The following is a 144,179-nucleotide window of genomic DNA, read 5'->3' on the forward strand; positions in this document are numbered from 1 at the left end:
TTAAGTAACTAATACATATACTGAAACATAAAAATCAACCACCACCGTGCTCAGCACAGTTAGTGTGTGCCGCCTTTCTGAGAACTTGGGTTCACTGATTCTTTTACTCTTTTCAACGAACATATGAGGCCAGCACCGCTCGTTGTGTTTGAAAACTGTATGCTCTTATTGGTATTCACTCTCCCCCATTCCCCAGGTCTCTGGTGTGTTCTGTGTTGCTGTGTGCTTCCCATTTGGGATGACTATGGCTAGAAGCATGTCATAACCTGTCTATCTTTTTGTTTCCTGCACATTCTCCTGAGCTATGTTTAGATGGTAGCTTCTATCCGCTGTGGCTTCTTGGTGTGGGCAACCAGAACAAAGACCAATTGCTCTTGTTGCCTGCATGGTATGTGTTTTTAGCTACTAGTCTTTTAAAGGTTGTTATGGTTGGAAATTACTGATGTAGGCTTATATGTTGAAGGTTTCTCTGTGAAGCTAGGGGCTTTTAGAACCTTGGACTCATCAATGGGGTTAATCTGATGAAATCATGGCTTGACCAACCAAGTGGAAGATATAGTGGGAACTTTAGGGGGTGGAGCCTGGTGGAAGCAGCTTTGCTCTACCACTGTCATGTCCTGTTTCATCCACACCCAGGGATGGAGGAGCCAAGTGACCATGGACTGAAGCTCCACAAATCAATAGAAACTCCCCCCACAAGGTGGTTTGAATAGGTATGGCCCCCAAAGACTGTGTTTGAATGCTTGGACCAATATAGGGAGTGGCACTATTAGGAGGTATGGCCTTGTTGGAGGGAGCATGTAATTGTAGGGGCAGGCTTTGAGGTCCCATATGTTCAAGCTATGCCCAGTGTGGCACACAGTCTTCTGCTGCCTGTGGATCAAGATATAGAACTTTCAGTTTCTTCTCCAGCATCATGTCAGCCTGTAAGCTGCCATGGTTCCTGTCATGATGATAATAAACTAAACTTCTGAAACTGTAAGCTAGAGCTGATTAAACATTTTCCTTTAGAAGAGTTGTTATGGTCATGGTGCCTCTTCCCAGTAGTAAACTCCAACTAAGGCATCCCCTCTATGTTGATTTTCCCCCAGGTATTTTGTTACAGTGATGGAAAGCTAGTTCAGGGGTTGTTAATTTCTGCCATATAACACATCATATAGCCTGAGCATGCCATTTTATGGGTGAAGAAACTGAGGCAGAGAGAAGTTAAGTGGACGGCTAAGTCACATTGCCTACCAGTGTTAAATGCAAGACTCAAACTAAACCTGTGAGCTTTCTAAGCTGTCACCTTTCTAAGGCTTAGTTCTTTCAATTCCCATCTTTAGACTAGTCAGTGCTGTTCAACTGGGAGTGACTTCTGCCCCCTCCCTCCAAAAGACATTTGACAATGGCTAAAAGGATTTTTGCTCGTCACAAGTTGGTAGGCAAGGAGAGAGTAGAAGCCGGTGGTGGTATATAATATCTTGCCTTGCACAGAATAGCTTCAAGAGGGTCACCCAGCCTCAAATATCAGTGGTGCTGTTTCTGGGAAGCTGGGATAGCCTACCACACTAAATTCCCTGTTTCTTGCTTCCTACTGCAGCAGCCCACTACCACCACCCTGTCTTCCTCTCTTCCCCACCTCCCTCCCTCCCTCCCTCCCTCCCTCTCTCTCTCTCTCCCTCCCTCCCTCCCTCTCTCTCTCTCTCACCCATTTTCCTCCTCCATCCTCCATCTCTCCTCCCCACAACTCTTCACTCTATCACTCCCTCTCTCTCCTCCTTTCTTCCTCCTCCTCTATTCCTCACCTCCTCTCTGCATCTCCCCCCTCCCGTCTCCTCCCCACCTCTTCCTTTTCCTCTTCAGTTTCCTTCCTTCCTCCTCCTCCTGCTCCTCGTCTTGGTGTTCTTCTTGCTGTCTTCCTTTATCTGGGATCTCAGGCCATGGCTGAGATCAGGAAAGGTGCCGTTCATCCATCTCAGTTAACCCAGTCTACAAATTGCCTCACAGATTACGAGAATGAGCTGTCACACCCGGCTCTTTGCCTGCTCACACACAGTCACGTGGTAGGGCTGTCGGAAGTTAGTTACTTAGTGATTTGACAACAGCTGGTTGTCGGTGCAGCGACTGGTCTTAGCTGACATTTGCCTAGCTGATCTGGAGGTGTGAGTGCTGATGGCTCCCCATTTGCAGATGACACTTAACTGTGCCAGGTAGTGAAATGCCAGGCTGCTGCCGCTGAGCCACAGGGAGATCTCAGCAGGCTGTGGTGTGAGTGGGCAGAGGAGTTGCCAGGGATGAGCTGCAGTGTGGGCAAGTGCTGGGTGCCGAGCTTGGGGAAAAATAATCCGATCTATACTTAGAGGTTAGACCGGGAGGGAAGTTATGAATCAACTGAACGGACTTTAGCAAGGGACTCCAAGCCTACCTGACTGTGAGACTCACCTGAGCCCTGACTAGCTCGACAGCTGTCTGGACTCCTCACTTGGAGGTAGTTTCCTGGAAGTCTGGGCTTGGCTTTCTTAGGACTCCATTTAATTCTCTGCAGGAAAACTGAGCTGGGTTTCCTAGCTTTCCAGAGTTTTCTGAGAGAAGCCAGAATATCTTGTGTTTGTTTGTTTTGTTGAGTTCCCATTCCCATTTTTTTTTTAGTAACTTTTAATTGGATATGAATTCTATCCACAGGAAATAGTTAAGAGAACAGTTAGAGCTCCTGTGTGTCCTGTGCCCGGACCCATCATCAGTTATCATTTTGCCCCCGTTGCTTTCTCCTTTCCATTTGTTCCATCTAAAAGCCAACACCGCACCCAACAGGCTCATTAAGAAGGAAGAGAATTTGGCCAGCTATCAGTTAGTGACTTCTGACATTCAGCCCCATTATGAGGCCAATTAGGAGTTGCTGGGATGTTGGGGGCTGGGGAAATAACTCAGTTGACAAAGTGTCTACTGCACAAACATAAGGATCCGCACTCAGGCTCTGGTGCTCGTATAGACAACTGGGCGCAGTGGTATGTTCGTAATCCCGGTCCTGCAAGGCAGACACAGGAAGATCCCAGGGGCTTGCCAGCCAGCCAGCCTAGCATGCTTAGTGACTTACAGACCAGGAGGAAATACTGTTTCCAAAGACAAAGTGACCAGTGCCTAAGACAAAGCACTCCAGGTTGATTTCTGGCCTCCACATGCATGTGCAGTCTTGTGTGTGCACACGTTCCCCCCTCCCCAGGCTTACCTCTCACACACAAAAGAATCACTAGGATGGAAACTAGACTTCTTTAAAAAAGGTGTATTTATCTTTACTTGGTGTATATGAGTGTTTGTCTGTATATATGCACTACTGTGTCTCTGGTACCCATGGAAGCCACGAGAAGGTGTTGGATCCCTAAGAACTGAAGTTACAGGCTGCTGTATGAGTGCTGGGAACTGAACTGGGGTCCTCATGAGCACTGAACCTCTCTCCAGCCCAGGGCCTTTGCATTTGAGCTGGGTGATGCTCCGGGTGTAGCCCGAGGTTCAGAATTACTGGTGGTGCTCCCTCGGAGTAGGTCTACTCCGCCAATTACTGGCTTACAGGTGGAGACTTGATTCGACTTTACCCAGTAAGAACAAGAAAGCGGCAGAAGGTCTTCCAGAGTGATCCTGGGCAAGCTTCCCCCATTCTTCAAGAACGGTATTCCCTGTTGGATGTTGTGTCTAAATATTATGGGATATACGTGTGATGGGACATATTATATCTGATCAATACGGGATGGAATTCTGGCCTGAGGATGTGAATTAGTTGTACTGCTGTTGCTGTGATGGAGTTCCTGACAAGACAACTTAAGGAAGAAAGGGTTTGTGTTGACTCATAGATAAACGTGTGTCGTGGTGTCTATGGTTGGGGGCAAACTCATGGCAGCAGAAGGCTGTGTCACACCACATCCAGTCAGGAAGCAAGAGAGCTGAGAGCTGTGTGGGCTGCTCATTTCTTTTCATCCAGTCCAGGCTTCCTAGCATGGTGTTACCCATGTTTAGTTGAGTCTTTCCACTCCAACTGACCCAGCCTTCTCATAGACATGCCCAGAAGTTTCCCTCCTAGATGATCCTAAGTCCTACCAAGTTGTCAATATTAAGCATCATAGAATGAAAATGGGGAAGATGGAAAGACCTTGGATTTATTGTTAAGTTGCCAAATTAATTAGCCTCGGGGCTCTTTGTTATTTTTTTTTTCCTTCAGGAAGGGTATACTTATTGAAGTTGTATGGCAGAGATGACTAGTCACCTGTCAATGATATGTGCACATTAGATAATGTGGTTATTATCGGAAGCAGCTCTCTGCCTGTGGATGCCATTTTCAGCATCCTGTCCTCTGGATTGTACACAGAAACAAATGCTGGTTCTCTCCAGTGGATGGGGCATGAAATACCCAAAGTATGTAATCTCTGGGCTAAGGTAGAGAAGTTTGAGTTCATGATTTTTTGGCTTCTTACCATCTCCTCTTCCTTTCTCTTCCCATCTTCCCAGGTGTCATTTGCCAGGATGGTTCCAGAGCTCAAGATGGCATAGCATGGATGCGGAGTCACTGCTGAGAATGGAGCCTCCCAGGGGACCACTTGACCAGAAACTTGTTTTGGTCTTTGTGGAGCCAAGGGATGACAGTCTATTGTGATTTTGGTATTGATTTGTCATGACATAATCTAAGTCTCCCTGACTAATGTAAGCTGGAAGTTAGGTGTTGGCTGCTCCCAGAAGCATTTCACCTTAAGCATCTGAAGCAGGAAGTGATCATTAGGTCCAGATCACCATCATCTTACACTTTTAATTTAACATGTTTTGGAGACTGAATCTTGGCATGTAGCCAGGTGTGGCCTTGAGCTCAGTCTCCCGAGTACCAGGATTACAGATGTGAACCACCATGCCCAGCCAGATCACTGTCTAAAGATGGATTTGAGGGATTGAGAAGAGAGCTGAGTGGTGGACTACTTGTCAAGAATATGCAATACCATGGTATAGATCTTCAGCATCACTTCCTCGAGGTCTATTCTTATTTTCAAAGAAGCAATCAATATGGCAATGGTTATGTCTCAGGAGTCACTTGCTTTAGCCTGGTGTCTTGGGCCTCTCTGCTGTCATTTCAATGACTTTGATTTCACAGTTTACCCAACCCTCAGACCCTAACACTTGAGTTCCTACATCTCTCTGTGTCTTAGCTCTTTGTGGATTGGACTGGCTTTGAGGCTGTGTTCTGCTGGCTAGATGCCACTCTGGTCAGGCTTCCCAATGTCTTTCGGAAGTACTTAGCTGCCCCACTATCACTGGGTTGTTTCTTAATTCTAGAAACTTGTAGGAATATCAGTTCTGGTCATTGCTCATTCAGTAATTAGTAACAGAGACACACTTAGGCATTCTCCTGTGAAGGAGTGCAGACAAAGTGCCCAGGGGTCTGAGAACAGGGTATAGTTGGGTCTTGAGGAATAAGGCAGCAAAGTTTTAGAAACTAAGGTTATAGCGCTGGCTCTGATTGCCTCTACAGAGCTTGCATCACACCCTCTCCCTACCTTCTTCCTTCTCGTCCTCCCTTTTCAGTGTTCGAGCCCCTTCAGGCATTAGGCATGGAGAATACAGTAGAAAATGAAATAGCCAAGAAACATGCTTGTATGGGAAACTTGTAAAGAATTAAGTAAATGAAATACACACTAAAAGATATACGAGTCATGGGCCATTAGCCTTAGAGAGCTTGTCAAGAATTTTTCTCTGAGGAAGTGACTTGTTAGCTCAGACCTGAAGGTTGACAAGGGGACAGGTATTTAGAGAGGGAAGATTTCAGGTGGAGGAAGCATCAGCTGCAAAGACAAGAAATTCGCTTAGCTTGATCAAAGAGTAGAGTAGGGAGATGGCAAGACTGGGTGCAAGTTGTAATACGCACATTGCATGGAGTGTGCGTGAGTAGGTCAGTAGCCTCATGGAGTGCACGGGAAAATGTGGGTTTATTTACCTTTGAAAATTTGTAGGTTGCCAGATGCTGTTCATATGGACCGTCCCTCACAAAGTCTAATGGGCTTAAGGTTTGTTCCCTAACTGGTGGGCTAATAGTTGAGAGGTAATTGGACCCCAAGCCTTATAATCAATCCCATGATAGAATCACAACACAGTGGTGTATTGGGAGGTGGTAGTATATAGTAAGTAGGTGAAACCTAGCTGGAGGAAGCAGATCACAGAACACTGGAGATACATACTTGGGTCTCAGCACCTTCTATGTCTCCTTGCTTCCTGTCCATGAGCTGGACAGCTCTTCTCCACTGTGCTTCGATCACTATGACATTCTGCTGTATTAATGGCTTGGGTATTTTGTCACACGAATGAGAGACTGACAATACAGTTGTTCCCTATAACATGGGGTTCTCGAGCAATCTAACTTGCCCTTGGGCCATAGTTAATGTTCTCCCTTTAGACTCTCTCAAGTCCTCTCTATTAACTATTACAATCCAGCAATTTGGTTAATATTCCCAGGAAACATCATTTGATTGGTCCAGCTTATCTTTCGTAGAGAAGTTCCAGGCCATTGGCCATCTAGTGAATGGCTTATTGGGCCATTGGTCAGCTACTGTCTTCTGATCTATCAGCTGTGGATACAAGCAGAGTCATGTTCAGAACACAGTGATATCCACTTATTATGACGATGTAGTCTATGAGCTAAGTCTGAGCGAGATGGACTCGGAGATGATGGAGTGTTTCCCTGGGAATATCTCTTACCAAACTTCTGAAAATAGAAAATGTTCTAGTTGTGTGTGGGTGTGTCCATGTGTCTGTGCACGCTCATGATGAGAGGGGAAGAAGGGTGGGGGTCTTGCATGGGTGATCAGTGCCATGATACATGTGTGAGGGTCAAAGGATAATCTGCAGGAGCTGGCTCTCTCCTTTTATCCTGTGTGTCCTGGAGAACAAACTCAGACCATCAGCTTTGGGATCAAGCACCTTTCTCCACTCAGCCAACTTGCTAGCCCTCTCTACTTGACATTTTGAGACAAAGTCTCTCAATGAACCTGGAATTTGCTGCATTGGTTAGACTGGCTGCTCAATAAACCTGAAGGATTTCCCTGCCTGCCCTCATGGAGATTCAGTCATATTTCACTATGCCTGACTTTTATGTGGATGCTGAGAATCTCAACTCAGGTCCTTATACTTATCCAGCAAGCACTTTACCGCTGTGCCTGATGAAGACTCTCAAATGACCTCAGATCACCTGAATACATTCGAGGCATAAAGCCAAATTCCTTAACATGCCTGCAAATCTGCATCCCTGGACCCAGCTTCCTGGATTTTATTTTACTTTTTATTCCCTCCAAGCTCCCTGTCTCAGACTGTGTGTTCACCATGGTTTCAGCCGCTATACTTTTCTGTTCCTCTCCCTGAGTAACTAACTAACTAACTAACTGACTGACTGACTGACTGACTGACTGAGTAACTAAATCTCACTTTATTTGGTATGTATTCGTTTAATGGAACAGGGCACCATTTTAAACAATGTAGATTTTTATGCTCCCTGGACACTGTCTCCCTCGGCAGACAGAGAGTGACGTAGGACAGAGGTCATTTCTGTTGAGATCATGGCTGCTTCTATGATCTAAGCCCTGAAGGAACTGAATCCAGAGACGATTGAAGAAAGCAGTATTTTCCTGGGAACATCTTTTACCAACTTCTGAAAATAGAACATATGCATTAGAGTTTCTGATGTATCTGGGACTAAAGTGTGTGTGTGTGGTAGGTGGGCGCTTGACAAATGCTTCTGGTAGGTGGCAAATGCTTGGTAAATGCTGGCTGGTGAAATAGCTCAGCAGGTAAAGACACTGCTGTTGAGATGACCCAGGACCTGTCCTTGGAACCCACATTGATAGAAGGAACAAACTGACTCCTGCAAGTTGTCCTCTGCTTTCCACATGCATGTCATGGCAGAGCAACACCCCCAGTAAAGTAAAATAAATACAAACAAAAACAAACCAGATAGAACATTCCAGCCACATGGAGGGACGAAGAAGTGCAGAGGATGAGGGCTACAAGACTGTGGCCAGGAGACTGACTGCAGTAAAGACTTCGCATAAGGTGTGGGGCTTGGTCTTGGCTTGGAAGGGGAGGTTTGGGGAAAGAGAAGCCAAGACATGGCAAGCAGGGATACGATGCATCAGTAAGGCAAAGAACTGGGAATCAGTGTGGTATAGCCAGGGTATCATGACTGGTAGCCTGCCTAGATCTGGGTGAATGTGGGCAATAGCTAGAGAGAAGGACTCGAGAGGAAAGACGGAAACTTGAGAACAATACGAGGTAACAATATTTGCTGTTGTTATTTTTTGAAACAGGGTCTTGTTATGTAGCCCAAGATTGTCTCATTCTCGCAATCCTCCTGCTTCCACCACCTCCATGCTGAGGGTGGAGAATGGCTCATATGGGTGGTGAGTTACTTCAATTTCTTTCCCAAGTGATTTCTGGCTATGAACCTCAATCACCCTTAAAAAAAAAAAAAAAGAAAAAAGAAAAAAAATCAAGTCCCGTTTCTTATTTTATTGTTTGGTAAGTGTGTTAACTGGTTCTGGTGACTGTGATTCAACTTAAGGACCTTGTGGGTTCAAACACGGGCAGACACAGCTGTGTAGAGTAGGACTTGAATACCGGACACAGCAGCTTTCCCCTGATGAATGCACAAAGGATCTGTTCTCAAGGAGAGGGAGAGGACTGCACACTAAAAAATGGACAAGAAGCCCAGTGGCCCTGGTCCTGAGGTTGGGAGAAGAATGCTGCTGTGAGTTGAGAGAGGAACCAGGTTTGGTAGAGGAAATGGAGTGCCACAGCCTGATGGAGCCACGGGGCAGTGTCTGCGATGGCTGTTGCTTAGGCTCTGGGGTGTGGCGGGCATGGTCACCCTTCTGTGCTACTATGCATGCTTTTAGTTCAACCCTAACCAATGGTTTAATTACTCCCTCAAAGGTTAGGTAGGACTCTATGGGACAAAGTAAGTGATGTTTCTAACACGGTGTTTGACATGGAGGATAGAGGACTGGTTCGGGAGACGGGGTGGGCATGCGTTCATGTGTGTGTGCATGTAGTATGTGTGTGTGTGTTGGAGTGTTCGTGTGCATATGTGTGCATGCATGTGGAAATCAGAGAACAACCTCTTATGTTGTTTCTCAGGAGTCATTCACCTTGTGTTTTGAGACAGTGTTTCTTGCTGGCCTGAGGCTTGCCAGTCTGACTAGGCTGGCTGGCTACTGATCTCCAGGAATCCTCTTGTCTCCTGGGTTGTTGGTGAGTGCCACTGTACCTGGAGAGTTTAGACGTCTTCTGGAGATTGAAGTCCGGGGAGCAGCAAGCACTGATTGAGCCATCTCCTCGGCCCCTCCTATAGGGATTCTGATGATGAGGATTGACCAGAATCTTGACTACAGCCGAGGGATGCTCTTAGTGTATACTTGATGCTAGGCAGTTGAGCTCCTGGTGCCAAACCTTTGCCAGGAGCAACGTGGAGATGGCACAAAGTGTCCTTTCAGGATCAAGGGGTCCATATTTCTCCTCCAGCTCTCTAGCTTTTGCACAATGGCTTTATATTGATGTTCTGGGCCAGCACCCAGCTAGTGAACCACTGACCCAGATTCCTGGTTCCCTCCTCACAGGGTACCTCCTACCTGCTCCATTCACTAGATCCTTTCCTCCCCAAGGCTGTCTGCAGCCCACATGTAGAGGGAGATGGTCCTCTGTTACAATATCTCGTCACCAAGTGAGCCTCCTTCCTCCTTCTCTTTCCTGTTCCTATTGATCAAGCCAAGGGAAGAGGCAGGTTCCCGAGCTCGATCGACTCTCCTTCCTGCTCCCCAAACTTGGCGATATTCTTTTGATAAAGGGGAGCTGCAGGGCCGGCAGCAGCTAGAAGACAGCACTACTATTTTGTTTCTATTGCACCTTTTTCCAGTTACTGTTTGTGTATTCGAATTAATTCCACTTTCTAGGAGATAAGACATATATAATTGCCTCTGAGAATCTGTTTAGGGAAAGAAAAACTGAATTTATTTAAAGGAAATATTAGGTATCTAACTGTTGTGTTATGGGGGTGGAAACCATCTCATAAAGCGGGCGCTCAGGTGGCTGAGGTTTGAAAGGCAGAGAAGGGGATCTTGCTTCATGTAGGAAGGCCTGGCTACAAATGCGACTCTGCTTATTAGAGCCCAAGGTACCTTACACAACTCAAGTCTACTTCCTCGTGTACTCAAATGGAGAAAGTGATTTCTAGAACATGAGGATATTTTGATGATTAAAAAGATAATTGGAGTTACATGTCACTTGTGGACAACAGCTGCTAAGCATCAAATAAAACTCACTGTTTCTAGTGCTCACTATTTTAAACATTCATTTACTGGGGCTGGGGGTGAGTGTGTATGGGCTTACACCAGTTGTGCTCTCCTTTTGGGTCCTGGGATCAAACTCTGGTCATCAGGCTTGGCGGCAAGCGCTTTTACCCGCTAAGCCATTTCCCCATTCCACCTACAGTCACTTTATAGTGACATTCACAGAGTAAATTCTTAAGTTTTCGGGACTTTGATCCCACCATAGGAAGTAATCTTGGCAAGTCTCTTACCCTCTCTTGTTTTACTTGCCTGGTTGGTCCATGATGATTTTAGCAATATGATCTTTATGGGGCTCCTGGGAGGATGAATCTTTGTCTTTATTATTATTTTTTAACAGGTATATGGCCCTAGGTGACTAGGCTGCCAAGTGTGAGCATTTAGGACAATGTGCCTGCTTTCCACTGGGGCTGCATCTTAGGGGAGCAAGTTCTGTGGAAGTGTGAAGGCCTGGATATGTGCCCCAAATACTCTACGATACCATTATTGGCAGAGGGGGCAGTAATCTATTCCTTCATTTAAAATTTAAGTAACCATTCAGCTGTTCTCTCACTGTCTGCTCAGAGCCTTCGTAAGAACACCCTTCCCTCCCTTCATACAGAACACCCTTCCCCCTTCCCTCCCATCATAAATAACACCCTTCCCTCCCTTCATACAGAACACCCTTCCCCCCTTCATACAGAACACCCTTCCCTCCCTTCATAAATAACACTCTTCCCTCCCTTCATATAGAACACCCTTCCCTCCCTTCATACAGAACACCCTCCCCCCCCATACAGAATCACTTCCATTGGCTTTTATGTTTCCTCCAGTGTGGTGTGCCATGGCCTCTTCAGATTTATGTGTTGAAGTCTCAAATCTCAGTGAGATGGGATACGAAAACAAAACCTTGGGATGGTCCATGGGGTTAATGAGGTTGTGAGTAGGCCTATCAATCTCACAATGACATTAATAGTTCATAAGAATAAAAGAGACGCCAACCCCAACACACCACATGAGGGCACAACAAGAAGGGAGCAATCTACAAGCCAGGATGAAGGTTCTTGCCTAGAGCCAAATATACAGATACCTTGACCTTGGATGTCTCAGACTCCAGAGTATTGGTTCTCAACCTTCCTACCACTTCGACCCTTTAATGTAGTTCCTTGTGGTGTGGTGACCCCTGACCATAAAAGTATTTTCATTGCTACCTCATAACTACAACGTTGCTTCTGTTATGGATCAGAATGTAAATATCTGACACGTAGGATGACCTCGGTGAAAGATCACATATTTTGTTTGACTTCCAAAGGAGTTGTGACCCACAGGTTGGGAAACACTGCTCTAGAGCTATGAGAAAGAAAAAGCTACTTGGTGAAAGATATGTTTGCACACTACCTAGAATCCATGTATTAAAAAATTAGATATGTATATGTATGTATATGTATATGTATATATATGTATATGTATGTATATATATATATATGTTCATCATCTGTCTACTCTCTCTGATTCCTAGACTGGAGATTTTGATAGGGTCCCTCACCCATAGAATGCCCAGTTCTTAACACCACATTCAGACTAAGTATGGTGGTGTACACCTGTGGTTCCAGAACTTAGGAGGTGGAGGCAAGAGACTTAGGAAGTTTAAAGGCACCCTTTGTTACACAGCAGGTGAAGCTAGCCTGACACCATGAGACCCTGTCTAAAAACTGTACTTAAATGCTTTTGTCATCCTTTTAAATTACTAATCATTTATGCATGCAGACTTTACATCAGCCTCATACTTCTCACATGGATGAGGAGGCTGGGGTTTGAAGGTCAAGAGCTTTGAACGTCAGAGTTAGATCTTGAATGGCCAGTACCCTCACAACCCTAGGAACTGCCAGTGGTCCAAGTGTCGGGTAAAGGCTACAGAGTATCTCAAGCAAAAGGGAAAATCATTCCTCATGGCTAGAGAAAGGAAAAGAAAAGTGAGGTTTCTTAAAGAGACTTGAGCCAGGCTGGTGGTGTAGCAAGTACCCAGAAAACAAAACCGAACACCCCCAGCTCCATTGGTTACAAGGCAAAAACCTTTAATAACACGAGTGCTTATTACATGAGCTGCTTCGGGGTACTGACATCTGATTTCTGGTCATGTTTTTCTAACACTTAAAGGTGAATGCCTCTCTCAGGGCCACCCGTGCGGTGGGTTTCACGGAGAGGGTGTGTGGGCAGACAATGGGAACGGCTATGCTTACAACCAACAGGGGATTTGGCAATCCCTCGCTGCTCTGACTGCACCTTCGACTTTAGTCAAGTCCTTTCCCAAGGAGGGAAGAATGTCGTGGTCCTTCTAGCAAAGAAGGAAGAAAAGAAAACACGTGGCACAGATACACAGAGAGGGGTAACATTAAGGGACCAGCGAGAAAAGTCAGAGGAAGTGGACGGGTTAAGGTCTGGGGGATGAGGGACCACTGTGGGAGGGGACTGAGTCCATTTGGTTTCGTTCTTTGTAAGAAGTGATACCATCACGAGGACCATGCCATGCAACCTTAGAGACATCTGTGTACACTTCCCCCAAGGCTGTGCTGGGCGACGGGGCAGAGGTCAGAGGTCAGAGGTCAGCTCAGACAGGCGTGGTGCGTCTGTTGGCCGGATTGTTATGCAGCGACTCTTTGAACTCTTTGGGTGTGGAGTTGTGGAACTGTAGAAAAGCATGGTCCCGGTCAGAGTTGAGAAGGGTCCCCATGGTAAGCTTAGAGGGGTCCCGGGACAGGGTGAACATGGAGATGTCGGTGGAAGGGATGGTATGGAAGCCTTTGCTGATGGGAGACAGGTCTCGGGATCTAGGTTCAGTGGAGCGAGAACTTGACCGTCTTCGGAATCTATACCTGTAGGGTGGTAGGCGCGCAAATGTAGACTTCTTCAGGAGCTCTGAATGGGATCTGGCACGCAACTGCTGATGCTTTTCAATATAGATGTGCACGGCGACCACGCCCACAATTTCCGCGATGATGAAAGAGAAGGCTCCAAAATAAAAGGACCAGCCGTAAGAGTAGCTCTTTTTAGAGTCCCTCTGCCCAGGGTCTCCAGCATTGGCTGAGATATAAACTATGATGCCGATGATGTTGCTTAGCCCTGCAAGAAAAGGAAAAGAAAACATACATTCCAGAAAACCTCAGAGGCAATGGCCATTTTTAGCGTTGAGATACTGATAGAACATGGGGAGGTAACAGGGAGAGGAAGGAATGGATGAGGGCCAGGAAACCAACCCCACAGCTGAGCTCTTCCTGCAAAGGTTGCCTGTTGGGAAATAAAGAATTCTGATGCTTATCTACTCATAGCAAGTACCTACCTAGAACACACTCATTTCCTCTCGAAATAACCCATTCCATCACCACTTAATGTTGACACTAACTCACAAGGATTGGCAAGGTGAGCATGGTATGGGTCCCTGACCTTGACTTTCTCACCTGCAGCTAGAGAGACGGACATGGAAATGTAGTGAGAGCATAGGGACCCCATCAGAGATGCATAAGAGATGATTCAGGAGCTGGAGCAAAGGAGAGAGAGGGGGGAGGGGGAGAGGAGGGGGAGAGGGGAGGGGGAGAGATGAGAATGGAGAGTGAAAGGACCATGAAGAGTGAAAGAAGGGGACAGAGAATGACTTGCAAGGGCATATCCTGGAGGCTGGCGAGTCTGGGGGTATCCTGGGCAGCAGGGAAGACCAGCTACGGAATAAGGCATGCTAGATATATGGAGTTAGAAATGCTGACGAGAGCCCACTGGACATAAACAGCGTAGAGCTGGTGGTGAATGAACCCCTGGAGGGAAGAAGATCACTTAAATCTTTTTTTGGGGGGGGGGGAAGGGGGCTCTGTGCTATGAGTAGAACCAGAGCCTTGTATGGACTAGGCTAATATTCTACCACTGATCTATGCTCATGACCTCCAGGTCTTTTTCTTTTCTGCACAGAATAAGTTACACTTGAGGGCAGCTGTTATTGGCACGTCAGGAATTAGAGTACACAAAGATATTAACCCTGAAGACTCATTTCTACCTCTTGATTACCAACTTAGACTACCAACCTGAATTTTAGAGACACCAACTCAAAGGCTGGGGTGGGAGGACCCAGTCAAATACATGTGCAAATTCCACCCTGCGTTACTGTGTCTGTTGCTGTTGCCATGGCCCCAGGACAGTGGGCTTCAGCTTCTTCAACCTTTCAGCAAGGACTCAACACCAGATCTTTGCCTTTAGTCCTTCAGCACAGATCAGGACTGTAGAGCTTTTCATCTCCTTGGACTGAGCAACACGGGGGTTTTCTGTTTTTCTAGCATGCTAATGTCACTGGATTACTTACTTATCTTGGGTGTAAGCTAACCCAGTGTTGCCCTAATGCCATTGTGTTTCTCTAGAGGGCTCTGGCTTATTAATACACCTACTTCCCCCGAGGGGCAACAGGCTATATTGGGAATAACCAGCTACTCATCCCTTAGAAGAGGAACTGAGTTCTCAGGCAGTGTTGAGAAGGGGCATTACTCAGTGTCCTACCTGTCAGGTGGCACTGTATGGAGTCTGTCCCTCTTTTCAGGCCCCAGTACCAGTGGATGAATAACCTTTCCTGGAGCCTCTCTGTTGGGTGCTCCATCCATTCCTGTACTTTCAAGCAATCCCCTAGGTTGTACATCTGAGGCTACAGAAGTGGCTTACTGATCTTTCAGAGGACCGGAGTTCAGTTCCTAGCACCCATGTCTGGTGGCTTAGAGTCGCCTGTAACTTCCGCTCTAGGGGATACCACATCTTCTTCTGGCCTCTGCAGGCACTCCCCCCCCCCCCAACACACATAAAATAAAATAAACCTTAAGACATAAAACAAAGCAGAGTTGCTTCAGTCCTACCATTCTGATTGGCTGGTGCCTATTGGCGCGGTCTTGCAAACATTTTGCATATGACTGGTTATAGTCAATCTAGGACTTGCCCCTGTTCTACCAACTGCCCCATGTTCTCTCCTAGCCTTTCCTGGCATGGCTTTCTCAGGTACGCAGCAGATTCTGATCAATGAGATACACCTGATGCAAGAGATGACAGATCTGATTCTGCCAGGCTGCTCCACCCCCCAGGATAAAAACCAGCTTCTTTCTCCTAAGTGTCAATTTGCCTGGATGATTAGTGGAAGGGACACTCTATTATAGTAAAAGGAACGTGGATATAATAAGGAGGAAAAAGCAGAATTCACATGAATTTTTCAGTTAAGTGGGAAACTGACTTCAAAGAGACTCTGGCTTACTAATGCTTCTGCCAATGCCCTGAGTGCTCAGGGCCATAGTCTCTCTCTCTCCCCTCTGACAGCAGGGAAATATGTGTGACAGAGTTTAAAAAGTCCCAGAAAAGAGGGCTTTGCTGGAGGGGGGGAGGGGAGGCAGGGTAGGAAAGTTCACAGAGATGCTCAAATGTGCAACTAGTTTTAAGAGGTAGGAAGCCAAGCAAGTTATCAGTCATTCATGAGCATTTATTATAAGCCAGATGCTGGGTAGTGTCATTAGTGACTTGACTTATTTATTTTATGGTACTGATGCTGGTACCCAACGCTTCAAGCATGCTAGACATGCGTAGTACTTGTCAGCTGCCCGTTCCTGGCTACGAGTCTTTCCTTCACCAGTTCAGTGAATTTTCTTCTACAGATGGGGGAATGACTTAGATTAGTAAGTTTCTATGTCAACACAAGCTAGGAAATGTTCAAAGCAGAATTTGAACCCAAGACTCCTAGCCATGGTGAATTGAGATTTCAGTAATGAGACTCTTAGGTAAAAGACACCTGCTCATTACTATTGCTCCAGCTTGTAGCCCAGAGCTTGACCCAAAGCAAGAACACAGGACGAGTGAATGAATGGATGGAGTTGATGTACGCATTAAACATACAAAGCACATAATGTTTTACGTTTATGTTGAGTCACACTGGGTACTAGCCACAGTTTTGGGCTCAGTTATGTGTACCAACTCATCTAATCCTATAAACGGCCTCTAGAGGCAGGATTGTTTTTATCTGGGCCTTTTAGGTGGACAAACTGAGGCACAGAGCAGTTTAGTGACCTGCCTGATGCTGTACAACAAGCATACAGAAGAAGGGAGGTTACCACTGTGTAGCCTGGCTTCAGACCTGGCATTTGGACCTTGTTATCTGGCCCAGGACACAGGAAATGCTCAATAACAGCCGTAAACTTTAGCACATAAAGGGTCTTGAGGAGCATGGGCTCTTCCAATACTGTCATTTTATAGGTGGAAAATTTGAGGCTCTTGGGGCTCCAGAGGGAGAGTGGGGGGTGCTCTAATCCTAGACAAGTATTCCCTCTGGGCTCTCATAGTCCGCTGCATCTAACCTACCTGTCATCTCATACAATACTCCCATGCAAAGAAAGTAGCTGATGACACTTTCCCCTAACAATCCCCTCGGGGGACAAAATAATGATCTTATCTTGCTCTTTGTAAACTGTCACATCAGCACAACACTGGTGCAGATTCATTCTCCTGGTTGGTCAGCCAGAGCAAGGAGGACAGGGCTACCAGTGGGAGGGACATTCCTCAAAAGCAGCTAAACCTCTGGGTTTCCTAGTTAACAGCCTGTCACCACAGAGCATGGTCTGAAGCCATAGCTACCTCTGGCTGACCTGTCTCTGGAATAAGGACAGGACTTTCTCCCTGGTCTGTAACTTGAATGGGTTCTCTGAGGGTGAGAATGGGATGTTGTCTCTCCTACTCTGTAGATGGGGAAGCAGTGTGGGAAAGAGCCTGTGCAAGGCCTCATGGGGGACCAGGATGCTGGGCTTCATGCTTGGCAGTGTCCTGTTGCTGCTTTTACAAAAGTAGAAAACCTCGTGGCCTGCACATCCAGTCTCCTTCCAGCAGCTCTGTGAAAGGGAAACTATTGCTCTTTGCCATGTTGGAGGTAAGGAAGCCAAAGTACCCTCAGGTTGGGGATAAGACCACACAGGTAGAATGAGAACTCAAATTTCAAAAATGCCACTTATGTACAGCCAACTATGGTCTGGAAATAATGCAAGGAAATTCCAGAAGCAATTTCTATGCTTTAAATAACCTTTTATAGTTTATTATAATTCTTCTATTTTAATATTTATTGTTTTGCCATATCTAAGGTATAGAGTATACTTTCATGTATATATTTTTAGAGACTGAATATGGTATGTATAGGATTTGGTACTACTCTTTGGCTTCGGGTGAAGAAAGTCTCTCTCTGCTTCCTGACGAGGGGCCTTATGTTCTTACTGCTTTCTTTACCATGAAGGACTGTATTCTTAAACTGAGAGCCAAAAGAACCTTTCTTCCCTAGGCAGCTTTTGTCAGATACTTTATTGCAACAATGAGAAAAGTGAGGAGTCAATTTTCCTTGTTCTCTGTTTCTCTAAAGCCTTTCATCCTGTTGGCACTGACCTGCGGAGGGTGGGGGTGGGATGGGGATGGGAAGGGATAACAAAGACATGAAAGGAAGTGTGGAAACTTAGAAGAAGGAGAGGAAGATGAGGACATTGGAAGAGGAGGAGGGGTGGGGGAGGAGAATCGGAGAAGGAGGGGAGGTGAAGGTGGTGGTAGGGGAGAGAAGATAGTGAAATAGAACACATTTCTGAAGGTAGTTGTGAAAGTTTGAAAATGCTTGGCCCATGGGAAGTAGCACTATTAGAAGATACAGCCTTCTTAGGATGGGCATGGCTTTGTTGAAAGAAGTATGCCACTGTGTAGACGGGCCACCCAGTGCAGAAGAGACTCTGCTGGCTGCCTTCAGAAGAGATCTTCCTGGCTGCCTTCGGGTCAAGATGTAGAACTCTCAACTCCTCCAGCACCAAATCTGCCTCCATGATACCATGCTTTCTGATGTGGGCCACAATGGACTGAACCATGGAAATGTAAACCAGCTCCAATTAAATGTTTGCCTTTGGAAGAGTTGCCTTGGTCATGGTATCTATTCACAGCAAAAAAACCCAAACGAAGACAGTAGTCTTTCGTCTCCTATTCACCCTGCACTTCCTCCTGCTCAGAGCTCATGTGGGTGGATGACCAAGTCTTCTCCATGGACATCTGGAGCTATTGCCTTTGCTCTTTACAGAGATGCTCACTTCTCCAGGATGAGAGGGCTTGGAAGCTTGAAGAATTGTAAACAGTAATTGACTGGCAAGCAAGCGTTGAGAAGCTCTTCTCAACCATTCTCCATCCCTGTATCTCCTCTCTCCCTCTTCCCTCCCTCTCTCGTTCTCTTGACCCCTTCCCCCCCCCCCCTTTCACTATGTAGCCCAGGGTTTCACTATGTAGCCCAGGCTGGCCTGGAATTGGTGAGTCAGCCTCCATAGTCTTGCCTGCCCTTTGGTTAATCTGTTTCCTTGTCCCTTTGTCTCATAGTCTCTGGCATCCTGTCTTCTTGTATTGCCCTTGCAGCAGCCTTGGCTAGAGTCTGGGCCTCTTATAGTCTAATGGAACCCTCAGCTGCACACAGGTTGACTGTTCACCATCGGTGTGACTCTGGCTTTGGTTTGTTGTCAGGTCATATCTTAAGGCAAGCCACTCACCTGCAGAGACGAAGAAGATGCCGGCGCTGAGGATAACACTGTGCCTGCTACGATGGAACTCGCTGGCCGCCACACAGAGTCCCCCAAAAAACAACAGAGTGACGCTGAGGATGGGGAAGACACTGGAGGCCCTCACTGCCCCTGTGGAAAGAAGGAGAGAAGTCTCTATCTATGCTCCAGCCAGCTTTGGGACTCACCTGCTGTGGTCCAAACAGGGCAGAACTGGAGAGAAGTCTACATCCCATAGAGGTGTGAGACCAGCACTGGTCTGTGATCTGGAGGCCTGGGTGCCTGACAGCTGACCTCTTTCTTGAAAGTCTAAGCAATTCTACTAGTCCTGTGCATTGTAAATTATGTCTAGGGACTTGGAGGAGCCTGGAGTCATTAGGGACCCCACTTTTGGCTAGCCAGCATCCTCTTAATTTCTCACTTCCCAGACTTCCTGGGGTAGGATGTCAGTCCTGTCCTGCCTCAGTCTACTAACCAGGTCACCTTTCATTTCTGAGGAGAGCCTGGGAGTGAACACAGTGAGAACCAGACTTAGTTGTCGGAAGCCCTAGATCCTTGCGTGATCAGTTGTTACTCCAGGGTGTCCCCGTGCACAGCAGAGGGCAATGTTAAACTATAATTAACGCCAAACAGTGACAACCCAAACCTGATCATAATAGGGGAGGGAGGGTTGATTTAAAACCTTTGGGTCTGCACTCTGAGCCTGGAACCTAGGATCTTCATTTTACATCTGGACCTGCAAATTATACAGGCAGTCTCTGAATGCAGGGATTCCTGTCAGCCTATTTGCAGCTCATCAAGCTGCAAATCTTAAATACCTGTATTTGCATAGCAAAGAGCCTGGCAATACCCATTCAAAACCCACTTAGTCACAGAATGATTGGATGAATTTATGTATTCACTCAAGAAATATTTATTAAGCGCCTACTAGATGCCAGGCACTCTGCCAGGTGCTGGGGAAGCAGCATCAAGAACATTTGAGGACCGTAAAAGTCACAGAACTGTCCTTGGGAGCAGCGTTGGTCAGGAGACCCCCGGGTGCCCTGCTGTGAATCTGGTGCCTTCTTGGATCCTGGAGAGATCTGAAGGTCCCATGGTAGAGTATGACCCTAGCCAGAATAAGGCCATACATAACCCAATCCTAAACTTCTAACCAGTTGCACCCTGATGGACCTTAGGACACCGGCAGTATATAGAGACAGCAGGCAGTAGATTCAGGAGTCATTTTCTACAGCTAGGGAGAACCTCACAATGACACAGTACACCACAGCGTGCTGGCCGTCTTCCTTCGGCTGAAAGGCTGTCTGAGAGCCTTGATGGCTACTGCTGTTGTACATCGTGAGAGAATGATTTCACATATTGCTGCCTTAGGAATAGACTCAAATTCAAAATGTTAAATGAGGCTTGGCTGAGCATGCATTGCTTTCGAAACCACCGAAGGGTTTGCAAATCCCAAGATGAAATCCCAAGATGAAAAATACAGGGACTGGCTGTGTTTTCTGGCATTGGTGGGGATGGGAGGGCACTTTGGGTGCAGCCTGTATTTCACACTACAGAAAGGAGCAAGCACCTCTGTACAGCTAATGGTTGGCTTGTTCTGAGCTAATCTGCATACATGCATTATTAATGGTTTGTTTGCTCTAACTCTTCTGCCCAGGCAGTACCTGGAGGAGTACAGAGAGAGCTGACTGGTAAGTGCCTGGGTCCAGATGTCCAGAAAGATAACTGTGGGGGGCCTCTGACCAGAGGGACAGGCTTGGATGCTGCGGACAGACTGCCTCATTCTCAGTAACAGTGCTGGCTTGAGAAGTGTGAAGGCAGGGTTAAGAGTGTTACTGCAATCTTCTCCAGTCCCTGGTCCTCCAAAGCTTAAATATTCAGTAACGGGCAGCACAAGCTTTGTTCCGGTCGCAGCATGGTCAGGCCTGGATAAAGAACCTGAACGGGATTTTGCAGGGCCTTGTGCAGAGGAAAACTCTGAGGTGTCCCACTGCAAAAATAAAATTTCAAGCGGATGACAGCCGTGCAGCGATGAGGACTTTCCCCTGGGTTGGGCCCTGAGTGATTGACAGGACTGCAGGGATCCAGGGGAGGGTGGGCGTGGCTTGGACTAGTGCAGTGGACCATGAAAGGGCTTGGATTCAGGCGATCTTTTTCTATGTGAGAGTATTGGCCGATGGCTCCACTATGAGCAATGAAGAGAAGATTCATGAACAACTCCCATGCCTACTCTCGGCATGGAGCGAATGGCCCAACAGCCAGAGGAGCAGAATCCGGCAGGACAGGCAAGGGTATAGATCATTTTGGCCACGAGAGGTTCCGAGCTCTGGTTCATGGAGCTCACAGTCACGTGACTTAGTTCCACCCACTTTCTTCGTTTAGATCTAATAGGAAAATCTCTTTCTAAGACTCTGTGGCCAGTTTGGGTTGATTGTGTGCTTGGGGATGGTAACAGACGGAAGGAGCCGGGCACCGAGGAGTGGGTTCTGCTAAGGCAGAAGACATGTGCACTTCTGTATTCGTTTCAATATGTCTCAGGCTAGAGGGCTGGGCAGTTCATGGTCCTGGATAGCTGTGTCCTTCCCATCCCTCTGCTCCTGTGGTGACATTTTAGGAGAGATTTCAAACTGCCTGAAAAACTGGTTGAGAGAAAAGAGATGTGGGGGAGGGGATCCTGGACCCTGAAGGACCAGATCAGATCACTCTGAGCTGTGGCCTGCCCTGCCTGTCTTTGGTACTGCCGTGGGTTGTGCTGGGGGCTCAGGGAATGAGAACCTGAAATTTTAGTGGGGTTTATTTTGTTTTAACATGCTGAATAAAATTGATTTAAAGTAAATAAAAATGTTCAGTGTCACGGTCCTTCTGACCTTCGTCATCCTCAGTGTCCCGGCCTCCTGTCCCGGCTTTGTGAGCAAGCAGAGCTTTTCTGTGAAATTCTCTTATCTTCCCTAAGGCTGGACCCACTGAAGAGACAACAATTACTCTAGTCCCTTCCCTGAGTCTCTATTACCTGAACTCATTTCACAGGATGAGTGAAGTGTGCTGACACACCTGGGCAGACTTCTGTTTGTCACCCATGGCTGCTTCTACTTCCATTCCAAAGAGATTCACCAGCAAGCCATGCGAGTCTCGGGCTTCAGAGTTTCTCTTGGGCCATTGCCTGTTTAACAGGTCCGTGGGGTTAGAGGAGAGCTACTTACTTTCCTCATTCTCTCCCACCCCTATGGCAGAAAGGAGTCTATAGTTCCTAAGTCATGTTAGATCCGCACTCATGCTCTGGGGAACCCCCACCCCCATTCACACATTTGTAAGCCTCTTCCTCAATCGAGTGTGCTCATTTCATTCCAGTAAAGCTTCCGAAAGTGCAGTGGGGGAGGGTTCCCTTTGCCTGGATAGTCTCAGGAAGTAGAGAGGATGCTCATGGTAATTTTTGGTCTTCAGGTAGCCTGTGATCCCAGGTAAGCTGGCGCTGGCATCCCAAGTGTGGGGGTATATCTTAGTAGGTCCAGCCTTAGGAACAATTCATGAAATAATTCCTAAAACTTTTCCATCTTTGATGTGTGGGTTTTCCAATGGACTCTTGGCCCAAACCCAACAAAGAAATTGTGTGTGTTTGGAGGTCAGAGTATAATTTGTAAAATTCAGTTCTTTCCTTCCACCATGTGGGTTCTGGGGTGGAGCTCAGGGTGTCAGCCTTGGAGGCATCTTTTATCTCTGAGGCAGAGGTTCTCAACCTGTGGGTTGAGACTCCCCCTGGGAATTGCATATCAGATATCCTGCATAACAGATATTTACATTATGATTTGTAACACTAGCAAAATTACAGTTATAAAGTAGCAACACAATAAGTTTATGGCTGGGGGCGGTCACTACAACATGAGGAACTGTATTAAAGAGGTGCAAGATTAGGAAGGGTGAAAACTCAAGAATCTGAGCCGTTTTGCCTGTCTGTGAATCAACCTTTCAAAAGACTGTTTGCATTGTGAGTTGGCATGGTTTGCTTGAGTATTCGATGTAATGAGTTTATTTGATTAAAAGAATTTTTTAATTAAAAAGATGATTAACCTTTGAAATATGCCCCAAGGACATTGGAAGGGATAAGGTTGATTATAAAAGTGTATATTTGGACTGACCTGGTAGCATAGGCTTGTTATGCATTCTTATTGCAAGGAGGCTGAAGCAGGAGGAACACAAGTTTAAATCCTGACTGAGCTACAAGGTTACTTCAAGGCCAGCCAGGATAAATTAATGAGATCTGTTTTTAAAATAAAAGAAAAAAAAGAAAAAGAAAAAGGGAGGGGTGGAGACAGCTCAGTGACAGAGAACTTGTTTGTTGCAGGTTACAAATGAGGCCCCACCACACACACACACACACACACACACACACACACACACACACACACACCCAAAGATGTCTCTGAAGCATGTGTGCTATGTGTAGAAGAAGGGTTATAACTGAGACCAGAAATGGTGCAGGTCTTCAAAGCCAGCTTGACCCAGAAAGCATCCTTAAGACAGGAAATTGTGCTTCCTTTGGCAGAATGGTGGGTAATGAACTGTAAACAGCAATGCCTCCTGTAAGCCATCTCAGTCTAGGATTGTGCATTGGCCAATCAGATTTGCCCTCATTTGCATGGTGGAGAATGCAGGACAGGATTGGGTGATAGTGTTTTGTTACTCTGTTCCTATCCAAGTGAATGAGGAATAAAGAAGACCCTCATCCCCATCTCAAGCAGCCCAGCATCTTACGCAGGCATTGCTCTTACTGTCATACCTTCAGCATAGTGAAACATTTGTCATTTTTCTGCTCTTGTCTGAAGGGTGGTGAAGCTATTTCCACCATGGCACAGTCACAGCTTGGCAACCCTGTTGGTGATCACCTCTCTCTGCCCACAAGCAAGATTTAAGTAGCTTCTAAAAACCCTGGCCACCTGAGCTCTCGGGGGCCGAGAGGCAGCAGTAAGCCGATTTGAATGTAGTTTCACCACAGGCAAAAGAGTTAGACTTGGCTGCCCTTCATATCATGTTATGGGATGTCTTTAGTTGATATGACTTAGGCCATATTAATTTGTCTTCTATGATGCCATGGGTTAACTATGACCCTCAACATCTTTGTACTGGAGACTTAGTCTAAAAGTCTGCACGTGGCATTTGTAGGTGGAGTCTTTGGGAGGTAAGTAGGACTAGATGACTTCAGAGGATGTGGCTTTGATTTAACCATTGGTGGTTTTAAGGAGAGGGAGAGAAACTGGAGATGACATACTTGCTTCATCTTTCTGTGTGATGTCCTCTGCTATTTTATTATGCAGGAAGAGAGCCCATGCCATTGGCTGAGCACCGTGCTCATGGGCTTCCCAGCTTCCCAAACTGCCAACCAAAGAAGCTCCTCTTCTATATGAATTCACAGGCAGTAGGCCATTGTAGCAGCAGATGGGTGTGGGGCTAAAACAGCAGCCTGCACTCAACGTCTAAGAGCATAAATGGAGAAGGGGGCTGGGCAACAGCATCGGTTCATCTCCCTCTTATTCCTGGTTATGGATGTCATGTGACCAATTGCCTCCACCTCCCTGTGATGGTGGACTGTCAGTTGAACTGTGAGCTAAAATAAACCCTTCTTGCCTAAATTGCTTTTGAGTCAGAATATTTCATCACAGCCCCGAACAGAAGAGACGAAGAACGAGATTTTAAAATTTCTGGCAGGAAACCCATGCAAAGGCTTAAGCTTAAATTCCAGATTCTGTGGTTGTGGGTGAAGCTGCTGTTGGGTGGTGAGGGGACAATGAAGGAACAGAGGACTCTCCCTGATCAGAAGGAGGGAGGAAAATGGTCAGGAAAACAATCAAGCTCTCCAAAGAATTTAAAATTGGTTTTGTGGGTTGTGGTTTGAAAGTCATGGCTTTGCTTAGTCTCCAGTAGGGCAGGTATAAAACCATTTCTTCCGAGCAGGCAAGAAAAACAAAGAAAAACAATAAGGAGTCTGGGAAAATCCCTTTGGTATTGACTTTAAAACTTTTTTTTTTTTTTTGAGAGGGTTCTGTTCACATGGCATCCCCTACAAAACCTCCCTCCCTCTGTCCCCCCTTCCTTCCCTCCCCGTCTTCCACTTCCCCCTCCACCACTGGATTAACCCAATGCCTATATTCTACACACTTTGGCTCCAAGATACTGGATCTCTGAGTCCCAAAACCAGAGTGAGACAATTTCTTGGAAGTTTAATTCATAAGCTCAGTATTTAAAAAAATTTCTTCTTAATCATAACATTGCTAAATAGCAAATTAGGTAATTCATTGGGATTTTCCTACTTCTTGAACTGACACTTGTTCTTAATGGTCGTGACACTGGCATCCCAAGCTAAGCTTCTTGTGCCTGAACCAGTGTGAGGCCCATCAGTATCTGACTCTGCTTCTGTAATCCTGTGTGACAGGCCACAGCTGACGTATACACCACCTTGTGATTACCTGTTTGGGCCATGGCTGACTGTACTACACATTCTCATATGCATTTTTGTGACCTTGCCAGATTGATGACATTATAATTTCCATTTCAAAACAGACGAAGAAAGTTAAGATAGTGAACTATCTTGCCCCAGGACCAACCTCACAAGGAGGAGAAAGTCCAACAGGGTTTCCAGCTCCAAAATGCACTGGTTCTAGTGGAAAGTTTCTACAGAGACACTGTCCTTGTCCCAATAGGATTGGAACTGCAGAGATGTCAAAGGAGAGGTGAACTTCGGTTTGTACTTATCTTGCCAGGTCTTGCCCTTGGGGACCCCACCCATTAGCACATCACCCATTAGCACCTCACCCATTAGCACCTCACATCACCCACCCGTAAAGGTGAAAACTGCACTGAGTTGAAGAAAATTCCTTAGATTTTCTTCTAAGGAGACTAAAAAGAACGTTTCAAATCGTTTTTTTTTTTTTTTCCTTTTCTATTTCTAGCTCATCGAAATGAAAAAAACTTCAACATCAGAGCCTTGGGAATGCATGTCTATACTTTGAGGTGGATAATGAGGGGCCTCACACTCATAGGTAAGTGGGCGATGGCAGCGGACCCTCTCTCCTCCACGGGGACTGGAGAGGTAGGGGAACTTACGGAGAAGATATTCTGCTGTATCCTGTTCATAGTCTGCATCTTCCGGGAAGTGATCGATTTTCTTGCACACGCCTCGGAAAGCTCCTGTGAAAACAGACACGGCCCTGAGCCACAGGGAGAGTGTTACTGGGGCCCAGGCTGGGTCTGCAACACCATCTTGTATAGAAGAGACTAGTTGCTGTAGTTTGGATCTTGAGTGTCCTTGGGAGACCCATGCATTAAAAGTTAGATCTGGGGCTGGGACTAGAGTTCAGTGGTAGTGCGATTTCCTCGAATGTCTAATTTCCAGCACATATGTAGTCACACACAGACACAGACAGAAAGACAGACAGACAGACAGACAGACAGACACACACACACACACACACACACACACACACACACATATATATATATATATATATAGACAGACAGGCCCAGACAGACAGACACATGCACAGACAGACAGACACACACAGACACACACAGACAGATATACATACACATACCTCTGCCATTGTTAGGAGGGGTTAGAACTTTTGAGCCCAGGGGAGGAAGTTAGGTCATCTGGTGTGTGTACCTTAGAAGGGGATTTTAAGAGCTGGGCCTTTTCTCTCTGTTTCCTAGTCACCATGAAGAAAGCAGCATTGTTCTCCCATGTCCTACCTGACAAGAACCGCTCGTGTTCCGTATCATCCAAATCACTAAACACCCGAGCCGACTAACCATGCCATGAGACCTCAGAATCAGTACAGTTCTTTTTCTTGAGAGTTAATTTATGCCAGGCATTGAGGTAAACACCTGTGGTTTCAACTACATGGGGTGCGGGAGGGTGGAAACATCAGGGATAGAGTTCAAGACCTGTCTGGGATACATGGCAAGTTCAGAGCCAACATGGAAAACTCAGTAAGACCTCCTCTCAAAAGTAAGGTGAGGGAGGCAGCTCAGTGGTAGAGAATTTACTTAGTATGGTCAAGGTATACACACACACACACACACACACACACACACACACACACACATTTGTCTCGAGTATTTGTTGGAGTGACACACAGCTAACATGTCAGCAGAGATGACAGCTAACATAGATATGATAAAAACCAATCTCTTTTCAGATATCTCATGCTGTTGCCATTGTAGAACTAGGAAACATGGGGGCTTGGTGTGAAGGTCTCTGCCCAGCCTGCCCTCAGTGAGGGAAAGGGGAAACAGAACCGAAGCATTTGATTTATCTTTTCACTTGACAGGTGAATAAAGGAGTTTCACTTGCAGTCACTCAGATGAACAACAAACCAACATTGCACTCTGGGTATGGGGTGGGGGCATTCTCTTGTCTCCAGCCTGCCAATCCTGACCCTCCAGTCCTCTCTCACAACCCTCCCCATGCCCCACCAGTGTGGGTCGCTCAGATCCACAGAGAAGCTGTCATCATTTTTGCTTTCTTTCTTTCTCCAGCATAAACTTGACTCAACTCATTGTGTGTGTTTGTTAGTCATTGTGGGTGTTTATTAACTAGCCAATTAGCCAATCTCTGGGGCAGCTAATGACTCTGTCAGTTCTTATAAATGACAAACAGCATTCAGAATGTCTCACAGCACAGCAAGGAATTGTGCCTGTTTCCTCTTCTCTGTCTGCAAAGACAGAGGCAGAGAGGTGAGGTGCAGTGCTGTGCAGAGCAAAGCAAGAAGGGGGAGAATCAGGCAGAGCCAGGCTTGCTTCCCAGAGAGGTCACTGTAAGATGAGAGAAGGGCATCTATGAAATATATATGCATTTATACTTCTTGTGAAGCTTGGGTGCGTAACCATAATAGCTGCCGCTTATTAAGTTTCTCTGGGGTGGAAAGATGGCTTCCTGGGTAAAGCACTTGCTGCTAAGCATGAGGATTTGAGCTTAGACGCCTATGGTCCACAAAGGAAGCAGAGTATGGTGATGCTAATGGCTGCCTGTAATGAGAGGTCTTGGAGATAGAGACAGGAGGATCCGTGAGACTGGCTGACCAGACCAGCTGAATTAGTGAACAACTCTTCGTTAGTGAGAGACCTTGTCTCAAAACCTAAGGTGACGGGCTGACAGATAGACCTGGTGGTCAAATGTCTTAGCCACACGATTTTGATGATCTGCTTTTCATTTCTAGAACCCACAACAAAGTGGAAGAGAGAATAGACTCCACATCATTGTCCTCTGACCTCCACGCACGCTCTGTGGTATGTGAGTGACAGAAACACACACTAATTAAAAAACAAAGGTGGGCTGGGTATGATGTTCCATGCCTTTCATTTCAGCACTCCAAAACTGAAGACAGGAAGATCTCTGTGAATTTGAGGCCATCTTGGGCTATGATGTAGGTTTCAGGCCAGGACAGCTAAAGCTACAGAGAAATACCATGTCTTTTAAAAAGAAATAAAAGAAGAGAAGAAGCAATTGAAGAAGAGACAGGGCTCTACACACATGTGCACACATATATACATACGCACCAACGTATACCCCTGTATGCACACACTAAAATAAGTGTTTCCAATGGGCCAGGCACACAAATGGAGCCCACCACTCAGGAGGCAAGGCTGTAAATATTGACATTTCTGATGAGGCACTAAGGATCACAGAGGCATCTCAGCATGTGAGGCTTCAAAGCCTAAGCCTACACCATTAGACTGAAATCCCTCTCGTTGTTGTGCCTAATATTCTTGTTCTTATGATTATCTCACAATGCCAAGAGCGCTGTCTACTTAACTCCTGAGTGCTCACTACCACAAGTAGGCTCCAAGTCACAGTAACTGTGATGAGATATGTAGACTGCCTCTTCGGTTCTGATTCTTCGTTCATCAGGTAAAGCATAGACTCTGAACCCAGAAAGGGATCCAGGGAGAGGATGCAAGGACATTTCTTGGAAGAAGGAAAACCACATCTTCTCTCCCAATCTTGAAAAAAGATACTGCTTTTCCCCAATTGTTTCTGTTTGTCGAGGGTGTTATATCTTAATGAAAGCCCCATGCAGTAGTCTTAAGGGTTATGGAAGCTCTGTGTTTATTAGAGGATCAACCCTCTGATGGATTGTAGCTGTGATGGTTTGCATATGTTTGACCCAGGGAGTGGCACTAGTAGAAGGTGTGGCCTTGTTGGAGGAAGTGTGTCACTCTGGGGATGGGCTTGGAGACACTCCTCCTAGCAACCTGAGGATTCTCAATCTGTTCCTGGCTTCCTTTGGATAAAGATGTATAACCCTCCGCTCCTCCTACACCATGCCTGCCTGGATGCTGCCATGCTTCTGCCTTTGATACTGGACTGAACCTCTGAACCTGTAAGCAAGCCTCAATTAAATGTTTTTATTTATAAGACTTGCCTTGGTCATGGTGTCTGTTCACAGCAATAAAACCCTAACTAAGACAGAAGTTGGTACCAAGAGTGGGGTTTTCCTGTGACAACCTGACCATGTTTTGGGGAGGACTGTGGAAGGACTTTGGAACTTTGAGCTAGAAGAGCCATTGGCATGTTAAGAGCTCTGTGGGATGTTCTGTAGGAGCTTGGAAGATAATACTAAGAACAATGCAGAAGATGGAGGCCTGGCAGAGGGAAGATTAAAGACTCTTTAATGAGGGCTGTTGCGGTTTTGGTTGTGAAGATTCTGTGGTTTTGGTTAATCGGGGCTGAAGAATCAGCAGTGATTAACAAGATACCAGAACTACTAAAACAAGGCCTTTGCAATCCTGGGACTATTGGTGCTGGTCGGCTGGATCTGGGAGATTGGTGGTGTGATTAAGACGAGACCAGCATCATTGAGGTGAAGCCTTCTGGGAACTGTTTTCTGAGAGCACAAAGAGGATGTGTTCCAGAGATAACCAAGGTTGTACCTCATGCTGTGACTGGACTTGGTAATGTGTAAGAGTCACCCAGGTGGTACTGGTTTTGAAGGAATGAAGGGTCATGGAGAGCAGCTGAGGCTCGGCACTGTGAGAGGCCATGGAAGGCCATTGGTGAAGGAGCAGCCTCAGTGGCAATTAGTGCCCCAGGACTGACAGTAGTGTTTTGGAGATGCCAGAACCATGAGATGACCACCAAGAACAGCAGCAGCAGTGGAGAACAGACAGCTGGAGCCTAGAAGAAATGCCAGTACCATACATGAGATGACTACCAAGAACAGCAGGGGCAGTGGAGAACCAGCAGCTGGAGCCTAGAAGAGAAGGTATGTGCTACAAAGGGCAGAGCTGGAGAAGTGACCCAAGCCCTTGGAGGAGCCCAGATACTGGATGGCTAGAGATTGATTTTGCTTTGACTGTGACTGTGTCCTGATATCTTTCCCTCTTGAAGGAAGAAGTGGGGTCCACAGTTTAGAGATTTTAAATTGTAAAAAGACTTTGATTTTTTAAGAGACTGAACATTTTAAAGGTATTGCAATTTTAAAATATAATAATTGGTAAAGACTGTGGGACTCTTAAGGTTATTTAGATCTTGGGGATGAACAAGAAAGTAAGGGTTGAAGCTTAATATTGATTTGTTTGTGTGTCAAGGTGACAAGGGGTCAATTGTGCTGGATGGTTTTGTGTCAACTTGAAACAAGCTGGAGTTATCACAGAGAAAGGATCCTCAGTTGAGGAAATGCCTCCATGAGATCCAGCTGTAAGGCATTTTCTCAACTAGTGATCAAGGGGGGAGGGCCCAGCCCATTGTGGGTGGTGCCATCCCTGGGCTGGTAGACCTGGGTTCTATGAGAAAGCAGGCTGAGCAAGCCAGGGGAAGCAAGCCAGTAAGCAGCATCCCTCCATAGCCTCTGCATCAGCTCCTGCTTCCTGGCCAGCTTGAGATCCAGTCCTGACTTCCTCTGGTGATGAACAGCAATGTGGAAGTGTAAGCTGAATAAACCCTTTCCTCCCCAACTTTCTTCTTGGTCATGATGTTTGTGTGGGAATAGAAACCCTGACTAAGACGGTAGCTAAACAGACTGCACAGCAGCTCTGGGCACCATAAGAGACAGAGGACAGTTGGAGGAAGTGGGTTTTGGAGAGTTGCATGGCCAAAGGCTGTATCTTGCCCTCTGCCCCATCCTTCTCTTTCTCCTTCTTGTTTGTAAAAGGAGTAGCCTTCTCTGCCATTGCCATGTCTCGCTGCACCCTTACTAGAAGTAGTGGGTCCAGCTGACAGCAACCTGCGACCTTTGAAACTGAGCTCAAAGGAACATGTCCCAAGCATTTTATCCCAATGGATAGTGGACTGATACTGGAGCTGGGGAAACGGCTCAGCAGGGAAAATGCTTGCTGCACAAGTGCAGAGACCTAGCACCTACAGAAAAATTAGGTATGGCACCATGTATGTGTCACCTCAGTGCTAGGGTGACGAGAGATCCTGGGGCCTTGAAATACCTAAAATTGACCACTGGCCTCTGCACATGCATGCCAGTGCAAGTGAACACACACACACACACACACACACAGACAGAGAGAGAGAGAGAGAGAGAGAGAGAGAGAGAGAGAGAGAGAGAGAGAGAGGTCAACACAAATTGATTGAATAATGTCATCGTATGAATATAGGACATTTACTATATCCCATGGACCACTTTAAGCATCTCACATGCTTTATACTCTATAGCACATCATTTCTGTGATCTGTTTTACAGACAAAAAAACTGAAGATCAAAGCACTTTACCCATCTACGGGGCAAGTACACTGTTACTCTGGTGTACTGTCTTATGGATTCCGAAGTTGAAAGTCATGAGTCTTGCTTGATTTCTTCAGTGGTTTTTGAGGTGGGAACCCAGTGCTTTTCCTGGTGGCTTGGTGACAGTTGTGGTCATCCTTGCTCTCAACAATCCAGTGGTGCTTACTCTGGTTTTCCAACCTCTCCTATGCTTCTATATGAAACAGGCCAAGTTCCACTGGGCGGGGGCGAGGGGCTTTGAGGAGAGTGGCCTCACCTCACTGTGAACTGCTTTATATATTCTACAGAAGATTTCGCAGGAAGAAAAAATTCAGGATTGAGACTGAATGTATACTCTCCTGGAACAGACCACTGGGGATCACTGGGGGTGGGGTGCAGGGGGCAGGTTAGGAGGTATAGGGATACCTTCATTTACTTATGAAACAGGTTACTCCAAGTGATTAAGGCAGCCTGACCCTAAGAGTTAGGATTAGTGAGCATCTGTGGTTCTTGAAAGCACACCAGCCAGATTGTGTGTGTGTGTGTGTGTGTGTGTGTGTGTGTCCGCCCACAGGTGAGAACAAGTGAGCTGATTGCTGTCCATTTGAAAAATTTTTATTTTATTTGAAAAATCACGTGTCTGAATGTAGGTACATGCACATGAGGGCAGGTCTTGAATCCAGCAGGAGCTGGAGTCACAGGTAGCTGTGACCTGCCTGAAGTAGGAAACCAAACTCCAAAAGCAGTTTGTGCTCTCAACTCCTGAGTCATCTGCCCTGCCCCCGCTTTTGCTGGTGTTGTGTTGCTGTTTTGTTCGAGACAGGATTTCTCATTGGCTGGGGGTTCAGGATTAGGGTAGACTGACAGGCGAGCAAACACCCAGGACCTCCTGTCTCTACTTCCCAGGGCCTATGTTACAAGGATGTGACATCACTGCTCCTGTTTTCCATGTGCTTGGTGATCCACCAGGTACTCTATCAACTAAGCCATCTTTCCGGTCCTGGCAGCCTGGCATTGTTGTAGTTTTAACATATACATATGGTGTTTTTGCCTGGTGACTGAGAGGATAGAATAGGGCGTGGCATCCCCTGGAACAGGAGTTACTGGTGGTTGTGAGCTGCCTCGTGGATCCTGGGAATTGAATCTTGGTCCTCTGGAAAAGCAGCCCATTCTTGGAACTGCTGAACCATGTCTCCAGCCCTGGCAGCCAGTTCCTAACTTCCCAAAGTGGTCCAGGCCCTGATTTCCTGTTGTACCAGTGGGAACAGTGTTTGCATAGTTAGAGATTGAGGAAATAAAAAGAAGAATATTATTTTATGACATGCAGTGAATACAGTTTTACTGAGAAACAGCCATGCCTGTTTGTCTACTCTGTCTCCACGCTGGCTCTCGTGCGATGGCAGACATGAGTGTTTGCGACACACAGTGCAGCGGAAATATTTGCTTTCTGTCTCTCTGAGAGTCTGCTGAGCTCTCCATAGTGCAGTAAGTTCTGCTCTCTAATGGAAAAAGTTGAAATTAAAAAGGAATTTGGGCTTTTACAGGCTATGGTGTGTGTGTGTGTGTGTGTGTGTGTGTGTGTGTGTGTGTGTATCTGCCTGTCTGTGTGTTTCTGTGTGTGTCTGTCTGTGTGTCTCTATGTGTGTGTGTGTGTGTGTGTATGTATCTGTCTGTCTGCCTGTCTGTGTGTCTCTCTCTCTCTCTGTGTATGTGTATGTGTGTATCTGTCTGCCTGTCTGTGTGTCTCTCTGAGTGTCTCTCTCTCTCTCTCTCTCTCTCTGCGTGTGTGTGTGTGTGTGTGTGTGTGTGTGTGTGTGTGTGTCTCTGTCTGTGTGTCTGTGTGTGTGTGAGTCGAAGCCAGAGGAGGACATTGGGTGTCTTGGTCTCTATCTTATTCCCTTGAGACAGGATCTGTCTCTCCCTGAACCTGGAGCCAGGTTGAAAGCCAGCCCCAGTGAGGCCCCCTCCCTGAATCTGCTTTCCCCTCAGCACTGATAACAGGGGGCTGTGGTCACATTGCCCTTTGTGTGTGCCAGAGATTCAAATGGGGGTCTTCAGGCTAGTGCAGAGGCACTCTTACCTGCTGGCCCATCTCCCTGGCCCAGCAGGCCTTCCAGAAATTTGAGTCAAAAACTTTTGCTTTGTGATTTCTGTTCACTTGTTTAACCTGCATCTTTAATTGCATACTGTGCTTTATTAAAAGGTTAAATGTTTACCTCAACTTAAAACTCAGCGTATTTACCATGAAAGTCAGATTTTCAGGGTTTCTTTATTAAAAAATTAAGGAGTTCATTGTCACTTCTGTGTGACAACCAGTCCATGTAGCCAGACATTAGCACTGTTCTTTAGTCTGGGAATGAGTTGACAAGTTGGTCAGACTCCCCAGTTGGCCTGGTGGTACCCCTATGTTCCTGCAGACGGATAATCCTGCTATCTCTGCATGAAGCATAGTGAGCAGGCAGCCTCTCTTTGGAGTCACATCTCCATTTCAACCTCAAACCAATCATCACTAGTGTAGTACGCAGTGTACTCCCTCTTAGCCCTGGGGAGTAATAATGGTGACGTCACGGAGTTGTCCTGAGGTTGAACTGGTACAGCCGCAGTCGCTTCGGCACCCGTGCGGCTCTCAGCAGCCTCCTCACACAGCTTTCAACCAGGTAGATGCATAAAGCGTTTAGTACAGTTCCCGCCCCCCAGTAAGATCCCAACCAATCGGACCAATGACCATCACTGGTTTTGGTAAATATTTTAGGATGAGAAGAGACAGAGTGGTGACACTGTGGTGTGAGTTTTAAAAGCAAAGCATCCGGAAAGGGAAAGATGTCAAGGGTTCCCCCTCCCCCGCCCCCGAAAAAGACTCCACACTGATCATGAAGCTGTTGGCACCCCAAGTCAAATGCTTGTCGACATTCATATAGGTGGTGTAGTGCTAGCTCCCAGAAATAACTACCAGTTAACGTTTTATATCTTTTCTGTTTTTCCTCCCTCCTGGGCCTTCACAGAGGATGATTTAATAGGGCTGGGATCATATATTCTTTCTTACATTTACTTATAAATAGTTCCCCATATCACTACAGTTATTTGAGACTCTGCTTTGCGATCAGGGTAACTTTGAACTTTTGATCCCCCTGCCTCAGACTTCTGAATGCTAGAATTAAAGATATGTGCTTTCAAAACCATTCTTGTCAAGAATAAAAGCCGTTCCAAGGTGAGGTGTTTGTCCCCCTCCCTTTAGTTGTGAGACTATTGAAACAATGAACCCCAAGGAAATGGAATTTCCCCAGGAGTCTCCTGCAGGGAGAAGGCAAGGCTTGGCTTTGGAGCCAACCAGAGGAGGAGCTTGTCTCCTTAAAGAGACTTTATCCAGTTCTGGCAACTTGTCAGAATACCTGTCAGGGGAACCTGGAGGCACAAGTATAGGTCAGTGGTGGTGGGAACATGTGTTGACCAGGACTTAGATATGCAGATCTCTGACCCTCCATTTAAGCCTTGTTCGGACCCCAGAGACAGACTAGGAATGGCCAGTGGACCCCTTCCTTTGTTTCTCTTCCCAGTATACACACCGAATAGATCTTTATCTGCTTTATCCTACTATTTGTCTCTCCAGGACAGCTGGCTGAGCCTTGCTTGGTATAACTGCTTGTGCCCAGGCTCTGAGGCTTAGCAACTCTGGCATTATCACCATGCACAGATTTATTAATACATCTTTTAAAAAGGAAGGAAAAGGGTAAGTGTGATTTATCTACACGCTGCAAACAAATGGAACCTAGAGAGCTATTGGAAACATTCAGATCGTAAGGATCAGGTCAGGATACAAACTTGGACACCATCGTAGCTCAGCTTCAAGCTGAAGCTCCAAGCAGTGGTGCTGCAAAGAGGGTGACGAAAACCAGGAAGAGGAGCTGGGTGTTGGTCTAGGGATCAGGTGGCTAAGGGTGAGAGGTAAGGGGACTCCAGTACCAAGACAGCTGGGAAGCCTGGGCTCTGAGAGTCAGTGGATCATAGGCTCCTGGGGAGAACTTTGGAATGAAAGGGAGCGATTTCTTGAGCTATCGAGATCTCGTTGCAGAGGCTGATTTTTTTTTTTTTTAATGGAGGTTAAAGTTTCATTCTGGGGAGATATGGTTTTAGTAGCTTGCCTTTGACTGAGACACTGGACTCTTTCCTTCCTAGAAGATAGAGTGTGTTCTCAGATCACCATGCCTCTTAAAGGGCTGATCCCCGAAGCTGTCCCACTAAAATCAAACCTAGGAGAAGAATGCTTGTCATCATCTCTGTTAGTTTCCATGACTCCATGGGCTCTACTCAGCACAAGGACTGAACTGTGAGCAACGTGGGGAGCTAGAATAAAGGCAGTGTTTTCTCAGGTGACAGAATTAGTCTATCTGGGAGGCTGAAAGCAATTTTCTCAGAAAAAAAAAAAAGTTAAAATAAAGGGCTCCAAAAGGTAGTTTTTTAAAACAAAATATTAAGCTATAAACAAAGCTATAATAATTAAGTCCTTGTGATACTCACATTAAGAATTTATTAGAATAATTCTTAAATGCATTAAACATCCTAAAGATAAGCAAACTATTACCTCATATTTAGATAATCTTGGTTAAAAGAACATAGGAGACATATGGTTCACATAGTATAGAAAGGATTCAGAAGGAGCAACCTCACACACACCAAACATTATCTCCCTGGCAACTCAGGAAGAGGATTTCTGTTAAAGGAATGCTGAGTGAAATCATGTCTAAGTTGAGATTTGAAGGTTAATTAGAAGCTAATCAGAGGAGGTGGTTTCTTTAAGCAGAGGGGGATCTGGTGTTATGACGACAGAATCCAGAGGGAAACCTTGTTTGGGAGTTTAGAGTCTCTGCAGGTGTTACAGGGTCAGTGGAGGTTACTCTGCAGAATAAAGCCAGAGTGTAGGGATAAGGAGGGATCTGGGGAGGGGCTGTATGGGAGGACTGGGTAACCAAGATTGGTTTTAGGTTCTGGGGATTCCTGGGTGTTCAAGGCAAAGAGGATGCTTATTCTCAAACCTGAGATCCTCACTGAGAATCTAGACCAGTTACTTAGTGAATATGATGACTATATTTTGACATATGAGCATTTACCCTTCTACATGTAGATTTGTGCAGAGTTCAACCCTCATCAGAAAAGCTTTTCATTGCAGTGGATGGTGGTTAATGCTGAGACACACAACTAGTCAAAGAACATTACCCTTCCTCATTTCTCCTCTTTTTTTTCTCGTGGTCTGTCTTAGTCAGAGTTTCTATTCCTGCACAAAACACCAAGAAATAAGTTGGGAAGGAAAAGGTTTATTCAGCTTACACTTCCACATTGCTGTTTATCACCAGAGGAAGTCAGGACTGGAACTCAAGCAGGTCAGGAAGCAGGAGCTGATGCAGAAGCCATGGAGGGATGCTGCTTACTGGCTTGCTCCCCCTGGCTTGCTCAGCCTGCTTTCTCATAGAACACAGGCCTACCAGCCCAGGGATGGCCCCACCCACAAATGAGCTGAGCTCTCTCCCCCTTAGTCACTAGTTGAGAAAATGCCTTACAGCTGGATCTCATGGAGGCATTTCTTCAACTGAGGCTCCTTTCTCTGTGATCACTCCAGCTTGTGTCAAGTTGACACAAAGCCAGCCCCTTTCCTTCTCCCAGATAAGTAGTAGTTTTCAGTTCCATACATGTTAGAGTTACTATTGCTATGATGGAACACCATAACCAAAGCAACCTGGGGAGGAAAGGATTTATTTGGCTCACACTTCCACATCACTATTCATCACTGAAAGAGGTCATGGCAGGAACCTGGAAGCAGAGGCTATGGAGGAGTGCTCCCTACTGGCTTGCTCAGCCTGCTTTCTTATAGAATCCAAGGCCACCATCCCAATGATGACATCACCAATCATGGGCTAGGCCCTCCTCCATCAAGAAAATATACTACAGCCAGATCTTATAGAGGCATTTTCTCAATTAGAGGTGTGTGTGTGTGTGTGTGTGTGTGTGTGTGTGTGTGTGTGTGTGTATGTGTGTGTGTGTGTTTGCTGGGAATCAAACCAAGTCTTGTGCATACAAGGCAAGTGTTTTACCACTATACACATCCTTGATATGATAGTAGTTTTGTATTTAGTGGGGGCAGTTAGTGGCAGCTTTAGGTAGGGAGAGCTTTGATCTAATGGAGAAGATGCCAGCTATCTGAAGATTCACCATCTTTTAGCTAAGAAACTGCAAAGGCAGAGGCTGAGAGGTACACTGAACTTTGTAGTTTGAGAAGAGAACAGTGTGGACAGAGAACTATTGTCAGCTTCACTGGGCTCATCAGTTGCCCTTCCAGCTGTTTTTCTATTACTGATCTCTGAAATACCTGGAAGACTAGGTTACGCGTCAGCTATAGTTAACTCTAGCTTTTCCTTAGGGTTAGGAGCACCCAGTGGAAGTGTCCTAAGAGATGTGCATGAACCTGGGTAGCTTCCAAACATTCCAGTATGGGAAGTAGCCAGGCACTTGTGTTTTTATGTCCTAAAGATTGTGTTGGTGATCTACAAAGAAAGTATTGGTTCAAATCACTTGGGTTCAACTTGAGAATCACAGTCCCCACATTGAGAGTTTCCTTTCACATTCCAGAAAGGTGGGCCCAGCCTGAAGTTAGGAAATGGCCACCAATAGTCATAAAGAGGTCATAAGATACTCATCTGGAATTTGTGGAAACAAGTCAGGTCCTTGCAGGCTGTGGGAAAGAATGGCTCCTGCAATCTCAGATGCTGTCGCTTACAAACTCACTAGTTACACACTCTTACTCAGATGACTGAATATATGTGTTTCCTCCAAACGCCTATGTCAAAATCTTCATCTCCAGAATGATGTTATGAAGAGTCAAGAGTTAGGAGATTGATGGCAGCAGGAGGAGGGAGTCTTCACAAATGGGATTAGTGCCCATATAGGGGCCCCATGCAAAGAACAATGAGAAAGCAGTCCTGGGCAGCCTGAAACCATCCAGAACTTTGAGAAATTTCTATTATAAAAGCCACTTGGTATATCAGCAGTTCTCAACCTCTGAGTCACAACCCCTTTGGAGGTTGAATGACCCTTTCACAGGGGTCACCTACGACCATAAAACATAGATATTTATATTATGATTCAGAACAGGAGCAAAATTAAAGTTATGAGTTAGCATTGAAAACTTTTATGGTTGGGGCCACCACAGTGTGAAAGGGTCACGGCATTAGGAAGGGTGAGAACCACTGTGGTATATGGTATTTTGTTATAGCAACACAGGCTGACTAAGGATATTATAATGGTTCATATTGTTTGTCTACTTGACAAAAATCACTTAGGAGACAAGCCTGTGGGCGTGTCTTGTAAGGAATTTTCTAGATTAGATTAATTGAGGTGGGAAGATCAACCCTAAACTTGGGCAGCACCATTTCTGAGCTGAGGTCACAGACAGAGAAGTGTTCTTGCTTGTGGGTGCAATGTGGATACCTGCCTTACATTTCTGTTGCCATGCCTTCCCTATGGTAAGGGATCAAATCCTCAAAACAGCAGGCAAATGTTAATCTGTCCTAACTTGCTTTTTATCAGGTAGTTTGTCATAGTTCTAAGCAACAGGTACCAACACCTTAGACGATCTATCCCCTGAGGCTTGACCTCATCATTTGAAGTCTTGATAGTCTCCTGACTAGTGAATATTTCAAAAAAAAAAAAAGGAAGTTGGAGCTGGACAGTTCAGCACAGTGCTTTCAGTGCAAGCTCGAGGGACTGGGTTTGACCACCAGAGTCCTCACAAAAAGATTGGAATCCCAGCACCAAGGAGACAGAGTCAGGAAGATCCTTAGGCTTATGGCCAACCAGCTTAGCAGACTTAGTCAGTTAAAGTAGTAGATCCTATTTCAAAGAATAAGGTGAAAGGTGACTGAAGAAGACCCCCCCCCCAAGGTTGACCTCCATTTTCCACATGCATATGTACCCTCCTCTCCCCTCCCTGTGCCTCAGAGAACTCACCGTAGCCTCCACTCTTATGGAGACATAATCTGAGGTACCTGACAAATGCTCTCTGGGTCTCTCTCACGGCCTTGCTCAGTAAGCATTTCCTCTAGATGACATGAGAAAGCAAGAAGTGTGGCTGCTGCAGCCAGGGTGAGAGGATTTGGATCTTGCCTCTACTACACACCAGATGTAGGTTAAATATAATCCTGTCTTAGTTTCTCCCTACATGAGCTGAGACCATTAGTATCAGTTATTGAAAACTTTAATACGAAGGCAATATTTGCCAAATACTTCATTTATCCATTTATTGTTGAGACTGGTCTCATGTATTCCAGGCTGGCTTCAAATATTCTCAAGCCTTACTAGTGAATTGTATCAGGGGTAGGGCTAGGGGAGGAGCTAAGATTACAGGTATGTACCACCACATCTAGTTTATGTCAAACCTCAGGCCTTGTGCATACTTTCTGAGCTGCATCTGCAGTCCTTGTTAAACGCTTTACAACAGGCCTTAGTATATGGAATCATGCAAGTTTGTGTTAATGCAACAAATGCATTTCAAGACAAAGAAAAAGACATACAATTAAGATCTGATTAATCCCGATAACATTTTCTTAATCCACAGCACCGGGCACTGAGTATAGGTTAGAGGGGATAGCTGCTAATACTGTTATCTTTATTTTGGGCCTAGAAAGGAAATCAGGATTTTCTTCCATCCTCATAGAGATGCATGGATATTTATGCAGATCTGTGTGTGTGGGTGCATGCATGCATATGCATGTACTGTGTGGAGTTAACTTAGGCAGGGAGCCCAAGGAGCTTGTCACCCTCCAGAGAGATTGGCCTGAACCATCTGCTCTGTCAAGTTTGGCTAAGGGATAGAGTTTTGTTTTTCTGTTTTTGTTTTTGTTGTTTAGAAGGGGGAGAAGTCTTGAATGTGTGTGTGTTGTGTGTGTGTGTGTGTGTGTGCGCGAGCGCGCATGCGAGCATGTATGAATGTACATGCACATAGCTGGCTAATCAGCCCCACGGGGCCTCATGTCTTTGGCCTCCTCTTCTTCTGCCAGTACTGGTATTACAGGCATGTACTTCCTTGACTGACTTTTCATGTGGGTGCTGGGTGGGTATCTGAACTCAGGTTCTTGCTCTTGCACAGCTAACATGGGTTTGGGGTTTCAAGTCAAGAAATTATTTGATCTAGAACAGATAGGACTGGGGAAGCAAGACTGTCTTAACTTTCCAGGCTTGCGGTCCTGAAGGAGTCAGGGTAAACTGCAGCTATGACAAATAACCGGAGACAACATTATAGAAAGAAAGGTTTATTTGGCTCAAGATTTCAGAGGTGATGGTCTGTGGTCAGATTGCTCTGTTGTCTGGGTTGTGATGAGGAGACAAGGAACGTGTGGCACTGTAAAGATGGCCAGGAAGCAGATGAGAGAGAAGAAAGATGAGATGCACAAAGACCATTTCCTCAACTGGGCTCCACCTCCCATAGTTTCCACCTACCCAAGTCCATTCAAGTATGAATCCATCAGTTGGTTAATTCCTAGTAATATCAGCACTCTCATGATGACACTGGACCTCTGAACACAGCTACATGGGGGACAATGCCCTTCAGTGCCGGTGTCTTTGGGCAACACTTCCTAACCAATCCATGGTACAAGGGCAGATTCCCCTCCAGCAGAAGTAGAGGACACCATAATGGCCTCTGATTCCTCTGTAGACGGGATCATTCACATCTATCTCCACTGTCAGCACCTACACTGATGGTCCACAGGCAGGCTTTACACGGTTGTGGTTTCATACAACTTAATAAACAGTCATGGTGGCAAGCAAGCTCAGGGTAGGGCCTCATGTTCAGAACGAAGATAGGTGCTCTCACCAGCCTACATAGCCAAGCTCCATGCCCAGAACCTGGCCCAGTCCACAAACAGGACCAACTCAGTAATGGAAGCTTGATTAGTACCCCAGCCACAAACCCAGCTGGTGTGCTCAAATTCCAGAACGCAAGGCTAAGGCTCTGGAGAAACGAGAGTTCTAGGTCCAGCAAAGTAAGTCTTCAGTTATATCCCCATTGGTCTTGAGAGATGAGGAAGAGCAAAGGCCAGGTTCTTTGATGCTTCAGGAGCCCTTGGGCTCAGAGGGAAAAAGTAAACCCTTGCCCATAGGAATGCTTGTGTTAGAACACATCTGTATTGTCTAAAGAGTAGGGGATGAAATCTACCTGAAGAGGCTCTTACCTAATGATGCTAGGACACACAGAGTTTCTGAGCATCCCTGGTGGCTCTAACTGTATCCAGGTCCAGAGGCACGGTCCTCAAGGGTAGCTTATGGAAAGACACTCCCTTCACAGGAAGCAATGAAGGGAAAGGGGAATGGTGTCCTTGCTGCCAGTACCATCTTAAACTTGAAATGACTTATGAAAAGGGTTGTTTCATCTGATCTTTTAGAAGTATGGACTGGGATGAACAAAAAACAAAACAAAAAAAAAAAAAAACAGGTTGATTTTGAGGGGTGGGTAGAGAGACCTCATTTTACTGATGAAGCTGCAACAATGGTCCGAGATGAAATCCCTTAAGACAGGATTGTAAAGTTTGATTTTCACAGCAGAATCACAAAGTGGGTCAATTTGGTGAAAAAGTATGTTAGCTCGTCATCAGTTTTCCCAAGGGCCTCTGTTAATCTTTTGATATTCAAATCGTGGGATGCCTATTGCAGAATCACCCTCATCTGTGTCTGTCCCCCACCTGGCTTGGTTGTATCCCAAGGCAGGCTCTCCTTCCCCTCAGCTGGCACATTACATCTCAACCTCCTATTTGCTTTGTGCTGTCACATGTTGGCAGAGCTGGCAATCAGAGAGAAAGCTGCCAGACAGAGACTGAGCATCACACAGAGTGTTAACAGGGTGGGGAGTAGCCGTGGGATGAGGGAGAGCCTGTGAGTAGAGGCTGCTTTTGTAAATGGTTGGGTCATTAATGCACATATTCACATGAAGGCAGAGTTCACTTGCCTGTCCACATGCATGGATTTAGATAATGAATTCCTGGATAATGAGGACCCTGAACTAAACTTGGTCTCTCTGAGCAAGACGAAGCACTTGGGGTATGACAATTATGAATTACTGCCTCTGATAAGAGAAATCAGAAGGCTGAGGAAGTTAATGAGAAGTAAATATTAACAGAGATGTTTATTGCCTCTGGTGCACACCCTGAGCCATTTTTCTTCTGTTTCACAGATGTCCTTGGAGGCACCCATATTCCATGAGGAATGGTCCTGACTCTTGGAGTTTGTCGGTGACTGAAAGTAACTGTTTGCTCTGTAATAAATGCTGTAGAAGGAGTGCTGGGGTGGGTTGAGAAGGATGCAAATGAGGTTGAGTAGACAAGGGAGGATTCTATGGAAAGGTAACTTGTAATGACAAAAGGAAGCCATGCCTAGGAAAATATGAGGAAAGCATCTTCTATGCAGAAGAGAGGAGGCTCCACAGAATATCCCATCTTTGACCTTACATGAGGAATTTGGTGAGAAAGGATGGACTATCTCTGCCAACTGTCCTCTGCGTTCAAAGAAGCGTCTTGATTTATTTTTAAATAAGCTGGTATTAAGTTTTTGGCTTAATCAGCCAATGGGTTGGGTTTAGAAGTAAACAGTTTTTCTTTGCCCTTAATTAGGTGAATAACTGAAGGGACAACTAAGTATCTAGCTTATCTCAGAGGACAGGATGCAAAGATTCCCAGGCACAAAGACAAGAGGCCAGCCCTCCTGCAGTCTAGGGTCCAGGTTCAGTTTACCTGGGCATCCTGCCTCCCGACACAGTACCAATGCTTCCATGGGTTCTGATGCTTGGCTAACCAATGAGGGAGCAGAATCATTTGTCTGGGGATCTAGAGAAGTAGGTGTATGGAGAAAGAATGAAGATTGGAAGTTATTTGATTATTGGTATTTACAAAAATTAAAATAAAAATCATGGGGAAAAAGAAAAGTATGTCGGTCTCGCACATCTCATGGTTTGGTATTACTCCTTGAAGGCTGGCTGTTAGCAGGGCTGGGATGCTTACCAGATCACTCGCTGCTTGGTGTCCCAGTATTTGTGACCCTGTCCTGGTAGGCACTGGAAGTTTTAAGAACTTATTTCCTCTCTAGTCCACAGAGGCAAGGGTTCTGGAGAAAGGAAGACCAAGAACTATAGATGTGGTTTGTTCATCTCGGCTTCTTGCGCCCAGGCCCAGGTCTCTTCCAGTGGCACAAAGCTGAAGCCATTTGTTTGAGATTTACCTGAACGATTGCTTAAAATAGGAAATATGTTCTTGGGTCTCCTTTGGTTAAGGTCTCTGAGAATCTGTGCTTTGCAACAGCCCCTTGTAAGGTTCTGTTGCGTATTAGAGTTTAAGAACAAGGCTCTGACCTCCGGAACATGCTTCCTCGATAGCCTCCCTGGCACATCACATCTGCAAAGAACTGTACCTCAAGTATCCGAGAGGTTGACTGGGGTATACACAAGGTAGATGTGTTAGCTACTTGTGACAAGGTTCCTGACAGGAGGTGACTTAAGGAAGGAAGGGTTTGTTCTGTCCCAGTTCACAGGGAAACTGTCTTCCATGGCAAAAAGGCATAGAGCTCGAGTGGGAGGCCACACCCACAACCAGAAAGCAGAGTGAACAGGAAAGGGGGCCAAAACGCAAAACTTCAAAGTTCATCCCCCCAGTGACCCAGTTCTTCCAGCAGGAAGCTCCTAAAAGTTTCATAATATTCACAAACACTGCTACTTCCTGGGGACCAAGTGCCCAAACACACAAGCCTATGGGGAACATTGCCCATTTGAACCACAAAAGATGGGTTTAGGGGCTTGGTGGGAAGAGTGAGACCCTCTTGCAAGATCTGAGGCAGAGGCCATGAAGGACTTGTGCTGAGGTTCAGATGTGTCCCCCATAGTTCACATGGTTGAAATTTAAGCCCCACATCAAGTGTAGAGACATGGGACCTAAAGGTGTGATGGGGGGGTCTAGGGACTCTGTTCTCAAGAATGGATTAGTGTTGTTGCCATGGACCTGGGCAAGTCATCATAGGAATGGGTTTCTAATAGAGGCATGAGTACAGTCACACACACACACACACACACACACACACACACACACTCACAGACACACACACACACAGACAGACACACACACCAAAACCCACCACCAGCACCACCATCACCACCTTAGTCACGACATGAAAATCTTCAGCAGAAGCAGTTTCTTGACCTTGCACTTCCTAGCCTCCAGCTGTAAAAACTAAGTCACCATTCTTTAGAAGTTACTAAGCCACAGGTATTCTTTTAGCAGCACAATGCAAGCTAAGAAGACTCTAATCTTCCCACCGTGAAATAGCACAGTCAGGGAGAGTCCTGCGTTTTAGACCCCTGTGGGACCCTGTCTTTATGTTCACTGTCTGGTCAGCAAGCTCTTCCTGCCCCCGTCTCTCCAGTGCTGAGGTACAGGGTCTCCAGTGTCCCGCTTTTTAGAGGGGTGCTGGAGATATGAACTTCTGTCCTCACACTTGCCTGCTAAGCACTTTACTGATTGAACCATCCTTCCCGTTCCCCCGCCTTCCACCTTTTATAAGTAGCACACATATGGCCCAATGACAATCTGGCATGTGGAGGCTTGGGGTTCAAAAATAGTATTTTAAAGCCCCAATTTGACACTTTCTTCATTAAAAAAATCCAGAAGAATCTTTTAAGTGCTGTTTTTTAATTCCTGAGTGACGTGTGCTTGGATTGCCACCCCTGCAAAGTTCTATAAACATGGGCAGAATTAAACCCCCAAACCAGAGCCTGTGTTTAGCTGTGTATAAAGAGTCACACTTAAAAAAAAACATTTTGTGCCATTCTGGTCATGCTAAACTGAGAAAATGAACTGAGTCTCCTGGATTAATCTCCAGCTACCCTGGGCTGCTCATTTCAACCTTCGCTGGTCAGCTCTATCCAGCGCTAACGAACTGGCTCGCCAGCACATCCACTGGGGCCCTGACATTTGCCGGCATCTTTTACTCTCTTCTATTCATTAAGCATGGGTGGTTGCCACAGCAACCATTAACTGCACCTGACATCCAGGAATAGTTCTCTCGGGTGTTTTTTTTTTTTTTTTTTAAGCAAACACCACACCAGGGTTTCATTCAGTGATATGAAGACCTGATTGTCTTCTCTCTGACCTAGGGGGCTCTCTCTGGGGTCTGAACTTCCCACTAGGCATTTCTGCTGGATTCAGGGTCTGGGGCAGGAGAAAGGAGGTGGGACCTCTCCTCTAAAATCCCTGTCTCCTTGCTGATTTGTTCCCTATGTTTTAGACAGAGTCTTGTAATATGGTCCAGACTGACTTCACAATCCTCATGCCTCAGCCTCCTGAGTGATGGGATTACAGGTATGCACCACAGAGTGTGTGCATGGGTGTGTGTGTGTGTGTGTGTGTGTGTGTTTGTGTAAATGTAGAGGCCAAAGGTCAACATCAGCTATCTTCCTCCATAATTCTCTGCCTTCTTTTTTGAGACAGAATCTCCCACTGAACTTGAAGTTAGACAAGCTGACTGGCTAGAGCCAAGGTTCCTCCTGTTTCTGTCTCTGCAAAATAAGAACAGAAAGCATGTCTGGCTTTTTACATTGCTGCTGGGGAAATTAACACGGTCCTCATACTTGTGTGGCAAGCAGTTTGCCAGCAGAGCCATCTCCTCGGCTGCTTTTCCCTCCCCTGAATTTTTATTGGTATTGAGGAGGGGTGCAGAGGGACTTCCCTGAGTGGGCTATATTCAGGATTGGGAACATGTTGGTGACAAGAAGTGGACAGGGTAGAAGGGGCCTCCAGAGGTGGATGCAAACATGTTTTGGGAATTCAGGTACTGCGATGACATAATATCTGCGTGTGCATATGACTGTGTTATGAACACTTGTCTGTGGCTTCTAGGCCTTTGCATACCTCTACCTGGGCCACTGTATCCTGGTTCTTCTCAAAGCATTGAAGCACTGCTCTCCCTTAAGTATGTCTAGCAACTTCCTTTCCAGAGCCCGACTCCTGCCTGAGAATATCAGCCGTTTGTATCTCCTGCCGTTTATGCTGTAACTTCTTCGCTAGCTTAAGCCCCTCTGGGTCTAAACACCTTGGCAAAGAGTGGTAAGTTCATGATTATTTACTGAATGCCTGTCTATTGGGTGCATGTACCAGAGGGAATTTTAGACAAGAGACTCTTTTTTGAGGGATAACAAGAATCCCTAGCCTGGCCAAAAGGGCATCTGTGACCTGATCCCTGAGGTTTCCAGATCTGTCTTACCAATGCCACAGCTTTTGTTCCTCTTGCATGTTCAGAGCCCTTGCACACATAGTCTGCCTGCAGCTACTCTCCCTATACATCCTCCATCCAATTAATTTCTTCCTGTACTAAGATCTTGCCATGATATTCTTGGGCTGGTGGTGTTTGACTATTTGTTCCCACAGCACCCTCTGCTTCTCTTCCAAGAGTATATTATAAATAATTAATCATGGGTTCATTATGTCTGTTGATTCCACTTAGTGTAAATTTCAAAAGAACATCTCTATCTTGCTCACTGCCATCTTCCCAGTGCCTGGTATGCAGCAGGCTGTTAAAACTGCCATCTTCCCAGTGCCTGGTATGCAGTAGGCTGTTAAAACAAGTGAGCACTCACAGATGCATCAGTATGGAGTGCTCCTTACAAGTCTAGCCAGGCTTATCCTTCAGCCTTTCTCCACTGCCCAAGACTCTTGTTTTACCCATAAGCCTTTCTCAGCCCGGTGTTTCAGCTCACCTTTCTGCCTCTTCCCTCTCTCAAGGCTATGGACTTTTGATGTGGTAGTGTTCGAGCCCCGCTTACTCCTTAGACTTTATCTCTCCCAGTAAAGAGAAGGCTTGAATCATGGTGTGCCACCACTGACCCACCCAGTTGCCTTTGCCTTTTGCTGCCATGAGCCCTGGCTGAAACTAACTGACCTCTGCTTCTGGACAGGCTGTAGCCTGGAACTTGTAAGTTATTAGCTGGGTTGACTGTGGGGCAGCGGCAATAGAGAGAACGGGGTACATTTCTCTCAGCTGCTCAGTGGCCTGAGGTTATTATAAATTAAATCTGCCTTACCTGTCTGAGGATTTCCCACTTACCTTCACAGTGAGGAACCCCACCCTCACCTCACAGGAATGGCATCTCCCACTCAACACCCCCCCCCCCCGTGTGTGTGTGTGTGTGTGTGTGTGTGTGTGTGTCAGGGGGTGACCCAACTATCACTTTTAGGTGGTATAAGGCAACCATGAGCTTATGGAGACAAGAATACCAGTGTCTTTCTGACAGACTTCATTGTTTTTATTTGACTCTTTGAGAAGTGAATAAAAGACAGAAAGCATGTGTTAAGTAAGGGGGCTGAATACATGCTAGGTGCTAAATAAAAGCCTTTTTTTTTTCTTTCTCTTTGTGCTTTTCCAGGGAAAGGAGACACTTCCATTTATGTATCAATATTTAGTTATTCAACAGAGGCCACAAGTTGAGGAATTTGACATAGGGCTCTGAGATCCCCGTATCATCTAATGCTTTATATAAGCTTAAGGTTAGAGGGACCTGGTGTCCAGGACCTGCTGCTTACTGACTGCCCATGCTTATGAGGTGTCTTATACCTCCCTGAGCACTATAATGTCACTATTAAATAACAGCCCCAGGGGGAAGGGGAGATGCCCAGTGGTTGAGAGCACTGTCTGCTCTTCCAGAGGTCCTGGGTTCAATTCCCAGGAACCACATGGTGACTAACATCTACATGTGAGCTCCAGATCCAGGAGCTCCTACGCCATCTTCTGGTCTCCACAGGCATGAGGTATGCATACCATACACAGACATACATGCAGATAAACACTGGTACAATAGTGATGGCTCTATATGGAAGTCTCATACAGAAGTCCCATTTATCGGCCATGAAAGTTTTGTGCATAATTCAGTTTATGGAAATGGTAGCTGTAGGAATTGAACTGCGTGCTACCCTTCCTGGGCAATGGCCATACTATGATGGATACTCACTGGGGTATGTTGACTTAGATGTAGATATGTCCCAGGGTGCATCCTTTCCATGGTAGTTAACCCTGTTGGTTGTGGGGATACAGAATGCAAGAATGGCAGATTGATGGGGATTTTGCTTTTTTTTAAGCGATATTTTTTAAAAAGTGTATTATAACGCTGATGCATTTACTCCTGAAGACACTCTTCATTGTATTTTTCTAATTTAAAAATCTTCAAAAGCCAGAGAGAATGCATAAGAAAATGTTTATCTGGCCCTAGTAAGTCACACTTATAAGCCCAGCACTTGGGAAACAGAGGCAGATGAATCTCCGTGAGTTCTAGAACAGCCTGGTTTACATAAAAATGAGACGAAAATCATGCTGAGAACAAAATCTAACCACAAGGAAGAAATGGGTCATAGAGAGCTTACTGCTAGGTGAGGAGGTCAAAGGTAACGCATTGTGAAGAAGCTCCTGCTCTATACTGGGGTGATCAGGTTACGTTGAGATACATATGACATCACATGGCTTTTCATGGGTTCTGGCTGGACAGTGCCCTTAGGAGCACCAGAAACAGTGTTATTTCTGCCTGACCTTGTGTTGCTGACATGAGAGTATCCAAGCAGCAAGTGGGTCTTCAACAGGGTATGGGTGGAACGGAGCTGCTAGATGTGAGATGCTGGCTACCACCCCAACTTTCTTTCCACCTGCTTGGCTTCTGCAAGCTCCAGCATGATACCAGCTGTGGAAACTTGACATGTATGATGGCTAATTGTCAACTTAATGGACTTTAGAATAACAACAAACAAACAAACAATGAAACTCCCAGGCATGTCGGTGAATGACTATCAGAGATTGGGTTAATGATATGGGATGGCTCATGTAAGCTTGGTTGGCTTCTGAGGAGTGGGATTCCAGAAGGAAGTACAAAAAGAGCCTGTAGTCCCCATTGTTTCAGAATGTGAGTGCAGTGTGAGTGTAATCAACTGCCTCAAGCTCTGGGGTCATGATCTCCCACCAGAATAGAGGTCTTTACATTCTTTTAAAAATTGTGCGCAATCCCAATTCCTTTCTCTGGATTTATGGTGTATATTTTTAGTGTTTATCTTCCATTTCTCTTTAAGTCAGCTCACTTTCTGTTTTAACTTGAATTTATTTCCAATGGAAACTTTATATCTCAACTGCAAATGGAAAGCCAGTACCTGGGGCCATAAATAGAAGTCTACTGTAAAAATAAACACAATAAAACAAAACCATATTATGAAATTCTGGCTTGTTGCTGTGAATTGAAAAGGAAATATGTTGCTCGCTGTGTGATGTGATGTTATTTAATGGCAGGCTGGGAGGCTGGGCGTGAACTACAGAGGATGCTACCTCAGCTAGATGGCTGGGTAGCTTGCCTGGTGGAAGGAGTCTTGGTTAGTTTTCAAATCTCATCAATCTAAGGTTTAGGACAGTGACTTTCCACGCATCATCTGGCTTCCCACATATGGTTAGGACAGATGGCCTATGCCCAAAGTCACCCACATTCTCTTGATCCTTAGCATCTCCACATTCTTCCCATGTCCTCCCCACATCCCAACAGGAAATCTCTTCCTGAACTATTAAGATCCTTGGACCCATGTTTCTGGGAGACTTGGCCTTCGGGATGCTATAGTGTAACCAGGAGCTGTGAGCCTGGCAATTAGTGTTGGCGGGAAGGACCACAGACTTCTGTGGTCGGGGTGCTGGGTGGGAAGGAGGCCCTCAGAGGTACTTATCAGAAAGCTGATATTGGTTCACTTGTTCATTAAATATACAGCTAAATATTAATGATGAATGGTTTCTGTGTGTTGAGTGTCAGACCAGGCTCCAGCAAACAGAGGGTATTAGAGAATGGACAATTTTGTCCTTGCATGAAACAGGCCCTGTGACAAAACCAACAAAGGGTCCAGCCAGCCAGTGACAATAGGAGGCCACAGAAGACTTTTAGAAAAGGGCATCTGAGCTGAGAGCTGATGCTAAACACAAGCGGCTACATTAGGATCAAGAGCAGAAGCATCCGGGCGGCTGGATGCAGAAGTCTCACCCCCAGGAGCCCTGTGCTGGACTGTGTTTCTCAAACTTCTGTGGGGCAGAGTCGCTTGGAAGGTTTGTCTAGGCACAGCATCCTGGGCTCCACCTTTAGGGATGGGAGTTAGCAGGTCTAGGGTTTGGCTGAAGGTTTTGTATTTCTAAGAAGCCGTGATGCAACCAGGACACCTCCAACAGAGGCAACTCCAACGAGTCCACTTGAGTTTTCAGCCTCAAACCTTTCCTGACTTATAAAGAAACCAACCTTAGATATTTTGTTATAGCCACAAGAAATGGACAAGTACAAAAGCTATCTCCCAGCACAGGCATCTTTTTATTTTCCTTAACCTGGGATAATAACAAATTTTATTTTTCGTCTTCTTTTTATTAGATATTTTATGTATTTACATTTCAAATGTTATCCCCTTCCTGGTTCCCCCTCTCCCATATCATTCATTACTCAGGCAGGGGAGTAGGTCTGTCTTTTTAGACTTCCATGCCCATCAACAGGGTGGTGCCATATCTTGTGCAAATATGCCAGAGAAAACCTGTCCCCTGAACAGCATGGGGGAGACTCCATGTTTCCAGAGCCATAGATTTGAGCTGTAGATAGTAATCATTCAGGCTCATGTCCCACCTGTCCCTTGTGGACATGAGCTCCTCTATATGCTCCCTCTGGCCCCTGAGCAGGAAGAGCACACCTCCATGGCTTCTCTCTAGACACCCCCGTTCCTATCATTCAGTTCCTCTATGGTACTTGGATGTCCCATGGCCTTGAAGACAGTGGCCGGTTGGGAAACTTGGTGGCTCAGGAATTATTCCCCTTTGACTTATCTTTCTTATCTATGTAACCTGGTTTTACTTTCTTAGCATCCTGAAGTCTTGCTTTCTTCATCTGCAGAACTAGATGACACAGCTGAATTAAGTAAACCACCCGAGACAGGCCACATAGGCACCGACGGAGTTTTGGCTCTTTGCAGCCTAGTGGTTTACGTGTGGAACTCCTCCACGCACAGGACACTCCTAGCCCCAGCCAGTGGCTGGCACCACCATGTCACCATCCTAGACTGTTCCATTGCTACCCAATCGCATGCACAGTTTTTCCCTTTATATTTCACTGGTGAGGGCAACAAAAGAGCTCACAGAAATGAAGCCACCTAAGATGGCCGAGCCAGGCGTGGAATTTGAACCAGGTTTGAAATGTGCTCTGCATCTGGAATTTGAGCTGTCTGCCTCCCTCTTCTCTACGTAGTGTACTTTGTCAGAACCCTGGTGGATGCCAGGCAAGGGAGCTGAGTCATTTGCTCTCAGGAGCTGAGGACTGATAAGGCACTGTCTCCATCAAGAGTGTATATGGCTGGGGAGAAGACCTGGCCTTCGGGAGGTGGAGTGGAGTTGCAGGTGTCTCAGCGAGAAGGTTGGGAAAGCAGCCAGAGTGCAGGGAAGGCACAGATGGATTGATTAGGAGACGCCTCAGTGAACAGTGTAGGTCCCATGCCAAGCCAGCTCTGATGGGGACACAGAAAGGGGGCATGACCTTCCCCCAGGATCTGTACCTCACTAGGGACAGAGATCACCGGTTCCAAAGAGGAAATCCCACTTTTGAGCAGACAGAGTGGGCTGAGAGCTGGGTTTTGGGGCTGGTTCTGGAAGGAAAGGCTGAATGGTGGCTGGGCTAGCAGGGGAAGTTCTTGCTGGAGGTGGTGGAAGGGGTGAGACATTAGACCAGGCCTGCTCTTGAGAGCCTCCAAGTGGGGGTGACACTGAGGTTATTGCTACAGCCGGCTTCCAGGGGGAGTTGCACCCATCCTCTGACCCCCAATTTCTTCTTTAGTGAGACAGAGATACTAGCATGCTTTTCCATACATGCTGTAAAATGAGTTGGCAGAGCATGGCTCATGCACGGAGCTCATGTATATCCACAGTATAGATAAATGTATAGAAATCCTGCAGGGGCTCTCACCCGCTCCACTCCCCTCTGTGCCTTGCCCACTCTCCTTCATGCCCACACAGCCAGGCAAAGGGAAAGTGAGAGATAGGATCTCTCTGACCAAATTATCCAGGATGCAGTCTGCGTGAGGTACTGTAGGCTGAAGATGGGGATGGTGGGCACAGAGATGCCACCAGACAGAGTAAGGCAATGTGGTCCTGGTTGCCAAGGAGGAGCCTAGGGAAATCCAGCATCATTTCCTTGTGTTTGGATCTTTCCTCCAAAAATAAAACATCTGGACAAGACACCGTTGCAGTGCGTGAGATGATTCCCACAGGCGTGGGTGTCTGAGCACGTGTTTCCTAGCTGTTAGTGCCACTTAGAAAGATGAAAGAGATGGCAAACCTTTGAGGTAGGAAGGATGGCTAGGAAGAGTGAATACCTGGAGGTGGCGTGGGCTTTAACTCATCAGCCTCGGGTCCCTTTCTCTGCTTCTTGGTCAGCTGCCATTATGTGACCTGTGACCTGTTTCCTCAGACTTACTGACAGGGACTGGGCTGCTCAGCAGCCATGATGGATTCCAATCTCCTGAAACTCCGAGACAAAGTAAAGCCTTCCTGCTTTCCATTGCTCTGTCTGGTCACAGCAAAGAGAAATGTAACTACTACAGATACATAGATGGGGGAAATATAGGAAAGAAATTGGACAAGTATGAGGGTTATTCTTGGTTGCCAATATGACTTCATTTGGAATTACCCAAAACCCAAGCAGCTGGATATGCCTGTGAGGTACATTTTTTTTTTTTTCTCAGTTAAATCATTTGAAGTAGAAAGAGCTACTTCTAATCTGGTCATTTGAGGTGGGAATGTCCACCTTTAATCCATGTCATATCATCTGCTGGAAGCCTCTATAAAGAACATGGAGGAAGGAAGCTTGTTCTCTCTTTGCCTGTTCTCTCTCACTCTTGCTAGCGACTCCATTCCTTCACTGGATTAAAGCCTACTTCTTCGGGATTCTGGTATATACCAAAGACCAGCTAGATGGCCAGCTTCATGGAATAAAGTACAACCTACTGGATTCTGGGATCTTCTCTTGGTAGACAGCCATTGTTGGACTAGCTAGACCACAGCCTGTAAGCCATTCTAATAAACATACACACACACATACGCACATGTACACATACATTGTATACTTTCTGTTTCCCTAGAGAACCACAACTAACACAACAAGGCAGAGCTGAGTCCCCCAGTATGCGCTCACTGAACACGTTGAATTACAGATCTTCCAATACTGCTTCTGAGCTGCATCGAGAGGGGCAGTGTTTGAGCTGGTGGCTCAGAGGCTCACTCTTCACACTGCCTTCCCAGTTTCAAGAGCTTCCCCAAGAGCCAGACTCTAGGGTTGGAGGCAGAATTGTACTCTGAATCCCAAGTTCCTATGTTCCATCCTTTGAGTGTGTGCCTACCTAGGTTTATGAAAATGAGAGAGTGGGTGAGGAAGGGAGGAGGAAGGGAGAAAGGAAAGGAGGAGGAGGGAAAGGAGAAGGGAGAAGGGAGAGGAGGAGGAGGCAAGAGCCCTTGGAGAATTTTGCCAGGTTTCAGAATGAAGCTGCCACATGTCTGCAGGGGAGTCAGAGGGAACATGGGGATATATATATATATATATATATATATATACACATACATACATACTGCAAGGGCTGTGGTCTTCCTCACCACAGTGTCTCGGTGGCTAAAAAATCTGAGAGGACAAGATTTGGCCTTTAATTCAGATATGCTGGGAACCAAGGAAGAGGCTCTAGTCTAGAATCATGGCTTCTTACTGATTCTATATTCTGGTGCCCTGGCTCACAAGGTCAGGGCTGATCTTGGCCCTCAGGCTGCATGCAGGCTTAGAGCTTGAAGCTCTACTCACATGAAGCCAGTGGGTGGGCTGAAGACACAAAACCTTCTTGTTTCTGCATCATGGTATGGCTCGTGGGACTAGGACCAGAGTGGTTCATAAAGGGCCCGTCCACTTCATTTAAATTTCTAGCTTAAAATTCTTAGTAGTTTCTGCACACAAGGCATTTATTATTTTTGTGTTGCACTGGACTCCATACAATGCAAGGATTGACTCCAAAGCCCCATCAGATCCCCAAATTTACACATGCTATATAAAACATATAGCTAGAATTTACATTTAGCCTACACAATTCTCATATATATATATAATTTTTTCCATTCTAAATATGTGTTGCACATGTATATGCTTGCATGTGCCCAAGCACACATATTTGCAAGTGTGGGCACATTTATGATATCATAAATTAAATTATGTTAGGTTTTCTTTTGTTGTTGTTGTTTTTTTTTTTTTTTTTTTTTTTTAACTTGTCACAGACTGGAGTCATTTGGAAAAAAGGAACTTCAACTGAGGAATTGCCTCCACTAGACTGGCCTGTCGGTAAGTGTGTGGGGGCATTTCTTTTCCGTTAATGATTGATGTGAGAGAGCCCACTCCACTGTGGAGAGTTTTAACCCTAGGCAGATGGTCCTAGATGGTGTAAGAAAACAGGCTGAGCAAGTCACAGAGAGCTGGCCAGTAATGGCATTCCTTTCTCTCTGACTTCTACCCTGAGTTCCTGTCTCCATATTTCTGCCTTGAGCTCCTGCCCTGGCTACTCTCTCCAGGATGTTTTTGGTTATGGTGTTTAGCAAAGCAACAGACAGCAAAGTAGGACAAGAATTATCCACTTTATTTGTGCATTCATTCATTCATTTGTTCGTTCATTTAGTTAAAGATGGACTTTTTTTTTCCTGCATAGCCTCTGCTATTCTGGAACTCACTCTGCAGATCAGGCTGGCCTCAAAGTCACAGGGGTCCACCTGCCTCAGGCTCCTTAGTGCTGGGATTAACGGCGCTCTCAGCTGATGCTGCCACCACTGCCCATCACCTTATTCTTTCAAGGAAGTGTCTTTTAACAAACCCAGAACGTTCCCCATTGTCCCCAGCCCCTTGCATGTTCTAAAGTGTTCTTTATCCCATATAGCTCCTATCTCACTAGCTCACAGCCCCACAGCACTGCTCAGGGGGAAGTGAAAGCCTGCACGGCTGTAAAGACTTCCATCCCTTGGCTGGGCTTGCGGATCCAGAACCCAGGCCTGCAGAGGAAGAGAGCATGCTGGTGAACTGTGAGCTGGAGGAAAAAAGAAATGAAGCCTTTCAGAAGCCCTCCCAACAGGGAAAAGGGCTCTAGGCAGCGGGTGCAGTGAATATGACAGCCCTGGTGTAGGTGCTGGCTCAGGATGCTGGCATTATCCCTAGACCAGGGAAGCCTTCTGAAACACGATCAGGAATGTCTCTGTCTGGGTTCTTTTGTATACTGGTGCCAAACAATGTAGCAAAATATTGAAGTGTAAAATGTAAAAGGGACTGGTAGATTAGTTTAATTGTAGTAATTGTGAGCCTCCTGCCTGGGGCTACAGTAACTGAGTTCAAGACCTACTGTTACCATTTCAAGCTGTGTGGCCTAGGATAGGATGCACTACCCTTCTGAGCCTCCTTTTCCTCTGAACATGGGAGATAATACGATGATCACAGGGGGCTTATCATGAAACACAGAGGAAAAAAATTTAGAACAATGAAAAGCTTAATAAATAAGTTTTAAGAATCAACATTTTTCTTACATTTATCTAGTGGGGGTGGCAGGTACATGCCTTCACCAGTGTGTGTGTATGTGGGGGGGGGTGTCAGAGGACAACTGTGGATGCTAGTTCCCCTACCTTTGCTGAGTTCTGGGATTAAATGCAGGCTTGCAGGCAGGTGTCTTTTACCTGCTGAGCCATTTTACCAGCTACCCTTCTGTTACTTGTTAAAAACAAACAGCTCTCACACTCTGAGGCTTGCTCAGAGCTTGCTAGATGGCATAGAGGTGCCTTCATTAGCTCTCACAGCAGCACCACAAGATGTCCCCACTGCCACCCGCTGTTTTCTTTTTGCAGATGAAAAACAGCAACAGAGAGGGCAAGACACTTATCTAAAGGAAACACAGCTAACAAGTGGCAGGGCTGGGCTTAGAACCCCAGGAGTCTGGCCTCAGAAAAAGCTCACCAATCTTGTTCTTGGCCAGAGGGTTGGTGCCTAGTTCGAGGAGGGCCAAATGGAGCTGGCAATGGTGTGGTGTGGCACATTGGAGGAGGGATGGCTAGTGAACTGTCTCACATTCGGGTCTGTGGCAGACCTGTGAGACTTAGTGCTTCCTCAAGGCCTCATCTGATTGAGCCCAGAAGCAAAGCTTTGGCTCAGGCCTTCCTTCCTGTCAATGCTGGTTTGCTGTTTATCATATTTCCATTCACCCTGAACAGTAGCGTGCAGAGGCAGGCATGGTACAATCAAGGTCACAGAGAGCTAGGTGTGTGCAGTGCAGCCCTGGCTTGGTCCAGCACTGTGTCTCCCTGTTCCTATCTTCTTTCCTCATTGACAATTTAAACATCACCTGGAAGAGGGAGGAGCTAGCGGAAAGGGGGTGGTATCTACACCAAATGTGCATGCTTTCTTCTTACCATTTCCTCAACAGTGTGCTTACACAGTATTTTGAACACATGTTCAGAAAGCACTTAGACTGGGCCTGGCACTGTATAATGACCTCATACCTATACTAACTCCTAATAGCTCCTTGGGGCACTAACCTGGTCCTAAAGTGCAGATGGGAGTCAAGGATCAGGTTCTATCTTTGCTCCTAATTTTTGTTAGATGTGAAACTGTGGCTACAGTAGGTAGGTCCTGTGCTCAAGATAGCCTCCCTGTTTCCCCACAAGGGACAGAACCCCCTTGAGAATACCTTTAACTCCCAACTTTTTTCCAGAAAGCAAGGCCCTTTGGAGTTATTACTTTTGATTCCTGCAGGGACAGGGTCAGGATTGTGTCCTGGGAGAATGCTCCATCCGGATTTGCCCTCTGTTGTTCACAGGGGAGTCGCTCAACTGGGTTGGTAAAGGTGTGCTGACTATTCAATGCCCAGGGCAAGATGTGGGGCCCTGGGAAGCCTCCTGCCTTGTGGATGCTCCTCGTGGTGGGATGAATGTGTCTAGTACGTAGACTCTGGAGCCACTGCCAAAGTTCAAATCCCAGCGCCACCATTCGCTAGCTGCACGGCCCTCACTGAATCAGTTCTCTGTGCCTTACTTTTCTCTGTAAAATGGGAAGAAAAGCACTTGTCTTGCCGGAGTTTGTGAGAGTTAGAGGAGGTCATACAGGTTAAGTGACAAGAGCTGTTTTCATGGATGGGTATTCCCCTACTCCAAAAAGTCCCGTTCTCCTTCCCCCTCTCCCCCTTCTTCCATTTCCTTCTCTTTTCCTCTCCTCTTTTCTTAAAATTGAAACTTTCATTTTTGAAACAGGTTCTTACTATGTAAGCAACTGGCCTTGAACCCAAATTCTTCCCGCCTTAGCCTCCTGAGCCCTGGTCCCTGCCTTCTTGTCCCTGGTTGGACACTCCCCTTTATAATCACCCTGCCCCCATCATACTGATCCCTTCTCTGGTGAATATCACTTTACCTGTCTCCCCTTACTTAAGCTCTCTGGTGGCTACTTATTTTTAAAACCACACGTGACATCCTTAGCAGAAGCTACAATGACCTTTCTGATTTGACCCATCTACTTTCCAGATCTACCTATGACCATTTACCCCATGGGGTGGTTGTGCTCTGCGGCCCAGCCATGCCAGTACAACCAGGCCAAGTTCTTTGCTGCCCCAGGCCCATGGCACTTGGGCCTTTGCCCAGAATGCAGCTCTTTTACACCTCATGTGGCTTTGTATTTCACTCAGCTCAAATGCCACCTCCCCAGGGAGGCCCTCCCTGCTGTCCCATGGCAGAACATGATCTGATTTACTCTTTAGGAAGACAATTCTTATGCCCTGTGGGTAAATCATTTCCCACACAGCATGCTCTTACAGTGTTTCTACTAAGTCCCACCAGGAGTCAGGCACCCCTGCAGGAGTCTACGTGAGCTGTAATTCATCTGTTCACTCAACAGGCATTGTTCTGCAGAAGCAACAGACAAACCCTGGGACAGCCTACCAGGAGCTTACAGCACAAGCAGCAAACTTATGATTTTCTCATGCTGAAAAAAACATTTCTTGGACCATAGCTGAAGTTTCTCGAATAAGTGTCAAGACTGTGTTACCAGCTGGTGGGGCCTTTAAGGGGTTGGGCCTAGTTCTAAACAAGTCATTTCTACCAATCTCTCCAGGCTCTGGAACATTGTGAAAGAAAGGGCAGGGAGTAGGTATGAGCCAAACGATTGTGTGAACAGCTACAAAACACCATGCTCTAGAATGGGTTCAACCACTGTAACCTTACATTCACAACTACAGCTACTTTCACTGGGTTCAGATAAGACCAGCCCTATAGAACAGCCAGTCAAGGAAGGGGAAGGAGCTCAGGAGGGAGCCCTGCCTTTTACCAGTTGGCTACTGATAGATTCTGGGGGCAGGGGAACCACTCTCTTTAGTTGTAGACCCATTGCTGAGCCAACCAGACTCTATATTCAATTCATAATCTAATGGCTCTGGCTAATCTCACTGGTTCACAAAAATTAATGGATAGACAATGAATCTGAGAGAAGGAGACTCGTAGGGAGTGGGCAGGAAGCACAGGGGTGATAGGGAGGTGAGAGTGGTTGGTCTGCAGGTGTACATGAGTAAAACTGAAAAAACACACATACACACACACACACACACACACACACACACACACACACACACAGAGAGAGAGAGAGAGAGAGAGAGAGAGAGAGAGAAAAGAGGTATGGTCTTTAAGAGGTGGGGCATCTGGGAGATACCACAAACCCAACAAGTATAGCCATGTGTCAGAAATGACATGTTCTGATGAAGGACCAATAGGACAGGACCCTTCCCTGACTCTGTGTTCTTGCTCATTCTGTTCTCATATGTGGCCATGGTCACATGTAACCCTCCCAAATAAGAGCCCAGAGAACCGGGAAGGCTGGGCTTGCTGTTTCTCATCCACAGTGTAGGTACCATGGTAGTCAGGAAGTGGCTATTACTTTTACCTCACAGGTGTTTAGAGGTCATGGGTGCTGTCTTAAGTTGTATTCCTGTGGACATACTGGGTGGAACTTTACAGGGTAACAGTTCCTTGGGCTGGGCCTCTGAAAGGAGCCCCCATGGGAGGGGTGGTAAGGAGAGCAGGGCAGGCCACTGGGGAAGAGGGACTGTGTCAGAGTTGTGACAGAGACCCAGTCACATGCAGAAATAGAGCTGACATAGCCTTTAGAGATGTGTTAGTTGAAGACTAGAGAGTTGAGCCTGCTCCCATCTCACCTGAATGCTTCTGGGAAGGAGGTGGTGCCAGAGTTGTACCAGCTCTCCCCCTATGATAAGAGACATTCTCAGAGATGGGTTTAGCCATGGGCAGGCTGTACTGGCAGGACCACCCCAATAGGATGAAGATGCTGGTGCTCTCATACTTGCCTCTTTTGCCAAGAAGGTTGGCAGGCTGAGAGTCCTTGGATAGGTCAACTTTCTGTAGCCTCGTTTGCCCATCTGTCAAACAATGGCAGGGAAGCAAAGGGTGTCATGGGGTAAGGCAAGGGCTGGGTAGGTTACTGCAGCGAGGGTTGTTATGGGAATATTTAGGGTTATGACAGGCTATTATCATTGTGATAGCAGAGATAATCACCTATACTATATGCATGTATGATTGCATGTATATGTGCTAGAGTATATGTTAACACATGTGGGTACACATGAGTACATAAGTACATGAGTAGGTACATGTATGTGTATACATGTGTATGAATGTGTAAGCATGTGCATGCATGTGAGTGCCTTGTGAGCTCAGGAGTATTTGTGTGAGTGAGTGTGTAATCACATGGAAGTGTGTATACGTGATTGTGCAGGTGTGAGTGCAGGCTGTGTGTGCATGTGTGTCTATGCATGCAGGTGCATGTGAGTGTATGTGTGCATCCATGAGTGAGTACATATGAGTGTGTGTTAGTGTGTGTATGCATGTGTGAATGTGTAAATGTGTATGTGCATGCATGTATACATACATAATAATATGTGTAAATGTATGCATGTATGTGTGGATGAGTACAAGAGTATATGTATGAGTGTGTGTGCATGCATGTGTTTGAATAAGTGTGTGTGTTAGTGTGTGTGTATATGTCAATGAATGAATGTAAGTATCCATAATGTATTCATGTGTATATGCATGTGTGGATGAGGACAAGAGTACATGTGCATGTGTATGTGCATATGAGTATGTGCATGTGTGATTGTGTGCCTGCATTAGTGCATGACTGTGTATGCATATATGTGTACATGTGTGTATAGATATGTACACATCTGAGTACATGAGTGCTTACATATGTGTGTTGGGAGTTGGGGTGGACAGGAGCTGGAGGATGGGGAAGCATGGCTAGGATGTTGGAGACAGGAGCTCTCTGAGGCAGCCACGCCCTGGTTGGAGTTTCCATGAATGGGTAAGGGAGCTGCAGAATGAACAGAAGGAACCTGGCTATCTCATGTTCTCCACTGCCTACTAGGCAGAACCCCATCCGTTCTCTGCTCCAGCCTCACATAGCTAAGGAGACTTTCATATCTGTAGCTGCCTTTCAGCTATCACCTTGCCCAGCACCCATGCTTTGCCTGCAGAGCGGGAGATGAGAAAGGAAGAAGAGAAACCCAGCTGCCAGGGATGGGTGGGGGTGGCGGGGTAGAGGGTGGGTGGAGGTGGAGGTGGTAAAATGTAAGATTCCCTGAACTAAAAGAGCTAAACTAAAAGATTCCCAAAGAGCTGGTACCAAGAGAAGCCCAGGGTTGGCCTCCTCACCCATCAAGAACAACAGTGCACATGAATGACCAGAGGACAGGCTCAAGGAGAGCTGACCTGGCTGCTCCCATCCAGATCCTTCTCCTCTAGACCTTGAAAGGCACCAGAGCATTGGCATTCTCAGGCCCAGGGATGGCTGAGACTTGCGGTCCTTTGCCAGTGATTTCTGTTTCACTTAGACTTTGTATTATAGAGCAGTTTTAGGTCACAGCAAAATGGACTGGGCTAGTGATTTCTAAGATGCCGGCTTCACGATCTCCACCACAGTGTCCTAACTGCTGATCCTACATTCGTGTGTTACAATCCCCAGGGTTGTGCTGGGGTTCTACCGCGTGTTGGTGGCTCCCACTCAACAGATGAGCCTTTGGGAGCCTGGATTTCCCAGATGCGATGTGCATGGAATAATGGGAAGGAGGGAATTTATTCACTGATCACTTGACTTCACTGACACAGGGCTCACCGGCTTGTTTTTGTAAGGCACTGGGCTAGTTGCTGTTTTATAGAGACCACTGTGTTGGACTAATGCAAACCCCAAGGTAATTCTGCCTTGGTCTGTTTCAGGATTGCAGGAGCCCGACTCCCAACAGAATGAGCTGATCTTTCAGGGGTTCAGCCAGCTCTGTTTCTCCTGGGCACTGAGTGCACAGGCCTGTTCCCTTTGATAGAATTCATTTAGTCACACATGTGTGATGTGTACAAGTCTCTTCACTCACGCTATACCTGAAGGCTAGATGGCTTAGTTGGTGGGGTGTTTGCCCAGCATGTAGGGAGTCCTGGGTACCAGACCCAACACCATATAGAAAACCTGGCTCATAGCAGTATGAACTTGTTAACCCAGGGCAGGGCAGAAGAATGTCAGAGGATCAGGAGTTTAAAATCATCTTTGGTACAGAGTAAGTTTGAGACCATTCAAGGTCTGTCTCAAAAAAAAGGAACAACAACAAACAAAAAAACAAAACAAAACAATAACAACAGAAATAAACCAAGGCCAAGAAACAAGACTTATAAGTACTAAGGTCTTGTGACCAATAATGTTATTAGTCAGCCTGATGGGACAGGATCTAGAATCACCTGAGGAACAGGTTTCTAGGCATGCTTATGCAGTGGCAGGGTGCAGGGGGATTATCTTCTGTTAACTGAGGTGGAGTGACCAGCCTACTGTGGATTGGCACCATTCCCTGGCTGGAATTCTGGACCGCATAGATGAAGAAAGGAAGCTGAGTACCAGACTTCCTTCTCTGGCCTCTTGTGTGTGCAATGTGACCAGCTGCTTCAAGCTCCCGCCACCTTCACATCCTCATGAGGGTCTTTACCCTTGAAATGTGAGCAGTCTCTTTCTTACCCTTGAAAATGCTCTTTCTCCCACAAGTTGCCTTTGTCAGAGTATTTTAACACGAAAAAGAAAAACAACCAAGATAGTAGTATTATCCTTTCCTGTGCTTAATTTTAAAATCTACTATGCTTAACATATTAATTATAAAATAGTCCAATAAATTCTATTTATTTTTGCTATAATGACTACTTTAAATCAAGTCTCATTTTGAAAAGCATTCCCCCACCAACTGTCTGACACATGTTCTTGCCCAATGCCTGTGGCTCAGTTTGGGCTATTAATCCATCTCACTGGTAAATAACCCTCAGAAAGTCCCTGCCTTTCTGGAGCTGAAATGCAATGAAGAAAAACAGATATTTCACAAACAGGCATCCAGACACAAGTTTACTGCAAGAAGCATTGTATCCCAGAGAGAGGACTGAATGGGTACACAAAGCTGTCCGGGGAAGATAGGAAGGGATGGTTCTCTGAGAAGGTGACATTCAAAGTAATTGCAAAAAGTGAGCCATGAGGTTCCAGGTGGCAACACACAAGGGTGAACTAAGAGCTTCGCAGACTGTGAAGAGAAGGTTGGTGTGAAGCATGTGATAACAAGACTGAATTTCAACCAACCAACCAACCAACCAACCAACCAACCATCAATCAATCAATCATCAATCAATCACCAATCATCAACCAATCAGCTAGTGGCGCTGGAGTCCAAACGAGAAAGAGGGTGTCTCAATTGAAGCTGGAGGAGTGAGTAAGGAACCCACTAAACATTGCAGCTCTTAAAAATCCCTTGCAATTTACAATCATCCAGGGAACTTAAAACACATACCAGTGCCAGGCACCTACCATGACTCGATGGAGCCCAGGCTTCTGTATTTGTGTGTAATTTTTTAAAACAAAACTCAGGAGATTAACTGTGCTACCATTGAAGACCACTGATGTGGATCTGAAAGCCTACAGTTTCCTAAACACTCTTAGTGCCCAAACCCCCAGGGGACTTTGTGAAAAATACAGATTCTGATTCAGCTGGGTGGAGTCAGTTAGTTTCATCTCTTTCAGCCCTCACGGGAGGCCGATGCTCCTAGTCCAAGGACCACATTTGGAGAAACAAGGTTTTTGTCGGTGATAAGGAGGCTTATTTTTACTGACTGGTAGGAAGCCACTGGAGAATATTAAGCAGGAAGGCTAGCACGACCTTACGGATGTTTTCACAAGATTACAGCAGCTACAATGTGGAAAAAAGATTGCAGAGGGAGAATGGGAAGCTAAATGATGAGGGGTGAAGAGAAAGGCTGCACCAATCATCTGCGCAGCTCCAGGGATGCCGGGCTTGGGGAGGGAGATGAGATGTGTATAATGTTCGAGGCTTCGATCTAGAACCCTGCATCTATCTCCACCACTAGATGCTCAGCACCATTTCCAGAGAAGTGACTCTTACATGGGGAAGACTCCCAGGCTCAGCTCTGTCTCTCAGTCATAGGGATCTCTGGTAGCAGTTCAGATAGAGGGAGTACAGATGCTTAGAATCTAGAGCTATTAACTGGAGTGCATGGTCTTTAATGTCCCAAAGACTTCAAATGTCTTTGTTGTCTCAAAGCCTTTGTCATTGGTGCATAGTACCCTCTTGGGTGAGAGAATCTGGGCTGTATGCCAAGATGAATGAATGAAGTATGGTTTTCATTTGGAAGCCTGCTACTGCCAGATGGATAATAATTCCCCAAGCCCTATCCCCTGCTTTAAATGGTGTCTTTGAACCAATTCCCATAGTTGCAAGAAAAAGACTCATGCCTCAGAAAGTTGAAGGAAACAGTGAGATGTTGAGGCACGGCATGAGGGATGTATGGCAGATGGCAGGTTAGTGCCTTCCCTGCCTGCATATCCTTTGGGAGCTGAGGGACATAGCACCCTCTTCCTAGCACTGTGCAGGGGTATGGGTTGAGTTATTTTTTTTCTACTTCTACTGGTCTGCTAAGCTTTCTCGTTAATTCATCAAATTCTGAAGATTAAGATCTCAACGTGTCCAAAAACTCATTGGTTCAGGAAATACAGGTTGGGAGGAAAAGCAAGGAAAGGAGAGAGAGGAAGAGGGTGTTGGGAAGGAAGAGGAATGGGTTGGGGAGAGACCTGTATGGGAGGGGAAGAAGAAGAGGAGAAAAAAGAGGAGGGAGGGAGGAAATGAAGGAGGGAAGAAAATGAGGTAGGGTAGGAAAGTAGGAATGCCTATTCGGACAGAATGGCAGAAGTTACTTCTGGCATACTGACCTGCACTTGAATGTTATGTCTGTGGGTTATCTCCTAAGTGAGCTGTTCTGTGTCAATAACTATGAGAATAAATATACTAAGATGTAAACTTCTGGCTCTTTCAGGGGATGTACTTTGCTTGTCTCTCACAAAGGTGGATAACTGTAGCCGACATCTATGAACTATAGGCGTTCACAGAAGAATGAAGATTTCTAATTCTTCCAATTCAGAGGGCATGACAGCAATGGGTCTGTGTTCTTTTAACAGGTTTGGGGTTTGTTATGGTCTATACCCCCAGTCCTTTCTTCTGTTTTCTGATGATGCTGGAGATTGAACCCAGGGCCCTGGGCAAGCCCTCTACCAGTGAGCTATACCTTTGTTTCTTCCCTTTTCCTAATGCAACCTTTCTGGTTTCTCTAGATACCAGAGGTTGTGGCCTTGACTACAGATTCAAGAGCCTATTGCTTGCCTCATGAGTCTATGAGCCACTGTTGGGAACAAAAGATCAGCTCTTTATCTGGGATGGAAAGGCAGTTTGGAAGCAGTTCAGATCAAAAGGCCTTAGTCATAGCTCAAAAGAAGATTCTACAAAGTGAGAAATAAACATAGAAATAGCTTCAGCTTCCCATCTGGAGCTCTTTGATATTCATGGTCTCTGGTCTTCAGAGTGGGTGAGCTGTTCGGTCAGGGCTTGTGGGTTTTGATCTCTTAAAGCAAAAAAAAAAAAAAAAAAAAAAAAAAAAAAAAAAAAAGACTCCAAGCCCCATGAGAAATGAAAACCCCCCCTCTCCTCTCCTCTCCTCTCCTCTCCTCTCCTCTCCTCTCCTCTCCTCTTCTCTCCTCTCTTCTCTTCCCTTCACCTACTCTCCCCTCTCCTCACCCCTTTCTACTCCTGTCCTCTTTTCTCTTCTCCTCCCTTCCTTCTTCCCTGTCCTTTCCCCTCCCTTCCACCTTCTCTCTTCTACTCCTGTTTCCTTACCTTCTCTCAAATCAATTGATTTTTTTTTAATCCACAGCAAAATTCTTCATCCCCATTCACTCAAACCAATCTAAATAAAGCCAAAACTTCAATCTCAACAGGGCAATATGAAGTCAAAGCTTCTTAACTGTAACTGTCTCCAATGAAGGAGAAGCTGTGAGACTTGATTCGGTATCAAGACATCAGTCTGAAGCTTGTTTAGCTTAAAATATATACAGACAAAAAATACCCAGAACCAATTAAAAACATGTCTGTGTACATAAATGAGTTTGAAATATACATTCCCAAGCTCTGTTCCCTGAAAGGACCTGGAAGGAGCAACAGTTCAGCAATTGAGGCATATTCAGGACCAGGTCCTGGTTTCTAACATCCTTCTTCAGCTGAAAGAACCTAGGGTCCTTGGGGAAGTGGCTATTTCCATGGCCTAAAAAGAGAATGGGCCTTTTAAACCACAAAAGAAGGAAACCTCCAGGATAGTAACTGTGAAGGTGTGTGAATGTGACAGCAACTGTCACCAACAACAGGAGCTGTTGCTACAGTTCCAATTTGCGTCACTCTAGCCACACCAGGAGACAGGATCCAGCTGGAGGCAGATCTTTGGTAGTATCTCATCCCCAGTCTCTTCCTGTCTCCACCTACCTGGTTGTTCCTCTCCATGGTGGGGTTAATAGTTTCACAACACACATTTCCACAGCCCAGGTATTCTGCCTGAGTTTGACAGGCTAAGCAAGCACAGACTGAACTCTCTAAAACCATGGGCCAGAACAAATCCTTCAGTTTCTGTCGGACATTTTGTCATAGTCCTGAGAAAAGGGCATCAGTTCAGGCCACTCATACCAACGTGGGATGATCAGAAAGACACAGTGACTAAGGTAGCGGCAGATTATAACCCAAAATATAAAATAAATATGTGTGCACCCGCGCCATCTAAATAAGTTGAGGAATAAATAACCAAATGTGGGAGAGTAAATGAATCTCTCATGTAGAAGAATTCCCAATAATTTATGTAGCTGTAGCCCCCTCAAAAAAGCAGAGCCCAGGGCTGCTACTGAAGTGTGGGCTATGCATCCTAGGATGCACAGCAAGGGAAGGGAGAGGGAAGAGTCCCTGCAGCGAGAAACTGACAAATACCAATTCAGCCATGGTCAAGGTTTCTAGCACAGCTATGTTGATGTGTTCTTGAATGATGTGATGAGAAAGACATCTTACCGTTGTAGTTTCTCCCACCCCCACCAACCTCATAACTCCTCAAGCAGTCTTGAGGGAAGCTTTGGGCAAGACAGACCGAGAGACATTTGATGGAAGGCTAGTCAATACTTCCCAAGAATTGTCAAGGTCATCAGGAAAGACAAGGAAAGTTTGCCTAACTGGCACAGCCTAGAGCAGCCTAAGGAGGCACAGTGACTAAGCATTGTGGTATTCCGGATCAGAGAGAGGATGCTGGGTGTGCACTAAGGACACTGGTACAAAATGTAGGACCCAGTAAGTGGAAACCTTTCGGTGTTAGTTCCTGTCTAAGAACAAGTGTGTGGCACACTTTCTCAAGAAGAAAGGCCTTAGGTTGGAGCTTGCCACGCTGTTATGATATTCTGTGTCAACCTTCAACTAGCCTGCAATCAGATTTATTTAAAGATAGGATAAAGTTTGACTCAATAATTGCAGTTCTAGACATTTTATCATGAGGAAATTGTTATGGATGTGTATAAGGACTCATTTACAACGTATGTGTATAAATTGGTATTTTGTGAAGTCAACAAATTCCCAATAATGGGATTAATTAAGTAAACTACAGTATATCATATAGTAAAACACTGTCATTTAATGGTGCAGTAGCATATCTTTTGATGAAGAAAAGCTGACCACTATATGTAGATGAATGAAAATGTACATTACAAAAGTGTAGTCTCACTTTGGTTAAAAGTAGGCGATAATATAAAGATATGGTGGTACATACCTGTAATCTCAGTCCTTAGAAGACTGTGAGTTCCAGGTTACCCTGGGCTAAACAGACTATGCCTCAAAATTATAACAATTATGTATCCAATAGAGCTTAATTTTGGAGTCAGAGAATAGAAGGATAATTATTTCTTGTTATTTTCAAACTTTCTTGTGCTGGGCTTTTTATAGTATAGTTTTTTTTTTATGCTGATCTCTTATGCTGAGTTACTGCTACAGTATAAAATAATGAATGTCCATAAGTATGAATATATAATTACTTTTAAAAGGAAAGGCAAGGTTTAAGGCCAGACATTGAATCTCCACTCAGTTTACTGTGACCAGCTATTTGGGGATAGGACCTAATTTTTCCCCTTTCTCAAGACCACTAGAGAAACACAGGGCAACCCTTTTCTGTTTGTGGTATCCTGCCAACCATATTGGTAAAACAGAAAACAAATGGGCTCACACGTGGTAGGAGGATTCTGAAACTTTATAGAGTTTTCAGACTCTCCATGACTCATCCAAACTCCTGTCCACCACTTGGTTTGTCTTTTCTCAGACAGCTAGCTCTCAGAGATCTTAGCCTCAGAAGCTGCTGCAGACCAGAGATAGCTAGCTAAATTCCAACCTCTTGGACTGCTTGGCTGTTGAATCTAGAGGGTAACTTCTGCAACACATAGTAGGTTAAACAAATATTTGCTGAGTGAATAGGTGGCTAGACAGACAGATTCAAGTATATGAATGGTCAGATGATTAGATGGGTGGGTGGATGGAAAGAAATGAGGGAATAGATGGATGGAAGTACAGACAGATGGAAGGAAATGAGTGGATACATGGAGAGATAAACGGAAGGATAGATGGATAGATGGGAGGAAATAGATGGATTCATGGTGGGATAGACACAAATATCTGAATGGACAGATGGCTGGTTGAATTGATGGAGAACATGATGAAGTGAATAGGTGAGCTGATGCATGAATGAGGATATGCATGGATGGAAGTGTGTGGATGGACAGATGGATGGTTGGAAGGATAGATGGATGGCTAGACAGACATGTCCTTTGTTGTTTTCAATTCTAAGTTGAAAAGGTTTGGTTTGGGTTTTTCAGAGGCTTCTCATTCTCATCCTACTTGCCTCTTTGAATTCCCTGAATTGATTCAAACCCAGCCATCATTCCAGAGTCTAGGTGAGGTAGGTTTGGAGTGAAGGGTGAAACTAACTTCAGTATTATCCAATGCTTCCCAGACCCACTGTCTTGAGTTGCTCTCTCAGCTCCCACACCTGTTGGAAAGTCAATGACAGCTCAGCATCATTTGCAGCCTGGTCTGACTGGCACAATCTGAATGGACAACCTAGAATATCACCCTCTCAGGACTTCTGTGGCTCAGAAAAGGCACCGGGAACTCTCTCCCCCCTTGATGGTATTTTGGGAATTTGGAATTTCTAATAGGTAGCATTGAATTGCCCAGACACATTACTGACTGCATTGTACACTAAAGCAGATGGAGGGTTAATTTTTGAATATCTTTACTTAGAAAAAAAGAAGGAGGAGGAAGAGGAGGTGGAGGTGGAAGAGAAGGTGGAGGAGAAAGAGGAGTATGAGGAGGAGGAGGTTATGGGGAGGAGGAGGAGGTGGAAGAGGGGTGGCATCATGTGAAACCTGGAGACCTTGAAATCTGCACTGGCTGAGGGCCCATCCCGCCAAACCCATCCCTTCCTCTCTGAAGGATGCTCCAGGAGTGTCTTCTGAGATAACGACAGCATTGCTGCAGCCCCATGAATTACCTCCCCCCCCCACAGTTCTTATCACAACTGTAATTGATTAATTTTTTTTGTGCACAGTTGGGAGTCTGGTGAGGAAGCAATTTGATTTTATTTCTGCAAGGGAGACCATTGATATTCAAGTCTGGAAGAACTGCAAGTACGGAAAAGCATGTCCATAGAAAAACCACAATGTGAAGTTGTGAAAACCTATCAGGAAAACTGAGTCTAATGGTGTGTGAGGTAGATAGATGGAACCTTGGATGCAGAGTATGCAAAGGGTAGAAGAAGATGGGACCAGGAGCCAGATCATTGAAAGGGAACTGCAGTGGTGGCCTGATGCTGGGAGATCTAGACCTTGTCATATCACAGAAGATGCAATCCTGGAGCTACAGATTTCTGTGTCTTATGATGTGATTCAGCACCTTGCCTAGCGTGTCCTTTTTAGTGGCAGTAGGGCACAGTCATTAAAGCTGATGACTTAGTTTGAATCCCAGCTTTTGAAGTTCCTTGCTATAAGCCAAGAGGCCTTTTTAATCCCTTTGAAACCTTGGTTTCCTGATCTGTAAAATGGAGATGATCCTAACAGCCCCAAGGAATCAATGGGTTAACGTGTGACACATGCACCATAATGCACCTAGAATATTCTGCCCTCACACTGATGCAGGTCGACGTGCCTGCAGGCTGGGCTAAGGTTTGACTTCTCAGGATGTCCTAGCCCATAAATCACATGCTCACTCACCAAAGATCAGCAGTTTTTATTGCTCCTACTTTATACAATCACAGAGGCCTGGGTAGGAATCACACATCTCTGGAGGCTCTGCTCTAGCAGGCACCAGGAACAGAAGTAGCAAGCCGGGGATCTATTTGGGGTTTTCTCACACTAACAGCCACACCAGGAGCAGTAGGCAGAGTAGAGGCTCATCCTGAAGTTAATGTCTCTGCCATATGGGATATATTATAGCTTCCAGAGAGCACATCTGGATAACCTCTGGAGAACACACCTGGACTTTTAGTCTGGGTTTTAGACTGCAAGCCCAGAGAAGGCTGGACTGAGCCATTTGGACCTGACACAGTTACCTGGAGACTCAGCAAGAGATGAGAGAAAGGTGAGACAGGATCTCTTGTTAAATTGACAGATGGAGGTACAGGACTTGGCCACTGGAGCAAACACAGCTCGGCACATTCTGCCTTAGGCCTGTGCTTCCCATGTGTCTGCCTAGATCCACTTCATCCTCTACGCCTAGTATCCAGTGAACACTGGTTATCTATCAGTAGAATGAATGAATGAATGAATACATGAATGCATAGGGGTACTTACTATGCCTGCCTAGCATTGCACTATTCCCTGTACCAGGTACCAGTGAGCACTGGGTATCGACTGGTAGAATGGAAGAATGAATGAATGAAGTGACATTCAATCTTTAAGTCCTTTCATGCTCACTCTCTCATTCCAGTCTCCTTCAGCCCTGTGGAACCGTTTTCTAACATTGCCAGATAAATTATCGACAGACCCTTAGAACTGGCAGGATTCTGCGTCTCATCCCCTTCAGTTGTTGTTGCTTTGTCTGTGGTAGCACAGTGCTTCTGGAACACCCTTTGTTCGTTTTGCTAGGAGCTGAGGACAATATGGTCTCATTGCCATCGTCTGCTTACACTTTTTGGAGTGTGTTTGTCACTTGACCCTCCACCCCTTGCCAAGTGTCCCCTGGCTATGAAGACAATTATCTCCTTCAGTGCCCCGGAACCCGAACCTTCTGCCCAACAGAGAAGACAGCTTTTCCTCTGCCTGTGGGCAGCATTAATGAACAGTGGATGGGAAGCCCAGGGCTTTGGCACAGGCAGCTCTGTGTCCCTTGGTGTTGACTGATGCAGGGGGTTTCTCACTGCCAAGCTGAGGTGATACTGGCCCCTCTGCTGGTGGGGAGCCTTCTAATGCCTTTGCCCAATGTCTTTGCAGAGATAAGAGTTTTCAGATAAGGAAAAGGAAACAGAATATATCTTCCTTGAGGCAGGGGAATATTCTCTGAAAGGAGAAGAGGCAACAGCAGTTTTTGAAAACCTGTTCCTGAAGCCAACAGGGGGCTGGAGAAGAGGGTAGTCAGTGACATGAGCAAGGGGATTCAAACAGTGGCCAATGGTGTGCGCCCTCCCTGACTCACGATGTCTCTAGTGTGAATGTGTGTACAGGACACTGAGCAAAATATAACATGTCCTCTCTAGCTCTTTCTGGCATATCTCGCTGGTCCAAAAGAACCAGCTGACAAATGTTGAGTCAAGCTTTCTCCTCTTGGTCCTTAGCTCTCTGCAGTTTAAGCTGACAGGAAACCTTATTATTGCAACAACCAGACCTATCCCTAGTACTCTGTTGTTGGTTGCAGGAGTTAGAAGTGCCTCGGTACCACCCACAGTTTTGAAATTGTGCAGGAGAAGCCCCCTTTGGAGGGGGATATGGAGTCCCCTGCTGTAGCTCAGTTTGGCCTTGAACTTTAGACCAACCTGCTTCTACCTCTCTAGTGTTGTGTGTACAGGTATGCACCCTTATGCCTGGCCTCGGGTGATGGGTTTCTGACCGTCACTAGTATATGAAGATTCTAGTGTAACTTGGCTGTATTTTGATATATGTTCTTGAGTTCAAAGCAGTTAAGTGTTCAAAAAAAATTCACATGGGTGCAGCACGGATGCAAGATTCAAACGTAGGCAGAGCGGTCCCAAGGTCTGTGCTTCCCAGACTATCACAGAGTAGCGAGGCTGAAGAGACTGGGTTCATCCTTTCATTCAGTAAAGATGCTGAGGTCATAGTGCAATGATTTAGCCCTTGTCTAGGATGTACAAGGTCCTGGGTTTGATTCCCAAGCATGAGGTTGGGGGCACCTAGGTAGAGGTGTGTTGAGCTGGGGTGGCTCAGTGGGTAGGAGGCCGAAGGACATGGATTTGGTCCCTAGAGCCCACACTGAAGTTTAGGGAGAGAGGAGACTCCATGCAGTTGTGCTCTGCCCTCCATACCTGTATCACAGAACGCAGGCTCCACCCTGACACATCACATACACGCATGAACAATAATGATGTTGTTATTGTTGTTGTTGATGATGGTGGTGATAACATGAAAACAAGATGAAGAAACAGACCCACAAAGAACATGGTTATTTCAGGATATGCCACCAGAAGCAGAGCTGACCTTGGAGCTGAGGTTAGAGTCCAGGATCCTTATATTCAAAGGACAAAACACCTCTTTGGCCTTAAAGATTTCTATGCTGCTTCCCTTCCAGGGCTGAGATCAAATTGCCCGATGTAGACAACTTAATGAGGAAAAGGCTTCCTGCAAGTTTTGGAGGGCTTAGTCTGTCATGATAGGGAAGGCATGGCTACTCGGTCCACACCTTGGTGGCCAAGAGGAGAAGTCTGGCTCGTCGCCCCCACCTTCATTTCCATTTTTATGTCATAGATGCCTCCATCCCAGAAATGCCACCCACATTCACAGTGGGTCCTCCTCCTCACTTACAAGCACACTCAGAGGTCGCGCTCACCACCTTCCGTGGTGGCTCTAAATTCAGTTATACTGAAAATGAAGATTGACTATCACATGAGAGCAGGTGACCCAAGTCCAAGCAGCCAAGATCTGGATGACATGTCTACACAAACAACTATCTAGATGTCCCTAAGAGCCAGATGTTTGCTCTGAGATGGGCCGAGAATCCAAGCAACTGAATACACATCTTCTCTGATGACAGAAGCTTCCGTCAAGCCCCTGGGTGGGTTTGCTCTTTAGCAGGCAATGGATGCTTCATCTCCCCCCCCCCCCTTCTTGCTCATTCCCATTCTACCTGAGGGAGACTTGGTTTCTTTTTTCCTACTTCCTTTTATTTTTTTCCCTCAGGATTATTATTATTATTATTTTGTTCATTCCAGCTTAGATTTTACTCAAATTTCTTAGGACTGACTCAAATGAAAAAAGCATTTTGTTAAAATAGCTGTGTTGCTTTTAAACAATTTGTCCTCCTACTCTCTTTTTCTTTTTGGAAGACAGAAACCGAATATAGATTTGTGGGAGAGAGATAAAGAGGGAACCATAGGAGAGGAGGGGAGGGAAGAGGAAGGGAGGAGAGAGGGGAGAGGGGGGGGAGGGAGGGCAAGGGAGAGGGAGGGAGCAGAGGGGAGCACTGGGAGTGGAGGTGGGGAAGATGGAGAGGTAGGGGTGGAGGGCCGACCTGTGGAATCTGAGCTCTACGGCCCGATGGTGGCAGACCCCTCTTTGCTTCTGTTGCCTGAGATATGTTGCAGAAACTTAGTCTGTCCTCTGTGGACATTTTGGTTTATTACTATTGTTAATGGCTTTTAGAGCACGTATATTGCACATAGTGATAGATTTCATAAAGACATTTCCGTCAAGTACATCATCCATATTGACTGTTCTAACTCCCGTTATCTTCTTTCTGCTACTTTCCTACTAGTCCACTTCTTTCTACTTTTATGGCACAGATACACACATGATTTTACACACACACACACACACACACACACACACTCACACACACACATGCACACACACACACTCACACACACACATGCACACACACACACTCACATACATACATGCACACACATACACACACACACACTCTTTCTCTCTCACACACACATATGCATACACACACACTCTTTCTCTCTCTCTACCTCATACATGCACACACACACACACACACACACACACACACACACACACACACTCACATGGAAACAAAGCAGTATTAACCTTTCTGAGCTTGGTTCATTTGACTCAATATGACAGTGGTGTCAAAAAGAAACTCATACCAGCTCCCTGAAAAATCCTATGTTTCTGATTAGTTTCATTTAACAAAGAGAAGCCCAGGAAAGCCAGCATCCTGTTCTTCAGAGAACAGCATAGTCAAGAATTTCTGCTGCTGCTTCCCCTGAAGAGCCTGCAGAAAACTGGGCAGCTTGGCACAGTGGACAGGGCATGCGTATTCAAAGTCTTCCCTCCAAGCATTAAAGTTATCTGTCATCTTGCTCAGCCCTAGAGTCTTTCTCTGTCTCCTTGGCCTTGATGTATTCTACCTGTAACTAGGAGTGTATCCTGTCTGCCGTGGGAACTCTTACCTCATCAATATGCATTTCTTATGTGCCACAGTCTCTCTGGGTTCTGGCTTATCCTAAAACCAACTCACCTTGTTCTACCCTCTTTCAAAACCACATCTCCTGATTCCTCTCTCTTGTCCCTTCTACTCCTGCCCCCCTTTACTGATTAAAACAAAACAAAGCCTGTTACCATAGAAAGGTATTTCTTCAATGGCTGGTTGTAGTTAGTTCATGTTTTTCAATCAATTTGCAAATGTATTTGTTGCTGTATAGTGATTGTTTTGCAAAATAAAATTGCTTGTCACCTAACTACAAAAAAAAAAAAAAAAAAAAAAAAAAAAAAAAACCAAAACAAAATTAGACTAAACTAAGGCACAGAGGCATTAAGAAGTTTCTCTCCAAGTCACCTTTCCAATAAGTGGTAGAAACAAGACTTGAACCCAGCACAGTCTGACTCCTTACTATGCATATTTCTGACCATTGGCTTTTACCACCATGATTTTCTCTCCCCTCCCTCCCTTCATTCTCTATTTCTCTCTGTGTTTTTTCTCTTTCTAGGCCTCTCTCTTCCTCCCTCCCTCCCTCCTCCCCTTCCTCCCTCCTTCTCTCATGTGTTTGTCTTTCTAGAAAGGCCTCATATGTAACTTAGAATAACCTTGAATTCAAGTTCCTCCTTCCTCAGCTTCCTGAGTGTGCAGTTATGGTATACCACACATGCATACCAACATACTTTTTCTAAGGAAGACTGGGAAATGGTCTTTCTTCAGATCCAGGTCCTTTTACTTCTTATCTCCTTACACCAAAGGACACGGTGTCTACTTTCCACCTGGTTATTGTAGCCTATATCTGGGCCACTGATCCAACCAACTGTAGATAGGAAGAGCTCAGGAGGGGAAAATGCATCTATACTAAGCATATATATACATTTTTCTTACCTCATTCTCTAAACAATTGAGTGAAGCAATTTTCGACATCTCATTAGACACTACAAATCACCCAGGCTTGGTTTATATCCACAGTCAGATAGATGTGCCTGTACCATAGGCTACATCCGAACACTACATCTCACATAAAGGAGCTGTACTGGAATGCTTTATGCTTGCATGGTCTTTAGGTGTGTAGTCACCCGGTTCTCAGAAGGATCCTAAGGTGCCAGCAAGTGCTGTAACATATTGTACCTGCTACTGGCCCATCTGCATGCCGCCCGGGCAGTGACAAAGGTTCACAAAATGACTCCACACAGCTATGGAGAACTGACCACATGGCCACACTAATCCATCATCGGTTACAACTTCCATGATAGGCCTATGAGGATCCACTATGCTTTGCCTGTCAGCGATGAAGGAAGAACCCTAGGGAAGTGAAGCCAGCATGCCAAAGTCACTCAGCTACGGAGGGGCAGACCCAGGACTCTGTTCATGCTTCTGAGCACCATCTCTCATTGCTTGGAGGATTTCCCACCAGTTCCCCACTGGGAGACACAGTGTTTTGTTATGTGACATGACAGTCTCTAAGGAAGTGAAATGGTTTCTGCCTGATCTTGGTACCAAGAAAAATTGTGCCATTCAAAATTTCATTTATTTTAGGTGCTATTTATCCAGCAGTAACTTAGTGGCTGAGGTTGTGATCAATACCCTCCACAATGATTGTTTCTTTCTATCTTCAAAATAATTACATGGTTACAATTATTATTTCTATTAGAGAAAAAAACCCATGCAAACATAATCTAATGATCTAAGTAATTTGCCCAGGGATGAGCTCCTTGATAGCTTAAGCCACGTTTAGGTATAGGTCTGGAAAGATACCTGATTCTGCTATTTATAAACTAGGTGACCAACGTAAGCTACTTACTTTTTCCATGCCTCAGTTTATCTAGGAAATGGGCACGATGGTACACGTAGGTGTGCAAGTAACCAGAGTCTTTTAGTCCTGGGACTGCCGAGAGGCTCAGTCCATACCTCATCTTGTTACTGCCCCTAAGAGAAACACAGACTCTCCAGGTCTGCATCTTTAGAGTTATTTTGCCTTTGTTCTCATTCTTCCTCAGTCCGATTTCACCGCAGAGCAGGAAATCCTCTCCATCTCTTCTGAAATGAGTGCAACTCACCAAATATATCAAATTGTAAGTAATTTTGATTCGTGTCAAGCTTATTATACATAGTAGGTCTTTGTTCCAACCTCCCCCTCCCACCCTAAGTTTACAAGCCTATCTTTTTATCCAAGGCTCGGTACCCCACTGTTCTCGGCTACTATCCCACATATTTCCTCCAAGCTGAGCTTTCCTTATCTGTCAGTGAAAGCCAACAGTATGGCCTTCTCTCCAGAGTTCAGTACTGTTGGAAAAAAGATTTTTATGTAAATCACTATTCTCTATTTCACAGATAAGGAAACCGAGGCACAGAAGAATTAAATAGCTTAAATACAGTCTTCCAGTTTCTAGAGAGTAGAACCAGCTGTCGGTAAATCCCGGCAGTCTAGTCCTGTAGCCCAAGTTTCACCCGCTAGTTCATGCTACCAGCAGCAGGATAGACTTCCTGAAGTAGCCACAGATGTCTCTCAGAGTAGTAGCTGTCTCCCTGTTAGAGGCTGGAAGGGAGACCAGGGTCCTGGGGTAAAGCCCTCTCCGAAAGTGGGTGCACCCCCACATATTGGAGGCTGGAGTGCTGTGAGCTTCCAGGCTCCAACTTCTGTCTGTCAGAACCAGCTCTGGAGATCTCGGCCTCCACCTGCCAACTTGAAAGTTTAGCACTTCATCTGTTTCAAAATTACCAAAGCCCACAAAATGCTAAGGTGCTTTTTTTAGTTTTTTTTTTTTTTTTTTTAATATGCCTTTTCTACCATCACACAATAATCCAAAGGAAAAATTTCAGGTTCTCTGCCAAATGCGTACTTTAAAAGATTGCATTTGGCTAAGGACCAGAAGTGGAATGTCACAGAGGACTGTGGGGGGTTTCCCAGGTACACCCACAAAACCCAGGGGCATCAGGAGGAGAACAGCTTCTTCTGTAGAGCTCTGGGCTGCCTGGGGTGCAGTGGGGTTTATGTTGGTTCCAGCTCCTTTACCACTTTTGTTAACAAAGTTGCTTCCTTAAAACATTAAAACTTTACTCAAGAGTGGCCCAGAGGATTCAGGGCTCTATAGGAATATCTCTGCCTGGCCTGAACAACAGTTACAATTGGCTCTTTGGTGGACAAAGTCTCCATACTTGTTGGTGGTGCGTGCATGCGTGCATGTGTGTGTGTGTGTGTGTGTGTGTGTGTGTCTGTGTGTGTGTCACAGGCTCCCACCGGTGTGAATTGGCTCAGTCATCATTTTGTAGTGCTTCCGTTTGGGACTGCAAACACCCACCAACAAATAGGAGCCTTGCTTTCTAACGAGCTGGAGAATGTGTGGAAAATAGAATCACTCACAGAAGTAGCGAGCCACAGATGTTCCATGGTGACAGCAGGCTGTGCCAAGCACAGACAGTATGTGTGGCCATAAGACAGGAAGTGTTGTCCAAGAGCCCAGGAGACAAGGGCATATGGACAGCTGGAGATGGGGTCTGGCTTCTTCTCCCCAAGGCCCAGCCTTCTGCATAGTTGCATGACACTCAGTTTGAAAGTGGTCCAGGAAACTGAATGTTTAGCTTTGAATAGCTGCCAGGAAAAGCGTTCACCTCCAAAGTCTGGGGAAGTGATGTTTATAAGTAATCAGAAAGACCCGGGTTCTAATCCAAGCTCCCATGCTAGCTAATGGGATGCACTTGTCAAGTCAATTTACCAAATTAAAAAAAAAAAAAAACAACAACCATAAAACAGGAAAATAAAAGGACCGACTTGCAAATTGTTGCATGTATTGAAAGAGACAGTACAAAGCCCTTGCTATACTGACCACTCTCATGGAAACTCTTGGTAAATAATGGCCAGCATCATCACTAGCATCCACAGCACCATCTTCCACACCATGGTCCTGATGCCCTACTAAGTCTTGACTTTGCTAAATTTCATCTTTTCCCTTTCCACAGTAGGACTGGAATCATGATTAGTTCACAGAATTAATGTTTAAGAAGTTCTAGGACAGGACCCAACATGTAGCCCTCAAAACATGCAAATCTATTCCCCTCTCCCCTTTATGTTAAATTTCCTTTAAAATGTGGTTGAATTTGATTTCCAAGGTTTCCCAACTTTCTTTTAAAATGTGGTTGGGTTTAATCATCAAGAAGCAGAATCTGGCTGATGTTACATGGCTGAGCCTAGGGCCGGGAAGCCAAGAGAGCAGAAGCAGTGGCTTGTCTGGAGGAGAAGACAGGAAAAGAGACAGCAATGGAATGCTATGGGGCTAAGGATGCAATGTCTCCTAGAGCCATTGCTTAAGGCGAACAAGCTGATGCTGTAACCCAGGTCATTCTGACTCCATTGACAGGGAATGGTGGTGTAAACCATATTCAGCTCAATAAAGCATTACATAGATGTATTCAGGGAGAGAAGCAAGTGGGGAACCAATATCGATAGAATGCTATAATTTTTAAAGATTTGTTTTATTTCTATTTAGGTGTGTGTATGGCTATCACCATGACAAAGTTATGGTGAGCTGCTGCCTGATATGGGTGCTCGAACCTCTGACTCCTCTGGGGTCCTCGGCAAGAGCAGTGTGAGCTAGCTCTTAACTTCTGAGTCATCTCCTTAGACCCACACTTCTATTTTTAAAAGCTAACAATGTCCCTGTGTGTATGTGCATGTGCATGAGTGAGTTTCAAGGTGTGTTTCTTTTATCACGTCACTATGACAAATACCTCAGAGAACTCCATTGACCATGGGGAGGTCTGTATACCCTCACATTTCAGTGCTCTCGGCCGAGGGTCAGCTGATCCATTGCTTTGGGCCTGAGGTAAAACAGAATGCTCTGTGATGGTGGGTGTATGTGTCAAAGGAGGCTTCACATCTCATAGCAGCAGAAAGCAGACAACCTGAACTAATGGGCTTCTTCCTCTTAGTCTGTTCCATCTAGCCCCTCAATTTGATGGACAGTACCATCCATTTGTAGGATTTTTTCCCCCTGCAGTTGCTGCCTGTTATGGGCACTGGGATCTGGATTAGCACTGCATGCCAATCATCTCTGGGAATGCTCTCATGATCAAATCCAATTGTGTTCTTTTAATCTAGGCATGTATCAATCTAATTGAGCTGGCTATCCAAACAAACTGTCACACGGGGGTAAAGAAGCTTGTGGTGGAAATAGAACTCATTGTCGCACTGCTAACTTTGGAGTGGGAAGAGGGCAGGTCTAGAATAAAGTCTGTTAATACTAGTTTTTCTATCTTTAGATAGTTTTGCTGGTTATAGTAGACGTAATACTCTTATAATACCTTAAAATGGACTTTGAACAATTGTTGTTCACAAATTTTAAAATTACACACGTAACTTGATACAGGAGATCACACAGCTAATGTGGTGGCTTGAATGAAATGTCCCACATAGGTTCACAGGGAATGCACTATTAGGACGTGCAGCCTTGTTGGGATAGATGTGGCCTTGTTTGAGGAAGTGTGTCCCTGGGGGTGGGGTTTGATGTTTCAGATGCTCAAGCCAGGCCCAGTGTGACTCTCTCTCTCTTCTTGTGCCTGCTGATCAGGAACTCTCAGTCCTTCTTCAGCACCATGTTGGCCTCTGCACTGCCATGCTTCCCATCACAGTGACAACTGACTAAACCTCTGAACTATAAAGCAGCCCCTATTAAATCTTTTCTTTTATCAGCATTGCCGTGGTCTTAGTGTCTCTTCATAGCAATAGAAACCTTAACTAAGCCAACTAAGAAAGCATGTTTTTTTTCCTACTGAGTCTGTGAGGGCAGAGGTTACATATTAGACCAGCAGTGTCTAAAACAGAGTAAATCTGTAGAATAACAAAACAACATGATATATATATATATATATATATATATAGATAGATAGATAGATAGATAGATAGATAGATAGAGAGAGAGAGAGAGAGAGAGAGAGAGAGAGAGAGAGAGAGATGCACTGACTAAGTCAATGCTAGAGTTGTGGGTCTTCCAATGGTCAGTGAACTGGGAGTGAGCTCACACCCAGGAGCATCTTCCAACCATGATTTGCTTAGCTAAATCTGTCTAGAGATAAGTCCTTGAACTTTCCCTGTTTTATGGTTTTATCAATGACTTGGTAAGCATAGGCATAGCTGGGTAGTCAGCTACTTGGGCAGATGGCATTTATCTGAGGGGTTTATGACTTTTCTGGGTGTGGGCTAGGATCCCCAAATGGACTTCTTCATGTTAAAACATGCCAACTTCAAAAGGACAAAAGTTTAAATCTGGGTTAAAAAAATCTCAGGAGGAAAAGAATTTATTGCTGGAAACGGCATTTGGCTAGCTGCCTTCAAATAGCTCTCCTCGGCTTCTTAAAAAATACATTAAAAACTCAGAGACAGAAACCTCCAAGCTTGGAAATTGAAGACTGAAAGACAACTTAATGGCACAATCTTGGAAGAAATGACACCAATTATAAGTGCACTTGGAGACAAAATGAGAAAATAGAGAAGGAGAGAGACAGACTTGGAAGAAAATAAATGATAAACAATCTCACAGTTCAGCTCCCCACAAAAACATTTATACATTTCTATGAAGCAAATGATGTTCTAGGAAACATAAGTGACTACAGAAAAAAAAACCAGATATTGATAACTAAGACAGGAAAGAAATGGTCAAGAAATGTCTTTCCAAAAGGCTCTGGGCTTAAAGGGTTGTATGTGACAATCATTCTACTCAGAGTCTAGAGAATAATTTGACTCAGACATTATAGTTCTGATTTTAAAACTAGAAAAGGACAAAACTAGAAGGACAAGCTATATGAAAACGTCATTAGCAAATACATCAGAAAATCTTGTATTGGACAATCTATTTCAATGTTGTATAGTAAAGGAATAAGATTCAAGAACAGAAAGCACTCTTCTCAGAAGCAAGGGCTTAACACAAATTAACTCACTAATAAACATGGGAATTCTGATAGTTTCGGTAGAGATAAAAGAATACAAACATCCTGCTGAATTAACATTTTCATCTGGGTAAGAATATTACCAGAAGTCTCAACACTATGAAGAAGAACACCTCTTCAGAGCACTAAGCAAACACCTTACTTTTGATTAGACTCTGGAAGGATTACTCATTTTGGAGGAGCAGGAATCACCTTAGGAGTTAGGTAAGATGCAGACCACTGGGTCTAGCAGAAATATGTACCCACACCTGTAACCTCACCCTAACAGGAACTGTCATCAAACATCTCTGTTACTGTTAGAAGAAAGGTAGGGTGGTCTTGGAACACTACCCTTACTTAATGGTTCTCCAAGGTTCAGAAAAAGGGAAAGGGTGTGGGGAGAGTCTTCTCATTAGTAAATTATATGGAGGAGAAACTAGAACATAAAGGACCTTGACTGCAATGCAATTGGCACTAGCAAGAAAGTTCACACAGCTTACAGGCACCTCGTGGATAATTACAGGTCAGTAATAGTTTCCTCCTAATGGCCAGCCCAATGGCATTTTAGAAAATACTCTGGAAGGCACTGCCCATCTTCAGGAGTTACCCAAAATATAAAGAGTGTCTAGACAGCATGTTTCCCTTGCCATTCCTTCCATGTGGTGATGAACTGGAGCCCTCCAATCATGCACCTGAATCAGCCTCCCCTCCCCCAATTTCTTTAGTTTGCTTTGGTCAGATACTCTGCATACCAACAATGAAAATATCTCAAAAAGAAAGACACAGACACTGCTCAGATGAAAGAAATAGCTTAAATGTAAAATGCAAATGTTTTAAAGATGTTGATTGTGCTCAAGTCTATGGATTAAATTTATCAATATCCAAATATTTCTGGCAACATGAGAAAATGATGAGGGAGTGTTTGGGAAATCCAATTATAGGAGCCAATGTTTGACCAAGAATCATCCTGTAAAATCACGATATGAGAGAGTCTCTGAGATATAAATATATGTAAAGCCACAATGACTGTTAATAAGTTAACCTGTTCATATGTGTGCAGTGCACGCTTATAACTTGAGTGAGATAAATTTAGTAGGGAGGCGCTGATTTATAAGTAGGTCAATATGCAGCATTAAGTCTCAAGGCAAATGTTGGACTGAAGTCCCTTGGGTCCACAGCTTTGTTCATCTCAAGCCCAGAAAGTCATGGGAGGCAGCATGGTGGGTGAGTCTTCTTCAGCTGAGGCTGTGATGAGCCAGGAGTAGCTCCAAGCCAGTGCCTCTCACCAAACCACTGTGTTACTGCAGCATCAGAAGGGCTTCTAGTCTCTCGCTCTATTTCTTTGATCTATGACCTCAGTGGAACTAAATTTCAATTTCCCCCTTGTAAAATGAGAGTAATGTACTTGGGTCATATTTCATTTACAAAGTTGTGATTTAAAAAACAAACACAGTCACATCTGAAATCTCTTTGTGTTTGTTATCTTTGTAATGCTGTGAGCAAAGTACCTACAGAAATAAGTGAAAGGAGAAAAGGGTTTCTTTAACTCAAGGTTTCAGCTCATCATGGCCAGAAAAGCATGGCAGGATTCCTGATGCTGGGAGAATACACTGGTGTCTTTTCATAGCATAACTAAACAGGAAGCAGGCTACGATGGCCAGAACCATTAGCAACTATCACCTTCAAAGTCTGTCCTCAGTTGTCTCTTTCCACTACCTCCTAAGGACTTCTTAGTCTTTAAATTGTGTCAAAAACTAGGGACCAAGTGCAAGAAAGATGGGACCATAAGGAACATTTCAGATGCAACCAGAACACTAAAGCCAGAGTGGTCATAGTACAGTGTGACATCCGACAGACTCCCAAGGTAATGTGCCTTTATAATGCAAGGTTAAGAACCCATGCTCCAGGGAGAGGCTGTCTCCATCTGTAGGCTACTCTATTTACTGCCCGTGGGCCTCTGGGAAGGATACTTTACCTTGGTTTTGTCATTTTCTAGTTGTGGATGGCTCCTTGGCAACTGACCTTATCTCACTGTAGGTTCCCCCTGTTATCATAAAGGTGGTGACGATAGTTACCTACTTTGGAGGGTTGGTATGATGAGCAGATTAAGAAAAGGACGTATCCTTCTTAGAACACTCCAATAATACCTACTGCTGGTCATTACCACCATCTCTGGGGACCCGTTGTTTTCCTTCTCCAAGACTAGTATGTGTGACCCAGATCTCGGCCAATTAGCCCTCTGAGACTCCTTGTCTGAAGCTATTTATTGGTAATGGGTGAGTAAACTAATCAAAGCCAATGATAGCTTGTTGGGAATGAAACTCACACTCAGCGTTAGGTTTAAGGATAGATAGTCATTGCCCTGAGAGCCACAGTTAACCACCATATACTCCTGAGTCTGCTGTCCATGGCTCCAAAATGGATTCAGCAGAAAAGACAATGGAAAGAGAAATGTTCCTTTTGGGAATTTGATCCATGCTTCAAAACATACTTCTGCTATTAAGTCAATATGGTACCTTCTCGCCCTCTGTATACATATGTTACAGCCAAATGTGTACATTTGTGCACCTGTGTGTACAGGTCAAAGGTCAGTGAGGTTAGGTATCTTCCTCTCACTCTCTACTCTACTTTCTGATCTTTCACCGAACTCAAAGCCTGGAGACTGGCTAGACTGGCTGCCCAGCAAACCGCAGGGGATCCTCCTGCCTCTGCTTCCCCAGCATTGGGATTACGGGCAAGTGCTGCCAGACATGGCTTTTCATGTGAGTGCCAGGGATTCAAGTTCATGTCGCCAGGCTTGTGGGATAAGTACTGTACCATGTGACCCATTCCCTCAGACCTCCCTCTTCCTTCTTAATACAATTACTTTGCAACGATGAACAATATGGGGATATGATAGTATGATTATATTACTATGGCCTAAAACCAAAGGCTTCCCAATTCTCCAGAACAGATTGGGTGTGGTCCTGTCATTAACGTTATATTTCCAGCCTTGAACAGAGAGTAGTCACATGGTGATGACTGATGAACCTTCATCTGAATGATGGGCACATTACAAGTGCAGACAGCACTGCCCTTTTCCAAATCACACTTGAGAGCACAGGGTGAGAGACAAGTCAAGAGCTTCAAGCCCATGACCTTCAAGTAGTAGCCCCCAGGATGGGATGGAAATTAGCTAGAAACCATCATTTCAAATTTCAAAAGGTCACCATTTATGAAAGGGTTCCCTGATGCTTGCTCAGAACCAGATAGTAAGTCAGACAGGAAAATGACGGTTGCACAAAACCCAGGAAACCCTGTACATGCCCAGTTAGATTACAGTGACCTGAGATGGCTTTCAGACTTTTAGCATTGGTTAACTTGTCACACGGAATCTCTTCTAATGGCTTCTCATCTGGTTCTCTCCATTAGGAGAGGTTAGGATACACAGCTTTGGCTGACTTCTGGTCAGCAAGGCTGTTATTTGTGCAAGTAATTAAACAGGTCACCCCGAGCTTTCCTGTAGCATACCCGGTAGCCCTCCCAACCCCCCCAACCTGACTGTTAAATGGGAAGTGATAAATCCAATGTGTTCTAAACACAACTCATTGTCTCTCACACTCACTAAACTTCCTGTCACTCAAGGGTGTCATTGTCAATTCAAACTAAAAGGGAGGAAAATCCAGAGTGCTTTGACCTTGTTCCCCTTCTCCCTCTGCTATGACAGCTAGGAAGTTCTGCCTTGAAGCATCTTCTCAGCATATGGCCAATGGTCCATCAGCGCTGCTCTCTTTTCAGGACAGGATCCTAACACGGTTGCTGGTCTATTGTGTCAAGACCTGTTTTTTACCTTTTCTATGTGTGTATGTATGCACTGCACATGTGAGCATACATGTGCATGTTTATGAGTGGTTGTGAATGTGCAGGCCCAAGACTCATGTCTGGAATAATCTTCAATTGCTCTTTCATCTTCAACTGGGAGGGGAGGATCTCTCGGTCAAGCCCAGAGTGCACAGGTGAGGGAGTCTCACTGGCCAGCGTGCTCTGGAGAATCCCCTATCTCTCTTGGCATTATAGGCAGGATACCATACTCCTCCAGGTACACACACACACACACACACACACACACACACACACACACACACACACATTTGTTCCAGGGATCGAAATTCTGGTACTCATGCTTGCCCGGCCAGGACTTTAATAGCAGATGCATCTCCGTAGCTCCCTGTAAGAGGTCTCTTAACCAGTCCTAACTGTTCTTCTCTGTTCTGTTCATACTCCAGACAGAACTTCAAAACTAAAAATCTAACAATGTCAGATTTTTAAATACCTTTCTTTTAGTGTGTGTGTGTGTGTGTGTGTGTGTGTGTGTGTGTGTGTGTGTGTATGTGTATGTATGTATGTATGTGTACATGTAGGTATGGGTGTCATGAAGGCCAGAAGAGGAGGAGGCTGGAGTTAGAGGAGGTTGTGAGTTACCAGATGTGGGTGCTAAGAACTGAATCTTGGTCCTTTGCAGGAGCACCAGGTGTTCTTAACAGCTGAGCCATTACTTTTCATCCCTAAGCCAACATTTTAAACTGTTCAGTGTGTTCCTGCTGCCCCCAGAATAATGTAAAACTAGATGCTGATCTTCCAAGTCCAGCAACGTCTGCTGCCTTGCCATTTTCTGTGCTCATTCCACCTATGGATGAAGACTTGTCTGAGCCATTCCTGGCTATTTGGGGGCCCTCTCCTGTTCTTTCTTCAGCTGCCTGATCTACATACATGCTACTTCCTCTTTTCAGAAGACACGTTCCACCTCTCATCTCGTTAATACTCATACATCCTTGGGTCCCTGTGCTAGTCATAATTTTTTCTTTTGGATGATTCTTTAGTTCAAGGCATGTCACAGAGCCCTTCTGTCTGCATGTAGGTTCTGTCCAGAGGAAGGGTTGTGTGAGAGAAATGCTCCCCTTCCCCAGGCTGTGCCCAGGTTTCTTCTTTTATTACACAGAGATAATGAGAGTAGTTAAAAGGCTCACATGTGAGGGTATAGAGTACTTAGCACGGATGTTGGCAGATAAAGCTCAGTGTTACATGTGTTTATTAGTGTTTTACCTGCTGGGATGGTTGGTCTTCACTGTCAACTTGACTAAATTTAGAATCACCTAGGAAACACATCTCTGAAAGCATCTGTCAGGGTGTTTCCAGAGAGGTTAAGCAGAGTGATTCTCATCCATACCCACACCTTTGCCCTGGGCCATTGGTAATTTCCAAATGTGGATTTGGAGATCATACTGCCATTAATGTTCTAGAGCTTTCTTTTACTAGAGTTTTTCCAATTATGACTTGTCTTATCTTTCTGCATAGCCCCAAGCTGATTCTACATGGATCCCAAATTATTTTAAAAGCATCAATTCAAAACTAGGCTCAGTGGCATATATCTGTCATCCCAGTGCCCAGGAAGCAGAGACAGGAGCATAGTGAGTTCAAGCCTAGCTTGAGCAACATAATGAGAAAATCAGAGTGCCAAAACCAAAAGAAAGAGGATGTAAGATGTAAGCTCATTCAACCACGAACTGGCTGAAGCAGCCGCAGACCCCAGCTATCCTTTCTAGTCGATGAGATCACTCACAATGCTGTAAAAAGTGAGATCATAAGACCAGAGGAAGGGGAGATGGAGAGGAAGAGAGAAGAGAGAGGGGAGACACAGAGGGGGAAGAGAAAGAGACACAGAGAGAGGAGAGAATGATTGGGAGGGAGGGAGAGAAAGAGGAGGGAGATGGAAGGAAAGGAAATGGGGAGAGAGAAAAAGGGGGAACAGGGAAGGAGAGAAGAGAAGAAAGAGACAGAGATAGAGGCAAAGACAGAGACAGACATACAAACAGACAGAAAGAGACTGAGTAAGCACTCTGGTGCTTCTGTGTATTATAGAGGTATCAGCTACTGTCCTGCTGTGGTAACAGAACACTTGACAACCCGAGACAGGGAAAGTTTATTTTGGCTCACAGTTTGAGGATACAGTCCACCTGAGGCAGCACATGGCAGCTGGTCATTTTGTGTCTGCAGTGAAGAAGCAGTGAGGCAGATGCTGGTTCTCAGCAGTAGGAAGACTGACCAAAAGGAATGATTGTTCAGGGAGGCACAGCAGTCCTATCCACTCTGTAAAAGCCCCCTCTTGACAGTCTCTTTAATTATAGGTTACAAAACCATCAATCTATAAGTTTAACCCCCAAGCACCAAGTGCCCGAGGATGTGAAGTTCTTTCTCCTCGTGCTTTGCTTCATCTCACAGGGGAGTTATGTCTTCACAGATCTCCACTCCCTGTAGAGTCGCAGCTTTGCTTTGTCGGCATTCCCTAACAAAGCCACAAGATGTTATGAATCCTCCAGGACCCATCAAACGTTACCTCTGCAGGGTTGCGTTTTAATCAAAGCCACCTCTTCCAGGACTTACTGAAACCTCACATTGCCTCTTACATCCCAGAGATGGCAGATCAACGGCTTAGCCTAGCTGCAACTAAAGAGGGCTGAGAGATAGAGGCCAGAGCTGCCAGGGACGTGTTTCATCTCCAACTCGAGGGAAAGCACATCAAGAGAATAAAAAAGCTGATGACTGTGTTTCTCGTCTTCATTTCTTTCCTCAACACTTTCAAGTTTGTCAACAGAATGAAAACAGAAGCAAGAAAAGGCTTGCAAATCTAGTCTTCAGATTCCACACATCTATACAACACCGTGCATTTGCTTGCGTGGATGATATCAATTTGATATTTCTTGGAGCTCTTATAGCCTATCTTAGAACTCACAGGAAAGTGGCGATAGATCCAATTGCGTGTTAACATAATACATTTAATTGAAAACTTCTCTTTTCTGGAACAAAAGGGGGAATGATAAGAGTGGTGTTTCTTTTCATTTGTTTGGAAAATCTTTCATTTTTAAAATGTTTATTTAGTGTGTATGTCTCTCTATGGGTGTGTATGCCCAGGCCAGTGGGCACCTTGTAGGAGTTGGTTCTCCTTTTACCTACCTGGGGTCCCAGGGGTTGAACTTACACAGGGCAGCAAGCATCCACACACTGAGCCATTTCCCTGGCAAACTTCTTTAAAGCACAGTTTCCATTTGCTTCTGCATTTGATCTGCTGCCCAATGTTTGGATAAGAGTACATGAAGAAACCCCAATTTTATAGAAATGTGTGATTGGAAAAGACTGGACTGTGTGAATGGCCTCTGGAAAGAATTGTGGCTATTTGCTTTTTATTTTATACCAAAGCTCGACAAGCAGTATCTTTCTCCTCATGGAACTGCACTGACGTCATGTTGTAACAGTGACTATGCTATGTTGTTGCTGTATGCTTACTTAGGACGATTTTGTTGCTGTTTGTGAGACAGGGTCTCACTACGTAGCATCAGCTGACCTCTTATACAGATCAGACTATTATGAAATTCACGGACGTCCACCTACCTCTGCCTTCTGAAAGCGCTGTTATTAAAGGCGCTCACTGTCTCGCTTTGCCATTCGAGCATAATTTTGTTAACGGCGTATGTTTGGTTTGGTCATTTGGAAAAGACTGATTCATTAAATTATGTGGGTCTTTTAAATTTCATCACACAATATTAGGGGGGGAAGAAAGAGCATCGGATTGGCTCCCGGAGCCAGATATAAGTTTGCCAAAATTGTGGTCTTCACTTGAAATCTTGAATTTTATTCTTGGCAACAAATACAGTTGGTTTTTTTTTTTTTTTTTGTTCTTGAAAATGTCTGCCAAAACCTAAGCCTGAATAACCATAATTTTCCTGTCAGTCAGTCATTTTTTTTTTTTTTAATATGGCATCTCATGGAGTGAAAAGCAAGTAGTTTAGCTCACAACTCAGTAGCACAGAGCTTTCTCAGGAGACACCCAGTGGGTGTAGGCTTGCAGTAGAAGTGTTCCTTATGTACTTCTTATATTTTTAGGAGCCTCCAAAACCTGGTCGTTAACAAAATCTATCTTTTCTAAAATCAGTATAGTCATTATCGTCTTCTTCTTCTCTTTCTTCACCTTCTCCTTTTCCTCTTCCTTCTCCTCCTTCATTTCGGGTATTTTAAAGTGTATCTAACATTTTCTTTCACTGTGTGTGGGTGGTACTCCTGGTGGTACTTGTGGAGAGCTGTCCCAACTGGTCCTTAGACTTCAATGGGGTTGTGCCTGAAGTGTGCACACAACTGTGGTTGTGCAGCCATCACCACAGTGGAAAAGATGTGTCTGCTCTTATCCATCTTATTGATTTGAAATAATTTTGAACTTGCTGACATGACCTCTGCAGACTGACCTGATCCTGTCTGACCTCCATGCCGTGGGAACACTGGCTCTGGCTTTAAGATGAGCGGTACTAGTTTTCAGATTTACATGACCTGAGTTTGGATCTCACTGGCTCTGGTGTGAGCCAGGGGCCTCCCTGAGTCCCAGCTGCTCATCTGTTAGGTGATGATAATACCCTGAAGGGTCTTATAGGACTAAGAAGAGGTGTGTAGGCAAGCACTCAGTATACACTGGCTGCTGCTACTTACTAAGTGCTACCAGCTCCTCAGTGTAGTTCATCTGAGGATGTTCTAGAACCATCCACATGAGAAGAATCAGATCCAAGATTTGTCACTGAATGCTCTAAGTCTGATTTGCTGGTACTACTTCTATAAGTTAAATCATTGGTTTGACCTCAGGGTTTTTTTTTTTTTTGTTTTTTTTTTTTTTTTTTTTTTTTGAATCTTGTGAAGATTCTTAGAGACAAACAAAACAGTGGTTACCACAGTCTTGAAGATTCTCTCCTGTTAGCCAAACAGTGCCGATGAGTAGATTGTGTTTAGTCAACGCCATGCAAATGGAGATAATCAATACTTGTTTACGCTGGGCTCAGGCACTTTTCTAAGCACTGCACAGGTATTGATTAGTCACATGATGCTGTTATAAGCTACATTGATAACCTTCAGTTTATAGATGTGTTAACTGGGATTCAGAGAAGTTAGGTAATATGTTCAGAGTCACTCAGCCATATTAATTAGAGTTGGACTAGACCCCAAGTCAAGTTCTAGCACAAGTCTGTATTAGTTACTTTTGCATCTTTGTGACAGAAACAACTTAAAGACAAAGCTATATTTGGGTTCACAGTTTCAGAGGCTTCAGCCCAGCATATCAGAGATGGTATAGTGGGATAGTACAGTTTCTACTTCCTCCAGTTAGGCCACACATCCTGAAATTTTCATGAACAGTGCTGCCACCTGGGAACCAAGTATCCCAGTCATGAGTCTATGGGGCACAGTGCGGATCTGAATGACCCTGTAGGGGGTAGTGTGGATCCAAACAGTAATTGATTGAATTCTCTTATTGCTTCCTTTGGTTTTCTTTTTCAAGTTTTTTTGAGACAAGATTCTTCTATGTAGCCTTAGCTTATATAGCTCAGGCTGGCCTCCACCTTTCTGCTGTTATCCTGCCTCTGCTGTTGGGCATGCACCACCACACACTATGTAAGATTGAATTCTTAGGTTCTGAGTGATACTAAGGAAGCAGAACAAAGAATATGTAGTGGTTTTCTCAGGCCTGTGTCTTGAAGTTGACCTGTTTTAAAACTCAAAGAAAGCTTTGAATCAATCAGAACATACAGAAATTGTACCAGAAAGCCCAAATGCAGGTGTAAACATATATATGCACAGAGTGATTTTGAGCATTGGACTGAGTGTTAGGAAATGCCATTTGAGTGCTTTCCTCTGAGTGACTTGGAGAGTGTGTCTCTGAAACCATAAAGAGAAGAAGATAGCCCTAGAAAGCAACTTGGCTTTCTGCTGGACACAGTCTACAGTCACAGCTGTGGTAACTTGCGTTGTTTTTCAAACTCCAACTCTATCACTGAAACACAGAAGATGCTGGTGACTTTACAGACCTACTCACTAATGGAGTGCATGTTGGGACGTTTTGCATGCAGAGCTGAAGCTGGAGCCTAGGGCCATGTGCATGCCAGGCCAGTACTCTTGCCTATGAGATACCCCTTTTCACTCTTGACACTTAGTAATATTCTAACTTTTTCTTTGACAGTTTCATATATGTTTGCAGCATGTATTGATCGTGTATGTGTCTACCCATTCTCTCACCGCTGACCTGACTCAAGAGACTCATGACGGTTTAGAATGCTGAGACTTTGTGACTAGACTATGCTCACGCAGACTTTCCTAAGTTTAGGAATCATTACAAGGGAGCAGCAGAGTGAAGAATGGATGGGAGGTTGTTGCATGACACTGTCTTCTGGTCATGACATGGCCACTGCACTCCCCAATGCACAGCACCGGTGGCAACCTACACAAGATCTACACAAGGTCAAGTTAGAATGAATCTAATGAAAACATAGCAAGACAATTGACAGACGTGGTGGGTTGAGATGAGGAACCTGGACATTTTCATTCTGTAGTGTGGGAAGCTAAGACATTCTGCTTAATGTGGATGGGAAAGAAATGAAGATTTGTGTTGTTTTTAAAAATTAGAGAGCTAATCAATACAGAGACTGGAATGAGCTGGATAAATCCTTACCATCATGGCAGGAAGTCAATAGATTATAAATCAAGAAATAGAGAGATGAACATATGATTTAGAGATATGGGAATAAACACAGGGAGTATCAAATCAGAAATGGCTTTTTAAAAAAAAAGCCATTTTGTGGTTCTGAGGGTTGAGTCTCACAGAAATTGTCAAATTGTAATGACAAAGAATTGCCATTACAAACCTTTCTTTATATTGAATTTTAAAATTCAATGAAGATTAAGTGTCTTAATAAGTTGAGAGATGTCTTAGTTACTCTTCTATTGCTGTGACAAGACACTATGACCAAGGTAACTTAAAGAAAGAAAGAATTTATTGGGACTTATAGTTTCAAAGGGTTAGAGTCTGTAACTGTTATGGTTGGAAGCATGGCAGCTAGGAGCTAGAGCAGTCACTGAGAGGTCACATTTCTATCCACAAGCACAAGGCAGAGAAAGTGAAATGGAAATGGTGTGGGCTTTGGAAACCTCAGAGCCCACTCCCAGTGACACGCCCCCTCCAACAAGGCCACACCTCCTAATCCTTCCCAAACAGCCCAACAGTTGGGGACCAAGCATTCACATATATGAGCCTATGGCAGGTGTTCTCATTCAAACCATCACCTAAGATTAATCTCGGAAGGCTTTTGAGTAAATTAAGAACAACATGAACTTGTTAAGTGTTGACAAACGACTCAGTAAATCAGCAAATCAGAGAAACACTATCTATTAGCCATTTAACGAACTATGAGCAGTGAAGAGACATGGGAGAGATTATTGGTTGTTTTTGTTTTATACTGGGTCTGCTTTGCATTAAGTTTACATCCTTCCAAATGTTTTAAGAAAAATATAATATGGAAATAGTTGGTGGTGAAGAGAGCTTGCTCACGGAACACCTTGAGGTTGATTCCCAGTGCTGCAGAACAAGATCAAAAGCACCCGACAGGGAAAATTCTACTCAAAAGAATATAAGAAAAACCAACTATCTAGGATTTTGAAAAAGTTTAACCATGAAAAAAAAAAAAAAAAGGAACTGGGTATGGCGCTGTACAAATGTAATCCCAAAACTTGGGAAACTAAGGCAGGAAGATGTCGTTTGGAGCCTGGGATGTAGAGTAAGGTCAAGGCCAGCTAAAGATAGAGTGAGACTCTGCCACAATGAAGTGCACACACACACACACACACACACACACACACGCATGCATGCATGCATACATACATACACACACACAAACATAGGCATGCATAAATGGAGACACACATAATCACACAGACACACAGACACAGACACAGACACAGACACACACACACACACACACATGCACCCAGACACACACATGCTAAACCCCTGGGCATGCCTTCATGGGAAAGATGTTGCTTTCCTGTTCTCATTGCCCTCTGCTTAGCTATAAGAATCCAGGAGCTCTGACTTCATTTTTATATCCAGCCAGCATTGAACAGGTCAGTCCTTTGTGTACTCTACACCATTCTTTTTGTGTACCTGGCATATACAGTTTGCACACCTAGTGAGGCCAGTCACTTTGAAGACTCACAGCCCTTAGAACATTTCCATGACAACCCGACATTGACTAATCCAGGAACTCCTCCTCTGAGCAGCAGGAGCTCTACCCACTGCTTGCCTCTTCAGCAGCATCTTTTCCACACAGCTGTGAGCAAAGACAAGAACCTGGTCTTTCTTATGCTCTGCTGCATGCATCTTCTGGACATGTCATGGTGTCTAGCACACTGTGACAGTTTGATAGGCACTTGCAGATTGAGGAACCCAGGCTGAGGGTCCCTCTGCTGGAAACCACTTTGCTTGCATCTCTTTCTAGGCTGAGCAGGGGACCTGCATGGGAGAAGCCTGTCAGAGATGGATAAGACCAGAGGCTCAACAGAGAGAATCTGGGGGTTAGGAAGAAGTTACTCAGCAGGAAGAATGATTCTAAGTACGTTGAGAGGTTCACTAAGTACTCAACATTACTGATTGATGTCCCTTATTGTACGATTTTCTCCAAATAAGAAATAAAGTGCTGAAAATAAGGGACCACAGACTTGTCTTCATAGAAAGTGAAGGAGGAAGACAGTTCCGAGATATTATTCTGTTATGCCTGTCATGGAGAAGGGTTGAGGGGCAGGATGGACAACCATTTTGAAGACTATACAGCGTTCTTGTCCAATAAAATCTAGAAACTCTGGGGCAATGTGAAGCAAATGATACTGCTGAGAAGACCCAGAACATGTTCAAGGACCTGGGTTCAATCTCCAGGATATGTGGTAGGAAGGAGAGGGAGGGAGATGAGCAGGAGAGAGGAAGTGAAATGAAAGGGCGGGGGAAGGAAGGAACAGAGAGGAAAAGGAAGAAGAGAAGGGAAAGGAGGGGAGGGGAGAGGGAAAGAATGCAAAAGGAAGTGAGAGGAGGAGGGGGAAGAGGGAGAAGGACTAAAGAGGAATGGAGAGGAGGGGGAGGGAAGATGAGAGGAAAGAGAAAAGAATGGGAGGACCAGGGAGGACGGTGATGGTGCAAACACATTCCACTTCTTCCTAGGCTCTGAATCCAGGCCCTGTGTGAGCTGTACTCTAACATCCCAAATGAATCTGTTTCTCTCCTCCTTGACCCCTCTCAATCTCCCTGGACCTCTTAAGAATCAGGCACAGTCTCCCCCTCAGCCTTTGCAGTCGCTGTTTCTTTCACCTGGGGTGCCATTTCTCACACAACCACTTGGCTTGCTTCCTCATCGCCTTTCCACTTTGAACTCCATGTCACCTTCTCGGGGAAGCCCACCTTGGCCACAGTATATAACACTTCACACACATAAGCTTACACAACACCCTTTCCTGGCATACCTTCCCTGTGTTAGGACTAGATTCTTTCTTAAGCCAAAGAGGTGTCTTTACAGTAGATCCCCTGCGACTATAACTGAAAATTCATCTTTGGTGTTTCTGGCAGGGGCATTGAAGCTGATTTATGTAGTTTCAGACTTTATTGTTCTAGCTCCTTCCACCTCCTGCTGCTCAGGAGTGAAGCGTGTGTGTGTGTGTGTGTGTGTGTGTGTGTGTGTGTGTGAGAGAGAGAGAGAGAGAGAGAGAGAGAGAGAGAGAGAGAGAGAGAGAGAGAGAGAAGCCAAACAGGGGCCATCACAGTTCCACACAGCAGACCTTTAACCCTGGCTAACATCATTACCTCTTCATAAAGAGTTTTTGTTTTTTTGGTTTTTTTTTTGTTTTGTTTTTTCTTTTTTGCTAAAGACTTAGAGCATTTTGACTATAAACAGATTCTTCTTTGGTAAAAAGTAATACCTTGGAAAGAAATAAGTAAGAAATACTTTATAATACAAATGTTAAGGTATTGCCCTCTAATAAACAGCTATTTGGTTGTGTCCCACACTTTTAAGGAGTTGGGAGGATCTGTTTTAAATGTGCATCTATAGTGACTTCTCTGAACTAACTTCTATGGGGAACAGAAGAGATTTTGTAATGGATGAGGTAGTGTGATTTCTGGAATATTACTTTAATTTAATAAGTATGTGCTGTTATATTTCTAGGACAGGAATGCACGACTCCAAACAGCATATGGCACAGGATGTAAAGTGGTGGCAATGCCAGCCCCTACATGTGCAGGTAACAAATGCATCGAGAAACTCAGGCATGGGAAAAAGAAACAGGGTCTGCTGGGTGTGTATGCAATATGTCCACATAGCATGAATTTACTTTTCTTTTTCCTTCCCCAAGTTTGCACCCAGAGTATTGAGAGAACTTGAAGATGAAGTTGGAGAGCTGTGTCACGTCCCAGGACAACATAGAGGACAGCAGACGATGGCACCGAGATCAGAGTCAGGAGAGCCATGCCTCTCAGACTAAGGGCTATTGGGTTGTGAGACCTCATGGTTGGGGTTCTAGATGTATTACTAAGAGGGAAGTTCATAGGCATTTCAGAATCAAACATGTAGGGCTGAGGAGATAGCAAAACTGGCAAAGTGCTTTCTGTATAAGCAAGAAGACCTGCGTTCAGACCCCCTCCTCCAGTAGTCACATGAAATTGGAAAACAGTGGTGTGTATCTGTAACCCTAACACTGATCATGGGGAGTGGAGGAGTCAGGAAGATCCTGGAGCCTGCTGGCCAGCCAGTCTAAAAAAATGATCAGTCACTTTGGGGATTAGCACTGTTGGGAGAAGCGTAAGCTAATCACTTTGCAGCCTTCAATGAACTTAATGCCTATTTTGTGAGTGTATACTACACGCTAGGCTCTGGGGCTAAGCCAGTGGTTCCTGGGAATGTGGTGGCCAGAGTTCTTGGATGATGTTCCCTCTAACGTTCAAATTAAATGCTAAAATGGGTGGTGTTAGGACTCTCCTACCCGCTGTCTTATCCCAGCCACCTGTTTTTGGCTCACTCTTGCCCACAATCAGTAAGAATAGAGCTTGGTGGTATATTGGTCTGCCGTCTGGTGTTCTTCTAAGTGCTTCGTGAGAAACTGGCCAAAAGCTGATTTCTGCCTGACACTGCATTTAAAGCTCGAAGGAGTCAAATCAGTAATGTGCCCTAAGTTTAATCCTCCATAAAGGGGGTAGTCGTGAACCTAATAGTATTCCCAATTTAGCAAGCCTCAAGCTCCGTGTGAAAGCTGTGAGAGGAGGCTCCTGCATCTCCTTGTGTTCCTTACATCCAAATGGTCAATGTTTCCTTTTAAAGGGAAATGGGATTGGATCTGTGGAGGGATTTCTTCATACCCCAGTGCTATGGTGTTGAAACCCTGTTGGTTTTTACCTTTTCTTTTTCTTGGTGTTGCCTCCTGGATTTATAATCAAAATTGATGACTCTTAATATTACGTTTATATGTGGCACATGTGTATATGATCACAGATGTGTGGGTGTAGTTGCCAGAGGTTGATGACAAGGTATCCTTCTTTATTATTCTTTCTCCCATCTTTTGGAAGTGGGGTCTTTCAGGGAACCTGGGTCTCACTAACTCAGTAAGACTAGCTAACCAGCAAACTACAGGACTTGCCTGTGTCTACCTTCCCAACACTGACTGGTATTACTAGTTTACATCACCTCTCATGGCTTTTTTTTACATGGTTCTGGGGATCCAAATCTAAGTCCTCATGTCTGAGCATCAGGAAACTTGCTGGCTGTGCCATTTCCCCATTCCCAGCATTAAGACTTTTCATGATATTTGCAACTATTGGCCGGTTGTGTGCTGGTGACTGACATTAGGTTTTCCCTGACAAGGCAGGTGGAATGAAACCCATCCTGCCAGGTTCAGGCTTTTAACTGGGGGTAAACAGACAGGGCAGGGGTTTGGGTGGGTCTGTATCTTGTATCCCCACCAGTTCTCAGGGCTGAGGTTCTATTTCACCTCCGTTTCCTTGCTGGTGGCACAGAAAGGCTATCTATCCGTAGACTGGCTTTTAGGATAATCAGCTGATCATGTTTATACTTTGTATCCAAGAGCCTGATGCATAATTAATGAGAAACAGCAGATGGGAGGACTTGAATCCCAGCTCCATCTTCCTGTATGGATGTCTAGAAAACGTGGATAACAGTAATATCTATTTTCTGAAGAAGTCATGGGGACCAAGTGATACTTGTTAAATGCTTGAGTAGAACACTGCTTAAATATGGTATGTCTGCTGTTAAACAGATAAATAAACAAACATTCAGGGGATGGCTAGGAAAATGAGCAACAGCCCGACACAATAATAGTAACGTGGCATATGGAAGGTGATTGCTAAGTGTCAGCTGCTATTTGTACTGCTTTCTTGTGACTGTCTTCAAGGATTGTCACAGTTCATTCTTCTACTCCTTTCTTGGAAGCATGTGGATCCCACAGGCTTGCTAACAGCATCCCACACAGTTACCAATATCAGGAAGAAAGAGCACATGTTCCATGGAGGTAGGTCATTTCGTGTGACCCAGGATAAAGGACTACAAGTAAATCTGCCTTGCGTAGCTGTCTAGAGGTGGAAAGCTTCTAGATACAGCTGATCATGTTCATGATTTGAGGGTAAAATGCTGGGCAACCCTCAAATTTTTCTTCAATTACATCTAATTTAGACTTCCAGTGTCTCCCCTTTCTGAGAGGGTAGTAGAGCCTTGTTTCCCCATGGTAGCAATCACATGGCCTTTAAGGAACCATGTCTAGAGCACTAAGTAGAGACCAACACTTCTACTTAGCTTACTGTTATCACTGCTTGTCCAGCTAATGCCCAAGTGTTAAGATCCCATATGTTGGCTTTCTTGGGGTCCCTTCCCAGGAACATGCCTCCTTGATGTGAAATGACTAACTTTGAGCTGTTCTTGCCCATCTCACCTTGGCTGAGCCCCATGCTGCTGAGATTTCAGTTGCCAACCCAGTATCCTGTAACTATTTTTTAGATTATTGCTTTTTTAAAGATTTATTTATTTATTTATTTTGAATATGAGTACACTGTTGATCTCTTCAGACACACCAGAAGAGGGCATGGAACCCTATTGCAGATGGTTGTAAGCCATCATATGGGAATTGAACTCAGGCCCTCTAGAAGAGCAGTCAGTGCTCCTAACTGTTGACCCATCTCTCCAGCCCCTCCTCCTAAACCATTTTTAAAGCATCTTCTCCTAGTAGATAGATTCAGGCCTGCATGAAGATATGTGAAGGTACATGACAGATGACTGGATTGGGGACTGAAATACAGTCCCTGCTGGACCCCAAATGAACAGAACTCAGGTAATGTGACTTCTTCAAAGCACTGTGGGCCAAGGGCTTTTCTGCCAATGAGCATCTTTCGCCAGTTAGATGCCCAAGCTTCCTTCAATGTACAGAACCTCATTATCCCAAACAGGTTGCCGCATTGTCATGCATTCTTTCAACATGGTTGTTTCCTTTGGATCTCCTTGCTGATGTTGACACATATACACATGTGTAGCCCTGCTGCCTAAAATGTATCGAAACCAGAGGTGAAATACTACCTTCTCTTTTCCCTATATGTCTTTGTATGTTGTGAATGACTCTTCTGGGAGCCTAAGGTAACTCAACGAAGAACCACACACACCGAAAGGAAAGAACACTGCCATAAGAAAAGCTAACTTGCCATCTGAAAGCAAATTAATTCTCTCTGACATGAATGAATCAAGAACTAATGGCGAACATATTATTGACAGAACCACAGAAGCTACAAAGGAAGAGTTTAAAAAGCCTTGTTGCTTTTGACAGGCAAGTACCATACTTCGAATCTGAAATGCCTCTGAACATATTCTGAATGTTTGCTTCGCAGCAGGAAGAGTCCTTGGAATGTTTAAAAGACCTCTTGCTGGCAGAGCTAGTCAACTAGAGGCAGGCCTTTGAAGATGATTCCTAGTCCCTGGTTCCTGCCACTCTATTTCCTGTCTGCTATGTTGTGCACAACTGTTCTCTGTCATTTGTTTTCACCACCCTGATGTCCTGCCCAAAAGCCTGGGGCCAACCAATGACTGACAGATAGAATGCTCTGAAACCGTGTTCCAAAACAAGCCTTTTCTCCCTTAAGTTGCTTCTGTCTGGTATCATTTTGGTGATAGCATTTGCACAGTAATGCACATGGCAAGGAGACAACCAGACGTTCAGCCATCCCTAAGATTCCACATCCACTGAAAGATGGGACCCAGGTAAGACCCCAGACCTTTGCTGTTGCACCATACTCTTGGAGCTGTTGCTAAAGATTGTTTCTAGTAAAACAATGTGCCTCTTAGGGTGTCCAGGTCAGAGGAAAAGAAATCAACCCGGAATTTTTTTCAAAAAGGCTTCTCTTAAACACTATTTTCATTTGGAAGTGCTTCCATATTGCAAAGTATAACTTTCAAACTATTAAAAGCACATTTCGTCTAACTTTCATAGTCAGCTGATGTCAAGTTTTATTCAGCTCAACAGTAAGAATTCAACTCAACCAGCAGAATCATAAAACTGGTTTAACAGAGGACATAATTTTTTTTTCTAGTAACAAAATTCTGAAAGACAATTGTGAAGTTAAATGCAAAACCTGATCAATATACTGGAAGGCATAATTCACTATATTTGAGGTTATCTTCTTTTACTGACCAAGAATCATTTGCACTGTCATGGAATAAACATTGATGTTCATCTCCCCAATTTTTGAACTAAATAAACATAGTTACTGGATCTGAGTACATTTCTCAACACATAATACCAATAATTGGCCAGTCTTGGAATGTGGGTGAGCAGTCTTTCTTGTATTTTGGAACATACAATTTCAAGCAATAAAACCAACAGAGGGATTTTTCAGGTATTTGCTGTCTGTGATGGAACCATAGACCAAGGAGGCAGAATGCTGTCTGAGGTAGGAAGAAGATGCCTGAGGTCTTTGTTCAAAAAGGTAACATCTGGGACAGAAATGTTGATCAATGAGTTGAGCACAAGACCAGCCTACAAAATGGATAGCTTTCGTGGTTGGAGCAGGGTCATGATCCAAGGTGTACAGTGGGAGTCAGGTGCATCCTACTTTTTATCTGGATACCATTTACTAACTGTGGAAGCGACTGGGCATCTGAGCTTCTATCAGCCAGATCAGTTACTTCTGTACCGTGGCAACCAAAATATCCAGCAGGCTTTACTCTTCACTTCATGCATTTGAGGAAGTCCTGGGAGGTTTCAGGAATGGGTGGGGTGGCTTCAGCAGTGGTGGGATGCTTAGGCTCCTGTTCTGACCTCTACCACCTCCCCAAATCCTAATTCAACCCACAGGCACAGCTGAGGTCACTTGCTCGCATTCTACCTTAATGACTCTTGGCCCACTTTCTTCTTGCTTTTGAATCTTGGGATTATGGATGAGAAGCAAGAATGGAAAGGACCAGAAAGGCCATGAGTAGAAAGTCAGGGAGAGCTCTAGCTTGTTCTGTGCCATGGTTTAGATAAGATAACATGTGAGATCTCAGAATGAAGAAGTGGCTGTCTCTAAACTCTAAGGACACAGAGAGTGCAAGACCCCAATACCTATAGATATTGCATTCTGACAGGTGATATAAGATAGAAAAAGTGTGCATTGATGTATCTGAAAGAATTTAGCACAGGGCTTGGCACAAAGGACACAGCCAACAATCCCCCTCCTTTGTCTTCTTCCTCAACTGCATCTTTACAGCTTCCCTGAAAGATTCTGAACACATAAATAAAGCTGGAAACCCATCTGGCTGAAAAGAACCAGCCATCTGCAGATTTGGAAGTATGGGGGAACTTCTAATGGCTGACTAATTTTTTTTCAATTTTCAGCCAGATGTTTGGTGTCATTCAGGCCTGTCTACAGTAGAAACTTCCTCTCCTGGATTTGAAGTTCCCTAAGTTATAATCCTGAGTAAGCTTTCTTAGTATCTAAAGCCTTTTAAATGAGTTATAAAAGAGCAATTCATGAACTGAATATGAAAATAGAAATTTGCTTTCAAAAGCCATTTAGGTAATTTTTGAGGTTCAAAACAGGCAACCTATGGACAAAATTAAGCTACAGTGTAAGTAGTTTGGGTGAGTCCATGTTTTTAAAGGGTGAACTATTTGCTTGTATTTTAAAACTCAAATGCTTTTAGTGCCTGATTCTTTCTTGATCTTTTTTCTTCTTTCTATGTATATTCATATGGTATATATGTATGTATGCACCTATGGTTACATGTGTATAAGTGTACATGTGTGTGTGTGTGTGTGTGAGTGTTTGTATGTGCACATGTATGTGTGTACATGTGTGGAGACTAGAGTCTGCACTTAGGTGTCTTCTTTGGTTGCTTTCTACCCTATATGCTGAGTCAGGGTCTCTCTCCTGAACCTCAAGGTTCCTAATTCAGCCAATCTAATTATCCAGATCGCTCAGGAAATCTGTGTTTGCCAGGATCACAGGTAGTCTGCCATAACCACTCAGCACTTACATGGTGAAGAGAACTCAACCCTGGTCCATACATTTGTGTAACAAGCACTTAACCTATTGAGCCATCTCCCCTGTCCCATGCTTGGCTCTTCTTTACCTGACTTATTGTTGTTCACGATGCTTTCCTCCCTTGGACCTCAGTTTACTCAGCTCTAAGATAAGAACTTCACATTGATACCCATCTCTCAAGAGTCAAATTCAATTCAAGCTAAATAACAGTTGTTCTTTAGATGGTCTCTCCAGCTTGTCACAGTCCCCACTACCACCTACTGCCATAAACATTGAGACCAAAGTCTGGTCATCACATCTCTCCCTGGTTCTGTTGTTGTCTACCATACAACTGGGGGAAAAGAATATGAAATGCTTTTTCCACACTTTGCATGACCTGGCTAGACCACATGAACAGTAGACTTACAGTTTCTTAGCTTCATCTAAAGTTCTTATATTAAAACTGAGTAAACTGAGGTCCAAGAGAAGAAACAGTAATAACAATTTACATGACTATTAGGGAAAAAATGTGAATAGTGCCCAGGGTTCTTTGTTGCTAGGCTAGTGGTCACCCCACCATCTAAATGTATTGCTTTGCTTGGATCTAGGGCTCTATTTTATTTTATTTTATTTTTAATGAGAAAGATTCCCACTGAACACATTCTCATTCAAATTTACACACTGCCTTTGGGAACATGCAGCAGGTTGGGACTTTGTGAATGCCTGCCTGCTTTCCAGATAATGAGTCAGGCAATCGCTTGGGTTTCTTGCTGTGGGTGTCTCTGCATAGGTTGATTGGTTTCTCATTCAAAGTGCATCTTTTGCTGCTCTGAGTTTGTTCTTGTCTAGTGGCTCCTGCACCCCTTCCATCGATGCACAGATAAGCTGAATGCTTTCAAATCTGAGACTCCTGAATGGAAAAAAACACATGTGCCTGGGCATTCTCACAAGTCAGTGTTTGTGCCGGCAGCAAATCAGCTGCTAGAGCACGAACTCAGGCTCTCTAGTAATGACCTGAGAAGCTGCAAGTCTTAGGTTACATACCACCTGCCAAGGTGAGGTATATGACCTTGGGCAAATTATGGAACTTCTCCCAGCCTCAGTTTCCCAATCTACAAGGTGAGGATAATGACAGTCCCTGCATCCTCTGAAGATGAAAAGCCCAATTGTTCAAAAATTGAAAACAGTACTACAACATAGCAAGGGCTGAGTATAAATGACACTCTGCTGGGTCATAGGGTGACAAAAAAGAAATAGGCATCTCTTGTGAGTGCCGTGGTCCTCATAAGCATGCACAGTCATCCCCAGGGCCACCGTAAACATTCATTACATGTTGACTCTAATATCATAATTTCCTGAAGGACTTTTAGAAAATTTAGATTCCAGGGATGCACCACAGACCTATGGAGGCCTGAAATGTAGTTATGGAGTCTGATAATCTATTTTTAAAAACCTATTCATGAGATTCCAGTGACTAGCCAAGTTTGGGGACAATTGATATTGTTTTTTTAGATTTGAATACTTCTGCTGTTAGGGGACTCATTATTTCTGGAAGCTTCTTACCCTATGCTGGTTAGTTATTTATATTTAGGTAAAACACTGACCCCCTGGAGGCCACAAAGAACTTTCAAATCTCTCTTCCAAATGACAGCCTTTCACAGGTTTGCATACAGCTGACATGTCCCTCCTGACTATCTCCTTATTTGGGGCAAAATAGTCACATTGTCTCATGGCTCTTAAAGTATGAAAAAAGGACTCCTCTAAATTACGTGTGAGAAAAATGAGCTAAAATACTCCCTACTAGGTCCTTTGATGTTTAAAGAACCAGAAGATGAGAACGTTGCTCTTCTGAGACAGACAGGAGCTAGTGAATAGAGATGGCTATTTATCTCCATCCTCACAGAGGATGGAAATCCTAGAACATCTGCTGTGTGCATCTTACCATGCAGGAAACAGAGGCTCTTGCAAGTTTCTTGAGCACTTGATGTGTTCAGCCCATTAAGAAGAATCTTAGCTTCAAATTTTAGCCAGGCCTATCTAGATGGTAAAAACTTTTCAAATTCATGATGGTTTATGCATCTTACTGAATGGAATGCTTCAAAATGTAATATCTAGCTGAGAAAAACTATAGGAAGGCTCCAACAAGTCTTCTTAAAGGAACACATCTTCAGACCCTCGAATTTTTCCCCAATTTCCTTTCTCGGTTACCCCATTAATGCGATGGGACACTCAGGTGTGGCTTTGCTCCCATGCATGAATTGTAGTCACAGAGTAGCATGTCAAACAGAAGAAAAAAGGCTCTTTATGAGGGTTTGAGGAAAGGTTCAGAAAATGTAGGCCCCAATTTTATCCTGACAGACTTTTAAATGAATAAGGCAGGGTGAAGAATGTCAGTATCAGTGTTTAATTTTGCATTTCCAGAATAGTTCCAAGAGGCAGAATGACTATAAATTGCTGAGCCTGATATACTTCTGTATGGTTTGGCTGGGTAAGAACCTGGTTTCTTTAAATGCCACCTATGTAGGCATCATCATATTTACCAAACACAGCATTGCAAGAATGGATCCGATTCATAATTGCTAACACAGCAAAGGGAGTGGTGGAATTCTCCAAGGTGAATGGCCTCATGCTACCTAACTGCAAATGGTCAGAAATAACCATATTTTAGTATTTCTATCATCATACTAGCTACAGTATAAGCTTGAGTAGTCCTAACTCAAGACTACTGATTCCAAATCAGTCATTTCTTGGGTTAACTGAGAATTAAAAAGACAAACATCTTGGCTGAGCGCATAGAGACCATTTGCAGCATTACTTAGGTTTCCTGACTTCCCATGAAGTAGCCTTTTTCCTCCTGGGTTTCCCACCAGTTGCAAATCTGTGTTGGAAACAGAACTGACTGTAGTGGCGCTATAGTCAGGAGAGTTCAGAGCATCAGGACTCGGGAAGGAGGCCAGAGAATGATGCAATATTACACTAGCAAGTGATGTCATAGCATTATTTCCCGAGTCATTTACATAAATGCGAGTTCCCAAGAAACCCTGAGAAATGCCACAGGGAATGCAGGGGGAGGAACCAAGGGAGACTGAGGGGAGGGAGGAAGCCTGTATTTTCTTGACTATCTCTGTGATAAACTTCACTGACAACCTGAAAGCCAGAGAAATAACAAAAATCAGGCAAGCAGACAAATAACATCCCTTCTCAGTGGCCCTTTAATATAGTTGCCCCCTCAGGTAACAGATTCACAAAGCTTTAATTTTCTTTATTATTTTTTTACTCCTCGTGATACCCAGGTATTGTCCAGTGAAACTGACAAGTCACTCTTCAAGCGGTGAAGCAAGTTTAGTAGTGACATAGGCTACCTAAGAGCCCCACATTCTAAAAAATGGCCTGCCCACTGCATTATAATTTAGAACAAATCCTCTAATTTTTAAAATTAGAAGCAATGAGATGCAATTCTTAGAGTCAGTCTCGTCTAAATGTCAAGGAAATACATTTGCTGGTGATGGGCGTGATTTATGAATGAAGTCAGGTGGATGGCAAACACCAAGACTTCAGTTTTATTTTGAGCCTAAATAACGAAACACTTATTCATAAAGACATTTTTCTTTTGATGCGGGGGTGTGGGAGTTGGGGTTCACATATTGTTCCCTAGCATAAGTTAACAAAGGAAGTTCATGACATTGTCTAGTTGGACCAAACTCAGAAGAATCTGGTAAGCTTTCGTTGTTTAAAAAGAAAGAAAGAAAGAAAGAAAAAAAAAAAAAAAAAAAAAAACAGATCAGAGTGCCCCGGGTTAGATCAGTCTCTCAGCATCTTCCTGTCTTCTCTCCTTCCGCTTCTTAATAATCCCGACTCACCAAAATGCAATTAAACAAATCCAAAGTCTCCTTCTCTAGACAGAGATCCAAGCAGTGCACAACATGCCTAGAGATTCGGGATTAGAGGCTTTCTCAACTGCCCAAGGTGCTTAAGAGTGTTACAACATCACATCACATTTAGCTACAAAACCCAACCCTTCCATCCACACAGCCCCAGCCTCAGTGGAAGCATAGTCTGGACACTCGTACATTCCCAACAACAATTTAAACTATTTTTCTTCCCTTCCATTGCCTCTATTTCTCCCTAACACACACCAGGACATTAGGAGCAGATCATTCAGAGCCAGTGAGAGGAATTTGTAAGTACCTTCCAAACAGCAGGTCCTCCACAACCCAGAGTGGGTCATTACTTCTTCATTCTTCCTGCTGGTTTCATTGTCACTTGTAGATTTAGTCCTGCACACACCTCTGGAATATAGCCAGTAGTCCGTGCCCACTGCAATGGTCATTAAACTAAAAGCTGCGAAGGCTCCTACAGTGGTGATCAACATCTGGATACCTCTGTCACACATCCTCATAATTCTTCATGGTACTCTGAACGGCTGGGGGTTGGAGGGGTAGATTCAGTGACAGACGGGAGAATCACTCTGCAGCTGGGTAACCTAGGACGGCCTCTTCCAAAAATCCAGATCTCCTTTTGTCAGCATCCACGGGGACTTTGGGAAAGCTGGGATTTCCTGTCTTGAGCTCTCTCCAGTTCCCCGAGTCCTCTATGGCCCTCGGGAGGGTGCGGGCTCCAGGGGGTTGGTCCACATCACTGTCGCGGTCAGAGGATTCCTGGGTTGCTTTCATTCCTCAGGAGCTTGGTGAGGACTAGCGTTTGTGCAGGGCATGGCTTCAGAGCTTGGAGCTGCCAGCTTGGTTTGAGATGCGCCTGGTTTCTCACAGCCCCGGGAGACTCAAGGCAAAAGAAACCCAGAGAGGTCTGGTGTATGAGCGTGTGTGCGTGTGTGTGTGTGTGTGCGTGTGTGTGTATGTGTGTATGAGTGTGTGTGTATGTGTGTGTGAGTGTGTGTTTGTGTGTGTGTGCGCGCGTGCGTGCGTGTGTGCGAGCGCGTGTACTGGGGGTGAGGGCGGATGGCAAAAAATAGCTCTGCTGGGAGGCGAGTCGCTGAGAAGAGTGTTCACTGCTTCCCCAGCCTCCCAGGAAAGCTCTCCGCCTGCTCTCCACACCCCCGCGCAAACTGGAGAAAAGGGAGAGTCCTGGGGCGGGGGCCGGCCACTTGCGTCGGAGGCTGAGGTCCGCGGTGCTGAACGGACAGCTCCCCGCCTGTTGCCCAGCCTCCCACTTCTCAATGCCGGGTCGTTGGCGGTCCGTGGTGCTGAAGGGACAGCTCCCTTTGCAGCCGCAGGGTTCCTCTTGGAGTTCCTAGGTTAGGAACCTAGGGTGCTGAAGGGTCCCTCCCTTAACGCTCTCCCAGTGCGTTCCTAGAGCCAGCCAGCCAGCTCAGCTTTGCGTTCACAAGCCCACAACCAAGCAAAGTTTCGGGAGCCCAGGGCAGTCAGCATCAGGGCTCCAGGGCACTGCAGCATGGTGGATCCGGCTCCTCAGAGGGAAGGGTTAAGGACAAGAGCCCACAGCGCACTCTGGCGCGCGAGTGTTATCTCAGCGCCCACCCAACGCAGCATTCTCTAATTAACCCTCCTCCTCATCCCTGAACCCAATGAGCCAGGCAACTTTGCTCTTTGCTGCAGGAGTCCACTAGGGAGACAGAAGCCGAGAAAGATCTAATCTTTTTAAAGGGATGGGAGCCTCTGACTGGTGGCTTACTTGGGTGGGCAAAATGTTGTCTGTGTGTATCTGTTCCAATTTTGTTCCTTAGAAAACAAACCAATATGTCTACCCTCCTGTCTTCGGAGCTTGGGTTTACATAGGAGACAGTGTGCTCACATCAGACTCAGAACCATATTCATATCTATATATGAACAAATACCTCTAAAGGGCTGAAGGGACTAAATGTACCTAGACTGTTGTTCACATATAAGGGACCTTGGATAAAGGGATGTAAGGGTTTGGTCTCTGAATACACTTCTTAAATATTTTCACACTTTCATATTTGAGGGGGTGGTGAATTCAGGATGAGAGAGCATTGAAAACGTCAGCTCCTTTCCAAAGGCCCTGGTGCTGTTCATTTGTTAACATCGTCTAAGTCAGACAAAGAAGCAGGTGTAATTGGGTCTGAGCTCCTTGCTTGCCCAAAGCACCAATGTCATCACACACCTGTGAGTTTTTTTCCTCAGAAATAGCAAATGCTGAAAACCGGCACAGACCAGCTTTCCAGTTACATATATTCCAGCATATAGATAAGGACACACACAAAGTTGACTTCAGGCATTCCACCAAATTGCTCTGATCAGTTATTTTCTTGTGGGGTGACAGGTAGTGATACCCATTTGGGTGCTTGGAATTGAGGCTGCATGGGCTGTTTCTACAATCCATGAGATGTGCCCACAACCAGCTGTCATATTTGAGTGTTATTTAACTGGACAAACATATAATGGAAGGGAATCATAGACATGTCTATTCCCCAGGATGTCATTCCTGGCTGTGTGAGACCTTCTATTTAGGTAAACGAGCAGGGGAAATATACTGAAGAAGTCTCAGACTTGCTCACAAGTTTTTGGTGACTTTGATGTTTTTATTTTTATGTTAATGCCATTTGAGGATTTGGTTCTTGTGCACATATAGACTTATATGTATAGTTGTGTTTATGTCTAAATGAATGCTATGGTCAATTTTGTCATGATTTCTGAATGCCTATGAATTTGTTGCAGACACAAAGTGGATATGTGAATATATGTATACGCCCACATGATGCAGTTTGTGGGGTCATGTGATCATGCTTTATATAAATACACAGTTGAACATATGCATGTGTGTCTGAATATGCAGGTACAATGTGAACTTGCCTGTTTATATGTGTTGAGTTGTATATATGTCTGTAATTGTTTATACTGACAATTTAACATATAACAAAATGAAATGTAAACTTAGGGCCAAGACCATAACTAACAAGACTAGAAGCATGTGGGAGGCTATGGGAAAAGATACATGAACCATCCTTTAAGTTACTTAATGTCTTTTTCTTCTTACACAGAAAATGTTTCTCAGTTATGATTATTGATATTCATGATCACTATTATTTTGTTATTAATATAAATAATATTGGTTGCTAACTTTCTTTTTTGAAATGGTCTTAATATAGCTTAGGCTGGTCTCAACCTTGTTAGAAAACCTAGACTGGGCTTGAACTGTTCTTCCTGCACCCATGTCTAGAATGCTGGGATTACAGGTGTAGCTATCACACACAGCTTGCTTGATAACTATCAATCTAAAGGGTCACCTAGTTACTTGAAGGTGAAGGTGGTCTTTCCTGGGAGGTTTTATAAGATAAGTCTATGTTTTCTTCTCACTCTCAGGAGTTTAAATAATATGAAATGATTGATAACAACCAGACATCCCTTGATCTGTTTTATTCTTCTCTTACTCCAGCAGAGGTGGGAAAGGTGAGCTCTGTAGCAACACAATGATGGCAGGAGGGCTCTGGCCTTAGGGGTAGTGAACCCCATGGCTCCATTAACCAGATGCACAGCAAAGCAACATCAGCTCCAGATCCACATCCCAAGGTTTGTAACAGAAAGCCACACATACCGCGTGTCCGGCCGATGGAACCAAGTATCAAGTCAGGCTACCAAGAAGAACAGCCAAGTGCACAGATGGAGAAGGAAGACAATCATCGTCAGAAAGCAGAAGAGAAATGGCTGCAATGTGCAAGAATAGAGCTTTGTTTCTGTAGCTTGATGACGCAGATCATCCTTGGTAACCTTTGTCCAAAGCCAAAGCTGATTTGAATGTGAGGACATCTGAAACATGTCAGACTGAAGTGAGAGCCAGAGGCAGACTAAGCTCGTCACTTAGATCCTAATAACTTCTTCTGGCTTGCTAGGGGAGGACCTCAGTCTTCCATTCAGTTAGACCTGTAGGTGCACATGGGTGTGTGGAATCTGTTTCGAGGCCGATAGAGAATCACTCATCCTCACCACTAGAGGGCTCTTTCGCCAGTTCAATCACAATTCAAAGCATCCTCTGAAGGAAATGGAGCCAGAGGCTTCCACCTTGTTTGCCAATGATCCTTTCTGATCCTGCTTATCTGGCAGGAGACTCAGAAGGCATTCAGGCAGCTTTAAACCAGTGTGCCTTTCTCTTATTGAGACTTTTTTTTATTCCACCAAACACTTGGCTTGCCATTAACAGCCATTGTATATTTATTTATGCCTTTTCTCATCTGTTAGGGTTCCACTTATGAAAGTATTGTTAACAGCTAATTCAATTGCATAATTGTTTTAAGTGCCCACCATGCATAAACCAGTTAGCTCTGCACTTGGGACAATGACATAAGTCTCATTCCCCAAGGAGCAGGAAAAACTATATTGGTGAGCACGTTTTGTCTGCAAGCGCCAGAATTTCACTGGAGCTCGATGGAGAAAATGGGGAGGGTAGCATAGAAATATGGGGGATGTTTTGAGAAACCAAAAGCCAAAAATAAAATTAGAGTTGGAATCAGAATTGGAATCTCGAAGTAAAAGCCACTGGGATCCTTGGTAGCTTTTGTGTTTTCCAGCTGTGCCTTGTTTTAGATTCTTAGAAAAAAGGTTTTATCTTCTGTGTTGCCCTCTCATTGCTAATAAAACCTGACCTAAGCAGCTGGCAGGGTAGTGGTGTGTGAGCTATTGGCTCCTGGGTTAAGAGGTGTCAATCCACCATTCAGAGAGAGCATCAGGGCAGTTCACACTATGGCAGAGAGGGAAGGAGGTATGGAGGGAGGGGAAGGAAGGAGCAAAGGAAGAGAGGAGAAAGAGGGAAAGAGAAAGGATAAGTGCCCTCAGCCTATGGACTGCCTGAGAGCAGATATTTCCCTTTAGGTTAATGTCTCTGGAAATGACCTCACAGTGATGGGGTTTACAAATCTCCCAGGGCTTCTCTAGCCAATCAATTTGATAATCAAGCTTAACTCTCGCACCTTCTCTATAATTTAATCTTCAAGATGGGAGCTAGATTCAGCTCTAATTTAGAATATCTAGAATTGACAACCTAACTTGGTTGAGCTTGCATTATGTTATTAAACTGCTACCAATCAGATGGGCTCAGGGGAGGGGGATCTTATGATACACACTGGCCAAGAAGACCATGCCCCATGAGCTGGGAAAGGGAGGTAGAATGCAGTATCCTGACACTTCAGATAGAAGTCAAGGCACATATCTTTGGCTGATGGGAGCAGATATAGAATTTGAGCAACTTGAAAAAATGGCAAAGATAGAGAGAGTCTAAAGAGATGGCTCAATAGTTAAAAGCATTGGCTGCTCTTCCAAGGTTTGATTCTCGGCAAATCCAAATGGCAGTTCACGGCCAGCTGTAACTCCATCCCCAGAGAATCTGATGCTCTCGCTTCTGGTCTCTAAGGCCACAGGGCATACACACAGTGCACAGGCATACATGCAGGCAAAACATCCACACACACTGCATAAGTAAGTAAGTAAATATTTAAATGTCAAAGATAGAAGTGACATTATTCAATTACCACATCTAAAGCAGAAGAGGAGATAAGGTGGGGTAAACTAGAAGACAAATGAGTGCCTGTGTACCCTTGTGCAGAAAGACCAGGGGGTCTAGGGTAGCTGGATTTTCATCTCAGCTCTTTCTGTCCTACGTGGCTTAAAATCTTATGCAAGCATATTTTGCTAAATGTTTAAAGTTAATTAAAAACTGAATGCAAACAAGAAGCAGCAAAGCCACCCATTCACTGCTTTCAGCCACCTCTTGCTTTATCAACCCAGAAACAACACTTTATTTCTAATGCCTGGGCTTCTCCCTGAAATGTCCTATTCACTGAAGATTTTCAGAGCATGTGTAGTGCTAGCTAGATGGTTCAACAGATAAGGATACTTGCTGCCAAGCCTGACGACCTGTTTGGTCTCTGGGATTCACATGGTAGGGGAAAGATTGTCCTGCAAGTTGCCTTCTTATTTCTAAATTCTTAGTAGGTACGTGCCAGATGTACATAAGTAAATAAATGTAATAAAAAGTAAGTTTTAATTTACACACATTAAAATAGCGATCTTGCGCTGAACTCAAGAAGTGTCACAATCTCAGAACATCCTTCCCTAATGGTGCTGCCTAAAGCATCACCCCATATTTCTCTCTCCCCTCTCACTCTGGGGCGTGTTTTGTCACAGCATCTATCATTTCTGAACACACAAACACTCAGAAAATGCACAGATGTGTGGTTTTGTTTGCCCTCATCTTCCTGATGAGAATGTTGCTTCCTCTTGTTTACGCCTACATTTCCTGACCTCAGACTTGTGCCCCGGATTTAGTAGCTACTCAGAGCATTTGCTTAATCTATTATTTGTGTAAGTAATGACTAAGCTTCACACCTGCAGCAGGCACTGTTGACTGAAGCAAGAGGCGTCTTGTTCGTGATCACCTGGAACTTCAGTCTAAAGGAGTGAACAGTAATCACTAGGAAAGTAAGAACACTTGTAGCAGATGCGGTTGGATTGATGCCCTTTACCAAATTGGCATGTTTACATAATCCTCAACCTGAACCACAAACCACAGCTGCATCTCTTGGGACAACTTGTTCAGCTTATGGAAGCTGCATTGCCCAAGGAGTAGAGTGTCCCTCAAGGACAGCCTGCAGGCAGAGGGCAGTAAATTCAGGAATGTAAAACCATCTTGCCAGAAGGAAGAACTGTGTATGTTCCTTAGTCATTCACGGCTCATGCTAAGATTTAGATGTCACCAAGACCACATCCTTCTTTGCCTTTAACTACTTTTCTTGTGTTTCTTAGACTATAGAGTGCATTAAACCACCTACAGTGAGGCCGGGGATGTAAGCTCAGTTAGTATAGTGCTTGCCTAGCATGAAGGAAGCCCTGGGTTTAATTCCCAATATCCCATGCACTGGGCATAATGCTACATACCTGTAATCCAGCACTCTGGTGCTAGAAGAAGGAAGATTAGAAGTTCAAAGTCATCTTCAGCTATCCAGTTAGAGGCTAACCTGGGATACATGAGATTCTCTCAAACGGTTCTTTTTTTTTTTTTTTTTTTTGTCAACTTGATACAAATCTAGAGTTATCTGGAAAGAACTTTGACTGAGAATACTCCCATCAGATTGGCCTGTAAACAAGCCTGTGGGAGCATTTTCCTGATTAATGATTATTGTGGGAGGGTTCAGCTCACTATGTCTAGTGCCACCCTTGGGCAAGTGGTCCTGGATTGCATATGAAGCTGGCTGAGCAAGGGGGATACATTTACACTGGAAGGGTAAGATGAGATAAACCCTTCACTCTGTGTGGTGGTTTGAAAGAGAATGGCTCCATAGGCTTATATATTTGAAAAATTGGTTCCCAGTTGGTGGACTGTTTAGGAAGGATTGGTAGGTGTGGTCTTATTAGAGGAGGTGTCTCATTGGAGGTGTGCTTCCATACCAATCCCTGCCTTGTCCTCTCTCTGTGGACAGTTTGCAGATCAGAGGCTACTGTTCCAGGGACATGCCTGCCTACATGCTACCACGATCCCTTCCATGATGATCATGCACAAACCCCCTGAAAGGGTAAGCAAGCACCCAATTAAATGCTTCTTGTTATATGCTGCCTTGGTCATGATGTCTTTTTTGCAGCAGTAGTAATGCTAACTAAGACATACACAAGGGTGACACTACCCACAGTGAGCAGGACCCTCCCACAATAATCATTAATCAAGAAAATGCCCACATAGGCTTGCTTACTGGTCAACCTGACAGAGTATTCTTCTCAGTTGAGGTTCCTCTTTCCAGATAACTCTACATTTGTGTCATTCATGTATTATTACACAATAGATTCCTGATAAAGGAGACGGTGCTTAACAAGGTTAATTTCTATCAAGTTCTCATGGGCACTACTGCTGCTCCCCAGAAAACCACAATTTCAGGATTATTGTCCTTTATTGTACCATGCCCCATGGTACCTTACATTTTTCCCCATTAAATTAAGTGCATCACAACCCCTGCCTCAGGCTCTGCCTCTAGGAAATTCAATCCATACAATCAAAGAGAGCTGATAGAGAAATGCCCTCGATGACAACTGAGGTCACAGAAGACACTGCGCTGAAACTAAACTTTTGAGGATGGTCAAATAAGCGAAGATTAGGTCAAGATGCTGCAGGGGGTTAGACTAACATAGTGGAAACTCTGCTCCACCATGGGCTTGAGGGAAAAAAAAGAACAAGACACCAACCATGATCTGGATCCTGTTTCTATAGTTGAAATCAAATTTATTTTTTTTTTAAAAGAATGTAAGTTCTTAAAAAGAAAAGAGGACCTATCATACAACTTTGATCAATAAAGTGTAATTAAAAGATGCTGTATGAAAATAGCCAGAGGGTGCGAACAATATGTGTATTTCTTTGCTGGTGGGTAAGCACAACGTGGCGCACACATACAGACTGTTATCCAACCACGAAGAGGTGAAGGGCAGCAATGCTGTATATGGTATATATATGAACAAACCTTGATGACATCATTATGCTGACACGAAAGACTCTGCTTGTTTGAGCCTCCTGAAGAAGGTAAATATACAGAGCCAGTGGACTGAGGTCACTGGGGCTGAAGAGCAAGGGTAACAGGAAGCTTTTCTCCACCACTATAAAACTTTTGCTAGAATTACTAAGAATAGTTTAATAGAAGTGGTAAAGATTTTACTGTATTGTAAATGGGATTAATGCTTTTGAGTCCCATACTTTAAATTATTGAAATGTCTGGAGAGATGGCTCCGAGGTTGAGGGAGCACCGGCCGCTCGTGCAGAGGACTCGGTTCGAAAGTGTCCTGGCTGGTGTTAGGTGTCATCTTAACACAAGCTGGAGTTATCACAGAGTAAGGAGCCTCCCTTGAGGAAATATTTCCATGAGACCCAGCTGTAAGTCATTTTCTCAGTTAGTGTTCAAGGGTGGGAGGACTCATTGTGCGTGGGGCAGTCCCTGGGCTGGTAGTCCTGGGTTCTATAAGAAAGCAAGCTGAGCAAGACAGGGGAAGCAAGCCAGTAAGCAGCATCCCTTCATGGCCTCTGCATCAGCTCCTGCTTCCTGACCTGCTTGGGTTCCAGTCCCGACTTCTTTTGATGATGAACAGCAATGTGGAAGTATAAGCTGAATAAATCCTTTCTTCGGTTGCTTCTTGGTTATGATGTTTTGTGCAGGAATAGACACCCCGACTAAGGTAAGTTCCTATCACCTACAAATTAGTTCACAACCTTTTGTAACTCTGGCTCAAGTGATCCATTGCTCTCATCTGGACTCCATGGGTACTGCATGCATGTAGTTCACAAAGACACATGCAGGCAATCACACAAATACATAAAATAAAAGTAAAATCATAGCCAGGTGTGATGGTACATGGCTGCAATTCCAGCACTCGGGAGGGAGAAATAGGTGGATCTCTGTGAGTTCAAGGCCAGTCTGGTATACAGGACAAGTTCCAGGACAGCCAGGGCAGTTATACAGAGAAACCCTGTTTTGAAACAAACAAACAAACAAACAAACAAACAAAACCAAAAATGAAATAAAATAATAATTTTCAAAAGGCAGATTTTGTGTTACATATTTTTATCACAATAAAAAGGTGGGAAAATGTTTTGTGGGTTTTCTGATATACATACATACATACATACACACACAAGGGCTATTTGTCTTCAAAACTATTATATGGCATAACCCAGACTCACTAGGTGATTTATCTGATTTTTCAACTCTAAAATACACATAACCACTAATGTATACAGACAGGGAGGAGCGAAATTAGAGAGGTAATTTAATGGTCAAAAATCTGTTAGTCCCATCTGTCAGAAAGTCAACTCAAAGTGGATAAATGAACAAATAAATCCAGGAGTCAGTATTTGTGAAACTAATAACACTTGGAATAGCTGCGGTCAGGACCCCCAGGAATATGGGGTCTGTCTCTCTCCCACTCCACCCAACCCTGCTCAACGCTGGCTGGCTGGCTCAATGCTCAGTGTAGCTCTTCTCAAGAAGCCATGGACAACCCCAGAGGGAGCAGAGCTCCACCCACAGCTGCAGCACCTTTTTAGAGCTGGTTTCTCATTGGTTCGTTTCTACCTAAATGTGATCTTGGAAGCAGGAAATTGCTTTGAGGCCTACGCTCCTGTTCTATCCCCGGATGGATAGAGAAGATCAGCCTCATTTTTATCCATGTAGACCAAGAATAGGTTGGAGGGTAATTCTTAGAAGAAACTTATAGTGGGGATACAAAAGGATAGGGAAAAGGTGGCAAACAGCGTGCTGCAGTCATGGAGGGCCACATACCTGTCTATGCTAGGTCATTTGAATTAAAAACACTTATAGGGCTGGAGAGGCAGTTGTGTGGTTAAAAACTCATACTGTCCTTACCAGTGAGGTGTGTTTGGTACCCAGCACACCAGTTGAGAGTCTTACAACTTGTAACTCTAGTTCCAGGAGATCCCACATACTCTTCTCACCTCCATGAGCAACTGTACTCACACCACGCACACACTCCTGCACAGGAGCGCACACAGACATATTCTTAAAAAATAAATCTTTAAAAAAGCAAGGTATATTTACTCACCAATTAGTGCTATAGATGTTGAGGCTTTAGCAGTAAGCCAGACAAATGGATTCCCCATCCTTTAGTGAGCTCGCATGTTAGGGGAGAGAAATGGCCAAGGAATATGTAACCAACCAACCAACCAACCAACCAACCAAAGAGAGATGGTATGCGAGGATCTCTATTACTATCACAAAATACTGGAGCTAATAAATTTATAAAGAAAAAAGGCTTCTTTTTGGTTGTTGTTCACACCTCTGGAGGTTACATTCCACTGTCTGATAGTCCTGTTGCTCTGAGGCTGTGATGAAGCAGTTCGTTGTGGTTGAGATGAATAAAACCCTTCATCCTCATGCACCAGAAGAAATACCAAGGGGAAAAGATAGAGAGGTAGATGGAGGGTGGAAGCCCATCCTTTTCAGAGATGTGCCTCCATCACCCATGGACCTCCCACTATGCCCCACCAAAGGCTTCATGATCTCCCAATAGCACTACCCTAGAAATCTTTACCACATGGCTGTTGGGGCAACTTAGGATCCAAACGGGAGCCTGCAGGTAGCCATACACACCTTGAAAAAAATTAAATTGTGCAACATGGCCAGTGTTGGCAGTAAAAGGGTCACTTAGGCAACATGATCTGTTAGGGAGGGCATTCTGAGAAGATGCCCTCTTCCTGTAAAGAACCCAGGACTGGAGGAGAGGCCGAAGAGACAGGGGCGGGGGGTGGGGGGGACTGTGTGCAGCACAAAAGCACATGGTTTCTGGTGGTCAGAGAGAAGAGCTTTGTAGGTGTTTTCATGGACAAGGAGAGAAGTGGAAGATAAGAGACAGACTGTAGTTCTCTCAAGGCAGGGCAGACGAGAGTGGCGGTTACTTCTCTGTGAGCATCACTTCTCCATAATGTAAAGATGTATAGCCAAGTTGTGGGGGGAGGGGCTTGGATGATGCCATTTGAAGCAGTCATGGAGTGGGTAATGGAGGTGCAGGAGTAAAGGCCAGGACCCACCTTAGGGAACTGTGTCATTATTTCAGGTTCCAGGTTTTGGTGTTTAGGACATTAAGGTGTGTACATTTCCTGAGGGCTGAAGGGAACATTCAGTGGGCTTAACTGGGGAATGATCTGGTTGGACTTGTGGTTTTCTGTTTGTGCAGCAGTGCTTTGATAATGCTCCCTAGGGCAGAAATTAGAGCATAGGTAACAATATAGCAGAGCCCTTTAACCCCAAGACTCCCCATAAGAGCTACTGTCCTTCCTGTCTTCTAGGTTGAGATATGACATGGGAGACAGGAGAATGGAATTTGTCTTCATCTAAAATCCAACTCCAGGGAACTGAACTTAGAATAAAGAACCTCAAATAACATCAGCAGGAGAACTCAGGCAGAGAGTCTTTGTTCAGCAGTCATCCAGAGCAGATCTGGGGAGGAAAGCTTACATCTGTGGAACACCGTACTTCATGCACTGCAGACAGTAGACTGTAAAGGGAGCTGATCAGGTTTGGAGAAAGTGCATCTCCTGTATGACCTTGAAAAAGTAAATTAACCTTCTGTGCCCCTCCCACAAATAAAACCAGGATCATATTAAGACCTGTCTCTTTAGCTAATAGGACCTTCCTTACTGCAGAATGCAGATTACTTATGATAATACACGCAGCCAAGTGCCCGGTGTGTATCAAGTGCTCGATAGATGTCAGCTGCACTATAAATATGATGATGCCAAAGAAGCTGGCTTTCTTAATGAGATCTGCTCTAATCGGCCACCTTTGGAATAACAAATGGCTGACATTATGAGCTTAGTTTCTTTAAGATGTATACACCAGGAAAATGTAGAGACTCAAGGGGCAGCTAGAGATTCAAGGGATGTTTAGAGAAGAAATAAAGATCCCAGGAGGTTACTACAATGCCTAAAGCCACCTCAGAAACCTCGGCAGGTCAATGAAATTGGGTCCATTTGGGACTTTCTCCTGATGGCCTAGAATGTTAACCAAAGCCTCACTTCTGAGAGTTACAATCAGGGAACCAAGTGTGGTAGCATTCGTCTGGAAACAGGGCACTTCGGAGGCAGGAGGAACTCAGGGTCTGTGTGGGTGCATCCAAGACCCTGTCCCAAAGAAGAGAGAGAGAGAGAGAGAGAGAGAGAGAGAGAGAGAGAGAGAGAGAGAGAGAGAGAGAGAGAGAGAGAGAGAGAGAGAGAACAACAACAGTGCTTCAAACATGAAATTAGAAAGGGATCCTGAAAGGGGAAGAGGGGTTGGATATCTGTGCCAGGAAAGCAAAGCAGTGCTATTTGGAGAAAGTAAGGGAGCCAGTCAGAGAGGGTACGAGGGAAGGAGTGTGGGTAAGGAGAGGGTGTGTGAGGAAACCTCACATTAAGCTATAACAGAGTGAAATGCGAGCTTAAAGCTTTGATACCTGAATTGAATGTTGAGAATCTTTAGTCCTAACAAGAATGTCTGTGTACCTATTTGCTGCTGCAGAAACCATGGACTTGCCCCTCTTATGTAGGCCCCCACCCCAGCCCTGGTCCTCAATGCTGGGTTATTCTGTAGTGTGGTGTGTTTTCCAGACTGGGCTCCAAGTGCCTACCAATGAGCACTAACTATAAAGGAGGAAAAACTCTCAACTCTTAAATGGACAGAAGGCCCCGTGCTCCTCCCGCTCTTCACTGTTGTGGTCCCCGAAACGTGCAGCTGCAGGAGGGCAGAGAATACTCAGACTGTTTGGTTCTGTGGTGCTGTGAATTGAACTCGGAACCTTGGGCAGGCCAGGCAAGCTGTCTTCCACTGCTCTAGCCCAAATTCTCTCTTTACATAAGATTTTTCTCTCATAGTTCTTTACTTATTTTGTGTGTGGGGGTGCTTTGGGGGGAACATGCATGGCACAGCTCATGTGTGGAGGTCAGAAGACTTTTGTGAGTTGGTTCTCTCCATCTACCATACAGATTCCCCAAGACTGAATTAGGCCATCAGCCACAACAGCAAGGTCTTTTATCACCTTGCCCACAAGATCTTACTATATTGCCCAGGCTGGACCTGAACTCAGTTTTTAATCTGGGTAGACCTTGAACTCATTTTATAGTGTGGTGTGTTTTCCAGATTGGGCTTCAAGTGCCTTGAACTTCCACCTCAACCTCTCAGGTAGCTTGGATTGCAGACCTGTGCCATAAGGCCGGGCTAGGCTTTCAGTTTGATTGGCTGCTCTTGCTTCATACTTTATAATAGCACCTGCCACATGTTGGGTAATGGATAAGTATTTATTGAGTGAGAGGCCAAGTGAATGAATGATTGTTCAGACTAGTTTACCATTGCTTTACTACAAATGTTCAGCCTGACACAAAAGACAAAATATTTTATGAGTCTCAGCTTGAATCGATATGAACTTAAAGTTATTGATCAAAATGACCCACCTGGGTGGACTGACTGGGGAATGATATCTTGTAATAAAGGCCTTTGGGAGTGACTGGACCATGATGAAGAGCTGTGCAGTCCCCAGTTCTGTCATGGTGGTGCATCATGGTAAAAGTACCTTACTTTCTAGAAGACTGGAACTTTTTTTTGCTGGACCTTACAGCCAAGTTAATAATACAACTCAAGGTCACTTAAGGTGTAAGACAGCCATTCTACTGTGCACTCAGCCTGTTTGTTTACCTGCCTTTAAGAAACAATGGAACACCAGGTATAGTGGTGAACACCTTTAATCCCAGGACTCAGAAGGCAAAGGCTGGAGGATCTCTGTGAGTTCAAGGCCTGCCTGGTCTACGTGGTTAGTTAATTTCAGGACAGTCAAGGGTACATAGAGAACCTGTCTCAGAAGCAAAACAAAACAGAGAGAACAATATGACAGCCAACCTTATTTGCTTTGGATTTCCCATGTGATAAGTTTATACAACCTAAGCTAATACATAGCTGTAATATTAAAATATGTGCTTTTCCATGGCCCTGCTCCAGAGAGCAATGCATGTCTTATGATAATCACATGCTGAAAACAGCAAGGACAGACTGAAAACAGTCCTATAAAAATGAATATTCTCTATAAGTGTTGAATGCAACATACAACATACTGCTTGATATGAGGTTTGAAATACTGTTATCTAGGTCAGTTGGAGTCAGTGACTTAATCCCTTATAAAACTCTGCTCAAGATTTCTGTAAAATAGCCTTTACTCCTTCCACACGTGATGATTTCTGTGCTACTCATTAAATACCGAGCAAAGCACTTTGTTAGGGACGGACACACCGACAAAGACACAAGGACAGATTTCACAAGATGGCCTTCAGGAAGGCACAGATTCAGAATCATGCAGCAGACAGAGTAGATACGTACGGTTTCTGGGAGGATAGAAGACACAGGGAGAGTGTAACGCATTCAGATCTGGGCTTGGTCTTGGTTAACTGACACCCAGGGGAAGTGCTTTGCTTTGTTCCCTTACTATGACACCGATGCATTATTGGGGAGTTTATTATTAATGTGCTCACACAGATGGCGCCCTGCACTATCCACATCTTCAGGAGAACTTGCCGGATGGTGGGCATGGCTTCTTTTTGGTTTGCTGGTATTTGGCTGCCTACCTTCCACAGCTTATACCAAACTGAAATCAGTGGAGACCTTCTGAATGGTTCTTCAGCCAGCTGCTCAGAGGAAAGCAGCCTCTGGCACCTTCTATATGGTGCGCTGCGACCTCCAGTCTGCCCTTTGATCTACCACCTAAGTGAGCCTGCTACCTTCCTGGCTCTCATAGAATTCTGGATGTCTTGTGGATGGTGCATGAAAGAAGAGATTCCATCAGCTTCCGTCCATTTGCACAAACACTGTGACATCATTCATCAAGTCAACTGGACCAATTGCCATTCTTTGACTCCCTTTTCAGACTTTTCTCTTAGATTTTTAAATTCCTTTTGGAATCGACTTTTGGCTATAAGTGTTTTCTTTGAATCCATTTCTTCTTTCTCTAGCTTATCAGCATGAATGTCTATATGGAGTTTCTTCCAGATTTAATTCCTATCTATAATTCTAAAGTTAGAATTATAAAAATCTAAGTGGTTCCCCACCTGATAGCATAACTGAAAACTTGTCTCTTTTATCACTGATACTCAAATACCTATAAAACATCTCTTTCTAAATTTTATCTCACCCATACCAAATGGAACATATTTTAAAATGTTCTAATTCTATGGGTACCAACCTTCCATATTTCCTAGCACGAATATAGCACCTTATACACAACACCCCATCTTTCTCCTTCTCCTCCTTCTTTCTATATGTTTGGTAGCTCCCCCTCATTTGTGAAAGATAAATTCCAGGCCCCCAGTAGACGCCTGACATCATGTAGTTCCAGACTCTAAGTGAACTATGAGTTTGCTATATGTGAAATGCTCTCCAGTTTTTCTTTTCTTTTCTTTTTATTTATTTTTTTTCAGTTTTTTTCTTTTATTGGATATTTTTTATTTACATTCCAAGTTTCCCCTCCAGAAACCCTCTATCCTATTTCCCCTGCCCTTTTAATTGTCAATGTGACTCAACCTGAAATCACCCAGGAAGAGAGTCTCAGTAATGGATTGTCTCCATTGGTTGACTTGTGGATATGTCTGTAGATAGTTATCTTAATAAATTAACTAATGTAGGAAGATCTATCCCAGTGCGGGCAGCATAATTCCCCAGGCAGAGGGTCCTATCCTATATAAGAGTGGGGAAACGGAGCTGAGCACAAGCAAGAAAATGAACAAGTTTGCATTTCTTTCTCTCTGCTCTTGACTCCGGATGTGATTTAGCTGCTGTTTGAAGTTTCTACCTTGACTCTCCCACAATGACGGCCTAAGTCCTGGAACTCTAATCTGAAAGAAATCCTTTGTCAGAGCATTTTATCACAGCGTCAGGAAGGAAACTAGACACATGGCTTTAATAGATTTTAATTTTTAAAATCAGGTATGGTAAGAGATGAATAACAATCACTAACAATGGAATAACAATTACTAACAATTCGAAAATACAGTATAATAAAAGTTATGTGAATGTGGTCTCTCTTTAATTTAATTTTATTTTATTTTATTGTGGTCTCTCTTTTAAATGCAATCCAGTCTTTGTAGAGTAGGGGAAGGATCCTGGAGCCTTCATATGCTCTGTCACTGAACTGCACCTCCAGACCCTCAAAGTCTCTCACTGTGATGCAGTCACCCTTCTTGAAGTGATGTGAAATGCTTTGATGTGTTGCAAACCATGGGCTCAGGGAGGCTACCCTCATGGGTGCTCCCTGTTTATGAAATATATACATTTACACCTTAAATATATTTATATCACATATAGTTACACATATCTACATGTGTGTGGTTTGATTAAATTTTAGTGACTATTTTCCAGGAAATGGATTTTAACATTTTTATATCATATATATATATTATATATATATATATATATATATATATATATATATATATATACATACATACATACATATATTCTCTCGTATTTGGTTTAGTCATATATGATATAAATTACTTGTGTGTGTGTGTGTGTGTGTGTGCATGTGCATGTGTGCATGCCTCATGTTGATGTTGAGAATCATCTTAATTTTCTACCTTATTTATTAAGGCAAGGTCCCTTGATCCAACACAGATTTCATCTATATGGCTAATCTCACCAGCCAGATTTCTCTGAGGACCCTGTCTCTGCCTTTCCAGGTTGGAATTAGAGGTGGACCTTCGAATCCATCTGCATTTATGTGCATTGGGGGGATTTGAACCTGAGTCCTCATGTTTGTGCAGCTGCCTTAACCACTAAGCCATCTCCATTGTCCCTAAGTACATATTTAAAATGAAGGAATCGGGGATTTGGATGTTAGATTTTAGTAATGAAATGATAAGTTGCCAGAACTTTGTCAAGATTGTTTATTACTTTTAATTAACTTTATACTCTTTAATCAATCTGGAATTGACATTGACGTACAGCATGAGGTGAGGATTTAATTTTGCTTTATTTATTCCCTCAAATATTAATGAGCCATCTCAGGGTCATTTATTGAGTATTTCTTCTTTCTCCAAGATTTGTATTGTCACTTTTATTATTAAATAAAGCCAGGTACCTGAAAGGTTGTCTTAAAGCTTTCTATCCTATCCCATCGACTATGTTACAATTATTGTGACATAAATCACATTAATCTATGCTGTAACATTTATGTTCTGTGCTATTTTAATCTTTGAAATGTTATAGCCCATTTTAACATCTCCATTCAATGTCCTCCGAATTATGTTTTCAGTTTCAGTTGCTCTTGGCTTTCACCCATTCCCATTCATTCTTCTAGTCGAATTTGAAAGTCGCTTTGTCAACTCTTCCCCCTTCTCACCAAAGCAAAGACAAAAACAACAAAATAAAGGTATTTGTTCATGGATGTTTATTAGAACCATAGCAAACCCATCTGTTTACTTAGAAAGATATGGCATCCTTAGATGCTCACCCTCATATTGAGTTTTTCTGATATTATTTCAAATCTACTCGCTGGCCTTTTATCCTCCCTTCATGTTCGTTCAACAGACTTCACGTTGCATTTACAGCTAGATGGGGTGTTTGGTTGTTTTAGAGGTATGGAAACTGAGTGTCACCCAACTTCACACTGGTAGAAGTGTAAGAGGTGGTGGCTGGAACTGGACCCACATCCATCCGGCTGCACAGCCTGCCCTTTGAACCACGATGTTGCTTTATTTCAGATTAGATCATGCCTCAAATAAATGCAAGTCATTATTTTCTAGAAAAAAATATCAACTTCATTAAGATTTTTTGGCTCTCCGGCTGAGCTGCTCTTTGCTTGGGTTATATGCTCTAGAAATTTAATTTCCTCCCTGTTCTTGTAAGTGGAGAACAGGAGGGCTGCCCTCTCCTTCCCACAGACCTTCCCACTCTCCCTGATCCAGGGCCTTGTTGTCTGACTCTTGTTCACACATTACCATTCACTGGTGGAGTCGGAAGTTGATCACTCCTGGGCAAGCACTACTCTGATCAGGCACAGCAGCTCCAATTACACATCTGGAGAGTCACGTGCTCCGTTGAGTTCAGGAGCTAACCAAGTTGCCTCTGTGTCCACCACAGTGGAGTCTCCCAGTCTATCAAAGGACAGTCTGCAATGACAAGACCACAGGATTATTACTGGATTTAAAAGAAGTAACTCAAGGTTCTTATTTTTATGTTCCCATGGTTGTGTGCTCTCTCGCTCGCTCCCTCCCCCATCTCAGTGTGTGTGTGTGCCTCAGTGTGTATGTGTGTGTGTGTGTGTGTGTGTGTGTGTGTGTACCATGTCATATATGTGGAGAGTCAGAGGACAATTTTGTGGAGTTGGTTCTTTTCTTCCGTCTTTACATGTGTTGTGGGGATCACAATGAGGTCACAGGACTTGCCCAGCAAGCTTCGTTTCCTAAGAGCCAAATCATTTTAGTCTTCCTATATTTTCCCCTCTTTGAGAGAGGTTACCATGGAGCCCAGGCTAGTCTTCAACTTGCTATATAACTAAGGATGATCTTAACTCCTGAACTTTCCCCCTCTGCCTCCTGAGTGTAGGGATTACACATATGGGCTACCATACCTGATTTATGCCAGGCTGAGGCTAGAACCTGGGACTTGATTCATGCTAGGCAGTCAGTCTGACAACCTAACTGCATCCATCCAGCTTCTCACTGTTGACAAAAGTATGCTCTTCACTTGGCCAATTCCATAGTTTGAGTCTTTACTGTTCTCCATAGGCCCAATGTGGTGAAAGTTTGGTCAATCATGGCTGACAGGTAGTAGAATCTTTAAGTGATGGGGCCTAGGGAGAGGAAGTTTGATCATTGCAGGCTGCCTTTGAAGGTGATATAAGGGACAACCAGATATTGTCCCCCTTGCTTTCTGGTGACAACATGGTTGCTTTCTCTATTACATACTGCCCATCATGATGTTCTTGCCCTAGCAGAGGTCCCAAAATGATGGAAGTAGCTACCGTGGAATAAAAGCCCAAAGCCAGGAGTCAAGCAAAGCTTTCCTCATTTTGACCTGTTGATCTCTTACACTTGTTGCTATAACAAATTGATCTAATCAAGAAGGCTTTGCACAGTCTGCCCATAGCTCATCTCTTTGACCCAATCTCAGATCCTTTCTGTATTGCGTCCACACCTGGGTCATTCTATTTTCCCTCTCTTTGTCATAAGTGCCAAGTCCTTCCTACAACTCTTGGTTTCTTCTCAAGGATTTTGCCCCAAGAAGCATTCTCTGGGATCACGTGGTACTCATCTCAAACTGTGTTCTTCACAGTCTGTTTCCTTAGGGAGGCCTAGCCAGCCACCAGACTGAAAAAGAAGTTCCTTAATTACCATGAATGTTGTCACTAGTTTAATCACTGTGATGAGCATAATCAGTAATATTTACTGCTATGCTCTGTGAATTTATGTCACCAAAGTTTATATGTACCAGATCCCCAATTCTATCAGGTGGATGGAGGTGGGGGTCTTTGGGAGAAGGTCAGTGGCTTTGGAAAAAGACAAAAAGGAAGAGAAATAAACATCTTTCTCTTTTTTGATCAGATAAAGGTATTGTGGGAAGACGGAAGTCTACAAGCTAGGTGGAGGGTTCTCACTGGGGAATTGGATTAGCTGGTATGCCGACCTTCAACCCACAGAACTTGGAAGAAATACCTTTCTTCTGTTTAAGCCACTCGTGATATGGCATTTAATTACAGCACCTAGAGTACGTGGAGGCATTCATTTTGTTATTGCAATATTTATCTTATTTTAAATTATGTGTGTGTGCCTGTGTGTGTGTGTGTGCCCATGTATCCATGTGCCTGTGTGTGTGTGTGTGTGTGTGTGTGTGTCTATGCATGTATTAGTGCAGGTGCCTATGGAGGCCAAGGGGGTCAGATGTGCCAGAGCTGGAGCTGGAGTTACAGGCAGTTTTGAACTGCCCAATGTGGGTGCTGGGAAACTGAATGAACTAGGGTCCTCTGAAAGAGCAAGCCATGTTCTTACCTGCTGATCCATCTGTCAGTCCCCATGGAAGCATGCACGTGCTCTTTTGTTTGCTTCCTACTGATTTGTCTGTCACATGGAAATTTAGGTGTGAAACCTCATTTGTTTTGCTGTTGTTTGTTTGTTTTTGTTTTTTAAGGACCTGACACAGTGATTGGCACATCAGTGGCACACTATAAATGCACGGCAGTGAACCAGTGAAGTTTCCACCCTCGATAGTCATCATGAGTCAACACCATTGTGACTTCTACAAAAGCCCCACCAGAAAGTCAGGGCTTGTGGAGGGGATAAAGCACAAAGCTTTGTAGCCAGAGAGCCTATTCAGTTTAGACTCAACTCATACAAGACAAGCAGTTCATTTTTAATTTGTGTGTGTGTGTGTGTGTGTGTGTGTGTGTACGTACATGTGCCAGAGTGCATGGCTTGGCTATTTGCAACAGGCACTAATTTACACTAACTATTCTGAAAGACAGTCTCGGATTATCATTTCTCATGATTATAGGAAGTGACTAAGATGAACTATTGTTCTTGCTCTGAGTTCTTCTCTAGCTTTGTTAAGATGGTGGGGGAAGTGTTCTCCATTCATATGTCTGGTGGCTGATGTGGCTATGGGTGGGATCTTCATAGTGATTATCACAGGAAACACCTGCCCATGCCTACCACACAGCTTGCTAATGGCTCAAACAAGACTCTCTCTCCTTTCTCTCCCCCTCTCTCTCTGCATGAAGTGGAAGACATCCTGTCTCTCACCATGAGGTGAGGGGCATCCTTTGCTAGTTGTGTGTCCCACCAAGATGCCCTTCCAAGCCACTCTGGACTGAACTGTCTCAAGCTGTCTGGGGTCTTTATCCCTTTGACCTGCTCATGTGATATTATCTTTGTCACATTATGACTAGTTTTGACCTCACAACCTTTTTTTTTTCTTTGTGAAGTGGGTATCATGTGAGGAGTGCCAGCCAGGTGGGGACTTTGCCGTGGCCAGGGATGAGTAGTGACTGGATCTCCTCCTTCAGCCTCATTATTGATATAGTCTCTCAAGCGCACTGGAGACACTTTTAGCGGAAAAGAAGGAGTACTCACCAAAAGCACATTGCTCTCACTTGAGCCACCCGTGACACTTGCCTTCCAAGCTCCCCAGAGTGCAGATAGCTTTCTGCTGAGCCCCTCCAAAAACTGCTTTCCAGGCTGCTAGGGTGGGTGGGCATGGCAACAGCCCCATCGCAGCCGGCGCGTGGCCAGACACTCAGATTTGCCAGTGTGGGCGCAAACACTCTCTCCCCAGAAAAGCTGCCTGAAGGCATAGACGAGGGGAAGGAAAGATTAAAAATAAAGAGTGGTCATGTTCTGTTTGAAGATTAGAGGAGAGCCATGGACTCAGAGGCCCTCCAGTTCTCCTTCGCTGGGAGGGGAGGATGCCCAGATGAGATAGAAGGAAGGAGGGGACCCTGCGGCTTTCTTTTTCTAGAACTCCGATCCCGGGGACATTTCGTGCTTATTTTGCTTATACTCACAGGGAGCTTGAATGTGAAAGTCTGAATTGGACACTGGCTCTACAGCAGCCTTCAGCCCTCCCTGTTATCTATGTCTGGGTTTCTTTCGTTGTCCACTCAAAGATTTTCTTGGCTTCAACACTCAGGTTGGATCTGTGACCACCTTGCTCCGTGCCTCTCCTGTTCTCATGATGCAGATAAAACTTACAGTGCAGGATTGGCTAGCTATGCTCTCTGAGACTGTCCAAGGGAGACTGCTCTACTCTAAAGGTGCGGACTGACTGGCTTTACCCAGAATGCCATGGCTTGCAAACATGGAGCTGTTTTGTGGATGCCCCGGGTCAGCTAGGTATTTGTTCAGTTGTCAGTGACGGAAAATGCTCTTCAGATGGTTTAATAGCAGGGTTGGGGACACTGATTAACTGGTTGAAGTAGCTGGAAAGCAAGGCATGCTTGGATCCAGCGCTGTAGCTGCATCTCTCATCTTTGTTTTCCTCACTTTTGTACAGTTTTCAAGCCCATCCATGCTGGCAGGATCACTTTGATATCTCCCAGTCAGAAAGGAAGGAGAACACTTTCTTTTCCGATACGTTAAGCCTTTTCTTTTACAACAGGTACATATACATGTATTGCTTATATAATGTGTACAATTGTGTAGATTTATGTGCATATGTGCATATGGTGAGTGCATGTGTGTACATCTATGTGCATGTGTATGTGCCCATGAAGTGACACATTGAAGGCACCTGTTGACACTGAGCATTTTCTTTTAATCATTTTCCAATTTTGTATTTTGGGGTAGGGTCTCTCCAAGAACCTGGGGCTTGTTCTTCCATTTCAGTTAGATTGACTGGTCAACTAACTATTGGAATCTACCTGTCTCTGTGGTCTCCACCTCTTGGAGTGTTGGGGTTACAGATATGCACAGTTCATCTTTTTTCTTTGAATGCTGGTAATCTGAACTCAGATCCTTATGCTTGCTTTGCAAATGCATTACCCATTGAGCCATCTCCCCAGGCCCTCCATTATATTTTAAAATTTATTCTTCAGTGCCTGATGACTTTGGTAATGACTGAACTACATGATCATCTCAAAACAGTCACTGTGGTCAGAAGGTAGCTTAGACTGTGCAGCTTTACTCTTGAGGCCTTTAGTTGGCTGGTCCTGTTCTAACCATGGTGACTAGAAAGAGGATGGATAGAATCACTGACAAATGTTGATATGCTCTTCCCAGAAGGGAAATGCCCATTACACAGGCCAGCAAAACAAAACAAAACAAAACAAACAAACCAGGTATTGCCTGCTCCTGGTTTAATGTGTCTTCTATAAGTTCAGTTGCTAGAATCTGAATCCCTAAATCCATAGGTTAATGGTGTTCAGAGATGGGGACTTGGAGAGAGAGGATAAGATTAATAAGGCTAGGAGAGTGGGTCCCTTATGATAGCATCAACTGCTTGATATGAGGAAGAGCTGCTGGCTTTTCTTACCAAGCGATGTCTCCTCCCTATTCTAATGCAGCACAATGCTAAGCAGGCACAAACTCATGCTCTTGAACCTCAAAGCCTCCAGAGGCAAGAGCCAAATAAGTTTCTCTACAAATTAACTAGTTTGGGATATTTTATTATAGCAGTAGAAAATGGACCAAAGCATTGCCATTGGGTCCCATTAAACATAACAGATGATACATTAAATGATGTTAAAGTCTTAGCTTCTACAGAGTATGGACACTACTCACTGACTCTTAGAAGACACCTGCCATTGTGGTCTTCCCAGTTCTAACTTCCCTCTTCTTTAACTATGTTACTCTCTATTTGAAGAGCAATTTTGACATGTGATTCAAAGTGACTGTCTTTTTCTTCTACCCTACTCCAGGGTAGGGTAGCATCAAGTTTGGTAAGTCTAATGGTTATCTCTCTGTCCCCAACCTGCTCAGACTAAGGTGATTAAGCATCAGATGGGTATTCAAGCCAGAGCAGCAGGGCTCAGTCTCAGAGCTTCCATTGGCACTGTTGGACAGAATAAGTTATTCTTTCTCAGTACTACCAAACTCTAGGAAGTACCAGGAATTTGTGAAGAGAATGAAGCATGGAAGAAACTGGGTGAGGGAGGGAACAGGCTTCTGATATCATCCCTGGACCCATTTTTGCCTGGAGCTAGGCTTTTTAGTTACCTAAATAAGCAAACTCCATCTTGAAGTGTAACCTTAAGAAAATCCATCACTAGAGTGTAGTATTAAGACAGGTGTTGAGCTCTAAGGAAGACAAAAAATAAAGCATCACACCGTTAGCCAGGGAGAAGAGAGGTGTTTAAGGGTTGGAGGCTGTGAGGTATCAAAGGGACACTGCCTAGGGAGATGCTATACTAAACCTCGACCCCTAAGACACTAACTGGCCATGTGACTTATTTGGATAGTCTCTGAAAGTTGAATCAGTGTCTGAGTAGCTGTTAGTGTCTGATTCCATTTCTTCAATCCTCCCTTAGCACAAGTTATTTTGAAAGTCTGAAAGGCAGAACCCTGGAACTTAAATTCTTTTCCAGTTCTGGTGATTTTTGGGACCTGGTGCCAGAAGTCTTGAGAGAGTCCTTGAGACCACCGCTCAGTGGGGTGCATGAGATTAGTGCTCAGTGGGTGTGTGAACTTAGTCTTGAGCCTGGAAGAACAGCACTCTGCCACTGATCTTAGCAGGATGTGGTGCAACGCTGCTGCCACTGGGTGCTAGGCCAAGCTGAACCAGGCCAGCAAAGGGCTCCAGTGCAAGATGCAAGAAACTTTGGGAGAAAAAAATCCCTTCCCAATTGGAGGTGTTACCAGCTCTTTAGAACAAAGGAACTCAGGAGGAGGAATGATTTCTACACATGTCTCTCTTTACTTTCACACCCAGCTTCTGTATAAGTACAGTTTTGAAACAGTTCGGGGGTCTGACAACCAGCACTTCCTATTGACTTGGCTTCAGGGCTTGGGAAGATCTTGTTTACATATTTTGGGATTGTCCTGCCTCTGCCTAGAGCTCATTTCCAGTCATGCCTATGTGCAGGAAAGGGACTTGGAGCATGGCAGATCTGGTTGGGGTCCATGTTACATCCTCCTGTGGAGGCAGGACTTGGGGGCATGGCCAATGAGCTGTGAAGCTGTGCACTGTTTATGGCAGCGTGAAGATTTCTGATTTCTTGAGAGTTCGCAAAACTCCTGCCATCTTATTTATCACTCCCGGGTCTTTAACTGGTCTCAGCCAAGAATCAGCGTTCCTAATTATGGCCTACCTGCCTCACAGTGATTGATCTTAGGCCTCACACATATCAAGGAAGTGTTGATTGCATAGCTGCATCCCAGCCTTTCAGGGTCTCAGTTGCTTAAGCTGACCTGAACTCAAGACTGGCCTTGAGCATGCACAATCTTCCTGCCTCTGTCTTTCAGTAGCAGGAATGACAGGCATGTGCTGTCAGGTCCAGTACCCTAGAACATATTCACAGGAGACAAACATAGATGCTTTAGGGTCTGATAGAGCTGCATTCTCACCTTGTCTTGGCGACTGTCCAATGGGTGGCTTTATAGTTAAATGATTTTGTACTTCCTAGGTTTATCTCTCAGATCTATAACGTGGGTTCAGTAATAACACTCACCTCTGACCTCTTGCAGTCTTAGCTCCTGCTCCTGGGTTTTGTTACTGTGTGCCTGAGCTAGATTATGAATGAAATTCTAAACCAAGTGTAAACTGGAAAGTCTGTTTGGGGTCAAACCTTGATCTTTTAGTAGCCTTTTAAACATGGACAAATAGTTCTTCCTCTTTGGAACTCTATTTCCATGGAAAATGAAGACGACAGTACTAACACCTCATCTTACAGACATTAAATCTGGTTGGGGCCAGCAAGCTGGATCAGCAGGTTAGGATTTGAGTTAGATCCCTGAGACCCACAAGGTGGAAGGAGAAAATGGCCTCCTACAGGTTGATCTACAAGTTCATAAATTTCGGAGTCATGCCCATTTGGTGGCAGCACTGACAAGTGTAGGTGGGATAGTTTTTTGATGAGCTTTGTTAATAGAGGCTCTGTCATGGTCCTGCTAACATCAGCATTCATCAGCAACACACAACTTTTTGCATGTTTATTCTGATGGCAGCCCTGGCTCTGCTAATACTGTGTGTGTTGAAGGTTGATTAGTGCCTTTAAAGGTAACCATTTGATTTCAGGGTCTGACTCCTCCATCTGCTGTTACATCTCAAAGAAGTTACTTAACCTCCTTGAGGTTCAGATTCCTCAACTGCAAAATGGCAAGAGGAGCAATGCCTGTCTTGCACGCTGGAGTGAGGGTTGGTTATCTAGGCAAAGCCCTAAGAATAATGCCCAATGTCCCAAACACTAAGTTATTTGGTTATAAATGATAATGTCCAATGAATATATTGTAAAAATAAAATGCCCAATGTGCCCTTAGGTTTCCTTAAAAGAGCTGGAAATACAGATGATCATCAATCTTGTCACTATACATTTCAAACCTGTCGTTCACCTGACAGATACGCCCAATGAACACATTTCATTTGCACAGCCTGGAGCTTTAGTAATTAGAATTTACAGTCTAGATTTCAATGTCAGGATAATCCATGGGGGACAATCTGTTTCCCCAGCTTCTCTTGAGGAGGGGGAAGGTGACATCACTGGGCTCCACTGTGCAGTCAGCGCTTGAAGGGATCATGCTTTAAATAGACAAGAACTTCCCAGGTCACAGACCTGGGTTCCATAACTCTCACTTTCTCAGAGTGCTTTATGCATTCATCTTACCGACCAGGCCAATCGATTAGAATGACAGACCTCTAACACCCCAAATACCCAGCTCAACTCAGTTTCCACAACAGCCCTAAAGGAGCAACTGCTAACCTGTGCAAGGGTGAGTGGACAGGGAGGGCCACAGGAATCCCCAGGGTTATGCATCTGGTGTGTGGTAGAGCTTGGAGTCCAACACCCTGGAGTACAGTTGGTAATCCTTTTTTTCCTACCAAGGTCAAGTGTTCTATAGTTTTGTATGAACAACATGGAAATATAGTCAAGAAATCAGCCCTCAGTTCTCATACCCATGCCGCCCAAAGTGGGGGACAATTAGCTGTGGCTACCTAAGATGATTTTAAGCAACAGCTTACTAAATTACCCACTCCCTTCAGCATTCCCAGACCTACCTGTAATGCATCAAGGTAGCCCGACCTGGAGAAGTCTTTTCTTGGAGTAAGAGTCTCTTCCCACAGCAGAGCCTCCCGAACTCAGCTCCTGACGGAGGACAGGGAGGTGGGAGGAGGACAGGGTTCATACCTAGACATTCTTCTTGTCCTTAATAACTATAGTACCAGGACCTTTCCTATTAGATTATAAGATGTTGGTTATGCTTGGCTTCCAGTCATGCTGAGAACCAAATCAAGGTGACAAGTTCTTTTGTGTTACATATCACACATGTAGAGATGCACACATGTGTGTGTATGTACCTGTGCAAATATGTGTGTGCTTAGTGTGCTTATACTAGCCCTGTCACCTACCAACTACATGTTTGTGTGTGTCCCTCCTTAATAAACATACACACTTCTGCATGTCTAAGAGACCCTTGTAAGCCACCCCCCCACACACACAAAACCTTCATATTTTCTTGACTAAGGAGTTCCTCCATTTTCCAAACAGCTTGTCTGGCAAGAGTTTTATAGCTTCCCTTCCCAAAGTCTGTATCATAGAAACAAGACATCATATTTTCCTTTTCCGGTTATCAAATTATATGATAATATTTGAAGATGTTGTTTCAAAATACAATTCAGCCCCCTATTCCAAACCCTGGGGAGTTGCTGATCGCCAAGAGATTGCCGTGGATTTTGAAGTGAACGTCTTTAGCCAAATGGTTAGGTTTTTGAGATGGTGCCTGGCGGCTGCTCTCAAATGCTTAACATTTGAAAATAAACCCACAAAACACAGAAGAGGAGCAGATGGCCTGCGAGTTTTGTCCATCCTCTGTAGCTTTCCACCACTCTGCAGTCAGACAAAAAGAGTTTGCGCCAACCCCAGGTGGGTGTATACGAGGAGGAGGCAAGCTGTCCCCAGGCTTGAACTGCACAGAGCAACGGCTGTCTGCGGCATCCCTAAGAGGGTGGCACCCACAGACATGGAGGTCCTTGCTCTCACTGCAGCTCACAGTGGGCAAGGGGCAGAAGCCCCACCTTCCTCTGACAGTCTGAGTGGCCTTGCTAGTTTCTTCCTGTCTAACTTCCTGGACCTTGGGAGGTTTCATAGCTGACTGCACTTCTGCATGGTATCCTTGTGTCCTTGTACGGAAGGACTCAGTTTTGACATCCCAGTTTGGTTCATTTAACAGCAGTTAGGTTAGGTGCCAGCCAGTCATGAGAATCCTGCTGTATTAGTGTTCCATAGATACTGTACCAAATGATCCCGAGCTGAGGAGTTTTAAAACAAAGAAAGGTATCCTTCCACAGTATTGTAGGCCAGAAATGTGAAATATTGGAGCCAGCAAGCTCTGGTTCTCTGAAGTTTGTAGGTGGACTGTCCTCTCTGCCTCATACGATTTCTGGCAGCTGATACATTTTTAGGTTTGGGTCTCATCTCCCTGTGTTTTATTCTGTCACTGTATCCTCTTCGTCTGTTCTTTCCCTTGGTCCTCCTGTATCCGGGGATTTGTGAGGACATCGAGGGTGGGTCCGCCTGACAGGACAAAGTAATCACGTCAGCTCAAGCTTAATTGTTTCTATAGGACTTTTTCCAAGGAAAGCAAGATCTCCCCCACCCCAATTTATAGATTAGGGATTGATACCTTTTTGTGGATTAGAGGCCTGTCCCTCGACACTGGTGCTTTATAAAAGGTTGATCCCAGGATGGCTCCATTAGGAAGTGGTGGGAAAACCTTTACAAGATGGAGCCTGGTGGGCATTCCTTGGGTTTTGGTGACATCATTTAAAGGAACTTGAGGGACTCTGACCCTTCATTTTCTCTACTTTGTTTCCAGGCTCATGGTGTGGGTGTTTTTGCTGTTACATGAACCCTGCCATTATCTTCAGAGGTTCAAAGCTACAAGGTTACCCACATTCAGACTAGAAATTTCAAAGCCATGAACCTTCTCACACGCTAATTCATTATCTCAGGTATTTTGTTATAGAAATGGAACAGTGATTAACAAGACACTTTTGTGTAGCCATCCAATCCACCGGACCAGCTTTTCTCCCTGTTGCTGAAGTTTTAATCTACTTAAGCTTTACCTCTTTTCCTGTCCTGACGATTTCTTCAAAGGAGCCAGAGACAGACTGGGTCTACCAGTCTGAATCAATCACCCCGTTTCTCCCTTCTCTCTAAGGAAGGCAGAGGTTCTCCTACCCTACCTCAGTGGTTCACCTCCTGCTCCTCCTTTGACTTCATGAAACATGTCCTGTAATGTGACTCAGCTCATGCCTGCACACGGTGGCTAGGCTCAAGCTGGCTGATGTCACTGACACCTAGGAGTATCGCACACTTCTGAGTGTGTGCCTATGAAGGCTCTTCCAGAGACTGGTGGACTGAATGAAAGTCAGCCAATTGAGGGCATACTCTGGCCTTCTGTGTGAGTGGAACCATATTCCCTGGGAACCCAGACACAACACAAAGTGAACCAAGAAGTGAGTTCAGGTAATCACAGTTCAGTTCTTTCTGAATTGTGTTGTTGCTCAGGGACAACAGATTCCAAAATCTTCAGCCTTTAAACATAGTCTCATGCCACCAGCCCTCCAAGAAGCTTCCAGGATTTGGGCCTCAGACTGGAGCTGCCTCCCTGACCCTTTTTCCGGAGGCTTCTGGCTTTTTTATTGAGCAGAATGGCTGCTAGTTCCTTCCTTTGCCAAACTGCAGGTGGTCATCATAGGACCACCCAGGATCAGACTGTGAGTGCCAACCTAACCTGACAAAGTCTTTTCATAATCACATAGACACTCAGTTGCTTCCCTTTCTCTAGAGAATGTTCTGTGTTTGCCATGGCTAGAGCCTGTGACAGCCCCATAGGCTCACATTTTGAATGATTGCTTGCTAATCTGGTGCCATGATTAAGGAAGGTTGTAGAAACTATGCCCTGGGGGAGGAAGTTACATGACAGAAATAGGTCACTAAAGGTGAGCCTTTAAAAGTCAGATTTGGTCCTGGGTTCATCCTGTCTGCAGGTTGATGTCAAAGCAATACATGATTGGACAGTAGAGAGTGGGGGCGGGAATAAAGTTTTTGTAAAGCAGGAGAGAGGAGAAAGGAAGAAGAATTAAAATGGAGCTGGAAGAGGAGGTTCTAGATTGAGGTGGTTTTAACTGATTAAAGGTAGATAGGATTATTTCTAAGGGTCAATTTGCTTTATCTAGGTGGGCAGTTTATATCTTTGTCAAATGGTTGTAAGCTTATTTTGTGGATGGATTGTGGGTTATGAATTTAACATATAAATCTGATTGATAAATTATTGATCATTGAATCATGGTTTTACCAGGCTGTGGGGAATATGAGCAAAGTTCTCAGCTGACAGGGAGACAATTGGGAGAGAGCAGCTTGTAGACCACATGGCAGAGAAGCAGCCGGGTGCATAGGTCTGTCTCTATGGCCCATGAACCACTTAGGTCTGAGAGTACTTGAGGGCAGCATGGAGCTGCTGAGATAAATACTCCATAGTGCCACATGGCCCAAATGGTGCTGGCACTAGCATGGAATAAAAGGTTACCACATCTTATTTTTGCTATAACACCCATCTTGCTTTCTGCTTTCTTGTCTGAAGTTTGTGAATGGCTATCCTCTACCAGACATTCTGTATCCATGGTGTTTTGTTCAAGTGCACAGGGCCAAGAGACCATGGATTGAACTCTGAGACTGTGAGTCAGAATGAGTATTTGCTTGCTTATTCCTGTCTAGCATTAAATTGTATTCTTTATAGCAACAAGAAACTAATACAGCCCCTGAAGCACTCTCACTGACCTTAAAAGCCAAACTTCCCACCAAAATGTGAAGTCTACATGATTAGCCCCTTCCCTCCTTCTAAGACCTCACTTTCCACTGCTTCACCATGCCCACATTATTTAGTCACATGAACCTACCTTCTTTTTAAAATATTATTTATTTCTATTTTGTTTGCACTGGTGTTTTGCCTGCATGTGTCCATGTGAGGGTGTCAGATCCCCTGGAACTGAAGTTACAGACAATTGTGATCTGCCATGTGGGTGCCTGGAATTGAATCCTGGTTCTCTAGAAGAGCAGCCATTCTCCAGCTTGAGCTATCTCTTCAGCTTCACATCCCTACTTTCTAATCCTCCAACAGTTGATGTCTCAGCTGTAGTCCTCGATACCCTCAGGCTTTGTTCTGTCTCCTTACTGAATTCATGTGTCACCTTCTTAAGAAGGACCTTCCTTCCACTTGTGTCAAAAACACAAATAACCAAAATGTCTACCTTTGCTTGCTATTGTTTTTGTGGTGGGGAGAGGTTTGCATTAGTTACCTGTCTATTGCTGTGATAAAACATTAAGACCAAGGTAAGGGTTTATTTAGGTGTATGGTTTCAGAGGGGTTAGAGTTCATGATGGCAGACTAAATTCAGCAAGTGGCAGGTATGGTGCCTAAAGCACTAGTACATATCTTAAAGAGCAGGCACAAAGCAGAGAGGACAAACCAGCAATGGTGCACATCTTACAGTCTCAGAGCCCACCTCCAGTACAAAATACCACCTCCCTTATAAACCTCCACAAGCAGCATCTCCAAATGGGGACCAAACATTCAAATGCCAGAGACTATAGGGGCATTATTATTATTTAAATGGGGGGCAGGGCGAGGGTCAAGGCATACCTCTGTTTTGAGAACAAAGGCTCCTCATCTTCCAAGCTTAAGGCAACACTGATGTTTGTTTTGTCAATGAGGCGTTCAAAATATCATGCACCAAAAATATTCTCCATCCAAGTAACTATATCCAGTCAGCCATCTACAGCAAGCCATCTACTCTTAGACAGGCAAGAAGCCTCTTCCCACCCCCTCTAATTCCTATTTAAGGAGGTGGTTGATCTGGTTGGAAAAGACTGGCTACATCCATTAACTGGACACAGCTAAGACACCGTTCTCTGCACCATGTCACATTGCCTGGTAGAAAATGTCTGACAGTTTCTGACATGACTCGACAGCTCCCTTCTGCCTACTTATATCCTCGGGTAAGTTCTCCTGAGTGTGCACTGGTTCCTGTGACTTAATTGTAATGAACAGTGTTTAGGATAGCTGAAATGGTATAGTTACTGTGATTAAGCTATGGAAGACAGAACTCTCCTCCTCCTTTCAATGGTGTTCTGGTTGCATTTTTTTCCCTTGACTTGTACTCTTCGAGCAAGTAAGCAGTTTGCTATGGTTTAAAAGTGTTCCCCAAATGTTCATATGTTGGAAATATAATTCACAAGGCCATATGTTAGTGGAATTTGGTGATGAGACCTTTGAGAAGCAATTAGAATTAGATGAAGTCATGTGGGTGGGGCCCCGATGTTATTAGTGGCTTTGAGACAAAAGGGACCCAAGCAAGCAAACTTGCTCTTTCTTACCACCTGATGTTCTCCTCATCATCATGAGACAGCACAGAGGCCCTCTCAGACACAAAATGTGTATAACTATCATATTCCTGGGCTTCCCAATATCCATAACTTTGAACTAAAGCTGCTACTCTTCAAGAATTTTTCAGCCTTTAGCATTTTGGTTTAGAAACAGAAAAGTAGTTAAAATACTGATTTTTGGGAAGGCTCAACTCATTACCTCTCAAGCAACTGAATCCTGATGACAGCCACGTGAGCAGTTTGAGAGGGAATTCTCTTAGTTGAACCTAGATAAGACCCCAGCCAACATCTTAACTGTGGTTCAGAAGTTGAAAAACTGAAGCAGAGTTTCAAGCTAAGCTCTGTGTAAGACCTTTGAGCCATTGAAACTGAGACAGTGGGGTTAGTGGTTAGACATGTGGGTTAGGGGTTAGGTGTCTGTTAACAGGCACAGATGATACAAGCCTTGTGATATTTAAAAGTTCTCTACACAGTCCAACTAGCCTTAAGGTTCTGATCCTGTATAGAAACAAAGAGCCATATTTTCAATGGGGACACAATTCATTTATAAACAATTATCTTCCCCCTTTCTGTGTAAGTAGAAATCACTAGTTGAAACAGAACTATCTTTGCATCTCTTGTTCAAGTATTGGTTGAGTTTCAACCTGAATTTGGTCTCAGTTGGCTATGCTGTGGTGGTTTGAATAATGAATGACCTCATAGGCTCATGTGTCTAAATGTTTGGTCACCAGTTAGTGGAACTGTCTGGGAAGGAATAGAAGGTATGGCCTTGTTGGAGGACCCTTGGGTTGTACTTTGAGGTTTCCAAAACACAAACCAAGTGCAATGTTTCTTGCTCTCTACCTGTGGATTAGGATGTAAAGCTCTCAGCTACTATTCTAGCACCATGCCTGTCTGCTTCCCTCTATGATAACAATGGACTAACCTGAAACTTTAAGTATTCTCTCAGTTAAATGTTTTCTTTATTAAAGTTGCTTTGCTCGTGATGTCTTTCCACAGCAACTAAGTCAGGCCAAATATCAGGAAAGCTAGTATTCATGATACCAAACTCTGCAGTGAACAGAATATTTTATTCCCTGGACAAGTACTAGAACTAAAATCTCTGTTGATTTTTGAAATGGGGATTATGTTTTCAACAAACTTCAATACCCAGGGGTTCTCAGTAATCTCAGCAAAATTTTACATGGACTATAGCATTCACCCATCAAACCCCACAAGAACATAGGATCTCTAATACCTACCTTTGGGATGTTAGAGCCAGATATTGGAGATGGCATCAGATTAAGTTTCTCAGTTTGATTCTCATCTCTCTTGCTTTGCTTTCATTCTCCTTCCACCAGCATTTCAGATTGAAGAGCTTGAGCCAGCAGCTTTCTAGTGGGCTCAGGTTATCCAGCTCACAAGCCTAAATTCTGATACTTGTTGTTGTTGTTGTTAAGGTCAGAGTCTGACCATGGGAAACTCAGGATAACCCTGGAAATTTCTTTTCTGTTTGTTCTGTTTTTTATTTTTTGGATTTTTTTTTTTTTTTTTTTTTTTTTTTTTGTGTTCTCTGTGTTCATAAATGATACCTCTGAGGAACAGTGTGGTAGATTCAAATTTTGGGCCATAAATATTCTCTATCTTTGTGTTCATTTGCTTTTGCACAATTTCCTGTCCCAGGGTGAAGTCTGTTTCCTCCCCCTTGAACTAGTATATGGGAAAGAAGTAGAGACTTGAAGAACACTTGCACAATGGGCCTTTCTTTCTCTTGCCTGCTCTTTAGAGTCATTAAAATCCACTATGTGAAGCAATCTATGCTAATCCAAATTTCCCACATGTAAACATTTGTGGTTTGTGTATCATAGAACAAGAACACACACACACACACACACACACAAAAAAAAAAAAAAAAAAAAAAAAAAAAAAAAAAACACTGACTACCCATTGACCTTCCCCTAGTCTGTCAATGTTATGTGGATAAGGGCATTAAAATTATTACCAGTTGACTTTCCAGGTGCCTGAGATGCAGAGACAAGTCTGCCTGAGATAACCTGAAGTGGCTAAACCAAATAAACAGTTGGTTTAAAAAAAAACAGCTGCATTTTGGGCTGGAGATATGGCTCAGTAGTGAAGAGCACTTGTTGCTTTTGCAAAGGACCTAGTTTACCCAGAATCCACATGGTGGCTCACAATCTTCTGCAACTCCATTTTCTGATGATCCAGCGACTTCTTTTGACCTCCAAGGGTGTTGGTCATGCATGTAGTGTACATGCAGACAAAACACCTATACACATAAAACAAATCTTCAAAAATATCCACTGAGTTTTGAGGTGCTAGATTGTTGAGGCCGAGATACTATGTGTGCTTTTCTGTCAACTTATTTTGGCAGGGTTTGTGTTACTGAAAATGAAGAGGGTGGGATTCAGACTCCTCCCTTAACCAATGAGCTTGCTCTGAAACAACCGACAACTTTGTGAACCAATGCAAGGCTGGGTGGGTCTTCACAGTGTTGGCTTGCCTCGCATGCATCTCTGGTCCCAAACATCTTAAGGGAAATCCAAATTTTTCATGCATGAAGAATATACCGTTGTGGTTTGCATACATTTGTTCCTAAAACCAGGTTTCAATTTTTATTCAGAGCTCACTCTGGTTCATGTCCTCTGTTAGCTCTTTGCTTCTAGGCGCAGCAGTGTTGCTCACATCTGTGCTGCAAGCTGACTCTAAGATGATCCCCAAACACTCTACCTCCTGGCGGTTTCACCATGCCTAACCCCCTCCCTTGAACCTAGGCTGAACTTACTGAGTGACATCCAAAGAAGAGAAAGCAGCAGCCATGTGAGGACTTTTGATGTAAGGGTGCAAAGTCTGTGATCTCCAGGTTGGGTATTCTCATTTGATCATTGACCCCAGAAGCCACCTTGTGTGCCCAGAGGTAATCCTATGGGAATCTCATGGGGAACTGATGCTGTTGACAAGAATATAAGGAAGCCAAAAAGGAAAACTTGGTTCCTTCGTTGAATGTCATGTGAGACTACATACAGCTTTGTCCAACAGCTTGCCTAAAACCCAATAAGACTGTCAACTAGTTAGGCCCTAACAATATTCAAAGTCCACAATTCACTGTGGAATATTCATTGTGTTAAAGTTTAGAGATAGCTTGTAACATGGAACTAGATAACTAACACAACTTAGGCCCAGGCAATTGAAGCTCCTGTCTCCCCTGCTGACCCAGACACACTGCTGGGTTCAGAAATGTATATGGGACCAGGCTAAGCCAATCAGAGTAAACCACTGGCTTTCTTGTTATAGGAAACTAACATATAGTCATGTATTATATGTATGTGTGTGCATGCACACACATGTATGCCACAGCATGTGTGTGGATATCAGAGGACAACTTTAGGGAGTCAGTTTTATTCTTCCACCATGTTGTATTAAGAACAGGTCACAGGATTGAGGATAAGCACCTTTGCTTACTTAGAAGATCCTCCATTAGACTTCTATAGAAGCTCTCTCTTGTTTTCATGAAACACAATCCTAATAAGCGAGAGACTGAGACTTATGCAGCCATCATGCTCTTTTGAGTAGAGTCCTAGACTATATGTTGGGCTATGTGATCCTTATGCCCAGGGCTGGGTCTGGATCAGCACAGGCGCCTAGTGCTCTCTAAATGAAAGATGGGTCAGTCTATAGCAGATAGGGAAAGTTGGAGAAGCTGACAGGTAATGGTAACCAGCTCTAGCACACACTCTTAAATGGGACACATTGTCATACACCTATAGAAATCTATAGATTTTGTTTTCAAGTATGCTACATAGAACCATGGTTTCTCAACTTTGAAGTTGGCTTTAGCTATTTTTCATTGGCAGGGTTTCCAAACTTTCCCAAAGATGAGCTCACTAGTAGATCAATGAATTTGTTTATCTGCCCATTTGACTCACTTGGAGGGCTCCTCCAAGATAGGGGGTGCATAAACTGTAGAGTCAGGGTGTGCTTGGTGTGTGACATGTTTGCTCTTTTCTGCTACCCACCAGTCATAGCAGCTACAGAGACTGTGTAACATCACAGACTGTGTTACTGCACATTTCTACACGAAAACAGAAGCATGACCCACTCAGCCATGGGTGTATCAGGCTGACGGATGTTTCAGTATTGTCGAATCCTGCACTGAGAGAGGGACCCCTTATCTCACCAGCATCATTCAGAAGGCATCCTCCCTATTTTCCCCATGTTTCCAGTGTCTTTTTGTGCAAGTATGATCATTAAGAAAAGGGCACACATTTTCTCCCTTTGCAAGTGCCGAGTTAAATTAGTTAAAGTTAAAATAAAAACTGTATTCCAAGAACCACAGGAGAGTGTTATCTGTACTGACACCGGCCTCCTAGCTGACTTTTATCACAGAATTTTTATTAATTATTCTGTATTCATTTTTAAAGATGATTTTATGGCATATGTGTATGTGCGTGCACACACGTGCACTTCTGCATATGTGAGGAGTCTGGAAGCGTGCTAGGTTTCTTGAAGCTGGAATTATAGACAGCTGTGAGTTGCCCAGTGTGAGTGCTGTGAAGCAAACTTTGCTCCTCTGGAAGAACAGCAAGTGTTCATAACTGCTGAGCTACAACTCTAAACCAGTGTGTTTCATATTTAATAATAAACATGGAACACGCTGACTGAAACAAGGTTCAGATACCCAGGTTGTGGGTCCGGGAAACAGTAAGAACATCAAGCTTGGGGTTCACAAATGAAAAAGCTTCAATGGCTGTAGCAGTCATGGAGGTAGATGGAAGGAACACGGTAATAGATGGCAGGTCGTCACTTTGACAAACTCACACAGCATGCAAAAATGCATACATTTAAAATTTACTGTTACCTATTTGTGTGTATGTGTATGTATGCACGTGTGTGTGTGTGTGTGTGTGTGTGTGTGTGCAACATGTCATTTTACCTGCTGATCCAATTCACCACATTCTCTCTTTTAAAAGCAAGGTTCCAAGTAGTCCAGGATGGCCTCAAACTTGCTACGTGGCCAAGGAGGGGATGGCCTTGAGTTCCTGATCCTCTTCTGCCTCCACCTTCCAAATGCTGGGATTGCAGGCACGGCCCACCATGCCGACTTTAGGCCGTTCTGGGGATGAAACCCATGGTCTCATGCATCACTCTGCCAGCCGAGCCACCTCAAGGAATGTAGCCATTTTCTTAGCTCGGCTGAATTATTTCCAAGAGTCCAGTCTGCTGCTATGTTTCACAGGCAGCCACCACACTTTGTTTCAGGTGGGTGAAGGCACCCAGAGGCCTGCCAGCCATGTGGCCCACCTGCAACAGGAGCTACTGCAGCGTGCAAGGATGTGGTGGACAGATGGGAGAGAAAGAGAAATGGAGCAGCTTGAACGCTATGGAGAGAGGCAGAGCTGGAGATGTGAGGCTCTGAGAGGAATAGCATGTGGTGAGTAGCCTGCCTTGCCACCTGCGGCCATGGCGAAGGTCCCAGCCTATGCTGCCCCCGAGGATCATGTCTAAGTCTGTGGCCATGCAGTGACAGATGTCTGTGTTAATTCCCATGACTCCTATTGTCTC

At 44.5% G+C, this 144,179-nt stretch overlaps 1 protein-coding gene across 1 annotated transcript; it reads right to left on the reverse strand.

The window, feature by feature from the left end:
• Window positions 1-12,930: 12,930 nt before the first annotated feature.
• CACNG3 (calcium voltage-gated channel auxiliary subunit gamma 3) lies at window positions 12,931-106,495 on the reverse strand (the record flags this gene model as incomplete). The annotated part of the gene is made up of 4 exons (XM_080911599.1): window positions 12,931-13,442; window positions 18,881-19,021; window positions 25,985-26,068; window positions 106,285-106,495. 4 exons carry the CDS (start codon window positions 106,493-106,495, stop codon window positions 12,931-12,933), a joined length of 948 nt encoding a protein of 315 aa, XP_080767725.1.
• Window positions 106,496-144,179: the final 37,684 nt, after the last annotated feature.

The sequence above is a fragment of the Micromys minutus genome, assembly GCF_963924665.1.
Source record: "Micromys minutus genome assembly, chromosome: 2".
Classification (NCBI taxonomy): Eukaryota; Metazoa; Chordata; class Mammalia; order Rodentia; family Muridae; genus Micromys; species Micromys minutus.